The sequence below is a fragment of the Hypomesus transpacificus genome, chromosome 10, assembly GCF_021917145.1.
Source record: "Hypomesus transpacificus isolate Combined female chromosome 10, fHypTra1, whole genome shotgun sequence".
Classification (NCBI taxonomy): Eukaryota; Metazoa; Chordata; class Actinopteri; order Osmeriformes; family Osmeridae; genus Hypomesus; species Hypomesus transpacificus.
Genome location: NC_061069.1, coordinates 34,560 through 178,738, shown reverse-complemented (window position 1 = coordinate 178,738; position 144,179 = coordinate 34,560). Strand labels below are relative to the sequence as shown.

At 42.0% G+C, this 144,179-nt stretch overlaps 6 protein-coding genes and 1 pseudogene across 10 annotated transcripts; 4 read left to right on the top strand and 3 right to left on the bottom strand.

The window, feature by feature from the left end:
* Positions 1–40,958: 40,958 nt before the first annotated feature.
* Positions 40,959–42,741, bottom strand: LOC124472872. Its single transcript, XM_047027998.1, is given in 3 exon segments — positions 40,959–41,670; positions 41,672–42,309; positions 42,312–42,741. Coding segments are annotated over 3 exon segments (1,698 nt in total). The 3' UTR covers positions 40,959–41,040.
* Positions 42,742–56,737: 13,996 nt separating this feature from the next.
* Positions 56,738–100,117, bottom strand: kncn (kinocilin). Of its 3 annotated transcripts, none has more exons than XM_047027248.1 (6): positions 99,970–100,117; positions 65,683–65,777; positions 61,057–61,125; positions 60,839–60,910; positions 58,997–59,090; positions 56,738–58,170 (listed from the first exon to the last, which is right to left on the bottom strand). In XM_047027248.1, exons 2-6 carry the CDS (start codon positions 65,753–65,755, stop codon positions 58,095–58,097), a joined length of 384 nt encoding a protein of 127 aa, XP_046883204.1. In that variant the 5' UTR covers positions 65,756–65,777; positions 99,970–100,117; the 3' UTR covers positions 56,738–58,094. The 3 variants fall into 3 exon arrangements, with proteins under 3 accessions (XP_046883204.1, XP_046883201.1, XP_046883202.1); XM_047027245.1 differs by lacking the exon at positions 99,970–100,117 and adding an exon at positions 87,365–87,518 and having other exon boundaries at positions 58,997–59,117; XM_047027246.1 differs by lacking the exon at positions 99,970–100,117 and adding an exon at positions 87,365–87,518 and having other exon boundaries at positions 57,410–58,170.
* elovl1a (ELOVL fatty acid elongase 1a) lies at positions 88,406–92,071 on the top strand. Its single transcript, XM_047027244.1, has 8 exons — positions 88,406–88,740; positions 89,597–89,695; positions 89,829–90,019; positions 90,220–90,300; positions 90,650–90,706; positions 90,813–90,918; positions 91,057–91,196; positions 91,319–92,071. The coding sequence occupies exons 2-8, from the start codon at positions 89,635–89,637 to the stop codon at positions 91,625–91,627; spliced, it is 945 nt and encodes a 314-aa protein (XP_046883200.1). The 5' UTR covers positions 88,406–88,740; positions 89,597–89,634; the 3' UTR covers positions 91,628–92,071.
* cdc20 (cell division cycle 20 homolog) lies at positions 92,307–97,364 on the bottom strand. 2 transcript variants are annotated; one of them, XM_047027241.1, is made up of 11 exons: positions 97,251–97,353; positions 96,636–96,839; positions 94,763–94,914; positions 94,580–94,676; positions 94,384–94,506; positions 93,991–94,187; positions 93,801–93,895; positions 93,458–93,692; positions 93,187–93,312; positions 92,986–93,103; positions 92,314–92,804 (listed from the first exon to the last, which is right to left on the bottom strand). In XM_047027241.1, exons 2-11 carry the CDS (start codon positions 96,811–96,813, stop codon positions 92,626–92,628), a joined length of 1,500 nt encoding a protein of 499 aa, XP_046883197.1. In that variant the 5' UTR covers positions 96,814–96,839; positions 97,251–97,353; the 3' UTR covers positions 92,314–92,625. The 2 variants fall into 2 exon arrangements, with proteins under 2 accessions (XP_046883196.1, XP_046883197.1); XM_047027240.1 differs by having other exon boundaries at positions 92,307–92,804; positions 93,458–93,895; positions 97,251–97,364.
* ppp1r7 (protein phosphatase 1, regulatory (inhibitor) subunit 7) lies at positions 99,235–103,038 on the top strand. 2 transcript variants are annotated; one of them, XM_047027242.1, is made up of 10 exons: positions 99,235–99,341; positions 100,077–100,172; positions 100,318–100,373; positions 100,467–100,532; positions 100,628–100,758; positions 100,859–101,021; positions 101,290–101,406; positions 101,662–101,766; positions 101,959–102,045; positions 102,151–103,038. In XM_047027242.1, exons 1-10 carry the CDS (start codon positions 99,302–99,304, stop codon positions 102,325–102,327), a joined length of 1,038 nt encoding a protein of 345 aa, XP_046883198.1. In that variant the 5' UTR covers positions 99,235–99,301; the 3' UTR covers positions 102,328–103,038. The 2 variants fall into 2 exon arrangements, with proteins under 2 accessions (XP_046883198.1, XP_046883199.1); XM_047027243.1 differs by lacking the exons at positions 101,959–102,045; positions 102,151–103,038 and having other exon boundaries at positions 101,635–101,766.
* Positions 103,039–103,532: 494 nt separating this feature from the next.
* Positions 103,533–116,858, top strand: ubxn7 (UBX domain protein 7). The gene is made up of 11 exons (XM_047028174.1): positions 103,533–103,639; positions 104,630–104,786; positions 104,961–105,028; positions 108,236–108,301; positions 108,419–108,531; positions 111,765–111,911; positions 112,018–112,108; positions 113,057–113,187; positions 113,383–113,896; positions 114,020–114,099; positions 114,863–116,858. Exons 1-11 carry the CDS (start codon positions 103,570–103,572, stop codon positions 115,022–115,024), a joined length of 1,599 nt encoding a protein of 532 aa, XP_046884130.1. The 5' UTR covers positions 103,533–103,569; the 3' UTR covers positions 115,025–116,858.
* A 14,167-nt stretch (positions 116,859–131,025) lies between these two features.
* LOC124473054 lies at positions 131,026–133,712 on the top strand (annotated as a pseudogene).
* The last annotated feature ends 10,467 nt before the right edge of the window (positions 133,713–144,179 follow it).

The window sequence follows — 144,179 nt, the reverse complement described above, 5'->3', positions numbered from 1 at the left end:
CAATTTGATTAAAGGAATGAAAAATTCCAATCTGTTGTGAACAAGTGCCCAGCAGTTTGGAGGTTTGCATGTGTTGTTTTGAGAATGTCATTTCTGTTTCGTGAAATGAGCCAAACCAATTGAGAAAAACTGTAAAGTGTGTGAGGGCAGGACCAAGAAGGCACACGAGAACTGAGTAGGGTGCAAAATATTCAGGGGTTTATTATATCCCATAATGGCCCGCATCAGATTCAAGACCCTGGTACTGACCTTCCGAGCAGTGAACGGGACTGCACCCGACTACATCAAGTCTCTCCTGCAGCCTTACACCCCCACCCGCCACCTACGGTCTTCTTCAGACAACCGCCTGGTGGTCCCACCGCTCAAGACCGCCCGGTCCCAACACAAGCTCTTCTCCTGCCTGGCCCCCCAGTGGTGGAATCACCTCCCCACCTCCATCAGAGACACAGACTGTCTCTCCACCTTCAAGAGAAGGCTCAAGACGCACTTGTTCCGGGAGTACAACGGTACTTAAGAATGGTTTGTTGAACCCAATGCTAGTTTCCTCAAGGATCACAATGACTCTTGCTTAGACTGTTGCTCTTGTTGGTTAGTGGTAGCTGATTTAAACTGTTGTATTATATTTAATCCTATTTTTATTGCTTTCCTACAGGTACACTTGCACTTAGAGATTCATGTTGTGTAATTGTAATTTGCTTAACTACATGCTCTTATGGTTTCTTCCCTTTAGCACTCATTTTTGGTTGTTCACAATGTGTACTTCTGTTTTTGGCTACCTGCAATGCTTTGGGGCTATCTTGTTGTTATTATCAGTGACCTATGCACTTTGTAAAGCTCTCTCTTGGAAGTCGCTTTGGATAAAAGCGTCTGCTAAATGAATAAATGTAATGTAAATGTATGTAAATGTCATGTAATGTAAATGTTATTACTCACATGACTGGGTTGAACACATTAACAAAGTAAATAAAACCAGGTTGTGAAAATAAACCAATACATTATGAACAAACCAAACGCCTCACATGCACAGAGGTCTTCTTTCTAGGTTGGTTTTCCCTTCTCCCCTCTGCTTGCTCCTCTTGCAGTTATATAAGCCTGGGCCTGAGCATTGTCATTCAGCACTATGTCATGCTCTACCAGTGTGGTGTGACCAGGGTTTTCGCTGAACACATCCGCACTGCAAATGTCTCTCATCTGTGACTGCTGCACTGCAGTCAGATGGTTAAACTCCAAGGTTGAAGGCCTTCCAGTGGGTAAATATTGTTCTTCCACTTCCTCTTCATCATCCACTTTACGTACAGCACGTCTGCTGCTTCCTCAGTCCTTGGAAACCATTCCTTCAGGAGATTCACATGCAGGGTCCACGTGGAGCCTCGGCCAGGGGTCCAGGGGTCGCAACCTTGTAGGTCGTGAGCCCACGTTTCTTGATGATTTCGAAGGGACCTTGCCATCTAGCTAACTTTTGCTGGTTTCACTGGTCAGCAGAACGAGCACCTTTTGGCCAGGTTGGAAAGTTGTAGTTCTAGCTGACCAGTCATACCAAGTTTTCTGACAATGCTGGGCTTCAGTCATATGCTAGTGCACCCATCTCTGCTAGTGGCTAGTGCACCCATCTTTTCAAGTTTGTCCCGCATGTCCACTACATAGGAGACAACATTGGCAGATTCAGTTAGTTTTTTATCTCCCTCCAAAATTTCTTTCAGCAACATCAGGGGTCCTCGAACATTACGGCCATATAGCAACTCAAATGGCGAGAATCCTGTTGAGGCCTGTGGGACTTCCCGGTAGGCAAACAGAAGGTATGGAATCCACTGGTCCCAATCAGAGCAAGTCTCATCAACAAACTTCCGGAGCATTTGTTTTAAGTGTCTGATTGAAACGTTCCACCAGACCATCCATCTGGGGATGATAAGGGGTAGTCCGGAGTCCTTTAATCCCCAACAATTGGTATACTTGTTTTATCAAGGCGGACATGAAGTTGGAGCCCTGGTCCGTCAAAATCTCCCGGGGAATTCCTACCCGTGAGAACAGCTGTACCAGACTGAAAGCAACGGATCTGGCTCTGATGTTTTTTAATGGGAACACCTCTGGATATTTGGTTGCATAGTCACTTATAACCAACATATACTTGTTCCCCGCTTTACTTCTCTCCAGCGGTCCAACAATATCAATGCCAATTCGCTCAAATGGAACTCCTCTGATGGGTAAAGGCTGTAGAGGCACTTTCGGGGGGCCTCTGGCTGAAGTCAGCTGACATTGAGCATGTCTTACAAAAGGTGGTGACATCCAAACGGAAACCAGGCCAATGGCGACTGATTCGATCCATGGTTTTGTGTTTACCAAGGTGGCCAGCCCAGGGAATGGAGTGCCCTTAAGTCATTATTAACTCCCTGGCCCCAGTTGGGACAACTAACTGCTCCACTGAGCCATGCTGTCGATATAGTACACCATCCTTCAGACAGTACTCCTCTCCAGGTTTTCCTTCACGGACACGTGACCCGGCCTGTTCCCTCTCCATGGCATGTTTGTATAAGGGGGCCAAGGCAAGATCTGCTTTTTGTTGTTTACGAATGTCACTGGGAGTTTCATCTACTTCAATGTCCAGTGATCTAAACCTCTGGCGGTAGGTCTCAGGATTTATACTGTATTTGTTTAAGATAGCCTCTTTATCTCGTTCATACTCCAATGAGTCTGCAATGTCCATATGCACAAAGGTGTCTCTAGCTTTACCTGTCAACAGAGGGACTAACCTAACGGCCCAGTCCAGTTGGGGCCACTGGCATGCTAGAGCCAACCTTTCAAATGTAGTCAAGAAATGTTCAACATCATCTTTTTCGGTTGGCTTCTGAAGCCTTGATTCTTGGATGACGTACTGACCACGGCGAGAGGGTGCGGGTGACGGCTGTAGACCAGCCGACAGTCCGGAACGACGTGGCTCCTCAGCTTCCCGTCTCCCTAGCACCAGGTCCTCAGCACTGTCTCCTTCCTCAAGGCGGTCAGGACCGAGACGCACCTCTGTTGCAGAGACTCGGGCATCTCTGGCATGCACCTCCTCTTGCAGTTGATGAAATTGGTGCTTCATGGCCTTCCACCGGTGCTTCTGCTTTTCCGCCTGCACCTGCTGTGCCTCCATACTCTTCCGGACTACTTCCACCAAACTGTCGAATGACAGAGCAGGTTGTGGAGTCTGACTGTGCACAGCGTCACCCCCAGAGGCTCCATACTCCTCCCCTGTTCCGTCATTGCCAGGTTGGTCCTTTGACCCGGCCCTGGTTTTCTGGCGAGTAGACATCTTGTGTCAAGCAAGTTTCTTTTGTGTCTCCCCTTGGGTTGTCTTCGGACGTTTGAACACTTCAGCCAAGCAAGGAAAGAGAGCACCTACTCAGTGTCTTCTACTGGCCATCCCACCGCTGCCACCATAAATATAGGGAGGGGACGCCATATATCCTCCCACTTTGGAGCACAATCAGAGCAAACACCCCTACAGCCCAGACAGGGATGGGAGCTTCCCATCCACTCTGGAACTCCTTTTAAGCGTCATGTTTTCCAGTCGGACACCCTTTACTGGGACACGGCAGCCACACTGCCCTCATGATGGTCAAACAAAGAGGTAACAAAAATGCTGAACCTAAACTAATAAACATATATTAAACCAAAGGCAAAAAGATGACATGAGAACTAAGGAACAAATGTGACATGTGTTATTTATGTGAAGACAGTTGTATAGTGTTGCTGAATGTTAACATACACATAAAGAAAATAAGGATACTTAAGTCCCTGTGTGTGCCGCTGTAAGGCATCCATCACAAAGTGTACTAAAAGTGGGCCAATTCAGTTTACTTAATACAAAAAAAGTATATCAATAAGTACACTGCTAGTATACTTTAAGTAACATGATAATAGTATACTTTTTATACTAAGTATACTTACAAAATAAACTTAAAGTATATTCGCTTCTTTCAAAGGGAGTTCTTAATGAATTATGAGAAGACTAAATGCTTGAAAATATCATTAGAAGGGAAAAACTTAAGGGGACGGACCCACCTGCAACCGACGCAAGCGAGCACACCCTACAATTTCCCCAGAAATTGTACCCTCTCTAGTTAACAACATATATATATATATATAGCTATGGTTGTCACCACCGGCAGTATTTTTCAGATGTCAGATAGAATCGCAATTCAAACAGTAGTTCTAAAACTGGTTGTTCCCATCCTTGATTGTGATTGGCTATATCGCATTCCATGCCGTTGTAAAATCCAGCATAACCTTACAGGTTGTCCTCATAACATTCTTTAACATTCCATATTACTGCGCATCAAATATTTCAAATAAAAAAAACCTGCAAAGGTGTCCATCTGGCTGTTGCGTGGCAACGATTTATGTAGGAACTATACTTTGTAGTGGCGAAGAATGACGGTCTATTATTAAACTATTTTGTTTCTAATTGTTTTCATTTACGAAACCATATCAAATATTTGTAGTAACAGTTTTAGAAAAGCTTCGCGTCGTGCCTAACAACTCCCCTTAACTGTTCTAAAATCTATGTCGTGAAATTAGTGCCAGGAGAGCGAGCTCTGTAAAAAAGATTTGTAACTTGCAAAAAATATTTGTGTACTTGCAAATAGATTTGTATACTTGCAAAATCGATTTGTAACTTGCAAAAAAGATTTGTATACTTTAAAAAAAAGTTTTGTGTCTCCGTAGAAGAAGGCGGGAACACTGCTCCCAAAACCATCTAAGCCAATCAAATATAGCCATTTCTGTGTCTAGTATCATTGGACATTTTCGTCTGTCTATCACACAAAGAACATCAGCGAATAAGAACAAAACTAGAATGCTGATGATTTCAATGGCGAGTCATTTGGTAACGTTTAGTAGTTCAAAATATCCATGGGCATGTATCTTTAATGCAACATTTAAAGATTATTCAGTTAACACACTCTTAATAGTATAAACTAATAGAAAAGGGTCGTAGTAAGTTGAATTGTTTTTTAATGAAAATATGTAAACGGATATTTAATTAGACAGCCAGACCATGTTGTGTCAGTCCCTGAAGATGCCTGGAAACACAATTGTGCCATGTTCAGCGTGTCACTGGAGTCCTGCATATCAACTTGTGACACAGGTTTTGGTCTTGTTTAAGGCCAGGAATACACCAGGCTTGATCAATTTGCATTATATATTGTCTAGACAAATGTACCATTTCATTGAACGTTGTGTTATTGTACAAGGTTTTTTTCACAAATTCAGCAGGCAGAATTGTGTGTCCAATGAACAATTTTACAATTTTTGACCTAACAACTGGGTCAACCTTTAAATACTTTTCACGTTATTTACATTATATTGTCCTCCACAATCATTCACTACATGTTACCTTTCTGAAAAAATGCTGCGCTACAGCTACTGAGCAGGTACACATTTGAACAGCATGTGGCGTAGTTCTGCCAATTTAGTGGAATTTAATCTGAACCCAGATAACTATGTTGCACTGGCAGTAAATAATACATTTCGAATGAAAACCACTATATTTCGCGCCAGTTCCGTACCATTTAGCTGCACATTGTCTAACTAATGGTAGGTTTAATGACTGGTTGTCTAATTAAATATCCGTATACATATTTAAATAAAAAAAAACTATTAATCTTATTAAGACCTAGGTCATGTGTGATAGACAGATGAAAATGTCCAATGATACTAGACACAGAAATGGCTATATTTGGCTTAGTTGGTTTCGGGAGCAGTGTTCCCGCCTTCTTCTACGGAGGCACAAAACTTTTTTTACAAGTTGGCCCTACATAAATCTTTTTTGCAAGTTACAAATAGTTTTTGCGAGTACACAAAACTTTTTTTTACAAGTACACAAATCTTTTTTGCAAGTTACAAATCGTTTTTGCAAGTAGGCTACACAAATCTTTTTAGCAAGTTACAAATCGATTTTGCAAGTATACAAATCTTCTTTGCAAGTACACAAATCTTTTTAGCAAGTTACACATATGTTACACATCATGTTTTACAGAGCTCGCTCTCCTGGCACTAATTTCCCGCCATAAAAATCAGCGCAAACCACGGACTCTTGGGGCTTATTGCTTAACTACCATCTGCTAATGAAAATATGGCCCTAAACGTCTCAGTGGGATCTGCGTGGATCGCTGTATTGTGCTACGAGCAAGCTAGCCTTGCTGCTGTTGCTAACCAAACTACACTGAGGGAATTGTTTGAATGCGCCTGAAATAAAAAACGTAGACAGTGAGGCACCACACAAGCTTGAGTTTAAATACATTATTTAAAGGTCACATGAAATGCTGTTTTTGGATGCTTTTATATAGGCCTTAGTGGTCCCCTAATACTGTATCTGAAGTCTCTTTCCCTAAATTCAGCCTTGGTGCATAATTACAGCCACTACGAGCAGTCCCTCAATGAGCTTTCCTCAAAACGCGCTGTTTCTGTGTCTGTAGCTTTAAATGCTAAATGAGGAGGAGAGAGGCGGCACCATGCGCTAATGTTTACAGTGGATGTATTGCAATGGCTCGTAGGGGCCCGTTCGTCGTAAGGGTTGAAGCTAAGTTAATCAATTGTCCCTTTAGCCCCGTTAACATTAGCGAGCTAACTGAGAACCGCAAATATCGGTTTGTCGACGGCTGATCCGCATCCAAATAATGTGGTTAATTTCAATCAGGCTAAACTTAGCAGGGCAAGTGCATGAGCACGTCCTACTTCAAAAGGCAGATCACCAAAACCGTGATTTTCTAACGGTATGATAGCGGAAAATACGAAAGAGAGAGCGGTGATATTCTCGCCATCTGAGCAAACTATTATAATGAGTCTCTACGAAGACAATAAGCATATTATCATGGCTAAGTCAAACACCACCACCACTGCCAGAGCAAGACAGGCAGCTAAAAAAAATTGCTGATAAACTAAATGCGTATTTTGGTAAAATGTATAGGCTCAACTTTAATGCCTTATTACCCCAATCAATCAGATCACATTTCTTTAAATGTGCCTGCTGGCAGTAGGCTTAATGGAAATTAATCATCGAATGAGATCTTGCTAGCTAAAATAATGATATAAACTCTTTCAGAATAAGTATCAAAACAAGGCCAAAGAGTATCTAATTGATACGAATTAATAGACACTGATGTAACTACTACTGTTTTATTTGATAATTGTAATCCCATCCCATCATTAGTAAAGATGGGACTTTGCAAGTCCCAAAGGGGGGAATTGATGAAGAAAATTACGTCACCCTGCTGAAAATGATGGAGATGGGTTACATTTATGGAACTATCTAATTGAAAAGTGAATGTCTCAATTATTCCTTATATTATACTCTAAGTTGTATTATGGGAAATGTGATGCTAAGCTCTGACTGAGTAAAAACAATAGAGGTGTGAAACGTTGGTTTTAGCAAAGGAAGATAGAGGAGTACCACTCTAAGGAATGCAGAGGCCTAGCCGTAAATTAGAACGTACACATAGGGCCAAGCTGCAGGAAAACTCCTCCAAACCAAGTCTGAAACTCTCACCCAGGTCAGGCCTAGGTCTGTGTCAAGGGGTTTTCTATGTTTATAAAGCACAAGCATCCCATACCAACTAGAAGAAAGTCTAATATATGTGTGCACCCAACACGAGCCTGGACATGGTCAGATTTATGTAAGGACAGAGATGCCAACGTGACACAACTTCTGTAATCAGAAACCCTAGTATAGGGGCCAATTGGGTGACGAAGCGTAGAAATGGTCATCAACAGAAAGGTACCAATAATGTGAGGATGCATAATGTATCTGTGACCAACAGTGTTGTACCAATAGCAAAAAATGACACAAATAATAGGCAGAAAATACAGTATAAAAGAGGACGTTTGGAGAGAACTTGCCAGTCTGCTCTTGGGAGCTTACTCACTTGGATACCTTTTTTACCCTGTGTTGGAATAAACCTTTGCATCAATACTCTGAGTTTCAGTGCATCTGTTGGGACTTAGCCTGATTTTTGACGGGTCAACACTTAGAATAATTTTCATCGTTTGGACTTAGTTTATTTTTCACTTGTCTACACTTGGAATAATTTTCAACCTTTGGACTTGTACGGACTTAGGATTTTCCTCACTTCGACACTCTGATTTAGTTTCACTATACACGGGAACTGGAATAATTATTTACGACAACACTTATGAGGATATGTAGGCCTACTGAAAGCGCTTATATCATGTACTAGGGTGATATCAGGTAAAATGGGCTACTTTTTGGTAAATCGTTTGGGACAATAATACAATACCATATATGCCTTTTCCATGTGTTTTTATGATTACTAATGACTGTTTTTGATAATTTTTTGTTGAAATGATGTTTAATAAAATATAATTATTTAGGCCCTACAGTTCTTGAAACATCAGCTGTGCAACTTTTTATGCACAATCAGTTTCAGGTAAAATGGACCAGCTGTTCAGGTAAAGTGGGCCAGTGAAACTGCAAAGGGAAATAGTAATTTATCATCAATTTTAATTTTAAAACACAGTTGCTTATACAGCCACATAACATTTAAACTGCATTAAACAAACATTTTCATATGTGCCATATTTAAAAAAAATCTCCTGAATCCAAGACTCATCACAGTTCCATATATATGTGACAGTGTGCCCTCAATAGCCAGCTCGACCAAAAGGCTCTCATACTGGTTAAACCACTGGCTAACCACCTCTTTGTTGAGGCCAGCAGCCCGTGCTGCAGACAGTACCTCTGGCTTGCGCATCCCAAGCTCTGGGTTACGCTTTAGAAAGTCCTTAAACCAGTAATATCCGGCCCTCCCTGCTGTCTTGGAGAAACCAGATATGTTGTTCTTGGCTGCAAAATCAAAGGCCACTTGCTGGACATCACGTTTTGTGAAGGGTAACCCCCTCTGCACCAATGTCTTGAGGGTGGCAGCAAGCTCCCTTTCCGCCTCCTGTGGAAGGTAGGGCTTCCGCCCTGACACATGTTCACTGCCAGTCACCTTTCCACTGATGCGTCTTTGCAGTGTGGATTGCAGCACACCCCATGCTCTTTATAAGAGGTGCACACTCACTGTTATTCCTTTCTTCTCTCCCTCCTTGTATTCATCTAAGGCCTCCTTCATCCTCTCCTCTTTCCACAGATAGTAATTGTTTGGCCTTCCTTTCCATCCCTGTTTTATCTTTGTATCCTTTCCCCTCTGGTCCTTGCTCCTCCTCTCTTTTCTCTCCCTTTCCTTCTCCCTCTCCTCTCGCTTCCTTCTCGTTTGCCATCCTCACTGTACATAAAATATCTACTACCATTATTACTGTTGGGGGGTCATGGTGTGACACACTCACACACACACACCCTCACACACACACACACACACACTCCAACACATGTGTATGTGTGTTTGTGAGTGACACAGATGATGGCCCATTTTAGCTGAAACCATGTTGCCCATTTTACCTCAGTGGGTTAAGGTAAATTGGGCCACCAAGAAAAACATTACTTTTTCAATAAATATGTTCATATACCAAACTAATAACATTATTTCTGATTGATGTCATCAAGACAGATATTATGCATCGTTTTTTTAAGCGCATGTTTTTTTTATTTATAGACTTGTTGTCCTTATAATTGTAGCCCTCTCACTCAATTCTAATCGCCCTAATAGCTCCGCAGCATGGTAGAGGAATTGGTGAAGGTTACTAAAATGTACAAATAATATTTATTTACAATAGCCGAAATTCGGGCATATGACTGCCTAGGGTGCAGAGTATGGAGGATTATAGGGGCCAAAACTAAATCAATAAATATTAATATAGCTGCAAGCAGCAATGTGGTGGCCAAGCAGGTCAGATGACCCAGAAGAAACTTTCGACATCTAGTGACTGCGGTTTACCTGGCTTTCTTTGCAGTGGCTTATAGTCTCGCTAAACAGAGAATCAGAGACATGACAAGCTTGTCAGCTTTGGCTGGATTTGAACCTCTGACGTTGCCAGGACACCAATTTATCCTAGTGAGCTATTCTCAGTGCTGGAAATCAGATTTCAGTGACTGCGTAAAAATATAAAGAATTTTTCCTATGGCAAGCGGTTGTCAGATTTGTCCCAAGTTTAAACAGCTGTAATTCAGTCCTATTTTGATATGTCAATGTGATTGTGGTCTGAAGATAATCTGTGTAAAAGTTGGTGAATATTTGATACATTTTGAGTAGGACAAAAACGTTTTATTAATTAATGAAAATGGCGGCATCAATTTGGCTGGTATCACAAGTTAACATGTGTCAGACATGGGATCGCCCCCCTAGAGGTTAGAGGACACATATCTGTAAAGCACAATAAATCTGACTCTTCTTGAGTATAGATCCCCTGAGATTGAAACATTATCATTACCATTATGATTATACTGTTAGACAGCTACTGTGGCGTACCTGGCTTCACTAAACAGATAAACAAGTATCATGACATGCGTGATGACTTTGGCTGGATTCGAACCTATGACCTTACACTTCAGAGGAACCCGTCTTATCCCAGGGAGCTATTCTCAGTGCAAGGAATTACTGTGTTCAGTTACTATGTAAAAAAAAGTAAGCCGTTTTTCCTGTGGGAAGCGTTGTCAGATTTGAACCAAGTATAAAAAGTTGTAATTCAGTCATATTTTGACAAATCGAGGTGATTGTAGTCTGAAAATGATTTGATTACATGTCCATGAAAATAGGAGCAACGGCAAACGAGGAGTTCAAAAAAGTATGTTTTTATGAAAATTCCAAATGGCCGACGCCCAAAATGGTGGACACGGGACAATGTGATATATTTCGACTTGGTATGCCACGTAGAATCAGAAGAGACCAATCTTGTGATTTATGACAAATCTGTTCAGAAGTTATGATGCAAGAAATCCGATGCACTGGCTAGATGTAGTCTCACTATATCTACAAAGCACAATAAATCGGATTCTTCATGAGTATAAATCCCCTGAGAATGAAACATTATCGTGGCCATTATGATTATACTGCTCGACAACTACTGTCACATACCTGGCTTCACTAAACAGATAAACCAGTATCATGACATGCCTGAGACTTTGCCTGGATTCGAACCTACGACCTTGCACTTCAACGGAGCCAGTCTATCCCAGTGAGCCATTATCAGCACTGGGAATTGCTGTGTACAGTTACTGAATACAAAAAGGAAGCCGTTTCTCCTGTGGCACGCATGGTCAGATTTGGCCCGAGTTTAAACAGCTGTAATTCAGTCATATTTTTACATGGCAAGGTGATTGTGGTCTGAAGATAATCTGTGCCAAATCTGGTGAATATTGGATACATTGTGTAGGAGTAAGGAAAAAAGTTTTATTCGTTCATTCAAAATGGCGGCCTCATCAATTCGTCTGGTATCACGCGTTAACATGCATCAGACGCGGGATCTCCTAAGATATCACGAGACATAGGAATTGCTTAAATACGCCAAACAAATCAACAGTTATTGGTCAAAACACAATCCTACCTATTGTAATGCCCCCTAGAGGTCAAATGACACTACCTGTCTCAAACCTCTTAATAAGAGGGCCTTGAGTCCATACACCAAGTTTGGAGTCAATGCATCAAAGCTTGGCTAAGATATTACCTCACTTCCTTTTTCCGGATCAGTTGCTCAATTTGATTGGCTGTAACTAACAAACGGTTGCAGAAATCAAAACGCCATGTGATGTCTTTTGTGAGGCTTGGTCTGAAAATGTTTGCCTATTGCAGCGCCACCTAGAGGTGAAATGGCATGACCTATTTTGGACTTCTTTAGAACAGGGTCCCTCGTCCCTATACCAAATTTGTTGTCAATGCAGTAAAGAGGTGCTGAGATATGACCTCACTTCTTTTATGGTGGCTTGGTTGACGATTTTGATTGGCTGATGACTTTGATTGGCTGTTCCAGTCGAGTGTAGAAAGTCTAAAAAACATGTGATTTCTTTTGTGTGGCTTGGTCTGAAGATGATCTGTGCCAAATTTGGTGAAGATTGGACAAACCTTATAGGAGAGGTAGCGAAAAAACGTTATATTCAAAATGGCGGCCACATCAATTCAGCCACATAAATTTGATGTGGCTGTAACTAACAACGGCAACGGTTGCGAAAATTAAAGCTCCAGGGGATGATTTCTGTGAGGCTTGGTCTGAAGATCATATGTGGCAATTATGAAGAAGATTCGACAAGAATTGTAGGAGGAGTAGCGAAAAAACGCTTTTCCTTTACATTCAAAATGGCGGAAAATCTATAGAGCTGGGTATGATGACATAGAGTGCGTTGAACTCGTCTTGATCCAGGGAATCCAACGATACCTCATTTTGGACAATGGGGCATATGGTTCAAAAGTAACATGTGTAAACACACCTTCAACTTTGACCCATTGGTGGCGCTAGATGACTGGAATGGGAGACATGAAACTTGGTGAAATTGATGAGGGGACTGGTCCCAAATAGTGTGCCAAAATTCACAACTTCTGACCATTTGGTTCTAGGGGCTGCCATAGACTCCCATGGCAGAAGAAGATGTATAATAATAATAATAAGATTAGAACAGGGTCCTGAGTCCCTGTACCAAGTTTGATGTCAACGCAGCAAACATGAGATATTACCTCACTTTTATGGCAGCTTCGTTCACAAGTTTTTTTGGCTGTACCTGATAAATGGTTTTGAAAATCTAAAATGACTTTGATAATTTGTGTGAGGATTGCTTTGACTATATCCAGCAAGAATACATGTAGTTAGCGACTGTGTTGTACCTGGCTTCCTTTGCAGTGGCTTACTGTCTCGATAAACAGAAAACCAGTGAGATGGCAGGCTCGTTGGCTTTGGTTGGATTTAGTTTTTCAACTGCTTATATCAACTGTCAGATTTGGCCCAAGTTTAAACAACTGTGATTCAGTACTATTTTGACATGTCAAGGTGATTGTGGTGTGAAGATGATCTGTGCCAAATTTTGTGAATATTGGATACATTTTGTTGGAGGAATAGGGAAAAAACCTTTTATAAAAACATAAAATGGCGGCTGCATCAATCAGCTGGTATCACAATGTGTCAGACACGGGATCTCCCTCTAGCGGTTAGATGACACAACCTTCTGTGGACCTCTTTGGAACAGGGTCCCGAGCACCTGTACCAAGTTTGATGTCAATTCAGCAAAAATTTCCTGAGATATGATCTCAGTTCCTGTTTTGGCGGTTTCATCGCCGACTTTGATCAGCTTTACCGGAAAAACAGTTTTGAAAATCAAAAACCATCTGAAAACGTTTGTGAGGCTTGATCTGAAGATACTTTTTTGCTTATTGCAGTGCCACCTAGAGGTGAAATGGCATGACCTATTGGACCTCTTTAGAACAGGGTCCCTAGTCTTTTTACCAAATTTGGTGTCAATGGAGTAAGGAGGTGCTGAGATATGACTTCACTTCTTTTATGGTGGCTTGGTTGACGACTTTGATTGACTGTTCCAGTCAAAAGGTTTAGAAAATCAAAAAAACGTGATGTCTTTTGTGAGGCTTGGTCTGAAGATGATCTGTGCCAAATTTGGTGAAGATTGGACAACTATATAGGAGAGGTAGCGAAAAAACGTTACATTCATTCAAAATGGCGGCCACATCAATTCGGCTGGTATCACAAGTTAACATGTGTCAGAAACGGGATCTACTAAGATATCATAAGACAAAGGAATCACTTAAATAAGACAAACAAATCAAAAGTTATTGGTCAACACACAATCCTACCTATTGTAGTGCCCCCTAGAGGTCAAATGACACTACCTGTCTCAAACCTTTTAATAAGAGGGCCTTGAGTCCATACACCAAGTTTGGAGTCAATGCATCAAAGATTGGGTAAGATATTACCTCACTTCCCTTTTTCCGGATCAGTTTCTCAATTTGATTGGCTGTAACTAACAAACGGTTGCAAAAATCAAAACGCCATGTGATGTCTTTTGTGAGGCTTGGTCTGAAGATAAATGGTGCCAAATTTTTGCCTATTGCAGCGCCACCTAGGGGTGAAATGGCATGGCCTATTTTGGACTTCTTTAGAACAGGGTCCCTAGTCCCTATACCAAATGTGTTGTCAATGCAGTAAAGAGGTGCTGAGATATGACCTCACTTCTTTTATGGTGGCTTGGTTGACGACTTTGATTGGCTGATGACTTTGATTGGCTGTTCCAGTCAAAAAGTGTAGAAAATCAAAAAAACATGTGATGTCTTTTGTGAGGCTTGATCTGAAGATAAATGGTGCCAAATGTTGCTGATTGCAGCGCCACCTAGAGGTGAAATGGCATGACCTATTTTGGACCTCTTTAGAACAGTGTCCCTAGTCCCTATACCAAATTTGGTGTCAATGCAGTAAAGAGGTGCTGATATATGACCTCACTTCTTTTATGGTGGCTTGGTTGACGACTTTGTTTGGCTGTTCCAGTCAAAAGGTTTAGATAATCAAAAAAACATGTGATGTCTTTTGTGTGGCTTGGTCTGAAGATGATCTGTGCCAAATTTGGTGATGATTGGACAAACCTTATAGGAGAGGTAGCGAAAAAACGTTATATTCAAAATGGCGGCCACATCAATTCAGCCACATCAATTTGATGTGGCTGTATATAACAAACGGTTGCGAAAATCAAAGCTCAAGGGGATAATTTTTGTGAGGCTTGGTCTGAAGATCATCTGTGGCAATTTTGAAGAAGATTCGACAAGAATTGTAGGAGGAGTAGCGAAAAAACGCTTTTCCTTTACATTCAAAATGGCGGAGAATCTATAGAACTGGGTATGATGTCATAGAGTGCGTTGAACTCGTCTTGATCCAGGGAATCCAACGATACCTCATTTTGGACAATGGGGCATATGGTTCAAAAGTAACATGTGTAAACACACCTTCAACTTTGACCCATTGGTGGCGCTAGATGGTTGGAATGGGAGACATGAAACTTGGTGAAATTGATGAGGGGACTGGTCCCAAATAGTGTGCCAAAATTCACAACTTCTGACCAATTGGTTCTAGGGCCTGCCATAGACTCCCATGGCAGAAGAAGATGTGTAATAATAGTAATAATAATAAATATAACTGCAAGCAGTAATGGCGGATTCCTCCAAACATTGCGAACCATTGAAAAATGTATATTCTTGACAAATTGGAACTGTATAGAAAAATCTATGCTGCAGAATTACCAATGGGATACCAAATCTGAAATATAATACCATCAAGATCCACAAGGGCCTATATTTTAACCCAAGGAGTGAAGGGAGGGGGCTTGGTTAGCCTATCCATCCCAGAAAGCCTTTGTGCTTTAGGGCGTGGAATGTAGCGCCACCTATGGGTAATGGTGGGACAGTTGTGGTGTGGTAATTACCCTTGGTCTATACTTTCAAAAAAGCTCGACCAGAGCATACCCCCCGTTCTCAGGGTACCGAGCTTCAGCTCAGTCATGATGCTGGGATGAATGTAGGCCTATATGTAGAGACCGGGGAGACAGACACACCGGCCAGCTGCCCTGATGGGTCCGTGGTAGATCATTAATGCGGGTTGTATCCTACAACGCTCGTGGCCTCCGAGTAGGACATACTGCTGCTGATAGATCAAGACGTTTGGTGGTGGACACATTATTGGACGAGAGTGACATTGTCTGCCTTCAAGAAACCTGGATGGCCAAGCAAGATCTGGACAAATTGAACTCCCTACACAAGAACTTTCATGGTGCTGGAGAGTCCACTACCGATCTCAGCATGAGAATGGTTTGTGGGAGGATAGCTGGTGGTGTAGCTATACTGTGGAACATAAAATATGACCCAACGGTAAAGGTGGTGTGGCTACACGTTGACTGGGCTATTGGGTTGGAGTTTAATCACAATGAAAATAAATGTACTATTGTAAATGTGTACACACCATATGAATCCTATGACCATGAGGATGAATGAACAGGTTAGCTTTTATTCAGTCCTTCATAGAGGACAATAGTTCATGTTGTGTCTATGTCATGGGTGATTTTAATGCTGACATGTCAGATAAGCGTTTATTCGCACAACATCTGCAGCAGTTCTGTAATGAAACTAAATTAATTATATCAAGCGTTATTGCCTGATACAAGTTTTACCTATATAAGTGAAACGTGGCACACAACTTCCTGGCTAGACCATATTGTAACCACAGCCGATGCTCATGACTCACTGGAAAGTATAGAGATGTGTTATGGGCTGGCCACCACTGATCACGTACCAGTTGCTATGCTGCTAAATGTTGAGAGTGTACCCTTGTTGCTGGCCCCCCAAGAAAACTGGACTGGTCAAAATTGACCAAAGAGGTTATGCACAGATATTCTCTATTAAGTGACAGCTTACATAGTGATGTTGCATTTTCTAGGGATGCCCTAATGTGCACGGATATGAACTGCAAGGATAAACATCATGCTGAAAAGCTCTGTGCCATGTATGATGATATTGTCATTGTCATGATGATATTGTCAAATGTCTTTATGCTTCCAGTGAACCTTTTATTAATCACAAGAGTAAGGTCCCTAACGCACGGCCTGTCTGGAATGAGTTTGTGTCCGAGCAACATGCTGCTGCTAGAGAAGCCTTTAGAGTCTGGTCAGAGGCAGGCAGACCCAGACAGGGAGTGCTGCTTGATAACAAAAACCTCACAAATGCTAGATTTAAATATGCACTCATTTCATTAAGAGAAATGAAAACACAATGAGAGCAGACTCGCTGGCCAGAAAGATGCAGAATAACAATCTTACTGACTTCTGGAAGGAGGTCAAGATCATAAATAATAATAGAACTCCCCTCCCTTCTGATATCAAAGGGGTTAGTTGTCCAGAGAAGATTGCTGATCTATGGCATGAGCACTACAGTAAACTATTTAATTGTGTTCAAAGTAACACAGTGAGAATTAATAATGAATATAAAGGTATCTCTGCAGACTTGATAGTTAGATCAGTAGATATTTATGATGCCATCCACATGCTAGACAACAACAAAGCTTGTGGTATGGATTGCATTTCTGCAGAGCATCTAAAAAATGCCAGTTATAGACTCAGTCCATTTCTAGCCATGTGTCTCACTGGAATTATGGTTCATGGTGTTCTACCGAACTCTATTATGTCAGTACTGTTAGTGCCTGTTGTTAAAGATAAGGCTGGTAAACTGAACAGCATAGACAACTATCGACCCATTGCATTGGCCAGTATCTTGTCTAAAGTGTTTGAGAGAATTATTTGATTGAAATTGGAAATGTATATTCTGACGGCAGAAAATCAGTTTGGTTTTAAAAGAAAACATGGTACTGATCTCTGTATCTATGCTCTGAAGGAGATTGTCTCAGGTACACAAGTCTTAATTTATCTGTATTTTTATGCTTTATTGATGCTTACAAAGCTTTCGATCGAATTTGTCATGAAAAACTGTTTATGAAGCTAATAGACAATGTTGTATCAGCTCCTTTCCATGTTGGTAACGGAGTTCGACAAGGAGGAATTTGATTTCCCTTTTTGTTTAATATGGATATGGACGACTTATCAAGCCAGCTGAATAAGACAAATACAGGCTGTCTTGTTGGTGAATCTATTGTCAATCATCTGATGTACGCAGATTATCTGGTTCCACTCAGCCTGTTGCAACAGATGCTATGGGTGTGCTCTCAGTATGGCTTAGATCATGATATAAAATATAATGCAAAGAAAAGCCACATAATGATAGTCAGAAGTAATCAGGACAGGAAATTAACCTTCCCTACCTTTTATTTATCTGGCAGTCCCCTTGGTGTTTGTGAGGAAATAAAATATCTGCCATGTCATTTCTGATGATTGGACAGATGACAACGATATGTATCAACAGCGCTGTAAAATATATTCTCAGGCCAGTATGTTATTAAGGACGTTTTCTATGTGCTCAGATTCAGTTTAATGTTCCCTGTTTAGAACCTACATAACACCATTGTACACTGCTCATTTGTGGTCTATGTACAGGTAAAGGAGTATACAGATACTGAAAGTAGCCTACAATGGTGCTTTTAGATTGCTACTTAATGTGCCAAGGTGGCATAGTGCTAGTCAGTTGTTTGTGTCTAAGCACGTACCAACCTGTAAGGCAATCCTGAGACAACTGATGTATGGTTTCAATGATGCTTTTAGATTGCTACTTAATGTGCCTAGGTGGCATAGTGCTGGTCAGTTGTTTCTGTCTAAGCACGTACCAACCTGTAAGGCACTCCTGAGACAACTGATGTATGGTTTCATGTGTCGACTGGACAAGTCTGAGAACTGAATAGTAGAGGCTCTGGTCAACCCTCTAAAGAGCTGCTATCGATTACTTGTAACTTAAGACTACATTGGCACAAAAGTCTTCATACTTTTTATGCACTGTATTATCTATGTTTTATGTTTTCGTTTTACTCTCTTTTTTATAGCTCTATGTCTGTTATTTTATGTGGAACTTGGCGTCTGAAATAAAGATTTATATATATATAAATACATATATATATATATCAATGTTTCAGGATTTGTATAACTTTTTACCATTGCATACAAAATCGGAAATGCAATACTAAAAAGATCAGCTTTTTAAGAGATCCAAGATTACAAGATCCACAAGGCCTTTGCTAGAAACCAAGGAATGAGTGGGGGCTTGGTCAGCCCACACTCTCCTGAAATGTTGCGTGTGCGTCTTGCCAAGCCCGCGCGTGTGTAAGTTAAGGCTGAGTGTGTGAGGATGTGGAGCACGCGCGGGCAGGAGGAGGGGAGACATTCATTGGAAATTTGGCTAGAAATTAGCCAAGCAAGCAGGTTTCAAATATTCACCAAAAATCGACCTTTGATCTTACAGTCAAATTTTTCACAGATTTGTGTTATAAACATTCTCAAGAGTCTTCATATGAACTTGTGATTGAATCAGAGTATCAGTTTTTGACTGGCTGATGTGTAAAGCATTATTTTAGCGTTAGCGATAAGTTCAATTTGCTTTATATCAATCATTTTTGGAGATATGAAGTTGTCTTTGCACACGGTAACATGTTGTAGTGTCTTCCATCGATATACCAAGTTTCGTGTTGATATCTCAAAGATTTGCTGAGACATGACTTCACATCCTGTTTGGCGGCTTTTCTGATGAATTTGATTGGCTGTACCGGACAAACGGTTGCGAGGATCAAAATTCTTTTCGATAACTTTTGTGAGGCTTGGTCTGAAGATCATCTCTGGTAACTTTGAAGAAGATATGACAAAAATTGTAGGAGGAGTAGGCTTTCAAAGGTTTTTGATAAAACCGGAAATAGCGGAAAATCTATATAACCGGAAATTGACGCCATGGGGTGCGTTGAACTCGGCTTGATCCAGGATATCCAATGGTACCTCATTTTTGAAAATGGGTCATACGGTTCAAAAGTTGCCCTCCTTGAGTCACCACCTTACCGCGGTGGAGGGGTTTGCGTGTCCTAGTGATCCTGGAAGCTATGTTGTCGGGGGCTTCATGCCCCTGGTAGGGTCACCCAAGGCAAACAGGTTCCAGGTGAAAGACCAGACAAAGCGTGGCTCAAAAAACCAACCATGAAGAAATACAACAATGGTTCTCAGTTGCCCCTGCCCGGAAGCGGGTCACCGGGGCCCCCCCCTGGAGCCAGGCCCGGGGGTGGGGCTCGATGGCGAGCGCCTGGTGGCCGGGCCTTTTCCCATGGGGCCCGGTCGGGCACAGCCCGAAGAGACAACGTGGGACCCTCTTCCAGTGGGCTCACCATCCGCAGGAGGGGTCATGGGGGTCGGGTGCAGTGTGAGACGGGCGGCGGCCGAAGGCGGGGGCCTTGGCGGTCCGATCCTCGGCTGCAAAAGTTAGCTTTAGGGACGTGGAACGTCACCTCGCTGGCGGGAAAGGAGCCTGAGCTGGTGCGCGAGGAGAGTTTCCGGCTAGATATAGTCGGCCTCGCCTCGACGCACAGCGTGGGCTCCGGAACCAGTCTCCTTGAGAGGGGCTGGACTCTCTTCCACTCTGGAGTTGCCCTTGGTGAGAGGCGTCGAGCTGGGGTGGGAATACTGGTTTCCCCTCGGTTCGGCGCCTGTACATTGGGGTTCACCCCGGTGGACGAGAGGGTAGCCTCCCTCCGCCTTCGGGTGGGGGGACGGGTCCTCACTGTCGTTTGTGCTTATGCACCAAACGGCAGCTCAGAGTACCCACCCTTTTTGGAGTCTCTGGGGGGGGTGCTGGAAAGCGCTCCTCCTGGGGATTCCCTCGTCCTCCTGGGGGACTTCAATGCTCATGTGGGCAATGACAGTGAGACCTGGAGGGGCGTGATTGGGAGGAACGGCCCCCCCGATCTGAACCCGAGTGGTGTTTTGTTGTTGGACTTCTGTGCTAGACACGGTTTGTCCATAACGAACACCATGTTCAAGCATAAGGGTGTCCATATGTGCACCTGGCACCAGGACACCCGAGGTCTCAGTTCGATGATCGACTTTGTAGTCGTGTCATCGGACTTGGGGCCGCATGTCTTGGACACTCGGGTGAGGAGAGGGGCGGAGCTGTCAACTGATCACCACCTGGTGGTGAGTTGGCTTCGATGGTGGGGGAGGACGCCGGTCAGGCCTGGCAGGCCCAAACGTAATGTGAGGGTCTGCTGGGAACGTCTGGCGGAACCCTCTGTCAGAAGGAGCTTCAACTCCCACCTCCGGGAGAGCTTCGATCATGTCCCGGGGGGGGCCGGGGACATTGAGTCCGAATGGGCCATGTTCCGGGCCTCCATTGTTGAAGCGGCTGACCGGAGCTGCGGCCGCAGGGCGGTCGGTGCATGTCGCGGCGGTAACCCTCGGACCCGGTGGTGGACTCCGGAGGTGAGGGATGCCGTCAAGCTGAAGAAGGAGGCCTATCGGACTTTATTGGCTGGTAGGACTCCAGAGGCAGCTGATGTGTACCGGCAGGCCAAGCGGAACGCGGCTTTGGCGGTCGCGGAGGCAAAAACCCGGGCATGGGAGGAGTTCGGCGAGGCCATGGAGAATGACTTCCGAACGGCTTCAAAAAGGTTCTGGACCACCATCCGGCGGCTCAGGAGGGGGAAGCAGTGCTCTGTCAACACTGTATACGGTGGGGATGGTGCGCTGCTGACCTCGACGGGGGACGTCCTGGATCGGTGGAAGGAATACTTCGAAGACCTCCTTAATTCCACCAACACGCTTTCCGACGTGGAGGCAGAGTCTGGGGACATCGGGGGGGGCCCTTCTATCTCTGGGGCTGAGGTCGCCGAGGTGGTTGAAAAGCTCCGCGGTGGCAGGGCCCCTGGGGTGGATGAGGTCCGCCCGGAGTTCCTTAAGGCTCTGGATGTTGTAGGGCTGTCTTGGTTGACACGACTCTGCAACATCGCGTGGACATCGGGGACAGTGCCTCTGGACTGGCAGACCGGGGTGGTGGTTCCCCTCTTTAAAAAGGGGGACCGGAGGGTGTGCTCCAACTTTAGGGGGATCACACTCCTCAGCCTCCCTGGGAAAGTCTATTCAGGGGTCCTGGAGAGGAGGGTCCGTCGGATTGTCGAACCTCGGATTCAGGAGGAGCAATGTGGTTTTCGTCCTGGCCGTGGAACAGTGGACCAGCTTTATACCCTCCGCGGAGTCCTGGAGGGTACATGGGAGTTCGCCCAACCAGTCTACACATGTTTTGTGGATTTGGAAAAGGCGTTCGACCGTGTCCCTCGGGGGCTCATGTGGGGGGTGCTCCGAGAGTACGGGGTACCGGATTTCCTGATCGGGGCTGTCCGGTCCCTGTACGACCGGTGCCAGAGTTTGGTCCGCATTGCCGGTAGTAAGTCGAACTTGTTTCCGGTGAGGGTTGGACTCCGCCAGGGCTGCCCTATGTCACCGATTCTGTTCATTACCTATATGGACAGAATTTCTAGGCGCAGCCAGGGTGTTGAGGGGGTCCGGTTTGGTGACCTCAGGATCGGGTCGCTGCTTTTTGCGGATGATGTGGTCCTGTTGGCTTCATCGGGCCGTGACCTTCAGCTCTCACTGGAGCGGTTCGCAACCGAATGTGAAGCGGCTGGGATGCGAATCAGCACCTCCAAATCTGAGGCCATGGTAATCGACCGGAAAAGGGTGGAGTGCCATCTCCGGGTCGGGGAGGAGATCCTGAACCAAGCGGAGGAGTTCAAGTATCTCGGGGTCTTGTTCACGAGTGAGGGAAGAATGGAGCGCGAGGTCGACAGGCGGATCGGTGCGGCGTCCGCAGTGATGCGGGCTCTGCATCGGTCCGTCGTGGTGAAGAAGGAGCTGAGTCGAAAGGCGAAGCTCTCTATTTACCAGTCGATCTACGTTCCTACCCTCACCTATGGTCACGAACTATGGGTAGTGACCGAAAGAACGAGATCGCGAATACAAGCGGCCGAAATGAGCTTTCTCCGTAGGGTGTCCGGGCTCTCCCTTAGAGATAGGGTGAGAAGCTCGGTCATCCGGGAGGGGCTCAGAGTAGAACCGCTGCTCCTCCGCGTCGAGAGGAGCCAGCTGAGGTGGCTCGGGCATCTGATTAGGATGCCTCCTGGACGCCTCCCTGGTGAGGTGTTCCGGGCACGTCCCACTGGGAAGAGGCCCCGGGGAAGACCCAGGACACGCTGGAGGGACTATGTCTCTCAGCTGGCCTGGGAACGCCTTGGGGTCCCCCAGGAAGAGCTGGCGGAAGTGGCCGGGGGGAGGGAAGTCTGGGCCTCCCTGCTTAGGTCGCTGCCCCCGCGACCCGATCCCCGGACAAGCGGCAGATGACGACGACGACGGTTCAAAAGTTGCGTGTGTAAACACAAGTCCAACTTTGACCCGTTGGTGGCGCTGGAGTGGTCTAATGGGAGACATGAAACTTGGTGTAGGTATAGAATCAACTGTCCTTAATGAGTGTGCCAAATTTCACAAAAAGTTGTCGAAGGGTTCTAGGGGCTGCCATTGACTTCCATGGAACAAGAATAATAATAAAACTAACAATAACAATAGGTTTCCTCCTGACGGAGGAATCCTAATAATAAGAATACGTAGAAACACTTAAGGTGGCTTCGCCGCTTCGCGGCTTGGCCACCAATAACACAAAGCTTAAATAAATGACTAATTATATAATGTAATGCCTAATTGACAGACAAAATATATAATTACAAATTAAATGAGACACTAAATATATAAATGTTACATGTATTTGTGTGAATATATATATATTTACGTTTTAATGTGTTTACATTTATTTATTTATACTTACATTTATTTATTTATACTTACATTTATCCACGGTGTAACTTTCTGCAGCAAAATAAATCCGTCGTCCCCCGTCACCAAGTCAGGGGGCGGGTTAAAGCCTCTGATTGGTGAATGAACGGTATTACACACCAGGCAGACTCCACCAGTCGATCAAGTTCAAATTCAAATTTTCAAAATATGCCCCAGCAAATAGATACCAAAATTCAATTTGAAATGTAAAGTTTGAAAATGAAAATGCATTTCCAGAAATGCATTTTCATTTTAAGAACGTGGCTGCAAAATCGTGACCACAATTCAAATTCAAATGCATTTCCAGAAATGCAATTTCATTTTAAGAATGTGGCTGCATTATTTGACTCATAAATAAAATTATTAATCAATCATCCTATTTGCATTTGCATTTTCTTCCTCAAGACTGCACATGTTATGCCATAATCAAAAAGAAAACAGAGCGGACATTGCATTTTCATTTTCATGTTCTACCCGCTATATTATTAGTTTCTACCAGCTCAGCTAGTTCTATCAGTGTCTGCACAATTTGAGGGAGCGCCATGATCTGTAATGCGTCCTCTAAAGACCCGGCAATTCAATCAATTTCCCGGCACATTTGCCATGTAATGCAATGCGTATGTGCACACCGCCCCCTACCGAACAAGCTGGGTAGCTCGGTCAGCAGGGAGCTGAAGAAGAGCGGCTACTGACGTCACTCTGCTGCGCCGCTCAGAATGCATTTTCATTTTCGAATTATGGGCAGTTCTTTGCGGGCAGAACATGAAAATGAAAATGCAATGTCCGCTCTGTTTTCTTTCTGATTATGGCATAACATGTGCAGTCTTGAGGAACAAAATGCAAATGCAAATAGGATGATTGATTACTAATTTTATTTATGAGTCAAATAATGCAGCCACATTCTTAAAATGAAAATGCATTTCTGGAAATGCATTTGAATTTGAATTGTGGTCACGATTTTGCAGCCACGTTCTTAAAATGAAAATGCATTTCTGGAAATGCATTTGAATTTGAATTGTGGTCACAATTTTGCAGCCACGTTTTTGAAAATGAAAATGCATTTCTGGAAATGCATTTTAATTTGAATTGTGGTCACGATTTTGCAGCCACGTTCTTAAAATGAAAATGCATTTCTGGAAATTCATTTGAATTTCAAATTGAATTTTGGTATCTATTTGCTGGGGCATATTTTGAAAATTAAATTTCAAATGTCTTTTTCGTTTTCATTTTAATTACGGGAAAGAATGAGCAGTCTTAAAGAAGAAAATGAAAATGCAAATAGGATGATTGATTACTAATTTTATTTATGAGTCAAAAAATGCTGCCACATTCTTAAAATGAAAATGCATTTCTGGAAATGCATTTTCATTAGAATTTTGGTCACGATTTGCTTCCATAATAAACGACATCTCTCACCATGCATTTCGATTGTGTTACGGCAAAGTGACGACATCCCGCCTCTAGAAAGCGGTGTATGCACATCAGTGTTAAACGCAAAGTTTAACTGGGTGAAGACGAGCATGGTTTGAATGACAGCACTCCAATGCAGCCGGTTCTGCGAACGTACCCCATGTGCATTTTCAGCCAAAGTCCTCGGGCATTCAACCCAAGGTATCGCTCTCAAACTTGGTTAGAGTATTCAGCCAAGCTGCTTCCCTTGTCGACAATTTGGAGCCAGAAATGATGAAGACATCACCTTCATTAGACAAGGTTTTACCAATTGGAAAACGGCAATGTTTATTTTACATAAAGCTCAAAAAGCTATTCTGCGTTCAAATGAAGGGCAGAAAAAGTATTGCTCTTGCGCTATGCGCGCGTGCATTTTGTCACCAATCACTGAGAAAAATGTGCTAATTTATCCTCCAAGAAAAACAGCAGATTGTCCAAGAATTAAAAGGCGGACTTCAATTGCAGCATAATAGGCCCTATGTTAACAAAAGCTACAACAAAAACACCATGTTTTTACATCGTTACTGACGTTACATCGTAGTTACAACTAGCCCTTTGACGGCAACCATAATGCTGATGTGGCCATCGGTGAAAATGAGTTTGACACCCCTGCTATCGCCTCACTCTACAGCTGCTAGGGGTGTGCGACACTGCACGATGTGATTGATCCGATACCAAGGAGTAAATACAGGGCCAGTATTGCCAATACCGATACTTTTGGCTTAGAAAAGCAGTTTATCTACTTTCGTGTAGGGGAAAGCAATGCCTCATAATTGATTAAGTGAATGCATCATCAATATGAATATTTGAATGAACATTTAAAATGTTTCCTTTAATTAATTGTTCATGATTATGATCATAATAAAACACAGGACAACGAATTTTGTCAAAAATACTGTTAATGTGTGCCGCTGAGTCGTGTTACTGCACGTACACGGCAACAACTCAGCCTAGCAGGGGTGGGGCAAGTGAGTTTGAGCAAAGTTAGACGGTGTTTGCATAACCACTATGATGTAAAGGGAGTTGTGTACTCAGTGTGGAATGAAATTAAGTATCGATCTTATCACGCTATCAATCAGGCTATTGATACCAACGTTGGTATTGATTGTTAGTTGCCGGGTTTCCCAACCCGGCCACTGTCGGTCTTGAGATCGATTTGCCCACCCCTATGCTGTATCATCTCGCTGAGGATCGTGAACACATTTTCATTGATGTCTGTGTCAGTTAGGGCCAATATCATTCCTATAATTTCAGCGAAGCTCTCAATATGACGTGAAAAAGAAGTGAATTGGCAGGTGCCTCCATCTTTTCAGCTACCGCCAACATTTCGACCACTGTAGCATTAAATATTTCATTCATTGAATCCGCAAAAGGCACTGCCATCTTGGAATAGTCAAAAGCAGTCGATTCAAGTTGAACCACCAATCAGAGGCTTGAACCCGCCCCCTGACTTGATGACGTGGGACGACGGATTTATTTTGCTGCAGCAAGTTACACCGTGGATAAATGTAAGGATAAATAAATAAACGTAAGGATAAATAAATAAATGTAAGGATAAATAAATAAATGTAAGGATAAATAAATAAATGTAAGTATAAATAAATAAATGTAAACACATTAAAACGTAAATATATATATATACACACAAATACATGTAACATTTATATATTTAGTGTCTCATTTAATTTGTAATTTATATATTTTCATAAAGTCAGTATGATGACTTGAGCGAATATCATTTACGTCTTACTAAAACAGCAGCCACGCGAAAGGGAATAAGAAAACGGTTTCCTCTACTAAAAAATACAATGCGGGTCACGTGAAAAAAGCATCCAAAGACTCGTAGAAAGACCGAGTCGGGAAATGAACGAAGCGTTCGTTTCCTCTAGCTAGAGAGCCTATGCAGGTCACGTGAAAAATGGTCCAAAGACTCGTAGAAAGACCGAGTCGGGAAACGAACGATTCGTTCATTTTCTCTAGCTACAGAGCCTATGCAGGTCACGTGAAAAATGATCCAAAGATTCGTAGAAAGACCGAGTCGGGAAATTAAGGAATCGTTCGTTTCCTCTAGCTACAGAGCCTATGCAGGTCACGTGAAAAATTATCCAAAGACTCGTAGAAAGACCGAGTCGGGAAATGAACGAAGCGTTCGTTTCCTCTAGCTAGAGAGCCTATGCAGGTCACGTGAAAAATTATCCGAAGACTCGTAGAAAGACCGAGTCGGCAAATGAACAAATCACTCGTTGAGAGGACTCGTTACTCCCGAGTCCTTATAAGGATTCGTTCAAAATGAACAAATCGTTCACGGACGACACATCACTAGTGCTAATTGATATGTTACTATGGTGATTTATCCAAAATTACTTCCACGAACCAAAAATAGGGGCGTTTTTTATCTTAGCCTGAAAATTAGCTCACTAAACCGCTTAGCAAGCTACAACGAATACCCCCCCCCCCCCCCGTTGCTGTAAGATGCCTCGAATTTGTAATTTCTCATCTGATCGACCTGGTTTGCAGAGGTGCACACTCAGTCATTTCAATGTGGGGAAAGGCGGATATTGCGCGCGCCATAACACCAACAGCAGAACGGTTATCTAAATAACAAAGAAGTGTACAACACTCGCCGTTACAGCATGTGTATTTCACACACATACTTGATGTTATCTACCTGTACATTAGCCACAGTAACTCAGCTGTTAGCTGCAGAGCTAATGTTACAGCCACATTCTAAGGGTACCGCGACCTCCTAGCAACGTAATTTTCTGACAGTGCCAGTCCGTAACTGCAACGTTAATTAAGTAACCGATATTTCTCAATTCTACTGCTTGTATTGGGGCGGTTCATATGCAGACCTCATTTGCCTCAAATGCTACCTGTTCTTGTATAATAGGCAACATCGTAGCCAACTTTAGGAGGACTATGTTTGTGTGGTGTATAGCCGAACTCAAGCTAATCATAAACAAGGCAGCATTTCCATGTAACATTCAGTCATTTTATTTCAAACAAAGTGCAAACAGTGAATTAAAATCTTCTGCCAGTCCCCGCTACAGGTCCTGTCTGTTGGCTCTGACAAGGAAGCACAAAATATGTTAATGACATCAACATAATTGCACGTGTGAAAGGGGCTATACAAGTCATAAAAAGATCACATCTAGAATAATATACATCATCAAAAAAATATTATGGGATTCTAGTTTTTTGTCACATAGCCATGTGAAAGGTTGGATATGGAAGCTGCAATCATGATTAATTTGACTGGCTTGTTTTGAATGGGCTGCCAGGGCATGTTTGAGTGTCTCCGCTATGAGGAGCTCCACAGCGTTCTCTCCTAGTCCCGTCTTCCACTTCCTCACAGCATCTGCAATTAGAAGTCATGAACTTATTGTTAGCACCAATTTGAGCGTTGAACGCCATAGTTCATGGCATCTCAAAACTCCTACCACTCTCTTTCGGAACCTTAAGGCGCTCCTCAAGGTCTTGAAGTTCAGCCTGTCTTAGGGCCACCTGTAGGTCCATCACTGGCACCTCTTCAGTGTGTCTGCCCTGTAATCGCCTGAATAGGAGAGCCTCTCGCTGGTTCTCTTCCAATGTCTCCATCTTCCGGAGCATAACCTGTAATGTGTCTGTCATTAAAGACAAATAAAACAAGTTTATAAGAGTTAGCATCATTGGCATACACTGTGGTTCTTCTAGATAAGCTGTAACATTGATGTAAATAACAAATATTACCTTGAATGGTTGTATACAAAGCATTAGTATGACAACATTTGTTGTTTTGACAAACGTGTATCCCCCGCCACGATCAGAACAACTTAGGTGTGCCTTACAATGAGTTTTCAATGCTATTGAGAAGCTTTGAGTATTTTTTTTTGTGTCTTATATTTGGATTTGCCTGGCTGCCAGCTGTTTTCCTGGGCCCCCAATGGGTTCTCCTCCACCAGACCAGGGTTGACACCTAGGGGTAGGGCATCTGGTGATGCAAAAGCTTTAAGTTAGGGAGTCAGGTGGCTGAGCGGTTAGGGAATCGGGATAGTAATCTGAAGGTCACCAGTTCGATTCCCGGCCGTGTCAAATGACATTGTGTCCTTGGGCAAGGCACTTCACCCTACTTGCCTCGGGGGAATGAAATTCACTCCGGCGGTTAATCCGGGTCACGGCACCAATGTGACGGTGTGTAACGGACGTGGCCACGCTCCGTCACTACAAGGCGTCGTTCGCCACTCGCTGGGCTCGAACGCACGACCTCTGACTTGCCCACTACCAGCTACGCCAAAGAAAAACTGGCTATTCGTTGACGTGGGTAGCCCATTACATACCTGAGGAGTGAGTTTCACAGGTTCACACCCGTTACAGTAGAATAATCTGTACAGAAATTAAAGTGGAATGTAGTTTATGTACATGTATTAGCATATTGATATTAAAGGAGTAGCATTGCACATATGTGATCGTTCGAAAGCAGGGCCCCACAGCGTAGGGTCGCACAAGTGTGGTTCTGAACATTCCAACCGACTATTTTCCGATGGACTAAAACTATATGACAAACGCTATAGTATGGCTTCAAAATGTTAAATTAGTAGGCTAACAAGTAACACTAGCAGGTAGTAGTATTGCTACAAGTATTATGCTAGGTTGCTAGGTAACGGAAGCTAATTAAAGCTACCGTTATGGAAAAATAACTCACTCTGGTGGAAGCGTCGGAAATATTTACAACTCACGCATCTAAGGTTAAAACAAATAAACGTATCCAAAAACAGATGTCATGTAGGCTACAAATTGGAAGAATGTGACATTATACTATTATAGACGCCATTGCTGTGCATGCCATGACCGACTGTGCTCAAAACGTGATCAGCCACGCGCTAGCTCCACAGTCTTTGAAAATTCAGGGCTAAATAAACAATTTAGTTTTTTTTCTAACAGTTTTGAACATTTATTTTCATTGATTCTTTTGAGGCTGATTTGTGAGACCCTAAACTTTGATGCATGCATTTTCAGTATTTCAACACAACTTTCTGGAGGGTTTAACCTATTACCTGTAGCTCGCGGAATCCTAACGTAAACAAAGTGAATCTGATAGCAGATAACCTGGCTAAATAGCCAACTGCGGTGTGAAGCGCGTGTCCGTGCTATTCTCCGACATGCACTCTAACAATCACTCTATGTTATCATTCCAGGTTGAGAATACCAATGGAGGCTGCGTTTGAAATCGTAAATCAAACTTTTGTCATTATTTCGAGTGGAAATGTAATTTGCATTTGTAGGCTACAGGTGTACTACTCGTGCACGTCGGACTGGCCCTCGCAGCGGAACGACAGTTTAGTGGCCGCTCTGTCCATTCGCGCACCTCAAAGTTGCGTATTAATCAGACAAGAAGACACGCTTATCAACTTGATTATTATTGATCAAAACAGAACGAGGGTTCGGCTGTAGCCTACTTTAAACATACTATTGACAACATATTCGCTGACATGCATTGCACGCGTGATTAATACAGGTTTTTTATTTTCTTCATCGCTGACTTCTTTTGCCTTTGGCGCTCGGGATTTGTCATTGGCGCTCGGGAAACGGCTTTGGCGCGTTCCAATATTTTCTCTATGTAGGAAAAACCCTGGAGTGACATTGGCGTCTTACTGTCTTCTGCAGCATCAACAATGTGGAGAAGGCGTCTAACGTTATCTGCTTCCATCCTCATTTTTATGAATCCTGTTTGGTCAGAATTCACTAATTTTGGCATATGAGACTCCAAACGACGGGCTAGGAGCTTTACAAAGATTTTTAAATCAGAGTTTAACAGGCTCAGAGGTCGATAGCTAGAGCACTCTGTAGGATCCTTATCCTTTTTCAAGAGCAAGGACATCTAGGCTGTGTTAACATCCCTTGAGAATTCACCCAAGTTAACCGTCAATAGAGAAGTTAACAGTGTCAAGACGGAAAGGATCCAGCTGTTCCCAAAAAGTTGCATACAATTCAGGGGGTATCTCATCAAAGCCCGGTGATTTTCCTTTTAGCATACTCTGTACTGCCACTCTTAATTCTTCTATAGTGATAAATGTGTCTAAGTCGGCCGACTCTTCTACTGATAAGTGAGGCAAGTTAAGCGGATTTACCACCTGTAGCAGTGGGTCTTAGCCAGAGTAACCTCTGATTCATACAAATTCGAATAAAATGTCTGAAAGGATTTATTTATTTCAGCAGGGTCAGTTCTAATATTGCCATCTGAAGATTTAACATCAGGTATATATGCAAAATGGTCACTGGTCCTAATTTTCATGGCAAGTAAATGACTAGGTCTAGCGGCCTGGAAATAATAACGCTGTCTCGTTCTATGTATTAGGAAGGAGTTGTTTGTTTATTTATTGACTAGCGATCGCAGACAAGACAGTGATACAAAAGGGAAGGCGAGAGAAGGGGGGAAAAGGCTAACACTCAAAATAGGTCTGTGATCAAGATTGGATATGGGGCAGCAAAAAGGGAACTAGTCCATTACTACCTTGTTGCAACAGCAACTGGTTCCACACCAAGATAACTTTCAAATAAACGCATTTCTCGTCAAAATACAGAAAACTAAAAGCACAACATCGCAAGCACAATGGGAAGGAATCTCCAGCCTAGTGGCCTAGTTAACCTATGAAGCGTATGCTATACCAAACGAAATCGATATGGCATTCAGAGACACAGTCATCATGTCAAATAATAAAGTGGTAAAACTAAGGCACATTAAGAAACTGGGGCAAACCAAGGGTCCATGTTCTTCAGGTAGTTGTTTTAATCCCGATCTTGTCCCACGGCGTGGCCCATGATAGAGGCCGATGCGTCGGGCATCTCCATTGTACCTGGAGGATCAGAAGCAGTCGGTTCACGTAGTCTTCAGCGTCCTCAGCGGAGGTGAATGCCCTATACTGGGTGCCTTCCTTGATCTTCAGGGTCGCCGGCTAAAGCAGGAAAAAATCCATACCCTTCCCTTACGGAAGGAAAATATATTTCAGTATATTGGAAAATATCATGTGATATATTAGGCAATATATGTCCATATATGGGATTTAATATTTATATTGTACGGAAATACATGTGATAATATATTGATGATAAATATATTACTAATATATTATAAACTATAATATATATATTAATGTAATATATTGCAATATATTGCAGAATACAGCAATGATTGCCGTTTTCCATATATTGCAACATATTCAACATGAATATATAATGTGTTTGTAGATCCCAAAATATGCAATTTTATATCTTTAATTACCACCATAATGTATTCCGATTTATATGGGAAACCGTATTGGTAATATATGTAAAGATATAGTGTCACATGTATGTTTAATATATGGTAGAATATATTTGAAATATATGTTAAAAAAAAACATATATTTCTGCAAGCAGCAATGGCGAATTCCTCCTTCAAAATGGCAAAATATTGTAAAATTGACATAGATAGTTACACCGGGATTAACCCCCCCAAAAATGCATGGAATGCATGTATGGAATTGAACCTGGAACCCTTCATTTACCAGCACAACCTCTCATCCAATTGAGCCATTCCAAGATCTAGACATTGCAATGTTCAGTTACTGAATAATAAAATAAGACGTTTCTCCTATGGCAATCATAGTCACATTTGGTCCCAGGTCAAACAATTCTAATTTATTCATATTTTCACATATTAAGGTGAAACTGTGCAGGGTACTTCAGGGGGAAGTCACCGTAAAGCCTAATCCTAATGGGGGAATCCTAATTATATGAAAAGATATACATGAAATAAATGTACAGATATGTGTTAAATATATTGTGGAATATATTTTAAATATAGGTAAAATTATATGGAAAAATATTTGAAATATATACTTACAATGATCGCTTCCAGCAAACTTATTTTGAATGAGCCATTTCCCCCTAAATAAATGTAAATCTTATGGTATTTACGTTTTTGAGGGCACATGTTCAGTTAGCAGGTGGTGCTGTTTGAATCAGGATTCCATTTGAAATACTGCCTGTTGACAAACTTATTAGAATACCTTCTAGATGGCTGAGCGGTAAGGGAATCAGGCTAATAATCAGAAGGTTGACGGTTTGATTCCCGGAAGCGCAAAAATGAAGCTGTGTTCTTGGGCAAGGCAATTCACCCTACTTGCCTCGGGGTATGTCCCTGTACTTACTGTAACTTACTGTAAGTCACTCTGGATAAGATCATCTTCTAAATGACTAAATGTAAATATCACCATATATGTCTGTACATTGTATGGGCATGTTCTCATATATGTACACATGCATTGTACAATATATCTTTCCATATAATTTTACATATATTTAAAATACATTCTACCATATATGAAGCATACATGTGACACTTGTCTTTACATATATTATCCATACATTTTCCCATATAAAGCGGCATACATTATGGTGGTTATTTATGAATACATCATTGCATATATTTTGGGATATATAACCACATATATTATATATTAATTTGCCATATATTGCAATATATCATTGCTGTATTCTGCAATATATTGCAATATATTACATGAATATATATTATAGTTTATAATATATTTATCATCAATATATTATCCCATGTATTTCCATATATAATATATTGGTCAATGTAATGTAAAATAATATATTACAATATTTAAACATTTATTTCAAATCATATATTGGTAAATATATAATCCCTTTATAACGTTGCTACAACGTTGCCGCAACGTTAGCTGGGTAGACTGCTATTGCGTTTTCTGGCAATTTTTTCGGAAGCTTCCCTTTTAAGCCGAATACAGCTAGTCTAGCTAGATTCATTTGCTAAGTAAGGTATGTTGATGTGTTTAGACACGTATTTAGCATTCAACCTATTCTAGATAAAGGAGACATTAGCATTGCTAATAGGCTAACTGTTAGCGACAAAATCATACTTACAACTTGCGTTTGTGATGAGCATACGATTGGAACAGCACCTCTTTTCAGCAACACGGCTTAGCAAATCCTTCTGTAAATTGTCCAAGGTTTTCATTCAAAACTGTCCTCTGTGAAATGGTTTGAGCAATGTGTAATTGAGGGTCGAACTGCACAGATCTTCTCATATAGACAAAAATAACACAGCCCATTGAGTGATTGGTTCCTTAGGAAGACTCTGAAAAGTGTCAACATTCTCTGTACAGTCTGGAACACTGCATCTATTCCCGTAGTCCAGTTTCAATATGCTAAAAAAACGTTCTTCTTTGTAATTCTGTGGAAGTACATAGAGCAGCGCGCAGCAAAGGGGCGTGACTAAAGTACAGACCAGAACCAAAAAAGGGTGGAGCCCCATTGGGACATCACAGCGGGGGGATTTTTCAAGAACTACTGTTTCACAGCTACATTTTTTAATTGTGAGATTTACATAGGAAAGAAGTGTCAATGGACTTTTAACCCACTTTTAACCTCTCTGTATGTCCATTTAACCCACTGAACTGTCGTTTTTCAACTGTGACAAGGTAAATTCGGTTCTGCAATCAATCGCCCCCTTAAGGCTAGCAGGTTTGCACTGTGTGGGTAGTTTTCCTACTAATTAACTAACAACGACCAGTGTTTCCCCTAGGATTTTTTTTTGCAGTGGGGGCAGGTCAGGTCTAACCCCCCCCCCCCCCCCCCCCGGCCAAAACAAAGTGCTAACCCTATATTTCGGAGAATCTTGATCTAATAGTCTAATAGCTAATGTAATATTGCACATATTTTCATCCTATTTCCCATAAATAAATAAAATTAGCATACTTAAAGACACCTTACAGTATGTTCTAAATGGCATAAATGCTGCCAATTAATAATTGACGTTACAACTTATTGTAAATGCAGTGGCCTAGCCTACAGATTAAGGTAGGCCACTCGGAAGCATGTACACTGTCTGCTTCATTTGATCTTGATAGGCGAAGCATTCTGTAGCAAATAATAACAATATACCCACTATTTATTCATTAAAACTAGGCTACTTAAGCATTATAATGCACCTAAAATACAAACGTGAGCAAGGGCAGCAATCGCTATCGAATCAACAGACGTGCAATTTCGCTAGCAGGGGAAGAATACAAGCAATGAAAATCACCAGTTAACTTAATTTAAATTTGCAAGAACTATAGATTAATACATTAACAGGCTTAAATGAACTGACAACATAAATTATACGACTTTCAGTTCTCAAGGATGCACACGCGCAATCTCAACTGCGCTGTGAAGCGCGTCTGTGCTATTCTCCGACATGCGCTCTAACAATCACGGCTGATAGACGGCCTAAAATTTTGTACAGCTCTAATTCTGATACTGTGGCGGCAGAAATTTAACCGTGGCGGGCCATAAAATCAACATAGGGGAAACACTGACGACCTTGATAGCTACTTACTCTCTGAGTGGTGAAAAAACTTATGATACATCTCTTCTTTTTGGGTGACATTTTCCTATCTACAAAGCACAAAAGGGTCAAAAATATCAATGCTGAGACCAAATGAAATACTAGTATGAGGTTTTATTATTTCCTGGCGTATTTAGTAGTTTACAGTGTCAGACTACAGACAGCTCTCTTTCTGCAAATCAAGATTCACAAAGTGTTTCTGACTCTGCCACTTCAGCCAATTAAATGACATCATCTTGTCCCAGAGACTCGTTGGCGGTTTTGTCATCTTAAAATATTGGTGGGGACTAGTACCTAGCGTGCCCCCCTAAACCTACGCCCATGGTTTTGACACCTCTGTTGGGGGGTATTAGCAAGTCCAAGAACAGCTCACAGTTCTAAAACTAGCAGCCACATCACATGCTGCTGACAAGGTGAATTAAAGGTCACATGATATGCTGTTTTTGGACGCTTTTATATAGGCCTTAATGGTTCCCTATTACTGTTTCTGAAGTATCTTTCCCGAAATTCAGCTTTGGTGCATAATTTCAACCACTACGAGCAGTCCCACAATGAGCTTCCCTAAAAACGCACTGTTTCTGTGTCTGTAGCTTTAAATGCTAATGAGGAGGAGAGGGGCGGCAACATGCACTAATGTTTACAACAGATGTATGGCAATGGCTCATAGCCCCTGCTGCTGTAAGATGCCTCGAATTTAGCCATTCTGATCTGATCACCCTGGTTTGCAGAGGTGCACAGTCATAGTCATTTCAATGAGGAGAAAGGCAGTGTTTCCCACACATAGACAAATTTGCGGCGGTGCGCCACAGAATCAATACCGGCCACCACATATTGCGTTTTTGTAAAAAAAATACATCGCTATTTAGGTTAAAACACGCAGCGTATTCGTTCAGCTGCATTTCCTTTCCCCTGCTCTCCCTCCGTCTCTCTGTCACTCATGCGTCTTTCTCACATATGCACACAGTCACAACGTCAGCACATGTTAGCAACAATGCATACATACGCCATTCTAGTAAGACCGACAACTATATCAGCGAGCCTTCAGCATTAGTGCCGTAGCTAAAAGTCGAGGAAAGTTGAGGCTACTTTTCGCTAGGTACCTTACTCGAAGGTTCCCCTTCGATCTTTTGGTGAGAAGTCTCAGGAGCTAGCTACTTATCCACGCGTCATGGAGCCGACCAGTTAAATAGCTGTTTAGCACTAGCGTTGCTACATGCATAATGCAGAAATGATATGTTAGTTGTTGTTAATTTTGTGAAGGTGTGAATCATCTTGGATTAATATTTAATGTAACAAATTATTAACTGTGTAACGAATTATCAACAAAGGAATTATTACGACCCCCCCCCCCGGTCGGACAACCCTAACCACCCACCCCCCTCCCCGCCACAACTAGATTTCTAATCTGTGGGAAACACTGAAAGGCGGATATCACGTGCCATAACACCAACAGCAGAACGGTTATCCAAATAACAAAGAAGTGTACAACACTCGCATTACAGCATTTGTATTCACACACACACAGGGCTGCCAACTTTTCCAAAAACCTTGGCGTGACATTTGGTAGCCCCCCCCGGGCAAGGTTTTGCGAGCTTCACTCCCCCCAAAGGCGAGTTTACACGGCTGCATAGCCGCGGGAACATATTTTATCAGGGGGGTGCTGGCGGGGGCTTAATGTTGCGGGGCGGCGGGGAGGAACTGGGAGTAAAAATTGGCACTGGACTTTGATCCAGATCGGCCCACCAGAACTGGCCCTATACGCCACCACAGCTGCCCTGCTAATGCAAGCATAGTCTGTGTTCAATGTGATGCGCGTTAGGGAGTTCAATCGTTAAAGCGAGCGTGCATAGTGCGCGAGCCGAAAATTATTTTGCCTTTATTTGAGCGCAAAATAGTTGAGCCTTTTTCAATTGGTAAAACCTTGTCTAGTGAAGGTGATTTATTTGTCTCTTAATTTTTCAGCCCCACCCTACGTTCCTTACCCTGGTTTTCCATAGTTATTCTTCTCCCGGTGCTCCCGATTGCCAGTCCGCTACTGCGGAGCTGTGCCACGGTGGTGGATTTTTAAGTCATATAATTTTAAATTCTTGTGATGTCAGGGGGGGCTGCAGCACCCTCAGCACCCCTAGTTCCCGCGGCCATACACGGCTGTTTGCGCGTCAATGTTGCTTCACTCGGTTAACCTGCGCGTCTTCCGTTAATGTTTACAACGTTAGCTTGGCTACTTGTTTGGTGTTGCCTTTTCAGCGTGAGATATACAAGGTGTGGCGTGAGAGCGTGAGAAATGGGTGAAATGCGTGTGTCACACGGCGAAACCGTGAGAGTTGGCAGCTCTGCACACACTTGATGCCATCTACCTTTACATTAGCGACAGTAACTCAGCTGGCTCATAGCCCCGTTGCTGTAAGATGCCTCGAATTTGCCCATTCTCATCTGATCACCCTGGTTTGCAGAGGTGCTCATCATAATTTCAATGAGGGGAAAGGCGGATATCGCGCGCGCCATAACACCAACAGCAGAACGGTTATCCAAATAACAAGGACGTGCACAACACTGGCGTTACAGTGTTTGAATTCACACACACACTTGATGCCATCTACCTTTACATTACCAACAGTAACTCAGCTGTTAGCTGCAGAGCCAATGTTACAGCCACATTCTAAGGGTAGCAAGCTAGGTAACCATATACAGTAAAGCAACAAAAGGATATCGCGTTAGTTAACTTACTTGTCCAAAGGTTTGTAGCTTGACCAAGAAGAGTTTGTAATGATCCAGAATGTAATTTCAGCAAGGCCAGCTTTGTATTGGCTCAAGTTGAGGAAACAGTAGTGGCTGAAATGTTTGGCGCAGACATACCAAACTTTGGGAAGTTGTGTCGGCGAATTTCCAGCAATAATAAAATTAAGATACTGGTTGTGCAGAGGCTTGGATGAAAGAACTAAAAAAAGTATTTTGTTTTGAATTGTACATCCAAACACTGAGCAACTGTTATGCTTCGTTCGTTTGCTAGCCATGATGTCTCTCCAGGAATAACCGATATTGCACTTGCCTTTGCACGATCGTAGCTCAGTTTTTCATGGGCGGACCAGATTATCTGGGCGGGCAAAGCAGAGAGAAGGGCGGTAGCCTGGCTCGTTGTGACATCACAACAAGGAGATTTTCAAACCGAGCGTTTGAGCCTTCATTTTCTCAAAGGCGGAGAAAAATACCCAGGGCTTGGTTTACACATATCGAAAATTCTAGCCACTGGGGGACCAAAGGCAGGCTAGGGGAACTCATATTAATGTTAAATAACGTCCTAAAGTGACGTTTTCATGTCAAGTGACCTTTTTAAGTTTAATCATGCTGTATGGACCTGATCGGAGGATTTGTGATGCTAATTATGAATCCCAAAGTTTGTGCGTGCAGAAAATGTATAGACCAATTATTAGTTTGTAAACATTCGGGATGCGCGCGCAATGTGGTTGCAGAAAACCGGGAAAGGTTAGCATTTAAAACGGCAAAAGGAGCCCATGGATCATACAAATAGTTAGATTTAAAAAGGAGGAGGACAGCCTTTGAGAGAAAGCGATTCCCCATTGATCTGTCACATCAGAATTTAGATTTGGATCACAAAAGTCTTGACATTTGAGTGAGAATGTCACCCGGTAGACCGCATTGTCGGGCGGCAGCCATATCTTCACGTCATGTCACAAAGTTCATAATTTTACAGTTGTACAGTCAATTCTACATCTAAAAAGTCGAGTAGGGCAGCTTTCAAGAGATATGGGAATTCTGCTTTTAGCCAGCTGGTCCGATTATTTTTGTGATTTGTTTAAAACTGGCAATCTGAGTGAGACTGCGTCCCCGTTTTGACGTTAGTATCAGTCAGACTCGGGTCGCTCACTGGCAGTGTGCACAATGTTGTATTTCACTCCATTCTACACCAGAAACGTCTGGGAGGACTGCCTAATGCAGATACGAGCCTGCTAGCAAGCATCTCGGATTTCTTTAACCAAATTTAAACCTGTTTCATTCATCATTTGCCTGAGAAAGCGACCTCCGTTAGCCAGGCTAGTTTTGCCTGAGCCAGCCTAGTTTTGCCTGTTCATAGAGTTGCCAACTTCCTCAACCCCAAATGCGGGACACTTTCTCCCCCCCCCCCCCCACCCCCCCTGCTAATGTATGAAAATTCTGTGCCTGATGTGATGCTAGTTAGGGACTTCCATGGTTAATGCGAGCGCGCGTTGCGTGCGAGCGAATTTCTTTGACAGATTTCAGCAAAAAATAGTTTTTGGAGTTTGAAACAAACAAACATAGCCGTTTATCCAATTGGTAAAACGATGGTTAATGGAGGTAACCTCAGTTCTATGAGTGGAGCGGAGCCCCATAGGGGAGCTCTGCTCCTATTGGTTTACCCGCTGCCTAGTGCAGCTAATGACTGAAGATCAAAATGTATACACACCTGTCACTCACACAGGTGCCCTATATAAGGGGGTGACAGACGTCACTCATCCTCCCAAAAGTATAAAATACAGCCGGGTTGAATAAGTCGAGCTGGGCCTGCAGCCCTATGGGGCTCCGCTCCACTCATAGAACTGGAGTTACCTCCATTAACCATCGTTCTATTTCGTGGAGCTCCGCCCCATAGGGGAGCTCTGCTCCTATTGGTTTGGGCGGAGCGAGCGAGGGCAAATATACCCCCAGCGAGACCAGATCTAAAAAGACACATAATATCACAAGGCACCGAGGACAGATCCGCTGATGTAACTAATACACAGGGTGTGTCCTCCCGGTCAGGCCGCTACTGTAACACAGAGAGCCGTCCAGGGTAAGAACACAGGGGAAGTTTACTTAACTCATGTTCTTCTCTCGCCTGCACAACAGCTAAGCTGGAGGGGCAACAGAATACATACAGTAAAGACCTCTCAACTGAGAATGTCTGTCTGTCCCACATTTGGCGATAAAATCAATGAACAACTCGCATCTAGGGCCACAAGAACCTCGCGAGTTGTCATCTCGCTACACCTGATCCACCAGCCATGCTGAGGACATAATGAGCAAAAGATGAGGAGGAAACGTCCAACAGATAATATCGCACAAATGGTGAAGGCGACGACCAAGATGCTGCTTCACAAAGCTGAGGCTGCCACTCCTCGGGTGGAATGAGCACGAATGCCAGGTGGCACGGGACATCTCATAGACTCGTACGTGAGACCAATAGCCTCGCAGAGCCAGTGAGAAAGTCTCTGTTTGGAGAGTGGCAAGCCAGCTCTCGATCCACTGTAGCAGATCAGTAACTGGGGAGAAGATCTGATACTTGCTGTGCATTCCAGATAGCGCGACAGAGCGCGCACTGGACACAGCCCATGTAAGCGTCTTTCCTCCTCTCCACTGTGCGGAGGTGGGAAAAAGGCTCTCAGTTCGCAGCTCTGTGCCCTGAACGCTCGGCTAATCACCTTGGGGATAAAGGCCGGGTTAGGACGCAACACTGTTCTTGTTCGATCACCCGAGATGATCAAACAATCCGCGCGTGTTGACAAAACGCACAAGTCGCTCACTCGCTTAGCCGTAGTCAAAGCGAGGAGCAGACTCGTTTAAAGAGAAAGCAGACGTAATGACACGTTGTCTATGGGCTCGAAAGATGGTCCACACAGAGCGTCTAACACCAGAGATAAATCCCATGTAGGTGCTGACGCTCTCGGAGGTGGCCTGAGCCTACACACCCCAGCCAGAAAACGCTTGACCAGCGGGTGGCTAAACAGTGTTGTCTTGGCGAACCCTTCGTGACATGCCGTATTGGCAGCCGCGTAAACACGCACAGTGCTCGCGGCTAAGCCCTCGTCAAACAACGATTGTAAGAAACACAAGAACATTTCGACCGGACATGGGTCAAGGTTCTGTTTTCCACACCATTGTGCAAAGGCTCGCCAGCGCGACGCGTACCCTCTAGCAGTAGATTGTGCGTGCGCACTCTGAATGGCCTGAATGACGGCATCAGACAGACCTCTTCGCTCTAAGAGCTCCCTCTCAGTAGCCAGGCCATAAGTGGGCCTCCGATCACTGGAGGGCTCTTCACCAGGCCTCCGGCCTGAGAGAGCGCATCCATCTGGTGAGGTATGGGCCAAGGCCCGCCTACCAGCATCCCCATCAGTTCCGGGAACCACGGGGCTCCGGGGCGATCGGGGGCTATCAGAATGACCGACAGCCCCTCCGACCTCACCCGAGCCAGAAAGGGGAGGATGGAGGCCAGAGGTGGAAATGCGTACAGTAGACCTCTCGGCCAGGAACGGTGCGCGAACGCATCGACTCCCAGCGGAGGTATGTCTTGTGCGTGCAGCGAGAACCATAGATGACACTGTGTGTTGGCTCGTGACGCAAACAGATCCACCTGTGCTCGGCCGAAGCGTGCCCAGATCAGAGAAACAATGGAAGGTTTCAACCTCCACTCGTCCTCTCTCGGGCCGCCCCTTGACATCAGGTCCGCTCCCTCGTTGAGCAGACCTGGAATGTGCTGAGCTCTCAGGGAGCGTAGGTGCTTGAAAGCCCAAGTCCACACTTCCTCCGCTAAGCGATGAAGTGATGTAGAGCGCACCCCTCCCTGTCTGTTGATGTAAGCCACCGTTGCTCTGTTGTCGGATCTGACGAGTCAATCGAACCGCTTCGAGCTCCAGGAGGTTGATGTGACGCGTCTCTGACGGTTCCCATCTCCCTCCTATCGAGCCCGTCTGACATACTCCACCCCACCTGGTCAAGGACGCGTCCGTAAAGACCGGGTAGAGAGATGTCACTCTGCCCATGTCGACTGTGTCTTGACACGCGGGTCTCTCCAATGGTTCAGATCGGCTTTGACTGATCTCGGTATCACTAGCAGTCTGCGGCGGTGTCGCACCGGATCCAACCACAGCTGAGCGAACCATCTCTGCAGCTTGCGCATGTATAACAGGCCTAAGGGCACTACTACATGAGCCGCCGCCATCAACCCCAACAGGGACATCACCGACAGTGCGGTGATTGTACGTGAGACCCGGAACGCACGGAGAGCTATGGAAATAGCCTCTCTCCGTGGTACCGACAGTCTGGCTCTCATCCCAACAGTGTCCAAATGGATACCTCTTCTCCCAATTGACAGCAAACCCCAACTGGCTGAGCTGACTCACCAGTGAGGTCGCGTCCTGGATAGCTCTGTCCCGAGACTGAGCCAGAACTAACAGGTCGTCGAGGTACGCCAGAATGCGTATACCTCTCCGCCGTAACGGTTCTAGAGCTGCTTCGACGCTCGAGTTCGAGGAGCCAGCGCGTACCCAAACGGCAGGCGCGTGTACTCGTACTTCTTCCCCTCGAAGGCAAAACGCAGAAATCTCCTGTGCTTCCTTTTGATAGGCACATGGAAATACGCGTCCTTCAGATCTATGCTGATCCCAAAGTCGTTCCGCTGTACACAAGTCAGCAAACGCTTTATCGTCAGCATGCGAAAGGGCCGTTTGGCCACACTCTCATTGAGCACCCTCAGGTCCAGAATCGGTCTCATCCCCCCGTTTTTCTTGGGAACCCAAAAATAAGGGAAGTAGAGACCCGAGTTCTCCTGATCTCTGGGGACCGGGATCACCGTCCCTTTGGTCAGCAAGCTCGCTATCTCCTTCCGGAGTGCGAGTGCTTTCAGCGGGCAGGACAGGCGTGTCTCCCTCACTCCTCTGAAAGGAGGAGGAGTCCGCATGAACTGGATGGCATAACCCTCTCTCAGTATCCTGTTTAGCCAGCTTGGCAGTTAGCATGACTCTCGCCACTCTGCATAACGCAGAGAGAGCGGGCGTGCGTTCAGCTGCGGAGCCGCAGACAGGAAACGGCTGTACTCTCGTCTGACCCCAGCCGCCACTGTGCACCGAATCGGCGACACAGCCCAAGGTGGGGTCAACTCGAAAGGGCTGGAGCAGCGTCTCAAGGCCGAAAGAGGCCTGAGTGCTGTCCTCATTATGAGCCTCGAGAGGACTTACAGCGCGACCAGAGGTCTGTGCGTACTGTTGCAGCGGTGGCTCATGTAACGTGATAACAGAGTCACACGCTGTGTTATGGTGCATGAGGGCGGCTAGCGGTCTGGCCACACGCCGGTCGGGATCCCAAGAGGTACTGACTGGAATACTTGTCTTTCCTTGAAAAAGTATTGTGGAGGTCCAAGCCTCTCTTTACAATGCTTTATTTAATTGAAAACAGTTGGGGGAATCGAAGTTTCGATCCCCGCCGTCAGTCATGCCTTCCTCGAGCCGCCACGCCAGGCAGGGGCAGATGGTCGGGCGAAACCCGTCCTCTCTGCTGGAGCCGCAGTGTGTGGCACAGGTGCCGAGGGAGGATGCGGCGCCTGAGACGCAGCCGCGACTCTGGTCGCCGCAGCTGGTCGTCGAGCGCGTCGTTTCTTACCCTGCGACGTCCCTGCCGAGGCTAGGGAAGAAGAGGGGGCGGGAGACTTCCGCTGTAAGGGCATGTGCCCTAACAGGTGTTTCCTTTCTGCCTCCAGACGGGAGGCCGAGGCAACTGCAGGGCCGAAGAGCCCATCCCTGGACACAGGGGCATTGAGGAGAGCGGTCTTGTCCGAGTCCCTCATGGCTGTCAAAGACAGCCAGAGGATGTGTGCATGACTACGCTGCTCTCCATAGTGCGTCCTGCGCAGATTGCCGCTCCCTGTGCGAGGAACACGGCAGCCGCCGTCATCCTCGCCACCAGAGATGCCTCCACGGCAGACAGACCCTCTGTCTTACCCGTGGACAATTTTGCGACCGCTGCCATGAGCAGAGCGGCGTTGCTTGACGCAGCTGCCGCCTGAGCTCCCCACGCCGAAAGCCTGTCACGTGGGCTTGGCAGGTTTGCTTTCTTGCTGGTCGACCACGCGCTCGCCCCCGGAACCAGGTACGCCACCAGCGATGGTTCCAGAGGAGGGGGGCCGGATTTCAGTGGCTCCAGCATCCCGTCCACACAGGAAAAAGGCAGAAGCGCCTTCACAGGCGCGTTGGCTGCCAACGGCGCGTCCCACGAGCCCTCCACATAATTAGCCAATTTTGTCATTGCGGGGCAGGCTGGACGAGTTGGCTTGGACCTCTTGGCGTAGGGCCCGACATCCCATGGGTCGTCCTGCTCCACAGGAGGGGAGACCGGCATGGGGACACCCATAATGCTCGCCGCATGGGCAATCAGAATGGGAAAGTCGGCGCTCCTGGACAGAGGGGAGGAGGCAGGAGGGGCGGGAGCCGGCTCCTCATCCTCCTCTGTGGCCGAGCTCGACACGCCCCCTGATTATTCACAGACGGAGAGGGGGGTCGAGCGCGAGGCGTTCTTTAGGAACTCCTCCACAGGAGGGTCCCGGCCCAGAAGCATCTCGCTAGCCACCTCGAGACGGCCTAGGTCCTCTGACCCTGAACTCTCCTCATCAGAGAGCAGGGCCGAGACCACATCTGCAAGGGGCTCTTCCACCTGAAAGTACTCGTGCCGCTATGTCTCTCCGTTTCAGAGAGACGCACTCCGCACAGTCAGGAGGATTCACCAGGCTGTCTCTGGCGTGCCGAGGTCCCAGGCACACGAAACAAAATTTGTGGCAGTCTCCTTCGGCTTCCAATTGACGGCACCCGCACCTAGCTCTTAAAAGAGCTTTGCGCGGCAGCGGTGGAAATCGAATAACTCATTGCTCTTTTAATCTTCAATCAAAAATTCAAACAACCCGTGCTGAATTTTTTGGGAGAGGATGAGTGACGCCTGTCACCCCAATATATAGGGCACCTGAGTGAGTGACAGGTGTGTATACATTTTGATCTTCAGTCATTAGCTGCACTAGGCAGCGGGTAAACCAATAGGAGCAGAGCTCCCCTATGGGACGGATTTCCTGGTTTTCCATCTTTATATTGTCTCAATTTAGCTTTCGATCTGTCAGTGTCACTGTTATGTGTAAGCTGCACTAAGGGCTGCATACGTTCATTTGGAATTTTCCACCGGAGCTTTTGCTAGCTGGCTAACGTTGCGTTCTCTCCTGTGTTCAATGACTCAATTCATCAAGCTGTAGCTAACGTTAGCCAAGTCTATGTCAACAGAGCTCCTGGGTAACTTAACTTAGATATACCAGAAAATATAAAAATGATTGAAACCATCATTCACCAAATTCAGTCAGGTAAATCGCCGAGGCCAGGAGTGCTTTCAGCTTCTGATGGTCGTCTGCACTGGTGATGCAACCCTTCGCGTTTATATTTCCATGCACTCGCGCTCCCGTCTGACACGCGCACCTGTTCGCAGTTCACTGAATATGAATACCGGCTGGCGAGGCTGTGATTGGAAAACGGAACTGGAGCTGTCCCGGACGGGACAAATCAAAATCACCCATAAATCGGGATGTCCCGGCCAAATCGGGACGGTTGGCAACCCTACCTGTTCACTCCATTCTACCACAAAAACGTCAGGGAGGACTGCCTGTTGTAGATACGAGCCTGCTGAAGATAGCCAGCATCTTGGATTCCTTTAACCGAGCCTGTTTCATTAGTCATTTGCCTGAGAAAGCGACCTCTGTTAACCAGGCTAGTTTTGCCCGATCACTTCGTCAGGCTATTTAAAGGTATCGGGGTCAAGTGACTTTTGTGCATAGACAATTGAAACGTAAATGTACTTGTCCAAAGGACAAGTGCCTCAAAAAGTTAATGTCAAGCCCTGCAATCCAGTGCCCTTGCGGAAGGAAAATATACTGCAGTATATTGGAAAACATCATGTGATATATTAGGCAATATATGTCCATATATGAGATTTAATAATTATATTGTACAATACATTGCAACATATTCAACATGAATATATAATAATATATAATATGTTTAATATGTCTATAAATACCACCATAATGTATTCTGATTTATATGGGAAAATGTATTGGTAATATATGTAAAGATATAGTGTCACATGTATGTTTAATATATGGTAGAATATATTTTATTATATGTACAAAATATAGCTGCAAGCAGCAATGGCGGATTCCTCCTTCAATATGGCAAAATATTGTAATATGTACATAATAGATAGTTACACCGGGATTACCCAGAAAACTAGAAACTGTTTTGTCAAACAAAAAATAAAAAGCCTATGTCTGGAGTTTAACCTGGAACCCTTCGTTTACCAGCTCAACCTCTCATCCAATTGAGCCATTCCAAGATCTAGACTTTGCAGTGTTCAGTTACTGAATAATAAAATAAGACGTTTCTCCTATGGCAATCATAGTCACATTTGGTCCAAGCTCAAACAGCTCTAATACAGTCATATTTTCACATATTAAGGTGAAACTTGCAGGGTACTTCAGGGGGAAGTCACCTTAAAGCCTATTCCTGACGGGGGAATCCTAATTATATGGTAAGATATACATGAAATATATGTACAGATAGGTGTTCAATATATTGTGGAATATATTTTACATGTAGGTAAAATTATATGGAAAAATATTTGAAATATATACTGACAATGATGGTTTCCAGCAAACTTATTTTGAATTAGCCATTTCCCCCTAAATAAATGTCAATCTTACGGTATTTACGTTTTTGGGGGCACTTTTTCAGTTAGCAGGTGTTACTGTTTGAATCGGGATTCCATTTGAAATACTGCCATTGACAACCTTATTAGAATACATTCTAGATGGCTGAGCGGTTAGGGATTCAGGCTATTAATCAGAAGGTTGCCAGTTCGATTCCCGGCAGCGCAAAAATTAAGCTGTTTCCTTGGGCAAGGCAATAGGGGTTAAGCGCAACATTCTTCCGGGTTCTACAAAACAGATGTAACTACTTCCGGCCGGCCGCTTTAGAGGTAAACACAGCGTAGTAAAGGCCACATACTAGCCGGTGTTTAAAGGAGCTACCCTTAATTTCAATTTCCCATGTACACAGGATTGCCAAACGGACTTCCAGAGCCACGAGTACCCTGTTAGGCAAAGTATTTACGTTTTACGCCTCCTCCTTTATTCATAATTATGAAGGTATTATGTAGCTTTTGCTAATGGCAACGGATATAGAGATTGTGTTAGCTAACATGACAATAAGCTAGTTAGTTTATGCTATCAGTAGTTTAGCCGTTTTTGTTGTTGCTTGCAGACGATTAAAACAGTCAAAAGAAGACTGTACCTGTAGAAGTCCAAGTGGACTCAAAGAATGCAGTGTTTGGCAATCAACTTCAACAACTACCAGTGTGACAGTATTTATTTACAGGTCAATTTTGTCGGTAGCGTAATCTTATGCACCTGCTAACTTTAACGTTTTTTTGGCCTAGTAGTAGGCTAGTAAACGTAATTCCTTCTAGGAACGGTAGGTCCTAGCTATAGAAACCAGAATAATGATATGGATATGACACTAAATTAAAATGAGCTTCTTAAATTAATTTGCTGAATTCATATATTTCATTGATAACTTAGCACTAGTTGTGTAGCTATGTAGCCCACTGTAACGTTGTAGTTAATGTAGAGAGCTAACGTTAGTGCTACCTCCTGGGAAACGGTCTAACGTTAGGCTATTATAACGTTATATGAACTCATCACTTTATTCCTGTCACACTTAGCCTAATGTAGAGAGTAATACAACTTACAAAATCCTTGAACTTCCATGTCAATATAAGTTATTTGGATCACCCAGCGCTGCAGATGTGTACAGAAGTGAGGAGCGGAAACGATTACATCTGTTTTCCGGTTCGAACGCTGAGCACTCCGCATAACCCCTATTCACCCTACTTGTCTCGGGGTATGTCCCTGTACTTACTGTAACTTACTCTAAGTCACTCTGGATAAGATTGTCTGCTAAATGGTTAAATGTAAATATCACCATATATGTCTGCATTGTATGGGCATGTTCTCATTATGTACACATGCATTTACAATATATCTTTCCATATAATTTTACATATATTTAAATTATATTCTACCATATATGAAGCATACATGTGAAACTATATATTTACATATATTACCCATACATTTTCCCATATAAAGCGGCATACGCAGTGGTGGTTATTTAGGAATACATAATTGCATATATTTTGGGATATATAACCACATATATTATATATTCATGTTCCATATATTGCAATATATGGAAAACGGCAATCATTGTTGTATTCTGCAATATATTGCAATATATTACATGAATATATATTATAGTTTATAATATATTAGTAATATATTTATCATCAATATATTATCCCATGTATTTACATATATAATATATTGGTCAATGTCATGGAAAATAATATATTACAATATATTAAAATGTATTTCAAATCATATATTGGTAAATATATTTTCTTTCCGTGATGGTGGCCAGAGATATATGATTACCTGATCGACACTCCAAGTGTAATAGACCCGGGAGAAGTTTGTCTTTTGCAACTGACAGTCGGATTGACGTAGGGTGATAGGTCTATTAAATGTATAGAGATGCTCATACTGTCAAGCAGGCAGTAGCAAGAATTCTAGTTCAACCACTGTACATGCATAGGCTACTGTACTGTCCTTGCACAACATATTAGTCTTAATTGACATATTAAGCCTTTGTTACTTTTCCATGTCTGTAATGTGTTGCTTGTTTAAACCCTTGTTTTTCAAGGGGAGTCTGCAGCCCATCAAACCTTCACAGTTAGACCATGGCTACTAAACAACACAGAATAATTAAACCTTAAAGCATGTCACACTGTACACCAGGGCACCACAATCCCCTCTTACTGCTGCCCATGCAACAGACACTCCTGTATATCAACACATTGTTATTCCCTGTTGCTGTGTAGTTTAGTATTTGTGTATGTGTGAGCATTTGAGAGCACGTTACGGTAACACTTTAGAATAATGGTCCGTTGTTAATGAGTAGCTATGCAGGAAGTAATAGGTAATTCTACATTAACACTGAATTTAATACTATTAACTAATATGGAACCAAGATTAACTAAGCAGTAGGTAATAGCGAATTTAGTACAAAGGTAGTTCCTTGGTAGGTATTTGATTATTACTAAATAAATATATCCTCATTGAGAACTACTTGTGAACTATGACCAATTAAGAAACAATAACCAATTAATTACTAATCACAAAAGTAATGTCTAAAAAGTGAACAATTGTTTTTTTTTACTCTTAACATGGTCATAACATTTCAAAACCTTTTGCCTGAAATGATTTCTTTGTGGAAACCAGTTTATGAATATCAACGTTATAACTCGTCCCTGTATGATTATGGGACACATCCCCCCCCCCCCCCAATATTTGATCATACTGTAGGATTATGGGACACGTCCTCCCCAATATTTGATCATACTTTATGATTATGCGGAAAATTTCGATGTGTCTGCCATTAGGTCTTTCTGCAGCTCAGAAAATATCAAATCACGGCCGGTCTATTTTCCAAATCCAGTCGACTTGGCTTACCAAAACCTATTTGTCCTGAATCCATGTCATGCTTTCCCTAAACCTATACTGGTGCAACGTCAATGAGTGAGTTAGGAGCGTGAAATCATTTGGCAGTGGCACATTTTTATGTATGGTAAATATCCAGTATTTGGCTAACATACGACAACAAAGACTAAGTCAATTTCATTAGAATTTCGAATTGTAGAATTTGTGCAAATTTCGCATTGTAGAATTAGTGCAAATTTCGCATTGTAGAATTTGTGCAAATTTCGCATTGTAGAATTTGTGCAAATTTCGAATTGTAGAATTTGTGCAAATTTCGAACTGTAGAATTTGTGCAAATTTCGAATTGTAGAATTTGTGCAAATTTCGAATTGTATAATTTGTGCAAATTTCGATTACAACAATGTACAGATTGTATGAGGGACTTTTTACAAGCTAGCCGACGGCTATAGCCTGGCTTTACAGCTAGCAACAACTGTAGCTGCGGTTGGGCCATGTTCCTGTTCTCTGAATTGGGTTATCTAGGTTTACAGTCCTGCCATTTGTTTTTTCTTCCTTAATTATTTTTATTCCTTTGGATTAGCGTTGCTGTTGTATTTTGCAGTAGTGGCCAATGCTAGACTCCTGAGTAGTGAATGGGCCTATACGTTGATTTGGGTTAGGGTTAGCCATGTACTTACTTATTACTTACTTATATCCTTTTCTTTTGGCTCTCAACGAAGGCAGTCGCATTTTCTTTCCCTCTCCTCCCCCTGACCCTGCTTGCTTCCCTGCTGGTCTTCTATCCTATTGTTTAGCCATTCACGGAGAAATGCTCTGAAGCTTCAATCATTTGGATAGTTTTTGATTATATTACTATATATACTCAAAATCAAATACTTCTGATTGGAGCAAAGTGGATCGACCACAACCACTAAAAAGAACAACCTGAGGGACTGAAGCCCAAGGAGAGCAGAAGTATTTTGGGCTACTCTCCCAGACTGACCACAGGCAAGCAAAGCTAAAGCTTGTTCCCTGTAGAACTATGGCTTGCAAAGACTGCAAACAACTTACTCAGAGGATAGTTGAACTGGAGCTAAGAGTCAGAACCCTCTTAGATATCAGAGAGACCGAAGACTTTATAGATTCCTTGCTACCTAGCCCGGAGGCTAAGCTACCGGCTAATGAGCCACCCTTGGACTACTACACACATGCAAATCCATCACATCATCGTCTGCTGCGACCGGGAGTCCCCCCATTTCACTCCAAGCCCCTTTCAGACCACTCGGGGCGCTGTTCGACCCCCCATCAGGCCTAATCAGACAACAATACCACAGGATTATCAACCAAGGTATGCTAAGACTACCCATAGCCCATCAGCACTTAGAGGAGCTAACACTGCTAGCACTATAGAATCTACTGCTAGCACTGACACAGTGGCTGACCTTGGTCTAGCAAAAGGTCCTATCATTTCTAACCCAAATAAGCTAAGAACTTGCTCCGCAGCTACTGATAAGGCAAACGTTAGAAATGCAAACACAATACCACATATGGCCACTATCTTGATTGGAGATGCCATGGCAGCACATGTTAAACTGGCAAAGACAGAAAATATTTGTCTTAGCAACACATCTGTCGAGGAACTGTCGTCAGAGGTACAAACAATCCTCAACAATAAACCAAACAACCCTAAGATTATCATCCACACTAGCTCGTTTGATATCCTACACAAGAAAACTGGCACTGAGATACTTAAAAAACATTTCACCCAGCTACTGAACACACTCAACAGATATCAAGATGTATTCATCAGTGGACCGATTGCATGCTTTTGCAGAGGAAAAGAAGCCTTCAGTAGACTACTATCTTTCAACACATGGTTGGCATCTGTCTGTCTGGCACACAAACTGAGATTTATCGATAATTTCAATGTGTTCTGGAACTGTGCAGACCGTTTTCAAGCTGACGGACGTCCACCTAAACCGTAGAGGATCTCGACTACTAACAGCAAACATCAGTCACATGCTCCTGACCACAAATCAAGTTTCTCTCCCTATCCCTGTTGTGTCTAAGCTGACTGACGCATCCCAAACAACCTCCCATCGAACAGAACAGAACATTCAAACAGCCTCCTGCAAGGACATGGGCCCTGCACAGATCTGCACCCCCCGGATGAATTCCCTTGTGATGGAACAGCTCAGTGACATAGACTTTCCCAAAGAAAAGCTACGCTAGGACAGCCACCATGCTATTTCATTAGACATACCGGTCATCATCACAAACAGAAAATGGCATAGTAAAATGCATGGTTGCAAACCTGAAACTAGTGTTAGAAGTCACAGAACTATCCATATTCTTCCAAAAGATTTATCAACCCCTGTTTTATCTTTTAATACCCCACAGATGAAACTGGCCCTTCTAAATGTTAGATCACTAAATAACAAAACATGTCTAGTTAATGATCTGGTCAAAGAAAACAACTTAGACTGCATCTGTCTAACAGAAACCTGGCTAAATAATGACACGGCAACAGCAACTCTGATAGAAGCGTGTCCCCCCCGATTACAGCTTTCACCAAGTTTTTTAGGAAATCAAAAAAAGGTGGAGGAGTCGCAGCAATTTTCTCCTTTAAACTGTTGTTCAAAATTACTGAGCTAGGTGAATTCACATCATATGAATATCTTGCCGAATAGCTCAAAACCGAATCAATACTTTTTGTTATTATATATCGGCCACCCAAGCACTCGCCAATATTCATACAAGAATTCTCTGTACTATTATCACTATGTGTCACTAGATATGACAAAGTAGTTTTAAACGGAGACATAAATAAAATAAAAAAGCAGACCCAAGAACTATTGAGCTCTTAAATCTCCTCAACAGTTTCGATCTAACTCAACACACAAAAGACCCAACACACCTGCACGGAAACACACTAGATTTAGTGATAACAACTGGACTAAATATCAATAATATTTCGATAACTGATCTACCCCTCTCAGACCATCATTATATACTTTTTAATGTGGAAATTATCCTAACAAAAAACACAAAATAATTCTTAGTCCAAAGAAGAAATTTAGACGACACAGCTATGATGAAATTTTCTGAACAATTCATTCAAAACTAATCATGATTGCTCTCTGAATGAAATGGTAGAGAACCTCAATGATGCACTATTATCTGTGTTAGACTCTGTTGCACCACTGAAAACCGAAAAGAAGTGCACAAGCAGAAGCTCCCCATGGCTGAGAAGTGAAAATGTTAGTGAAACGGAAGAAAAATGCTGTGCAGCAGAGAGAACATGGAGGAAAACAAAGATCACTATCCACTACAATATCTACAAAGATACACTAACCACCTAAAACAAAACCACCCGTCTAGCAAGGAGAGAATATTTCTCCAACATTATTACAGAAAATGCCAGAATTTCCAGAGTTCTTTTCTCCACCATTGACCAGTTGTTAAACACTGTCCCTGTCCCACCCCCATCCTCAGCAGTTAAATGTGAAGAGCTTGCTTTGTTCTTCAAGAACAAAATAACTTTGATCAGAGCTAGTATAACTAATAGTGGGGTCGAAACTGACATCAGTAGATTCTGCAAGATAACTATGAGAACATTTACCTGTATCACACTTAGTGAACTTTCTGAAATTGTCAGCGAATCTAACTCCACAACCTCAGATATTGATCCTATACCCACAACATTCTTTAAGCGAGTGTTTGATAGTGTCTCAGGTCCGGTATTAGAGATTATAAACACATCCCTCAGAACTGGCGTCTTCCCAGATGCCTTCAAAACAGCTGTTGTAAAGCCCCTATTAAAGAAACCCAAATTGGATAACAGTCTACTTGCAAATTACAGACCTATATCAAACCTTCCATTTATTAGTAAAGTACTGGAAAAGATAGTTTTAGTCCAATTAAATTATTTTCTTGAAGAAAATAACATCCTGGAAGTCTCGCAGTCAGGTTTCAGGAAATATCACAGTACTGAAACTGCTCTCACCAAAATAATTAGCGACCTCAGATTAAACTCTGATGCAAATAAAGTCTCTATCCTTATCCTGCTAGATCTCAGTGCAGCATTTGATACCATTGATCACGACATCCTAATCAATTGACTGGAAAAGCTTATTGGGTTCACGGATAGTGTATTGAGCTGGATAAAATCATATATCACAGGAAGGAAGTTTGATGTTAGTTTAGGAGACCATAGGTCCAAGAGACATGAGAACTGCTATGGGGTTGCTCAAGGAAGCTGCTTAGGTCCATTACTTTTTTCTCTTCATATGTTACCACTCGGCGACATAATCAGAGAACATTACATAGATTTCCATAGCTATGCGGATGACACACAACTATATATATCCACTGAACCCAACGATGCAACGGCCATCAATTCCATTACCAACTGCCTGTTGGCAATAAACAAATGGATGAATGTTAACTTTCTTAAATTAAATGAAGACAAAACCGAAGTCCTACTATGTGGCCCCAAATCCAAAAGAGAGATGCTTACTAAGAATCTAGGAGGCTTAACCCCCTGTCTTAAACCAGAGGTGACGAGTCTCGGTGTAATCCTGGACTCAGATTTGAATTTCAACTCTCACATAAATAAAGTAACCAAAAAAGTTTTCTTTCACCTGAGGAATATAGCAAAGGTACGACCATTCATGAACCAAAATGATGCAGAGAAGTTAATTCATGCTTTTATATCCAGCCTGCTGGACTACTGTAACGCACTTTTCACTGGTCTTCCCAAGAAAACCACTGAAAGACTACAGCTCATTCAAAATTATGCAGCTAGATTATTAACCAAAACTAAAAGGAGAGAACACATTAGTCCTGTCCTAGCTACTTTACACTGGCTCCCTGTTACCTTCAGAATTGACTTTAAGGTCCTTTTCCTCATATAGACCAATTATCACCCTACGTCACACAACTGTCAAGAAGGCTCAACTGCGCATGTGGGTTGCAAAAGACGAACTTCTCCCCGTTCTATTACTCTTGGAGTGTCATTCAGGTCATCAGGTCTGGCCACTGGATTGCAGGACTTGATATTAACTTTTTGAGGCTCTTGGCCTTTGGACAAATACATTTACGTTCACTTGTCTATGCACAAAAGTCACTTGACCCCGATACCCTTAAATAGCCTGTCCAAGTGATCGGGCAAAACTACTGGGTAACGGAGGTAGCTTTCTTTGGCAAATGACGAATGAAACAGACAGGTTAAAGAAATCCGATATTCTGGCTATCTTCACCAGACTCGTATCTACATTAGGCAGTCCTCCCTGACGTTTCTGGTGTAGGATGGAGTGAAATACAACATTGTGCACACTGCCAGTGAGCGAGTCTGACTGAGGCTAACGTCAAAACAGTGTAACTGGGATGTAGTCTCACTCAGATTGCCAGTTTAAACAAATCAGAAAAAAAATCGGACCAGCTGACTATAAAAGCAGAATTCCCATATCTCTTGAAAGCTGCCCTGCTCGACTGTTTAATGTAGAATTGACTGTAAAAGTGTAAAATTATGAACTATGTGACATGACGTGAAGACATGGTTGCCGCTCGACTATGCTGTCTGTACCGGGCGACATTCTCACTCAAATTTCAAGACTTTCGGGACCCAAATCAAAATTTCGCGACAGATCTTTGGGTAATCACTTTCTCTCCTAAAGGCATGTGCTCCTCGACGCTTTTGGTCTTTTTAAATCTACCTATTTGTATTATCCGTGTGGTCCTTTTGCCATTTAAAATGCTATCCTTTCCCGGTTTTCTGCAGCCACAGTGCGCGCGCATCCCGATTGTTTACAAACAAATAATTGGTCTATACAAAGCTCTACACGGACAAGGACCTAGCTACATTGCTAACTCCCTTATAAACTACCAGCTAGAACACTGCGATAATCAAATGCAGGCCTATTAGAGGTCACCAGAAGCAGTCATAAGAAGATTGGTGATTCGGCCTTTGCTAATTATGCCCCAAAACTATGGAACAAATTACCCATAAATATTAGGGAAGCAAACACGCAAGACATTTTTAAAAGACAGCTTAAAATCTACCTTTTTACCAGAGCATTTAAGTAATTTTATCTCAGAAGGGTTTTACTACTTTTATTAGTTATATTATTGTTGCTATTTTAATTATTACTTTTATCACTTGTATTATTGTTTTTATTGATTTTATGTAAACCACCTTGAGCTACAATTCTTGTATGAAATGTGCTATATAAATAAAGTCTTACTTACTTACTTATTTAGCCATCATGTTTGACTCAGTTTATCATCAAATTTTGTTGAGTGTGTTGAATGTTTCATTCCAAAATACAGAATTTTTGTTTAAATGCAAGGTTTCATCATTGTGCAAAACAAAGAATGTTTAATTTAGAAATATTTGACAAAATGCTTTATTCTTGCATGCCCATGTGCATTTTTGCAATATGTAGGATTTTCTTTTACGATTTCATGGAAATCTTCCAGTGCATATATATATATTTTTTTTATCCAATCACTGCAGTTGTTTTATGTTGTAGATCTTGTGAGGTGACATGTAAGTGAGGTGTTAACATATTTTTTACTTTGAAATAATGGTCCAGATCACTGTTACTGCGGAATGACACGGTAAATATTGAGTAATAAGTGAAGAGTTAACATGTTTGTCACTTTAAAATAATGGTCCACATCACAAGTAGTTACTGCAGGATTACAAGGTAACGCTTGAGTAATTAGTGAGGAGTTAACATGTTTGTCACTTTAAAATAATGGTCCACATCACAAGTAGTTCCTGCAGGATGACAATGTAACACTTGAGTAATTAGTGAGGAATTAACATGTTTGTCACTTTAAAATAATGGTCCACATCACAAGTAGTTCCTGCAGGATGACAATGTAACACTTGAGTAATTAGTGAGGAGTTAACATGTTTGTCACTTTAAAATAATGGTCCACATCATAAGTAGTTCCTGCAGGATAACAATGTAACGCTTGAGTGATTAGTGAGGAGTTAACATGTTTTCACTTTAAAATAATGGTCCACATCACAAGTAGTTACTGCAGGATGACAAGGTAACGCTTGAGTAATTAGTGAGGAGTTAACATGTTTTCACTTTAACATAATGGTCCACATCACAAGTAGTTCCTGCAGGATAACAAGGTAACACTTGAGTGATTAGTGAGGAGTTAACATGTTTTTCACTTTAAAATAATGGTCCACATCACAAGTAGTTCCTGCAGGATGACAAGGTAACGCTTGAGTAATTAGTGAGGAGTTATACTGGTTTTCACAAGTAATAGGGCTATAATAAGTCTAATTTTATATTTGACACATACGGTACAGGCAAACATTTCTGTGAGGCACTAGTGATATTTTAACAAACATTGTAATCTGGAAGATGTGGTTTTGCACTTATCGCAACGTAAATGCAGGATGCAGATTGTTTTTGAAAAGAGAACATCAATGTTTATATTCATATCCTAAAGAGAAGTCCTCCTCAGGCGGCTACTGTAACATAAAGGTAGGTCTTTGGAGTCTGAGACATTGAACTGACACTCAAGAGCTCATAATAGTAAACTAATCCAAACATGAGAGTGTCAGCATCACTTCCTAATTATTAAAAATTATCATTATTTGTATTATACCATGTTTAAGTTTGAAATAAACCGAGGACATTCGTCCATCCTTTGGTAAGAGTAGGCAAAATCTCAACCTGTAGTTAACGTATTTGGGGGGATATAATATTCATAAACTGGTTTCCACAAAGAACCCATTTGAGGCACAAGCTTCTGAAAGGTTATGACCATGTTATGAGTAAAACAACCAAATTGTTCACTTTTTAGACATGTTACTTTTGTGATTAGTAATTAATTGGTTATTTTTTCTTAATTGGTCATAGTTCACAAGTAGTTCTCAAGAGAATACATTTATTTATTAATAACCAAATACCTACCAAGGAACTACCTTTGTTGTAAATTAGCTATTACTTACTGCTTAGTTAATCTTGGTTCCATATTAGTTCATAGTATTAAATTTGGTGTTAATGTAGAACTACCTATTACTTCCTGCATAGCTACTTGTTAACAACGGACCATTATTCTAAAGTGTTACCCAAGTTACTGTGTAGATACTTATCTCCCCCCACTGAAAGTCAGTGATGATGACGTATATGGACTCCAGTCATCAAGCCCTTAGACATGTTTTTTTACTCATATTACTCTGTGAGATAACTGTCATGAACTGGTTAAATTCAACTCAACATGAATGAAACCAAGTTGAATCAGTTAAACTCACTTAGTGTAAATACCAATCACCCACATTATTAATCAGCTTAAATTATTTTTGGTTGCGCAATTGGCCAATGTGGTGTTGTTGAACCCGAACAGTGTATCCCAAAGAGGGCAAGTGAGGAAGGAATCAAACTGACAAGCAACACAAGGACTCTGGTGACATGAGTGATCTTGAAAAACTGAATTTTGATTGAATGATGTTAACTAGCATACATTATTTAACGGTTAGATATATATTATATTCTCCATCCTAACATGGCAAACATCGACAATGCATTCAATTACCCACCTTGTCACTGTAACTGAGGCAAAAAAGCACCACAACAAAACACTATTATACAGAGTGAAATTGGTTTTCTTAGTTTCAAAGACAGAAAACACTTCTCTGCCCATATATGTGTTTGCAGGCGTCATGGGAGGTCTGGATCACCGGAGGTCTGCTTGAACTTCCTCCTGGACAATATGTCTGGCATGTCTGAAGATGTCCTACAACAGAATGATTGCAGTGTGTGTTAGGTCTAAAGTCTCACATTTGCATGTGTGTTTGTAAAGGAGAGATGGAGGAAGGACATGGGGAGAGCATGTCTGTGTGTGTGTTTCTTTGTGTCATCAGTGAGTGTCAAACTAGATCAGACACGCATGTTTCACAAGGCTGATGAATGACGGTCCCACATAAATGAAATAAGGGGTCTATCTTACCATGGCAGCAGCATAAAATGCAACTTGATTGCTTAAAAAAAGGCTGCATACTTTTATTTTTGGAAAATGGCCCATTTCTCTTTTAATGGTAAATGGACTGCATTTATATAGCACTCAAAGCGCTTGACATTTTTTGCCTCTCATTCACACACCAACAGATCTGCCATACAAGGCATTAGCCTTCCCATCGGCAGCAACTTGGGGTTCTTTGTCTTGCTCAAGGGCATTTCACCACATGGCCTGGAGAAGTCGGGGATCGAACCATGTGATTAACAAACATCTCGCTCTGTCCCTTGAGCCACAGCCACCACCAATGAGCTCAGTATTTTAGGTTTAATGTACTTTTTGACGATCATACTTTGATTAAATATTTATTAAACAAGTAACATTTTTGGTATGATGTTGAAAATGCTCACACTCAGTGGAAGCAAGCAAATGTGATGGTGTATGTCAAAATGAGCATGCCCGATACCCCAGATGATGCTGCTAACTTTGCTTGTCCCGGCAATGGCTTTGCTTGTCCCGGCAAAAGCTAAAAAGCTTTTAAATTGAACAAGTGTGATACATGTGTGTGTTTTCATACACATTTCATTTTGTGTGTGTGTGTACATACCCCTCATCTGGGGATACCTCTGCCACATGTCCAGGATCCACAAAAGTCCCCATGCGACTCTTAGAGTACTCCAGATTCATCTGGCTCTGAGTTGCTGTGAGAAGTGGGCCACAGCAAATAACTAAGGAGATGCACCAATATTTAAACAATGAACCAATGTGACTATGGATTGATCAGTGATTGACAACGTCTAGCTCAGGGGTCCCCAAACTACGGCCCGCGGGCCGGATACGGCCCGCCAACGCATTTGGAAGTTTTTTTTTTTTTTTTATTAAGTGGATGTTTTGATTTCAATAGCAATGAATATGAAAAAAGTTATTTACAATATTAATAATGCTCTTTTAATAGGCTGTGATGTGTACGAATGTACGGTGCATAACATAGTAATGAACTAATCTAGCATAATAAATACTAGTGCTGTCAGTTTAACGCGTTATTAACGGCGTTAACGCACACCCATTTTAACGGCGTACATTTTTTATTGCGCGAATAACGTTCCTTTTGGCCCAGCAATTGTTGTAGTCTTTTTCACATGCTGTTGCAACAACTACTGACGTTAGAAAAACTACAACACCACACCGGATCTAGCTACACCGGAAACAAAACAACAGGCACGCCGCACACACTTGTTTGGGCTTGCGAGCCGGCTAAAGAGTATTGGCTAACTTTGCGCTTTGAGTAGATGGCGAGCACGAGACGCCGAAATGGATGCCAAAGATTCTGAATGCAAAGTTTACTATTTAAAAATTGCCAAATGGTCCCATTGACAAGAGCAAAGTGATCTGTGTGTTTTGTCGTTGTGAACTGAGCTATCATCGCAGCACGTCTAGTCTGAAATACCACTTGATGGCAAAGCACACAGCTGATGCGAATTCTCCGCCCCCTCGTCAAAGCCAGGCGATTGCAATGTTATTTAAAAAAAAAAAAAACCATTTGCACAAAGTAATCCGATCCACTTTTCCATGTTGATAAAAGCAATAAAATGAAAAAAAAAATTGGACAAAAAGATATCAAGGGACATTTAGAATAGACAAAAATGTGCGATTAATTGGGATTAATCGCGAGTTAACTATGACATTAATGCGATTAATCGCGATTAAATATTTTAATCGTTTGACAGCACTAATAAATACATTTAAAATCATAATAAAATCTCCACAATAATACTGGTAGTTACTCCGGCCCAAGTAGTTTTCTGTTCCGACCCGGCCCCACATTAAAGAAAGGAAAATTATCTTGCCCTCGCAGACTAAAGTTTAGGGACCCCTGCTCTAGCTCATCAGTATATGGCTTTGTCATAAATATCTGGAGAGGACAGTAAATCTGACAGTAGATAATGTCTTATCTGGACATGTCACATAACTGTATTGCAGTCTTTTTGGGGAAGGTTTCTGGTCCATACACCATACACTTCACTTGAGATGAACTACTGTGAGTAAATTGTGGTGGTGATTCCCTGGGACTAATAAATACACGTTAATCTCTGCTCTGGTTGCTGCTGGAAGCCATTTCCATTTCATCACAAAGTATGAGGGTGTGAGGACCAAAATGTATCCACTCTTCAATGTAGTGGCTGTGGTTTTAGTCACAACATCCATGCTCCTGATTCAGTTCATGAAAATGCCCCAGCTAGCTCCCAACTGTTAAAATGTATGCTTTCTACTGGAACACCTGAGGAAGCCTATTGTGGAATAATTATCAAGGTCTGTTGCCGTCATAAATTTTTTCATTAGAAAAAAAACATCTTATGGATTTGAACGTTTGATAGATTTAATGGGAGTGTTTAATGAGAGCTTACTTCTAAAAAAAGGAAAACTGCAAACATGGTTGATTGATAGTTACCCTCTCGTTTCAGTGTCTCTGCTTGTGGCTCAGGAGCAGGATTGGTAGACATAGGGTGTACTCTGACGTTGCCTATAAGGGCAAAGGACATGGAAAAAGTTAAATAGAATAAATCTCTCCACATCCATCCTGAATAAGATGCAGAAGAAGTGGAGGATGTTCAAAGTTGTGGAAGCTGTATTTATTGGCAAAAAGCAAGCAAGCCCGATTAGACTTACCCAAGGCTGGGAGAATGTTGTTAATGTTAAGCCAGGCACTTATGAACGGATACACAGAGATTAGCAGGCCTGCAACAGATAAATGGGTTTTGTTGGTCGGTTTAATGATGCCATCTGACATGTAACTGTAGTTTACTCTAGCATTGGTTTTAAACAAGTATCCTGCTATTGGTAGAGCAGGAAACATTGTCTCTGCCTTGAAAATTGTTCCGCTGTGGAATGTGGATGTGGCCTTTATAGTGGCCTTTATAGTTTTATGTCTAATTGTCAGATGTATTGCAGTGATAGTTTGTATTGGATATTTGACTTTAAACTTTAATCAAAATGTAATGAAAGTGAGTGTTTGTAGAAGATAGTGTTTTGTTTGCCTTAGGTATATACATCCTAATCAGTGGCGCATAAGATTGATAGCTCCGCTGTCGGTGCTCACAATCCAAATGAGAGGTTAACAGAGGTGGTTGTTACAGTGACACTGTCTATGCTCCAAGCACCATTGGTTGAGATCCAAGGCAATTGTCATTAAAATTACATCACATTTCCCCAGAGTACCTTCACAAACACAGCTTAATAGTTGTCTCTCTGCTCATGCATATTCTATTTTGTATCAGTCTGCTAGCTTGATTTCAAACAGTTCACATTATAATAATAAAAAGATTTTTGTGGAAAAACGGGGTCCAGTCTGATCCATTCAATTGACTTAAACAATCCAGCAATCTTCAGAGCTGACTCGTATACATCTGAAACAGCACTGCACTCAGGCTCATCATAGTTATTGATTTGCCTTTTGAGCCACAGAGTTGGCATCAAACACTTGCCGGTCCAGAGGGTGTCTGTGACGCATGTTTGGGCCCAAAACACCATGCCAAGCTGCGACAAGAGTGAAAAGATCTTCGCAAGAACGCTCAACACCACAAAGCCTACTCAAATCTGTGAGTCTGAATGCTGAAGCACATTGGGACCAGTGCCACTGGGTCAATGTGGCCTGCTTCAGAGCGCATTCTCCATACAATATGTTTGTGTCTCTGTTAAAAGTAGGTTTCTTCGTGCATTTAAAGTGGTTTGACAGTTTCTATAAAATACACTTGTTAGAATGTATTTCTTATTAATGTATTTCTATGCCATGTTGTCTGTCAAAAGGTGGCAGCTCGTTGTTGCTCTCTGACATTGCACATCAGACATTCACTTGGCTCTTAGTAGTTCACCTTCCTGCTCACATGGCTTAAATTACACTGTCGTATCAAATGAACCCTGGGTTTGATGCTTTAATGAAAGTGAATGGAAAAGACATGCTCCACCAATCTCTTCCATGATATTCATGGGGGGGGGGGGGGAGAAAGTATCCCACACCTCTACCCTATATCCCCCTACTCTTACCCTTTACACCATATTAGACATGTACTCACCCAGCCCCCCAGCACCTAGGAAAATGCCCCCAACAGCATCAGCATCACACTCCCGGGACACCCCGATGATGATGCATCCTGCCACAATGCTGAGTAGGGCAGAGCCCACCCGCAAGCCATGGTACTCCCCAATGCTGACTGCGTTCATCTAGGTGGAGAGCCCCCACCTGCCACACACTGCCTAAGTCACCCCTTCACACAAACACTCATAGACTGTTACTGCCCTCACACACACTGTCTTGATAGACCCAAGCCCCTCAGATCATTGGGCATCCCTAGAGTTGGTGCCAGGTATGCCATTGTGGCCCCTCCCCGCTGCCTAGGTGTCACTCTCACTACAACTGACACAGAAACACTTTCTCTGACAACGACTCGGCAGTTCAGTTTTCGACTCCTTATACATCTTTAATTACACTGCTCTGGTTTCCCTTACCAACGGAAATTAAAAAGCCTTCTTCATTCACTCAAAAGACAGGGATACACACACACACAAATCTGATCGGGGTTGACATGCCTACTTCATTTTCCCTGGACATACCTGAGGAGTCAGGTGGCTGAGCCGTTAGGGAATCGGGCTAGTAATCTGAAGGTCGCCAGTTCGATTCCCGACCGTGTCAAATGACGTTGTGTCAAATGACGTTGTGTCCTTGGGCAAGGCAGTTCACCCTACTTGTCTCTGGGGAATGTCCCTGTACTTACTGTAAGTCGCTCTGGATAAGAGCGTCTGCTAAATGACTAAATGTAAATGTAATGTAGTCCCAGTGTCTCCTAAATCTACTGAAATGGAATGTGGACACTATCGGGCAGAGCTATAGACTCCTATGGAATGTGCACTGAAAAGCAGGAGGATGCATGGGATGAGCTAGGTAAGGGAGCCAGGGGTGAGTCCCAGGCTGCCATTGTTGGGTATTTGCATGGAAGGTTGAAGAAAATGTGTAATGAAAGGTTTTGAGAGTCCTCTGCGGTCGGGGCCCAAGGCCATCCATAAAGGCCTGTAGTTGCCATAGGAATAGCATATCCATGGCAACAGAGAGAGAAGAGGGTGAACAGGATTAACACCATCGAGTTGGGCTACAGATTAAGTTATTGTGCAGGAAGAAACACTTATTTCCTGTTCCATGCTACAGATTTGTCGGCCCTTTCATCCTTATGGTGATATCCTGGGTTTGAAAGACACATATGTGTCTTCATCCCCCCCCCCCCCCCCCCCCCCCCCCCTGTTTGAATCATTCATGATAAACCCACGGCACTACCGGTAGCTGACAGGCTCTTTTCTGCGTAAACTCATGTGAAGGTAGTATGATATGGGGGAATGTCTACCTACCTTAAAGGTCACATGCCATGAAAACTTCACTTTAGGAGGTTATTTAACATTAATATGAGTTCCCCTAGCCTGCCTTTGGTCCCCCAGTGGCTAGAATTTTCGATAGGTGTAAACCAAGCCCTGGGTGTTCTTCTCCGCCTTTGAGAAAACGCTTGTTTGAAAATCTGACCCTTGCGACATCACAAGGAGCCAGGCTACCGCCCTTCTCTCTGCTTTGCCCGACCCATGAAAAAGTGAGCTACCACCGTGCAAGGGCGAGTGCAATATCGTTTTTTCCTGGAGAGACATCATGGCGAGCAAACAAACGAAGCATAACAGTTGCTCAGTGCTTGGATGTACAAATCAAAAGTATTTTTTTTAGTTCCTTCATCCAAGCTTTTGCACAACCAGTATCTTAATTTGATTTTCGCTGGAATTAAGCCGACACAACTTCACAAAGTTTTGTATGTCTGCGCCAAACATTTCAGCCTCTACTGTTTCCTCAACTTGAGCCAATACAAAACTGGCCTTGCTGAAATAAAATTCTGGATCATTACTAACTCTCCTTCATCAAGCTACAAACCTTGGACAAGTAAGTTAACTAATGCTATATCATTTTGTTGCTTTACTGTATATGGTTACCTAGCTTGCTACCCTTAGAATGTGGCTGTAACATTAGCTCTGCAGCTAACAGCTGAGTTACTTTTAATGTAAAGATCGATGGCATCAAGTATGTGTGTGAATACAAACGCTGTAACGCCAGTGTTGTACACTTCTTTGTTATTTGGATAACCGTTATGCTGTTGGTCTTATGGCACGGGCGATATCCGCCTTTCTCCTCATTGAAATTATTTGAGTGTGCACCTCTGCAAACCAGGGTGATCAGATGAGAATGGCTAAATTCGAGGCATCTTACAGCAACGGGGCTACGAGCTAGCTGAGTTACTGTCACTAATGTAAAGGTAGATGGCATCAAGTATGTATGTGAATACAAACGCTGTAACGCCAGTGTTGTACACTTCTTTGTTATTTGGATAACCGTTCTGCTGTTGGTGTTATGGCGTGCGATATCCGCCTTTCTCTTCATTGAAATGACTATGAGTGTGCACCTCTGCAAACCAGGGTGATCAGATGAGAATGGCTAAATTCGAGGCATCTTACAGCAACGGGGGCTACGAGCCATTGCGATACATCCGTTGTAAACATTAGCGCATGTTGCCGCCCCTCTCCTCCTCATTAGCATTTAAAGCTACAGACGCAGAAACAGCGCGTTTTGAGGAAAGCTCATTGAGGGACTGCTCGTATAGTGGCAGTAATTAGGCGCCAAGGCTGAATTTCGGGAAAGATACTTCAGATACAGTAATAGGGAACCCTTAAGGCCTATAGAAAATGAAATGAGGGTGACCAAATGAGGGTTTAAAAAAACCCATTAGATCCAGATTTCCATGAGAATTACACAACAAACCACTCACGGGTCATTAAACTATCAGTAAGCAAGGCAGCTAATGTCCCCATATCTGTGAACATTAAGAGTTTGGTTCAAAACTCCCTGGTCGCAGTCACTTGACATCTTCGTACACTTGCAATAATGCCATTGTTATGCTCTCAATGGGTATTAACTAAATGGCATAACAATATTCAGCGTGTTATGATGTGGTTTGTGGCTGGACAATGAAAAACCACTTTGCTGCGTTCCTTCGTTTCATTCGTTTCGGGTTGAAACCATGACATTGTTCATTTGTTTTGCGCTAGGCAAAAATAAGTACCCCTAAATGATGTGTGGGACGATAATTACCTCATTTTATCTGGAGACATAAATGACAACAGTAGGCACATTCAGCTGTGGAATCTGCATTCTCATCTCCTCCAATGTTGAGATTCAAGACACATGGTAGTAAAAAAAAATGATGCTCTCTTTACCTCCATGCTGTTGCAGTGATGTGGGGCAACGTCGGCGGCTGTACAATGCCTCAGTGACTGCAGAGAGGAGCATAATCCTTGTCTAGAATAATAAACTGAGAGACATAAATAAAAGGTGTTTAACAGTATGCAACAGTATGGTCGTGATGCAGTCGGTGATTAATATGTTAGCTGAACACACTATACAGATACAGATACAGATTCCTTTAACTATAGATAGTGCATAGTGCCTGTGATAAAATTGGTGGCACACTTACACAGATTTCTGGAATTATAGATAGATAGTGCAATGCCCGTGATGCAGCTGGTGATGACAGATCTTCTCAGTGGTTTTGGTACCAATATTTCTCAGATCACAATTGAAATACTCTGTTATCTATGAAGTACTTGTTCAACCTCCACATCTATTCTAGTCAAATCCCCAATGCCTTGGTAGCCTACATTCATGCAAATTATTATATAGCCTTAATTTATCTGCTGTTTCCTACGTTATGTTGATCAAAATGTACTCTATTTGTTCTCTGTTAAATTGTCTTACCACCACAAACATCTAAACATAAGTTTAGTTCATAACATAACTAATTACATGTACAATGTTTGAGCCTGTTGTCATAATTGTAGGCCTAATTAGGGGCGGTTCTACACGGAGGCCTACAGGGGCCAGTGCCCCTGTAAAAATGTCCCTGGCCCCCCCTGTGGCCCCCCTGAGCTGACTGAACAAAAATAAACATATTTTTCCTGAAGTTTACACGTTTTTCTTCGTCTAGTAGTCATCATGAAACGAGGAAGGGACATTGCAGCCTTTTTTGCCCCAGTAAATAAAAAAGTTAGAGAAACATATCAAGGTATTGAGAGAGCTGGAAGAGAGAGAGCCAGAGCCATTTGTATGATTTTAATGTAAAGCAAAATTAAAGTATTTAACACTTTAATTCTGATTAAACACTGTGCCCTCTGAATAAACACTGTGCCCCCCTTGGCCCCCCCAGTAAAATTTGTCTAGAACCGCCACTGGGCCTAATTCACCATACATTTGCAATGTGCTGGCAGTTTTGACATCAGTATACACATTCATTTATGTAACAAAATTCACTGATCTACACTGAACGTATATCCACTTTTGTCATTCTGTTCGCTAGCCAGCCCCTATAAAAGCAGTTGATAATTGGTTGTAAAACCGAATTTGCACAAAAATAAACATATTTTTCCTGAAGTTTACACGTTTTTCTTCGTCTAGTAGTCATCATGAAACGAGGAAGGGACATTGCAGCCTTTTTTGCCCCAGTAAATAAAAAAGTTAGAGAAACATATCAAGGTATTGAGAGAGCTGGAAGAGAGAGAGCCAGAGCCATTTGTATGATTTTAATGTAAAGCAAAATTAAAGTATTTAACACTTTAATTCTGATTAAACACTGTGCCCTCTGAATAAACACTGTGCCCCCCTTGGCCCCCCCAGTAAAATTTGTCTAGAACCGCCACTGGGCCTAATTCACCATACATTTGCAATGTGCTGGCAGTTTTGACATCAGTATACACATTCATTTATGTAACAAAATTCACTGATCTACACTGAACGTATATCCACTTTTGTCATTCTGTTCGCTAGCCAGCCCCTATAAAAGCAGTTGATAATTGGTTGTAAAACCGAATTTGCTTCTAAATAACTAAACAGAATTTCCCTTACTATGCTTAGTTTAATTTCATTGCGAATGCATTTGTTAATCGGATTATTTGGATCGCGGTAGGCTACCTAGGCAGTTTTGACATTAGTAAACACATTAATTTATGTAAAGAAATGCACTGATCTATACTGAAAGTATTCCAATTTATATTGTCGTTCTCTCAGTTAGCCAGCCCCTTTGAAAGCAGCTGAATATTGGTTGTAAAAGCGAATTTGCTTCTAAATAACGAAACAGAATTTCCCTATTTTCCTTAGGCCCTACAACGCTTAGTTTCATTTAATTGCGAATGCCTTTGTTAATTGCATTAGTTTAGTTCAATTGTGTTAGGCTACTATCCGGTAGGCAGTTTTGACAACAGTAAATACATTCATTAATGTAAAATAATTAAATGACCTATACTGAAAGTATATCAACTTTATATTGTTGTTCTGTTAGCAAGTCCCCCCCCCACACACACACACAGATTCCTGTCATTATCAGAGAGATGATCAGTATGATGTGGACCACAAGAACATTAGGTAAACACTAGTACCTGCTGGTCAGAAAAGGGAATACCTTGACCAACTGACCCTTTGAACTCAAACAACTCCTGTTGTTTCCACTAATATAGGACTGAAAATCTTGTAAACCTTCCTTCTGGAAAATAGTTTTATACAAACAGGCCTGCGACGCAAACATATGTTGGATAAATTACGTTTATTTTCAACGATTGGATGCGAAGCGCCTGGGAGCACAGCCTTTTGGCGCCCAAAAGTATCAAATTGAAAAGGCCACACAGACTACCTCTGCAGTGATCATTTCGGCAGCTGGTCAAATTTTTCCGCAAGCCACAGATTATATTTGGTACATATTTGATATATTTGGATAAACAAACATGTTATCAAGATTTTACTATGTTAGTTGTAAGCTATAGCCCAGACCTTACTTTACTACGCTGGTAACAAACGGCCAACCAACACCATATGTTTAACGTGATGAACTAAATCCGATCAATTCTCAAAATCCAGATCCACAAAACACATGTAGACCAGATGGGCATAGCCTACTATGCACGGAACTGTGCGAGAGTGAAGATCAGGGGCCTCATGTATAAATGTTGCGTACGCACAAAAAGCTTGCGTACGATGGTTTTCAAGCACACTTTGTGATGTATAAAGATTTACTTGACGTGAGAATGTGCGGGCCGTCACGGAAACTTTTGAGCAGACGTGAGAATTTGCGGACCGTCCGCAAAGTCTTGTCTGGCTCTGTAACATGGCAAATTCTAACTGAGAAGTGCCGAGACTCACCAAACATTACAAAATAAAGTTTCCACTAGTACGTTTATGACGTTGACTATTCAAAAAACATAAAAATAAACGTTTGATCATTAATGTGGATGATCATATCAAAATGCCAAAACGGGAAACGCTATATTGCCTTCTGTTTATACCACCACCACTTAGTAACTTCTGTTAAACTTGAGGCTGTCAAAAGAACGACAAAATCATGCTGTTACAAAATCTCTGAACCCACAGCATTGATGGCCCTATAATAATAATGATAATTTTATTTGTAATGCACTTTACATTTAGCTAAATCTCAAAGTGCTGTCTGTTGTCACTAATACCTGATGACAGGTCGCCAAACAGGACACAATGGCTGTTTATCAATCCGAAGAACGCTGAGAACGCAAGTACATTCTTTTGAAGAACGTTCTGGCAAGCCTTCTTGCGGGAATGGTCTTGCAAGGACGCAAGGACGGAGAATGAATTGAGATGGTTAGGGTTTTCCTGGACTCGCAGCATTATGATAACACTGACTAACTACAAAAACTAGATCACAAAGCTAAAAAATGGTCCCTCTACCTGTAATTGTACGTTTTCTGTAGCCCTTGTGCTAACTTACAGTAGCCTACCTGTTAACTAGTGTCTGCACTGCACTGAGCTAGGTTATCAACAAGTCGGAGCAAATTTACAAATTAGCCGTTTCATCAATTAAATAAGAACATTTTCAGCGACTGAACTGCCTATTTCTCGTCACATTTTAATTCAGATGCTGATTTACACGTACCGTTTAGCTGAAATATGAAAAGTAAAAATTACAGTTGTAAGGTTTGTCCGCCTCACTTGACATCTTGCAATGACTTCTGGGAAATCAGAAGCGTTCTCGCTGGTCAAGTCACCATCCGATGCATCCTCGATAAAAGGGGCGTATCAGGAACATTTCCGGGTATTTTTGGCGTTCTTGGTGACTTGTGTTCTTTGGATTGGAACCGTACTTGGGCAATAAAAGGTGACGTCAAACGAGTTTGCAAGAACACAAGAACGGAAAAAAACGTGGATTGATGAACAGCCATTTTCTCGCCTCCACCTCTGTTGTCAGAACCTTGATCTCACAGTCACCGTATTTCTTCAAAGAAACGCTGCAGCGTTTAACGTTCATTTTTGGTGCTGCGTTTCTTCGAGGGCGGCGTTTATTCGAATAAATACGGTAATTCAGACAACGAAATGACCTCAGGAGCGCATTTATAGTCCATCTGCATATTAATTTATGGGAGGAGGCAAGGCGGGGTCAGTGGCTCGTTCACGTGCGGTCAATCTAACGTTGATTTTGATTTATAAAGGAAAGGTGCGCAGGACCTGGCGTACGACCGGTTTTATACATGTGAATATTTCTGTGCGTAGGTACTCGAGTTTTGGCCGTACGCCATCTTCTGGTATGAAAGCTGCGCAATCCTTTATACATGAGGCCCCTGGTCTGTCGTTCCACGCCTAGAATGGAACCCGCATTGTTGTTCTTCAATCCGAGGTTTGAAAGTCTGCCCAGCCCTCCTCTCCAGGGGCTTCGTGTATAAACGTTGCGTACGCACAAAAAGCTTGCGTACGCTGGTTTTCACGCACACTTTGTGATATATAAAGATTTACTTGACGTGAGAATATACGGGCCGTCACGGAAACTTTTGAGCAGACGTGAAACTGTGCGGACCGTCCGCAAAGTCTAGTCTGGCTCTGTAACATGGCGAATTCCAAAGTGCCGAAACTCACCAAACATTACAAAATAAAGTTTCCACTACGTTTATGACGTTGACTATTCAAAAAACATAAAAATAAAAGTGTGATCATTAATGTGGATGATCACATAAAAATGCCAAAACCCAAAATGGGAAATCCTATATAGCCTTCTTTTTAATCCGCCACCACTTAATAACTTATGTGTAACTTGAGGGTATCAAACTAACGACAAAATCACTTACGAAATGCATGTCACGCTAACCCTATAGCTGCCATGCTGTTACGATGCGCCACCACTCGTTTCTTCATTTAAAGTTTTACATCGGACCATTTCTTCTTAATTTCTGCCATGGTCCGGTTCTCTGAACCCACAGCATTTATGGACCTATAATAATAATAACGATTTTATTTGTAAAGCATTTTACATTTAGCTAAATCTCAAAGTGCTACAAGTTAAAAACAAGAAAGGGCGCTATTAGTGACAGTTTTCCACTCCGCCAACTTTCTTTTGTCGCCAATACCTGATGACAGGCCGCCAAACAGGACACATTTCTCGCCTCCACCTCTGTTTCCAGAACCTCGATCTCACAGTCACCGTATTTCTTTGAATATATGCCGCAGCGTTAAACGTTTATTTTTGGTCCAGCGTTTATTCGAGGGCGGCGTTTATTTGAAGAAATACGGTAATTCAGACAAAGAAATGACCTCAGGAGCGCATTTATAGTCTATCTGCATATTCATTTACGGGGGGGAAGCACCTTAGAGTTAACTTTACCAGGGAGGCTGAGAAGTGTGATACCCCTGTAGTTGGCACACACTCTCTAGTCCCCCTTTTTGAAAAGAGACTTCCATGCAATGTTAAAGAGGCATGTCATCTACGACACCCCATCCACATCCAAAGCTTTCAGCACATCTGGTCGGATCTCATCAATCTCTTCAGTTGTTTGACTACCTCAGTGACCTGCCCCAGGAAACTTTAATCTGATCCCGCATCAGCCTCTGGCTCTGCTTCTATCATAGAGGGCATGTTTGGATTTAGGAGTTCTTCAAAGTGTTCTTTCCACCGCCAAATAACCTTCTAGGTTGAGGTCAACAGCATTCCCATCTTTGCTGTACACAGCTTGGATGGTTCCCCGCTTCCCCGTCCTGAGGTGGCAGACGGTTTTCCAGAAACGCCTTGGTGCGGAACGAAAGTCTTTCTCCATGACTTTTCCAAACTTCTGCCACAACCACTGCTTTGCCTCTCTCACTGCAGAGGCCGCAGCCCTTCAGGCTAGTTGGTACCTTGCAACAGGGCCGGCCCAAACCTTTATGGGGCCTTAAGCAGAATTGATTTAGGGGCCCCACTGTGACGCAAATATTATTATTTTTTATGCTTGATTATTCGCACACTATTTATCTAATGCACTAATTAGCAATGTTATTAGTTGTGTTGCTTACATCATAACATTGATTTTACCCTTACACAGTTTTTTATTTTAAAAGAAGCAAACCCACAAGATTGGTCAGGTGATGATTTGAACTTCAAGTATTCAAAGTCATACAGTACTAAGTGGTGTACTTAATGTGGTGTACTGAAAAGTAGCTAAATAAACCAGACAATGCATATATTGTACACAAGTTAACCTCTTTAATAGCTTATGGTTTAAACTAGCAACGTGCAAAAGTGCAAGGCATTCAACTCCAAATAACTTAAAGATAAACAGTATTTAGTTATTTCTTACAAAACTGATATTAAATTAAATACCTACAATATAAATAGGATTGTTGAAAATGAACCTGCTGTATCATCAACTGTAGCACTGGCACTTGGGGCAGGAGGCGTTGGTTGAGACCCAGCAGTGTTGTGCACGTTCATACCTCTCATGAATTCGTTCAAAGTTCAGTTCATACAAGTCAATATGAATCGTTCACGTTCAGAGTTCACCATTTAAATTCTGAATGCGTTCATAGTTCAGTTCATTTCATAGTTTTAATGCGGAAATTGCAAATTAAAGACTTAACTTGTTTTTTAACACATAGGGTGACCAGACGTCCTCTTTTACTCGGACATGTCCTCTTTTCAAGACCTAAAAATGCGTCCGGCAGGGATTCCAAAAACGTCTGGGAGTTCGTCTTGTTGGATGTTTTTGTTTCTCTGGGTCTTGACCACCGTACCATAGACATATATACATGTTAACAAACTATTAATTACGACCTTACAAGTTTTGACAAGTGTACAGTGCCCTCCAAAAGTATTGGAAAAGTGAGGCCAATTCCTTTATTTTTGCTGTAGACTGAAAACATTTGGGCTTGACATCAAACGATGAATGTGAAACCAGAGATCAACGTTTCAGCTTTTATTTCCAGGTATTTACATCAGGATCTGATGCACAAATTAGAAAATATCACCTTTTTGTTCGAACCCACCCATTTGTCACGTGAGCAAAAGTATTGGAACATGTGACTGACAGGTGTGTTTTGTTGCCCAGGTGTGTCCTATTACATACATTATTCAATCAATAAATACCACTGAATGTCTACACTCAGGTTCAGATTGGGTAAGATAGGTTTTGTCTATGCAGACTGTATTCAGAGGTGAAAACAACATGAAAACCAGAGCGCTGTCTTTGGGTGAAAAACAAGCAATTGTGAGTCTTAGAGAAGATGGAAAATCAATCAGAGCCATTGCAGAAACATTGGCCATAGCCAGTACAACCATTTGGAATGTCCTGAAGAAGAAGAAAACTACTGGTGTACTAAGTAACAGACGTCGAACAGGTAGACCAAGGAAAACATCAGCAGTTGATGACAGAAACATTGTGAGAGCTGTAAAGAAAGACCCTAAAACAACTGTTAGTGAGATCAGCAACAACCTCCAGATGGCAGGAGTGAAGGTATCACTATCTACTGTTCGCAGAAGACTTCATGAACAAAAGTACAAGGGCTACACCAGAAGATGCAAACCACTCATTAGCAAGAAGAATAGGAAGGCCAGGCTGGAATTTGCCAAAAAGTACAGAGATGAACCTCAAAAATTCTGGGACAAAGTTTTATGGACTGATGAGACAAAGATTAACTTTTACCAAAGTGATGGAAAGGCTAAAGTTTGGAGAAAGAAAGGAACTGCTCATGATCCCAAACACACAAGCTCATCTGTGAAACACGGTGGAGGTAATGTCATGGCTTGGGCTTGCATGGCTTCTTCTGGGACGGGCTCATTAATCTTCATTGAGGATGTAACACATGATGGCAGCAGCAAAATGAACTCGGAAGTCTACAGAAACATTTTGTCTGCCAATTTAAGGAAAGATGCAACCAAACTGATTGGCAGAGCCTTCATCATGCAGCAAGATAACGACCCAAAACACACTGCCAAAACAACAAAGGAGTTCATCAGGGGCAAGAAATGGAAGGTATTAGACTGGCCAAGTCAATCTCCAGACTTAAACCCTATAGAGCATGCATTTTACCTGCTTAAGAGGAGACTGAAGGGAGGAACCCCACAAAACAAACAACAACTGAAAGAGGCTGCAGTGAAAGCCTGGGAAAGCATCAAAAAGGAAGAATGCAAAAGTTTGGTGACGTCAATGGGTCACAGACTTGCTGCAGTTATTGAAAGCAAAGGATTTGCAACTAAATATTAAGTCTTATTCACTTAAATATGTTTTAAGTATATCTGTTCCAATACTTTTGATCACATGACAAATGGGTGGATTCAAACAAAATGTGATATTTTCTTAGTTGTGCATCAGATCCTGATGTAAATACCTGGAAATAAAAGCTGAAACGTTGATCTCTGGTCTCACGTTCATTATTTGATGTCAAGCCCAAATGTTTTCAGTCTACAGCAAAAATAAAGGAATTCGCCTCACTGTTCCAATACTTTTGGAGGGCACTGTATCTCCCTTACGTCCCACCTTCTTGCGCGAGCAAGAAGTGTTGCCAGATGCACGATCATTATCCTCCAAATACTATAATTTTGAGCCTTTGGTAGCTACGATACTTCGGCATTTCCAATCTGGCAACACTTAGCACCTTACCGCCTCCAAGCACTAACACAAACTTCTAAGAAAATAAGACAACTATTGTCACTTCCTAGATAAAAGGCTCAACAGTTTAATGAAGACGACTGTCAAGCTCAATCTATGCGAAAATTATCGATGGGAAAATAGTAGATAGCGCTGAACATGAACAACGCGCCTCACAGCTGAAAGTTTATGTAGCGCGATTGCATGAACTGGTTAATGAATGAATTTGTCCTGATTGCACAAGGACAGGGTTCCAAATTATTATTCATCCGCAAAATCATGGCTTTTAGTAGTAGTTTGCTTCTGGAGTGTAGTCCGTGCAAAATGGCTTAGGCTTAGTTACATCTTCGGAACGAGAAACAATGTTGCCTTTGACTTGAATGTGCGAATGGTGCTCTTAGCCCACGAGTTAGGTTTGGGGTATGGGAAAATAAATGCATCTTTCCCACTATGGTCAAATGTGGCACTTTGGATAACATCAATGACCAATGAAAGCATTGCTGTATTGTCTTCTCCCCACACCCCCACCCACACTGCTCCACTGCCTTCCTCAATTTGTTTTACGGATCAATAAAGTATTTAATTAATGTGTTATTTAGTCAGTTTTACAGTAGGCCCCACAGGCTTTTCCCTTTAATATCAGGGTGGACAAAATTTAGATAATGTCGCCTACCAATATACATATTTTTTTTTTTACTTTAGTGGCAAAAACATAACTTTAACTATAAAACTTGGCCAAATGAACAGTAAGTTAATACACTAAGCATTACATTTTAGTGGCAGGAATTGAGAGAGGGCTGGAGTCACTGCAAAGGACCAGGGAGCAGATCAGGCAGGCTTTCTGGTGTTGGTATAGAAAAGCAGAGGAGAATGGAAATCACCTGGTAGCCATAAACACCATGCTGGAACCTATTTAACCCATGAGGTGGGGAAGCAGCTTATCGCAGTGTACCACCGCATGTCAAGTGACAGCCTGCTGCAGCGAATGCAGCATTGAGGCACTCAGAATGCAAACGAGTGCCTCAACTCTGTTGTATGGGTGCGGTGTCCAAAAAGCAGAGTTGAGGCAGCAGCCAGTATGGCCATCTCCACTTTTAATGAAGGTGCCGCTGCCATGCTAAGTGTAATGGAGAGGTTGTGGCTTCAGAGCACAGTTGTTACAGTTAATGCCATGAGGGAAACTGATCGGTTCCGAATGTCCAAATCTTAGGCTTACGCAACCAGCATGAAGCAGAGACGCAAGTGTCTGAGAACTGCAATACTGAATAGGCATCAGCTAGATAGGGATGAGGGTCCAACATATGAAGCAGGCATGGAAAAGTAGGCTGCACACATAAGTTAGGCTATAGGCAAAGTTAAGCAGGATGGACAACCACCAAACCAGGGTGGAAGTTCTAGTAGCAGTGTGTCTGTGCGGGTGCGTGTGTGTTTTACTACAGTTCTGTTCAGTTAAAACCCAATACTGGTTACATTTTCAGTTTGAATGTGTTTGGGATGTTTTCTGTTGTTGTTGCTAAGGTCTTGATGAGATATTTTGTCTGTAAATAGTGCTTTCAAATCCATTTGTACACAATTTTACAACACTCTTTTTTTTAAACCCGTTTTCTCAAAATGGTTTTTCTCATGCTCTGAGCGTGAAATCTCCACTTCTGTATTACATACATCAAACTTTCTATTTATCTTCCTATTTACTTTGTCTAGGAGTTTACAGAGGGGTTTGTTAATAAATGTTTCATAGCCTGATTTATCTGGAATTTTATTCAAAAAAAGTGGCGAAAATCGTTCGAGTGTTGACAGTATTTTCTGATTTCTGAAGTGATGAAAAGAGATATCAAAAATCTCCTCTGTAAAAAACTTTATATTCAAAAGTATCAACAAAAGGACAAACAAAGTTTTTACCTTGCTTTAACCAATAGTCAGATTTCAGTTCTGGAAAAGTGTGCATATTTAATTAAATAAATAAAAAATATTCAGAAAACTTGTAATGCCAAAAAACGTTGTCTTAATATAAGTAATCAACTGGGGAAGTTTAATGGTGATATCTATCAGTTAAATATTTTACCCTATTAACCTGTGGTGTCTGGCCTTAAGAGAAGGAAAACATTCCGTAACGTTTTAGCTAGATCTCCGATAATATGAACGTGTTCACCGTTCAATTTATTATTTGTCATTAAGTTTCATTCAGTTCATCGTTCTCATAAAAATGAACGCGTTCAAGAACGCGTTCATGCACAACACAGAGACCCAGCTCCAAAATATTTCAACAGTGTTCCTAGGGAAGATTTTATGAGTAAATAGTAGACGGATCAGAATATGAATTTAACAACATAAATGATTTCACAGAGCAGCAAGCCATCTGTACACTTGAAACCACAACTCTTAATCTATAACTAGCTAATTGAGGCATAATGATATTGGAATATTATATAACAATGACCCCAAAAGTGTAGGATCTATGCAAGCTACTCTATGCTAGCTTTGTTAGCGAGCTTAACTGTCAAGTAGCAAGCTTATGTTAGCTCACAACGTAGCCTAGTTAGCAACCCTACCTTATAGCAAAGTTCAATGGCAATCGAAATTTATTTTGAAATGTATTTAGCTAGTATGCACTCGCCTAGGTAAATCCACATAGGTGAATGCATACTAGCAAATACAATTTTAAAGGGGGGGATCTAGCTATTGTTATATTTTGTAAGATAGCTAGTCTAAGGATGTGTCTACTACTGTCAGTTTGTAGATTACATTTACTGACTAGAGATAGATGCATCAAACAAGCCTTCAACGTTAGCTAGAGCTAACTACCTATCATTTTAGTGTAACACTGTAGCTGTGTCTACTACCGCGCACTTGTGCACTTCGAGCAGTGACTTTCAGTGCTTAGTGCCCTTCACTCACAAAACCTGCAGAATTCAGTGCACTGAAAGTACCCGGATGGCGCACTGCAAACGGTCTGGGGACGTGGATCGTCACCTTGCTGGGGGAGAAGGAGCTGGAACTGGTGCGGGAGGTAGAGCGCGACCAGTTAGATCTGGTTGGGCTTACTTCTACGCACAGTCTTGGCTCTGGATCCGTACTCCTGTATAGGGGATATATTCTATTCTTCCCTGGAGTTGACCAGGGTATGAGGCGACAGGCGGGTGTGGAGATTCTCTCAGGCCCCCGGCTGAGCACCGCTTATATGTTGTGGGGGGGAAACTCTGACTGTTGTCTGTGCCTTTTTGGAGACCCTGGATTGAGTCCTACATAGGGCCCCAGTAGGGGACTCCATAGGGGTGCTTGGACAGCCTCCCCAATCTGAACCAGAGTGGACATTTGTTGTTGGATTTCTGTGCTAGTCATGGATTATCTGTAAAAACACCATGTTCGAACATAAGGATGCTCATAAGTGTACGTGGCACCAGAGCACTCTAGGCCGAAGGTTGATGATCGATTTTGTAATCGTGTTGTTGGATCTGACACCGTATGTTTTGGACACTCGGGTGAAGGGAGGGGCTGAGCTGTCAACTGATCACCATCTGGTGGTGATTTGGGTCAGGGGCTGATAATGTGCGTACGCCTTCCACGCAAAGGTTGTGATTTATAAAAACAAACTTGACGGGAGAATGTGCGGTCCTCCACGCAAACTCTGACCCTCCCGTAGGCCTACGCACATTTTGGAAACAGTTGGAATTGGCGACGCAGATGACTGTACTGTAGTCAGACTGCAGAAATTGAATGTGGGAAGAACATTTCTCGTAATATTTACATGTTTGGTTTTCCTCGTTCACGTTTTTTTCATTCAATTTCATGATTATCATGAAGATTACATCCAGCAGTGTTAATTGCGCTTGTACTGAGTGATAATTGTTCCATAAAAACCTTGTACAATCCAACTCAAATTTTAAATCAAAATTCAGCGCTTCCTTACCATCAGATTGTCCACTACGGGGATGCAGGAGGGGGAGATTCCCCGACTGCATGGAATACAGGATAACATCACATATGCTACCGTTAAATAACTGCAGAACACAGTGTATAACTAAATGTATGTATTTAATACTGTGCAAATATCCTCATGTGTCAAAAACTGGAAATACAGTCGTTAAGCTCCCGTGAATCGCTACACTCTACGTCCTCGTTATCAGTACAGACTTTAATCTACTGTTCATAACAAAGCGCTTTTGTTTTCAAATTGTATCTCGACTCGCAGTATCACTGGCACAGTTGACGCCACTGCACGTTTTTTTTTAAATTGGTGATCTACCTATGTGATCTACAGGCCACAACATTTTCGGAGTTTTCGGGCTCCACCAATAGGCTGGTGTCTGAGAAGTTGTCATGCGCTATGATTCACCGTAAATAACAATCGCATGCCAGGGTCATGATGAGATACTAGATTAGCATTCATGAGGTGCTTTGCATTGACTATTTATGGTTAAAAATGGGCGTGTTCAGGGCGGGGTACAATGCTGATTCACGTACGCACACTTGTGGGTAATCTGTGATTTATAAAGGGAACATTGCGTACAGGTGTGCGTATGCACGGTTTTATAAATCTGAATTTTTGTGTGCGTACGCCATTTTAGGCTTTTGGGCGTACGTACACTTTTAGTAATAATCCTACGCACAGTTTTATAAATGAGACCCCAGGTACTCTCTCGCTTTTTTGAGATTTTGGATGCCGTGAAACTGTTAAAGGCAAGAGAAGGACAAGGACTATCCCGAGCTCTCGGAGCTCCAGTGGATTATGGATCTGGCCTTTTTGGTCGACATGCTGTGTCGTGTAGATATTTTGGGGAGTGACAAAGACTAGAGCCAAAAAGGGCGGTCCCCCGTCCTACGTCACACCGGTGGCTTTGTTGAAAAGCTAGCATTTTACAGCAAAATAAATTCTTTTTTAGATTTGCATAGAAAAGAGGTGTCAATGTACTTTGATATACACTGTATGTTCATTTTACCTACCGAACTGTCGTTGTTTACATTTACATTACATTTAGCAGACGCTCTTATACAGAGCGACTTACAGTAAGTACAGGGACATTCCCCCCGAGGCAAGTAGGGTGAAGTGCCTTGCCCAAGGACACGTCATTTGGCACAGCGGGGAATCGATCCGGCAATCTTCTGATTACTAGCCCGACTCCCTCACCGCTCAGCCATCTGACTCCAGTTTTTCAACTAGGACAAGGTAAAATCGGTTTTGCAATCAATTGCCCCTTTAAAGCATTTTCACACTCTGCTAAAAGCCAGTGGGCAAGTCACCAGCGCCGGCCTGAATAAGCAAATAACCAGATATGCAACACTGATTGAAAACCTACACGAAAGCTTTGTGACACTTCAATGATGTTTGCTCGGTGACGCGTAAGCGGAGCTTAAGTTATTTCTTCACAGATAACTAGTGTTACTGATAATATTGTATTTTACTGGGCAATATAAGGCCTCTTATGACACCTAGGCCTACTACTAAACATACAAAATATACTTACCGAAAGCTCTCGAGGTGTCTGCCTCGCATCCCAAGTGCAGCCACGACGAGTCTAACCGCTTGACCCACCCAGATGCCTTAAAAATCACTGGAACGCAATACCGCCAACTGGTGGTATGGAGGCTTTACAGCTACCGAGGCACATATCGTCGCACATGCACACGCACACAAGTTGTGGATTTGTACCACGGCAGAAGTGTAGCAAAAGTCACGTGTACAAACACAGCCAATTGAGAGGCCAGCCTTTGTGACTACATATTTAGACAATGTTTTACACATACACAAATCTGAGTGCGCATTTGTGGATCCTTGTACGCATTTGTGGATACTAGTACACATTTGTGGATCGTACACATTTGTGGATCGCGGTACGCATTTGTGAATCTTGCTGTGCATTCGTGAATCTTGCTGTGCATTCGTGGATCGTGCTGTGCATTTTTGAAAAGTTTTCGTACAATAATAGCCCCATACATACATTTATATACATTATATACATTTATTTATGTATGGCTGCGGGAATTAAGGATGCTGAGGGTGCTGCAGCACCCCCTGACAGCACGTGAATTTAAAATGATATTACTTTAAAATCCACCACCGCAGAATAGCCCCGCAGTAGCGGACTGGCCATCGGGAACACCGGGAGAAGAATAACGATGGAAAACGAGGATAAGAAATGTAAGGGTGGGGCTGAAAAATAAAGAGAAAAAAAGACAACACTTTCACTAGGCAAGGTTTTACCAATTAAAAAACAGCAATTTTTATTTAACACAAGGCTCAAAAAACTATTTTGCGCTCAAATAAAGGCCAAAAAAGTTGGCCTTTAAGTATCGAACTCATAGCATCACATCAAACACAGACTATACATGCATTAGCAGTTAGCTGTGGTGGCGTAGCTATACGGGGGCCGGTTCTGGTGGGCTGGTCTGGATAAAAGTGCAGGGCCTATTTTTACTCCCAGTCCGTCCATGCTGCCCCGCAACATTAAGCCACCCCCTGATAAAATATGTTCCTGAGGCTAAGCATTTGTTGTTAATGAATAGGATAACAATAAATTGTTGTGTAACAGCGATCCAAGTTTTGTTTATCACTGTAGAAATCTCAAATGTCATAATGATTTGCCAATGCAAGAGAGTACTGGCACCTTTTTTTTCCACTTCAAGCACTGCTTAGAAGTCCATGTCTTGTTAAAAACTCTACATTCTGTATCAACCTTTAGTTTTTCATTTTCGAGGGCTAACTCTCCTGTCGGTGAGGTTCCGCAAGCGCACATTTGTAAATCACCTGATCACTACAGAGCTGCCAACTCTACGGTTTCGCCGTGTGACACACGCATTTCAACCATTTCTCACGCTCTCACGCCACACCTTGTATATCTCAAGCTGAAAAGGCAACGCCAAACAAGTAGCCAATCTAAACAGTAACGGACGACGCGCGGGTTAGCGGAGTGAAGCAACATTGCTTACACGGCAAACAGCCGTGTAAACTCGCCTTGTCTCTCCCCCCACTCCATGGCGAGAGTTACATTGAGGGTGGGGGGGGGGGAAACTAGCGAGAGCTCGCCCCTCGCACCAAATCTCACGCCAAGGTTTTTGAAAAAGTTGGAAGCCCTGTAACTAGTCTTTCAGGACTACATAAATACTACAGCTCAACACATTAATTTATTTTAATTTTTGATTTACCTCAAGCTGGCCGGATTGGGGCAGCCTGTGGGCCGGTTGTGGCCCGGGGGTCGTACAATGCCCAGGTCTATGGCGTAAAATTAGTGCCAGGAGAGCGAGCTCAGTAAAAACGATTTGTAACTTGCAAAAAAGATGTGTCTCTGTAGAAAATTATAGAAATAATTTTTCTATGGCTCTGGTTTTGGGGAAAAGTATGTCCGAACAGGAGCTGTTTGGACCAATCAAATTGTCAGGGCGGGCTTTAAACGATAATGGACAGATGATCAACAGTAACGTAATCAACCATGTCACCAAAGAGCGCTTGGGTTGAATTCGTTTTCAACAAACAACATACTACCTTGCTTTGATTGGTTGTAGGTAGGGCCTATATCCAATTGAGCGAAGAGGCATTTTTTTTACGAGTTCGGTTGAAACACACCCCATACTCACAGCCCACGTATAGGTATCAGACTCATATTCTGACTAGAATTATGAGTATGACATTAGGTGCGTTCGACATGGACTGCGGCTGCATGAAATGACCGACGAGAGTAGCCGCTTGCAGTCGGGGAGGAGTAGAAAACGGCTCTGTTACCCCCTTTCAACCAAAGTGAACCGGGAGCTAGTTCAGAGCTGGTGCTAGAGCCAGTTCGGAGCTGGTTCAAGAACGGAGCTTACTAAGAACCGGTTTGCTTTTCCACGGGCGAGAGCCACCACAGAGCCACGTCATTACGTCACTGTATACGTCTCATATTTCCCAGCAACGCTAGCGCGGTAGCGCCACACACAACATCAACAATGGCGGACGTTTCTTTGCTGTTGTTGCTTATGGTTTTGCGAACCTACATCGACATCCAAACACGGCGCATCCGACGTGTTTGTTCAACTCGCCATTTGTATAGACCAATTATCACCCTACGTCAAACAACTGTCAAGCAGTCTCAACTGCGCATGTCGGTTGTAAAAGACGAACTTCTCCACGGTCTATTACACTTGGAGTGTTGATCAGGTCATCATATATCTCTGGCCACTGGATTGCAGGGCTTGATATTAACTTTTTAAAGATCTTGGCCTTTGGACAAATACATTTACGTTTCACTTGTCTATGCACAAAATTCACTTGACCCCGATATCCTTAAATAGCCTGACCAAGTGATCGGACAAAACTAACTTGGCTAACGGAGGTCGCTTTCTCAGGCAAATGACGAATTAAACAGGCTTGGTTAAAGAAATCCGAGATGCTGGCTATCTTCATCAGGCTTGTATCTACATTAGCCAGTACTCCCTGACGTTTCTGGTGTAAAATTGAGTGAATCACAACATTGTGCACACTGCCAGTGAGCGAGTCTGACTGAGGCTAACGTCAAAACAGTGTAACGGGGACGCAGTCTCACTCATGGCCAGTTTGAACAAATCAGAAAAACAATCGGACCAGCTGGCTAAAAGCAGAATTCCCATATCTCTTGAAAGCTGTCCTTCTCGACTTTTAAAATGTAAAATTGACTGTAAAACTGTAAAATTATGAACTGTTAAATTATGAACTTAGTGACATGACGAAGACATGGTTGCCACTCGACTATGCAGTCTGTACCGGGCAACATTCTCACTCAAATTTCAAGACTTTCGTGACCCAAATCAAAATTGTGATGCGACAGATCAATGGGTAATCACTTTCTCTTTTAAAGGCTGTCCTCCTCGACTGTTTTAGTATTTTTAAATTTAACTATTTGTATTATCCGTGTGGTCCTAATGCCATTAAAAATTCTATCCTTTCCCGGTTTTCTGCAGCCACATTGCGCGCGCATCCCGAATGTTTTTTTTTTTTTGGTTGTTCACAATATGTACTTCTTGTTTTTGACTACCCGCAATGCTGTGGGGCTATCTTGTTGTTATTATCAGTGACCTATGCACTTTGTAAAGCTCTCTCTTGGAAGTCGCTTTGGATAAAAGCGTCTGCTAAATGAATAAATGTAAATGTAAATGTTTACATTACAATCGAGAATAATAAAAGTCGGAGCAAATTTACAAATTAGCAGTTTCATCAATAAAATAAGCACATTTTCAGCAACTACACTGCCCACTTCTCCATACATTTTCAATCAGATTCTGATTTACAAGTACCGTTTAGCTGAAATATGAATTGTAAAAACTTTGCAATGGCGACCAAAGCATTTTGTTGGTCACGGTAACCCCGCCCCAAGCGGTTCTTTGTTGGTTCGTAAACTAGACCAGCTCCGAAGTGGTGCTCGTTGCGAACCACGTACGAACCACGTACAAACCACTTTTCCGGTTCCCAGTCTGTCGAAAGAGGAAGAACTGGTTCGCGATTAGGCACCGGCTCCGAACCGGCACCCAAAATGCGTTGGTGGAAAAAGGGTATGTTAAGTCGGACATTTCAGCTTCTCGTGGTTTGCTGCATTTACGTCAGTCACGGCCGATAAAGCGCTAGTTTGCTTACTTTACTTTCACTGTTTCATGAAGTCAGTCCATGTCGAACGCACCTAACGTCAGGCTACACCTGCCATGGACTTCAATGGGGCTGCTTTCAACTGTTTGTTTTTTCAGAACAAAACATTTATTTACTATTTACACCACTGAGCATAAACTCCTAAAAAAATGTTCAGAAACGTTATTTCGGTCGAATATTCCTCCCCTTAAATAATACTAATTGGTATAGTATTTTATATTGTTGGAAAGCCTGATTAGTCACCTTTACAACAAGTTACAACTTGTAAGGATAGTGCATTCGTGGAATGAGCAACACAACTAACCGTGTGGGTAGCGGCCCAAAGAAATGTGCCAATCCCCTTCACATGGGTCTTGACCTCGATCTTTAGCCAGGCCCAGCTCCATTTGGACCTCAGCCCTGAGTCAAGCTGTGCTATATAAAATGAATCCTTCTCTTTAAGGTTGCTCATTCTGGAAAACAATTGTCAATATTTTACATGCTGGACCAGGGGCCTGTCCCATAAAGACCGCTCATAAAAGCTAGACTTGAAGTCCTAAACCACACTTGAATAAGTTGAATTAGTCAAGCGGGGCTAAAGCGGTTCCATAAAGGCCGATTTAAGCTCACGCAGTCCTATACTATTTCAAGTCAGATTTAAGTAGTCAAGCTAACTGCGCATATCGGTTGCAAAAGACGAACTTCTTATTTAACCAATTGATTAGTTGCTAGCTTTTTTCCTCTGTGTTTTGGTGAAGTTGATCATTTCATTTCGGTGAATTCTGCAGCAAAAATGTCGAGGAGGACAGCCTTTATGAGAGAACGCGATACCCCATTGTTCTCTCGCATCAGAATTTAGATTTGGGTCACAAAAGTCTTGAAATTTGAGTGAGAATGCGTCGCCCACATAGTAGGCGGCAGCCATGTCTTGGTCCCCTGTTACTAGGGTGACCAGAAGCATGACCCTGAAAAGAAGGACTCCTGGGTCCAAAAAGGAGGACAAAGGGGCGAAAAGGAGGACAAGCAACAGCGGTCCGGACAAAGGGCTGGAAAACCGGACTGTCCGGACGTCTTACACTGTTTTGACGCTAGCCTGAATCTTGGTTTCTTTAACCAAGCCTGTTTTATTCGTAATTTGCTTGAGAAAGCGACCTCCATTAGCCAGGCTAGTTCTGCCTGTTTCACTTGGTCAGACAATTTAAAGGTCTCGGACAAGTGACTTTTGTGAATGGAACGTAAGTGCCTCAAAAAGTTAATGTCATACCCTGCATCTGACATTAAAGAACATTGTCCAGATTAATGACAGCTAGCCGTGAGCTAAATGGCCTTAAAATGAGTGCTAGCTAGCTGTTAGCCACTTAGCTAACAACTCGCTACGCTACCTAGTCAGAGTAAACTACCACCAAAATCATACATCAGATTTTTTTAAAATAATACTTTAATTTCCCATGATTGGAGACGAGGCCACACTCCGTCACCAAGGTCTACGGACCGCTGTTCGCCACTCGCTGGGCTTGCACACGCCACCTCTGACTTGCCAAGCACGACCACTACCAGCTACGCCAACGAAAGGCTAGCCCTTCATTGACGTGGGTGGCCTGTTATATACTTGAGGAGTGAGTTTCACGGATTCACACCTGTTACACGCGCAGGGGGTTTCGCTCGCACGCAGTGGAGTTTTGCTTGCGCAATTAATTTCTGCTCGCTCAGCTAATTTCTACTTGCGCAGTCTAGATTACTTTTACAACGTTATTACAACGCCAATCGCGGCACTAGCCTGGATCTGCCCTCCTACCGCTCAAATTTGTATTTTGCTTCTGTACTGCGTCTGGGCTTGAGGTATATTGGTCCGATGTCTCTGGTAAACTTTTTACCGGTCCAATCAGCGAACAGAGGGAGTGGCTGAGAACGTTGACGTTGATGTCGTAGTTTGAGTTGTAGTTCCGTAATGGCGGCGGAGAAAGATGCGAGCGAAGCCATTCGGTCCATTGTGGCAAAGCTGCCAAATATACAGAAGTTAACGCCGAAGCAAGAACAATCTTTGATCCCCACGGCATTCGTTTGATTTTCTGGCTAGCTCCGTTAGTGGTGAAGGCGAACGCTAGCGATTGGTTATGGCAGATCCAGAGTGGCTCTGGGCAGACCCAATAGAGTACCCGCCTACAAGGAAGTTAACGCTTGTCAATGGAGCGAGCCCAGACTCTCTGTACAAATGAAGTGTACGAGAGTCCGGTTAGGACCAGGCTATCGCGGCACTGCAATCAGTTGGATTATAAAAAGGACACCTGCGAAATGTCAAATTTTGCAGAGTCCCCAGTTGAGTTCTCCAGATAATCGTAGGAAACTAATGCAGACACACAAACACATAAACAGAGAGTCCTGCCATATTAGAGAGATTGTCAACATTATTATTAATTCATATTACAGATTGCAGCTTGTGGAGAAAATGGCTAGCTAGAGTCATGTATTGATACAGCATCTCAGAGTGCTGCTCATGTGCCTGTTTGTCTGATCATCTGATATAGATCAGCACTGCTACTGTGCTGTTCATGAGAAACTCTGGAATTACCTCATGACAGGCTGTAGCAGGCTGACATGGCTACAACAGGTAATGTGTAATGACACAACCTATATTCTAAAGATGCTGTCACTGCCCTTTACTGAAGATACAATACATGACTAACAATATTAACATGCTTCCAGAAGCATCTAGAAAACCCCTCATTTCTAATTTCCTAAGTAAGTTGATTGAGAGCAAATGACTGGTCTTGTACACTCTGGCCATTTTCTTGTCATGTTGTTGGACATTATACCATGGAAACCAAAAATGAAATGAAACTTCTATTGTGAGTTTTCTGTTAAACTTCTGTGTCCTTGTTCCTCCCTCTGCACGTACCAGCTAATTTAGTTTGCATGGTCACAAGGTCCACAATGACAGTGTTGTTGGCCAATGTCTTAGCAATGATGAACAGGTGACTTTCAGACAGTCTTCTCTTTTCTCTTACCCCTGAATGACTTGGCTTGACCTGCTGTCATCAGTTAACTAGTCTGAAGCTTGCTGAATATTCTGAATGTTTAAAATGTCATCCTTATTTTAAAGTCAAGTGAAAAGGTTAAGTGGTAGTTAATGTAATGTAAGTAATAATGTTTGATTTAATATTTGATTACTCTTTCTATAGTTAAACTTGCATGGCAATGACTGAAAAGAATGTGTGGAATACATATATTCAACTATACCTATACCACTGGTTTCATTCACAAAGAAGGCCCATTTATTTTTGGTATCGTATGTTCAACAACAGCCGTCTAGTACTGAAACCAGTCTTATATGTGTTAATGAGTTTCAAAGCTTTCAATTGTCTGTGAAAAGCAAGAATACCAAATACTCAGCAACTCTGCTCTCACAAGACTGATTTGAAAGTAGAAGATACTTGCATTGAATATTTGTCTTTAATCCATTTTCCCTGCTATCCTTCCCCATCCACCTCCTGTCATCCATCATGCAAAAATCTATATCATGATAACAAAACACTACAATAGAATTATGTATCTAATGTCCTCCTCCTCCACTAGTTGAGTTATGACTCAATTCCCAAAAGTGAATGGCAAGTTTACTAGTTTTACCAGTGAGCTAAGGGGAAGTCCTAAACATTTGTGTAAAGTGACACGTTGACTTTTGTAACTTTTTTAGGTTAACTTTCTGTATGCCAAGATTCTTCTCATTCCGGGCAGTCTTCCATTCCAAGGCTATGGAGTGAGGATGTGCCAATTTCAAGGCACTGTAATCAGGGCCATTGGAACAGGTAGAACCTGAGCTACTGGAAGTCTGCTTGGCCTGGCATGCTGTGTCACAGCAAAGGTGGGGAATGGAACCACCTTGTTCCTAGACTCCATGCCTGTTACCTGGCAATCTTATTGCCCTGAGGAGAGGGCAGCGCAACATGACACAGAATTACATTTATGAATCTCCTTGTCCTCCATCTGTGATAAAAATGTACCCTTAGTCTTACTTTCCTCGAGGTTAGCATGGGTGATAAGGGTTTTGTGACAGGGATCCGTTTGTCTGAAAAATGACAATTGCATTCATGATAATTATCATATTCTCATGTTATTATTTATGAGGGTTAGTCAAAACCTGTATTCAAACTCTTAAGAATGATAAAATTATAATGCTCAAATGTTGTTATGAAGCTCATAGTATCGATTCCTATATACATTACTACTCACAAATGTGTTTTTCTCATGCATGCATGCGTGCTATGTAATGGCTTGCATTGCTTAACAAAGAGGTCTTTCACTTCTGAGAGTTTGCTACTGGTTTCTCACCACCTACTACCACTAATAATCAGAACCCAACCCAACCAGGCAATGAATGACCAAACCCACTCTATTCAATGAGCCAATCATAGAGCAGCAATGTGAGGAGAGGAGGGTGGGGCTTAGTGGTGAAACAAGGTGTGGTCCTTAGTGGGCGTTATCACATAGTAGTGTGCTTGGCCTTCAGTTTAAATCTAGACAGAATGTTTTCTATTGCCAGTTAATTATAGCTGTCCTTGTACATGTACACATCTATATCTCTTACTTGGTTGAGTCTGGCTCTCTGTGGATCCTTCTAGTCTTAATTCCAGACAACAACTGTGGATTTCAGTGGAAAACAAAGGGAACAAACAAAACACTTTCAATCAGTCACAGTGGTTTTCTTCATCTGCTGTGTTTTACTGAGACTGACCTGGTTGCTGCCTCAGGTGAGCGCAAGGTATCTCTGTGCCGGCTGTTTGGCTGTAGCCCTTCCTCAAGGAGACAGTGGTAAGGTGAGTTTGCTGTTAACACAACAGCATGTTGAAATCCAAGGGATACAACATGTTTAAACCTCCATGACAAGTTATTATTTATTTTCAATTGAAATCAATTAAATGTCAGACCTTTGTACCTATATATCTGCCATGTGTGGTGGTGTGGACATTCAGAGAAAGGGCAGTCACGGGCATTCTTTATCTTGATTTTTCAAAATTATTTTTTGCTTCCAACCATCAATTCCTATCTAGTGAGCTCAGATGATGACTCTGCCGGCTGCCCAAATGGGCTCACCCTCTGCCTCACCTGTTTGACAGGCTCTGTTAGTCATTTAGAAAGTCATTGTTTGAGTAGCACAGGACACCCCAAATGCTGTTTCGCTAGTTTTCAGAACAAGCAGTGAGGACTTGGTTCTTCACATTATGTGAATTTCTATAGGACTGTCTATTCAGGTAGAAGAGAAACTAAAAGTGTTACCTACACAAAGCATATTAACATTTAGTGGGATCAAGGGGGTAGGTTTAATTTGAACATTTAGTGGGAATATTTGTCTTCACTCAATATATTAACACAAACCCAGTTTTGTTGCTAATTAATGGTGGGGGTGTTTCAATGGTCTCTTGACATGGGTAGTACAGACATGTACCTACTGTCCACCCCTAAACCTATGCCTATGTGTGAGATATTGGCGCTGATATTGGTGTTGCCTGGGGTCAATGAGAAATTACAAGCATTAACAGATAACCTAACCTAGAAAATAAATTCAACTAAACTCTGAGAGTTGAAAACAGAACCCCCTCATAAGTATCATCTTGCATTTAGATCCAAGTATCTGCATCTTTTTGATTCATTGTGTGTTTGTGTAAATTTCAGGCTTTTTTTCTATAAGATAGACAATTTTAACATTCAACATGTTACAAGAGGTGTTTTCCAATATCCTGAAGTTTCACGACTATCTGCTGAAGAGAACTGGTGAGTGCTTACTCCAGTATTGAATTTTAACAACTGTTACAGTTACTGATTCTCAGAGCTGTGGTTTATGAAAAATGTGTATCTCTAAGTCTGTAGACTCACATTATTGGTGACGTATTTCTTTTGTGCCCAGATGCCAGAGTAAGGGACTACCTACTGATGCAAAACCCCATCCAGATGACAGTCATACTTCTGGGCTACATCTTGTTCTCTGTGTATGCTGGGCCTCGCCTCATGGCTAACCGCAAGCCCTTCCATCTCAAATCAGCCATGATTGGCTATAACTTCTCCATGGTGGCCCTGAACTCCTACATAGTCTATGAGGTGAGCTCATTTCATTTATTTAAATATAACAAAAGCAACGTAAAGGACTTTGAGTTTGAAAATACAAAAAAATACTGGTAGAATATGGAGCTTGTGGCTGCAATCAAATCTCTCAAAAAACCTCATGGGCAGACATTTACTCAGTATTTTATGGATTACAGAAATTACAGTTTTGTTGTGCTGCTTGCTGTGCACTTTAGTTCCTGATGTCTGGCTGGGGAACCACGTATACATGGAGATGTGACCCATGTGATCTATCCAGGAGCCCACAGGCTCTCAGGGTAAGGTGACAAATGAAAGGCTCGATGAAAGATCTCTAAAGGGAAATGTACTACGTGTTTCCACACACAGAGCCAATAAGACACTACAAAACACATGGTAATCATTATCAAACGTGGATGGATTCAACATAACTTCTGCTCTATCCTAAACTTGGTTCATGTTATTTACTGAATACATTCATGCAGTTTATGGCCAGTTGATTTAACAAAGGTTTAAAACAACTTTTTTGGTGGGACTGTGTCTAACTGAAAATATTCTATTGTTTCATTGTTGTGACTGTGTTTTTGTAATGGCTCCTAAGTTATTGTGATTCCAGAACTAAGTTATTTCCCCACGTTCTTTCATCAGATGGTTCGAGTTTCGTGGTTGTTTTATTTTTCCAAATTTATTGAGCTCCTTGACACAGTAAGTTTCTTTCTCCAAGCACCTGATTATTCGCATAGTAATGAAGTTATGTGCTATTTTACATTATGTTGTATAAAAGTAATTTGAGTGGTCAACTGTCTTTCAGGTATTCTTTGTTCTGAGAAAGAAACACAGCCAGATTACATTTCTACATATCTTCCATCACTCCTTCATGCCTTGGACCTGGTGGTGGGGTGTGACACTCACTCCTGGTAGGCCGAACTCTTCACAGTTCTGTCCAGGGAAAAACAAAACCAATGTATTCAGTGTTGCCTACATGTGAACTTGAATACATTGTTTCTGGTGTATGTCAGTATCTATAAAATCTGTATTTTTTGCCTTGTGTGCAGCAGCGGGAATGGGCTCCTTCCATGCCCTGGTGAATGCCATGGTCCATGTCATCATGTACTTCTACTACGGTCTGTCTGCTGCAGGACCACGTTTCCAGAAGTATCTTTGGTGGAAGAAATACATGACTGCTATCCAGCTGGTAAGTTCAGTTACCTTATAGTTATACTATTAATGAACTAGTTAAAGAACTAAACAGCCTCACTAACACTTTCAAACCATTCGTTGTTTAAAAATGTCCCTGCTATTTCTTTTCCTTCATAGACCCAGTTTGTACTTGTTTCGCTCCACATCACCCAGTACTACTTCATGGAGAAGTGTGACTACCAAGTACCTCTCTTCATCCATCTCATCTGGATCTACGGCACATTCTTCTTTATCCTGTTCTCCAACTTCTGGGTGCAAGCCTATGTGAGGGGCAAACGGCTGCCTATAACGGAAGAAGGCGAAGCCAAGCAGAACGGCTTCACCAACGGTGGTGTCATGCACATTCCCAATGGCAAGCAGCAGGTGAATGGGACTACGCACCACACAAATGGCAACGTCCTGATAAGCAAAGTAAAAGAAGTCTAGTTATGTCCACTGATGGTGGACAGAAAAAAGGACACTATGAAGGAGCCTCCATGAAGCAAGAATCTAAAATGCTCTATATATTTTCTAAAAAAATGTTTTCAAATGTAATTTTTGTATACTTATTTATGCACCGTGTTTGGGATTTATATGGCGTAATGGAAATGGCAGTTGGTCTTTACTTCACACATATTTGAGGGTGATTTGGGAGTGAACCTGTAAAGACACTGCATGAAGTAGTGACAGTAATGAAGCCCAAACAAATTCGAAATGGCCAACAGCTGTTAATCCATTGACACTTCTGGTTTGATGTGACTATTCACATCAAATTTCAACATAATGGACAGGTGCACCCTTGAATACAGTTCACAGTAGAATTTTTTTTTTTTTTTTTTTGAACAAATGTGTTTTCTGTTTTTTTAACTTGAATTAAAACCTGTTTTACCAGAAGACTTATTTATAACAAGCCTCAAACCAATACATCCTTAAAGGATTAACATTAGTTTGGTTCTTATCTGTTTAAGTTACCATTAACCTGAGTAAGATGGATACAATCGTCTCAGATTCTACTCCTAAAGAAATGCAATTGATGAGTCCCACAGTTGGGCTATAACATGGTTTTCTATGGTAATTAACTAACTGCAACCATTTATTTTAAGATGCATGCAATGTCACTATCAAAATTAACAGTGAATCATCCATAGATTGGTCTAAATGATGCACACCTGTGCGCTACTGAAATATCAAAGTTCACCATCTAGACACGTTATAATAGGCCAACAGTTACAGTACTATTAAAATCATACATTTAAATCAGTTGCCCAAAAATTCAGGGATGTCAGCTTTGTTGATCCAAATTACCCATGTTAAACACTACACAGCAAAATACAAATACCAACAAAACATAAAAGTGATATCTTTATTATACAGCAAATACAAGTTCCAACATAATTTACTGAAGAATAAGACTATGGTAAAGATGATTCATTATGCATGTCCTTTTATCGGATTCGCTGATGAATAATGCTGCTAGTTGACTTCACCATTCTTTCCTTGGCCTTTTTCTTCACTGGATCGAGCTCAAAGCTTTTCCACAGACGGACTGTTTCATCTCCAGCCACAGTAGCAACAGTGGAGCCGTCCGGACTCAGTTTCAGGTTTAGAACTCTGCCCTCATGCCCTGGAGTGGAAGGGAAATTAGTGGCGTTTTTGGTACAATACAATGTAGAAACTGTGCCCATAATCATTCCATAGGAATTGTGACATTCACACAAGCCAGGCAATTACCCACATAAATATATTGTGTATCCCAAGACGAGAGGTCATCACTGGGTTGTTGTTCTAATGCTAGTTACCCTTACCATTAAGCTCTGCAACTTTGGAGAGAGATGGATATTTCCAGATAACGACACTGTCCTGGGCATATCCATGTCCAGAGACAAGCTCTTTGTAGTTTGGCGCAAACGCCAGTGAGGACACCTGAAAAACAGACCCACCTTTTTAAGGGCCTTTTAACGCATTACATGAACACAGGCAGAATATATGGCTGTTGTGGAAGTTACCTGGGACAGAGTGTCCAATGCGCTGACGCAGGAGCCACTGTTGACATTCCAGATGCGAATGTGTCGGTCACTGGTGCCGCCACCTGTGGCAAGAATGTTTGGCTGCCATGGACACCAGGCCAGAGCCTGAGACATCCAGGTCAGGGAATCAGTCATGAATTAGACATTTCAAAATGTCGACCAGATTAAAACCCCATGCTTAAACATGCAAGTTATGAAGGCAGATGTTGAACGGCATTAACAAAAATGTGTATGAGGTCAGCCATCTCACCTTGACTGCTCCTTGGTGTTCACTGAAACAGTGTACGGCGTTGTCGCTGTTCCGACTGCCCGCATTCACACCAGGCCAAACGTAAACCAGGTTGTCGTTACCTCCACTAGCCAGATACCGACCATCTGGGGACCACTGTAAGCCACATACCTCCTGAGAGTGGCCCGTAAGGGTGACGATGTGGTGGTCGGCCACCCTCACATCATGGTGGTGGATGTGACCTGATCTAGAACCACTATGGACAAAACAAAGCCACAAGTTAATACACACCAAATACCAAAAACAAGTGGCAATTTTATAAAGGGGGACATCAAAGGTCGCGAGGTAAAAGATGAGCACCAACCTGGACAGAATATGATTGTTCCAACTCAAGCTGCCAACTCTGCTTGAGTGACTGGCCATACTACGAAGCCGCTTTTGGTTATCCACATCCCATAACTAACGTAATAAAACAATGCATTGAAAAAACGGAACCCCAAAGCAATGTTTCTGGTTAATGCATGTTAATTGTGGGCAGAGTACATTCAGTTCACCTGCACTTTGCAGTCCCTGGTGCCAATGGCCAGGTAGTTGCCCTCTTTGGTCCAGGATACTGAACATATGTAGTCATCTACTTGCTCAGTCTTCATGAGTAGGATGATGTCACCTTGTGTCGCATCCCACAAGTACACACTGTTGTGAAGAGCTACAGCCAAGAGGTTGCGGCTGCTCCAGTCTATTAGATTCAAATCTTCCAGAACAAAAATACAAAAGTTAGACCTTACCAGCAGATTGTTCCTGCCCCTCAGTACCAAAATGCATTGGAGTGGCACATTCCCTCCATCTTCCAGCTGATATACATGTGTGCCTGCATGTCAAACTAGGATTTATCACTACCACCTCCACAACCCAATAGATGTTTGTTGCCCCGTTGGCAGAGGACTTACAGAAGTCATTTCTGAGATCTGGGGCATCCAAGATTCTGTCAGGAACTGTTGAGATGTATCTCGTCTTTGTTGAGGCTGGTGTAGGGACCTGGCTGTAGAGGACTTTCAAATTGTTTTGATAACCTACAAAAAAGCAGCATGTCAGTCAAACTATTCATAATTCACATTTATAAAAAATAAAAACACTTGCTTGTACCTTCTGGAGCATTCAAAGGTTTCCCCCCCAGGTGGAGAATCTTGGCCTCCTCAATATCATATCCATTAAGTGTTACAGACCAGGCTTTTTGGTTGTCCTAAAACAAACAATTGACTGAATAAAAACACCGGGACTGAAGGGGGGAGGAGAAAAAAGCCTAAATGATCAAATTGTGATACTTACTGCTGATATTTCAGATGTGGCGTTTGTGTCCATGGGCTCATTCTCTTTAGTAAGAAGAAAGCTCGCCACATCTATCTGTTTGGCATTTCGGGTGGGAATGAAACGGTCACCTCCAACTTTGTTTGGTGTGCATTGGGTCTTCCCATTTTTGCCTTTGGTTGGAATTAACACATTTACATGGATATTTAAAAACTACTCGGAATACAAAATATACAGGGTTTGAACCTGCAACCTATTCCATCTACAGTCAAATATTCAACCACTGAGCAATACCCATCCCAGTCAAAAGGGGTGTTCGACATCAGCTGGATGAAACGACCGGCGAGAGTTGCAGTCAGGGGAGGAGTTGACAGCGCTGTCAATCGGATGTTCTGCTTCCCGTGGTTTGGTGGGTTTACAATCAGTCATGACTTTAGATATGTCCTACTTATATAAATGTATCTAAACGATTTAGTCTGCTCTGAATCAATCACATTGTACCTTTTTTAATTAGGCTAATTAATGTGTATCTGTATAAATACAAGTAGTTTTTTGGGGGTGACTAACATTCCGTCAAGGGTCTAAAGATGAAAAACAGCCATATTGGCCAATTCTGGCACATGTAGTCATGTTCATTAATTTACACTGCCCCTGTAAATAAATACATGTCATCATAGCCTCCCAGCTGGACATTCCTGGAACAACTCCCTAGGAAGGCGCCCAGGGGGCATCCTTACGAAATGCCCAAACCATCTCAACTGGCTCCTTTCGACTCCAATGAGCAGCGGCTCTACTCCCGAAGCCAGCCACCCTCCTGAGGAAATCCATTTCCATCATCCATCCACGCGACCAAGTTATTTTGGTCATGACCATAGATGAAGGTAAGAAAGAAAATTGACAGGTAGATCGAGTGCTTTGCCACAGCCCGTTTAAGGAGAGCCTGTCCACTCCCCATTAAGCCCCATTGTACCAAATGTTGTTGCAGTTACACCAGAGTTCCACTGTGGGTGATTGCAGTCGAGTGGAAAATGAATGGGACTATGGAACTGGGTCTATGGAGCTAAATCTGTCTGTTTCGCCTGATTGTCGTTGAGTGCATGTTTAACATGGATTATAGGTTGAATTAAGTATTTGTCCTTTTGATTTCTTACAGGGTGAGTCGTCGTTGCCTATAACACGATAGCACTGGCTAATGAATGTTGATTGGTTAGTGAAGTGACTACGACCAGAGATCCCGCTTGATTGTTTAGAAGTAAAGATCACCCATTTGGGCAAATAAAGGAAAAAAATATTCCCTGACCTCTGAAATGAGATGCTCTAGCACTCTCCTGGAGAATGTGAAGTGCCAAAATATTACAAAGCACACACATACTATGAAAGAATACTACATCATAGGAAATATGACATGTTGAATAAAATGCATATAACGTTTTACAATGAATGGTCAGTATATATAAATAAAATTAAGCTACTCAAATATTGGATTAACGAGAGGCCTATGTACTTACCTGCCTAAAAAGGGCCTATATTACCTGAAACACCATAGGACACAAGACAGAATTCTAGAAAACAAGAGATTTAACATCAAGCTTGTAAAGCCAATTGTGCAGCAGTGGTAAAGAGCTAGTGGAGATGCTACTGGCTTGTAAGGTCCACTCAGCAGCAATAGTAAGAGACAGCACAGGCCCCAAAGTACCTATCCATGCTGCTGGCTTTTAGATTCCTGCTCAGCAGAATGGTGGAGAGATATTGCAGACTACACCATCCCAATCTATGCCGCTTTTTTCCAAAACAAACTTTAATTGTTAAGACTAGCAGATAGTAAGTTAAATAGCTAGTTAGGTCTAAGTGCCACATAGATGGAAATGCCAAGATTGATTAAATTGGGCTGTACCTGGTGTTTTGCTGGGCGTCTTGGACATACTGAGAGATCTGCTCGGAGTTAAAGGGTTGCTAGAAACGGTGGTCGATGTGTTGGATTTTCTCTGCCACCTTGCCATAGGTGCATTGGTGATTGGCATGTCTAGCTTCAGGATGCTTTGAATGTCGTTCTCGAATCCAAAATGCGCCATGATTGAACCAGCCTTTCAGAGATGACCTACCATTTAAGAAATGTAATGCGTAATAATGAATTATTAAGATGTAGCGACTACTTACAACTGTTAGTCCGCATAGTAAACCTTAAATAATCTTTTAGTTGAACAAAGGACTACCGTGTATGCTACACAAGTCGTTTTCCCTAGCTAGCCCTAGACTTCCACCAGCACCACACAGCTGAGTAGTACCAAATAACTTATATTGACGGTGCTTCTATACTCTTTGGTAGTACAGTGGCTAACTAGCAAGCTGGCTAGCTAAGTAGTATTGCCAGTAAATCTTTGCGAAGCTAGTTTAAGATAGTTGTCTCAAGCCGATTACTAAGGTATTCCATCTTAATTGTCTGGCATCATGCCAACGAGACAACTTTTCGAAAACAACAATCTTCCTTTTACAAAGAAAACAGTCTTACCTCTAAAACTGCTGAAACGTATCTCCCAGTTGAGTACTCTCAAATTTGAATCTTTGGAACGTAGTGACGAATTTGCTTTAAATGTCTAATGCGATGCAACGATTGGTTTGTTCAAAAGCTGTTTGGGGTTGGCATACAGTCTGATTGGCGGAAAGACAAACAGTACTTCCTAAGTAATGCACAACGACGAAGAAAAGCTGTTTCTGTTCGTTTCGCTTCTCGTAAAGGGAGGATAAAATTCAGAGCGCCACCTGCAGATCAAAATGTTTGGCTTGCGAGGACGCTGAAACTTCTCTACCTCAGGATTAAAATCCATCTAGCTCTATATCTTCTATGCAATCTATCTACGTAGTCAACTAAACTTGTGAAAAATACATTATTTCACTGTAAAACGTGTATGTAGCCTAACCAATGAAAAATAATGACAATTTTCCTTCCAATGCAAGCAGTGCTTAAATAACAGAATCAATACAAGACTGTTGACAATATTTTTATATTCAACAAAACTAAAATCAAAATGAGAAATAAAGGGTTTGAGTTGAGGTAAAGGTGCAGTTGTTGTTTACAAGAACTGCAAGCTCTACAAGAGGTTGTTAGCCTGGCAACCTGTAAATAATTTGCATTCATTTAAGAATACGGGCATTAAGGACATATTTATAAAATACATCCTATATTTGGGCTTTAGTCTCACGCATTAGCCGTGAGACTCACACATTTCATTTCTCATGCTCTCACACAACACCTTGTATTTCTCACACATTTCAACCATTTCTCGAGATGTAAAGGATAACTTGTTAACCAGTTATATACAATTAATGGACGAGCACAGACATGAGATGCCCCCCCCCCCCCCCCACACACACACACACAACTTGAGAGCCATGCATAGTCTATATTCAAATTATATTTTGTAATGAAGTGGCCTGGATGAAATAAACTTAGTAATATAGTACACGTTTTTGTAAGACGTATTGCAGCCGGGGTCAGTCCAAACTAAGCTATTTGATGGCCTCAAACTACTGTGTTGAAAAAGGTAAGGCCAATGTGACTGGTGCTAGGATTTTAGAGGATTTTGTAGTCCTTCCTCTCTTGAGGTGATTGTTTGCTGTCCTGGGAGCAGTGAACAATGGAGCGGTTGGATGCATGGCTGTGAATCAAGCAAAAACTGTGACTTGTCTCCAACAGAGCTACTTGTCATCACTTGACAAAAGCAAGATAGGAAAATATATTGGCCATGAACATCTTTCACCAACCTTGTTTTAAAGAGATAAGAAAGCTGATCATAATCAGTCCAGCAAAAGGAAATATGCCAAGACCAGTGCCAAGCAGTTATCATGGACATTAATTTAGCTTGATGCAGCAACAGTTTAATATTTAATATACAACAGTTTAATAGTTTTATATATAACGTGGTGCTCCAACGTGGTGCTCCAATTTAGGTGCAGTTAGGCAACAGTATTTCAGCGTTATAGCATTATTTTATAAGACAGTGCAACGTGTTCTACATGGTGTAGCCTACTACATACATCTACGCCTACATAATTCTCAAAATAGGGCCTTGCAACTATGAAGAAAAAAACACACACATCTTGTACAGTTTTTCCAACCAGTCAATGAGTACAGAACATTGTCCTTGTCATGTTTTGCATGGCATGAAATCTCAGATTGTGCATGATGCCATATGCTCCTGTTTAGATTCAGAGGATGATCGTGTATCTTTCTCACGACACACATTTACACACTGCGTTGTCTTTCAACACACCGTGAAAACCCTACCGCCCTCCTGTGCTTACAGCTTGTGATCGAACTCAGTGTCGCGGTAGAATGCACGTCTTCAAATGGAGCAAGATATTATTGTATTTTGAGTTCGAATTATATTTTGGGTTAGCACTTCTTGGAATTCAGTCATAAAAAAAAATATATATAACTGGGCCGACATCGTTGTCAAACAACGTCACATGCACCCTAACCCAACCCGCAAAAATAGTACGCCAGATGTTCTTCTCCAGGATTGGCTGATCGGTTGTTAACGGAAGAGATTTACAGGAAATATGGCTACCCTGTCTGTTGGAGAGCCTCAAGAGATGGAAGGTGAGTGAACATTTGAAGTGTGTTTGCCAGCAACACATATCAATCTAAATCGTTTTGCACCGTAACTAAACAAATATCTCTTGCTAGCTAGGTGTTTAATACAAGTTGTTAAATTGCCTTTCTATCCTCAGCAGGCTACCTAGGCCAACATAGCTAGGCTAGATACCAGCTGGGTAGCTAAATAGCACGCTTGCTTAGTGCTTGGCTAGCTATCTCTCAACCTCTGTTTACTGACATAGTGGCTAACCTAGAGTTGTCATGGTGATTTTTACGATTGCGATAAGCTTTAGCTGTAAACCAGCTATCCATATATTTTACGACACGTAAGCTAGCTAGCACTAGCAGTCACACTGCCAGTCTTCAGAATGTCTACCCCAATTTGTTTAGCTACTTCAAGCTAATATAGTCTAGCTTTGTAGCTAATGAACAATGAGTCACAGCTTGAATGCCTCTATGTGGCTGGCTATTCAGTACCAACAGTGAATACTTCAGCCTTCTTGCATAAATCCTTACAGAATCTTGCATACATTCCTAAATTTGGAAAACAAGCTACCATAGCTTTGTGATGTTGACCCCACCCACTGTAATTACAAGCGCGTTGACAAAATGGACACTCGTCCTAACTCACGTGCTCTTGAAATCAGGAGATTCAATGTCGCGGGTTTTTGTGCTCAGTCATTGTTATTTGCTGAATTGACCATCATCACTACCGTTTATCGTGTCGTCCTTTTGTAGTGGATCGAAAGGGCGAGTCTGAGGAGTCTGGAGACGATGACACTAGAAGGAAGAGCCTTAATGGAGAGGTGGACTCCAACCTGCCTTCTAGTACAGGTAAAGCACTACACACCCCACAGACAGAATGACACACTAAAATGAAGGGTGTACAGTAGAGCAAAGGGGCTGTAAACACAATAACTATGAATATGACCTATATCACACATGTTTTCTCTCTGTCTTAATTTAATTCTCTTTGTAGTCAAAGAGGAGTCTCCAGTTGATATGGATACCATAACTTTAGATCCTGAAGAAGAGGTGAGGGAAATGCATCTGATTGTCTTATATATATATATATATATATATATATCACAACTGAACATTTAATGTCCATTACTGTCTTGTTCCTAGGATGTTGATCTTGTACACTGTCGGATAGGCAAGATTGAGGGATTAGAGGTGCTGCAGAAGGCCAAGGTCTGTTGGAATTTATGTGATTCGTCCAATTTCTAGGCCACAAAGGCTAATGATGGGTTTTCTTTGTAATTCTATGTTTCTGCGTATTAATTTAGACACTCTCCCTACGTCAAAACCTAATTAAAAAAATTGAGAATCTGGAAAGTTTAATCTCACTTCGGGAGCTAGATCTCTATGATAACCAGATCCGCAAACTGGAAAACCTGCAGAACCTCACAGAGCTTGAGTGAGTATGAATTGGTTGGCAGCAGACGCACTACTAAATAATTGCTTCACATACATCCCATTTGCCACCACATAACTCTGATGGAGATTTATGTTGACAGCCAGCTGGACCTGTCCTTCAACCTCTTGAGAAAGATTGAGGGTCTGGAGAGTCAGACCCCCCTGAAGAAGCTCTTCCTACTACACAACAAGATCAGTTCCATAACCAACCTGGAACATTTGACTGGCCTAGAGATGCTGGAGCTGGGCTCCAATCGCATTCGGGTGAGAAGGCTGGGGCAAGTGGGAAGGGTGGCATGTGTCTGTTATAGGGTAGAGGTAATTTACTGACAGCAAACTTGTACAGTATTGCAGATTGATTTACAGAATCATAAGATACAGTTCATAAAAACGTGCAGTCTCCCCATCATAGGGTCATCATGAATGACACAATCACCCTTAACCAATCACATAATTCCAGCTTTTGTATTTCATTATCATTTGCTAAAATGGTAAAACTAATTTTCATACAGCCCATTTTGTGTTTTTACAGGTCATAGAGAACTTGGACACATTGGCATCTTTACAAAGTTTGTTTCTCGGCACCAATAAGGTTACCCAGCTTCAGCACTTGGAGGGTCTACATAACCTTACAGTTCTCAGCATCCAGGTAGATAGAAAACCTTTACAAATGGGACACTTGCATTGCAATTGATAAAAAAGGGGGGGAAACATCCAAAACCCTCAGTTGAAATAGTTATTTCCCAAATGTTGGTATACAAAACTGTGATACACATGTAATAATTGTTCTGGCAACACTGAAATGGTGTTTCATCCTAGGTTGTTTAAAAGGTAACAGTAATGAATAATAATAATAACAATTTTGTGTGTTTGAAAGTGAGGTCCCGTATCTTCTTCTGTCCAGAGTAACCGCATCACTAAGATTGAGGGGCTGCAGTGCCTGGTCAACCTAAAGGAGCTCTATCTGAGTCACAATGGTATTGAGGTCATGGAAGGTCTAGAAAATAACGTGAGTTGTATGCACCAACAGCACATCATGCAGTTCAACTTCACATTGGTATAACATCTGACAATGTTAATGTCAGAGGGACAGTTAAGTTTGGGATGCAAATGTAAAACACACTTAATCTGTAACTGTAAACATGTGAATGTGTGAATTTAAATCAGTAAGATTGACAAACATTTGATTGTCTTTTGGTAGAAAAAGCTGACTACTCTGGATATCGCAGCCAATAGGATAAAAAAAATCGAAAACATAAGCCATTTAATGGAGCTCCAGGAATTCTGGGTAAGGATGAAATGAATGGGGTTAAGAACATCATTGTGTATTGAAAGACCAGAATCAAAAAAATTCTAAGGTCCTGTTCTTTGTCTCACTCACACATACTCACAGATGAACGACAATCAGATAGAAAACTGGTCAGATCTGGACGAGTTGAAGAATGCTAAAACTCTCGAGACGGTCTACCTTGAGAGGAATCCGTTACAGAAGGACCCTCAGTACAGGCGAAAGATTATGCTGGCACTGCCCTCTGTACGCCAGATTGATGCCACCTTCATCCGCTTCTAAACTGTCACACTATGCACCCATGCCAGTCCAACCTCAAAATGTGTCACTGCTTACCTTTTCTGCCCTCAAAGATGAACCTCTTGTTCAACTCCACTCTCCATCACAGACACAAACATGAACATATACAAGCCCATAATTAAACCATCAATTATTATGGATCACCTGCTTAGCACGCAACTACGCATGTAAACACATAATTGAGCTATGTTATTTTGTGAAAGTGTATTCATTTATTGGCCTGAATATGGACTAGTAGTGTCAGATGTTAAAATAAGCACATCTGTCAACCCACTTTGTCCATAGCATGTGGGATGAGGTAGGGGATGAATGCCTCTGTAGCCTCTAACCCCCACACCCCTCTCCTGTGTTCTACACAGTATATGATCCAAGAAGATGTGAATCTGTTTTTATTTCTGAATGGTTGAAACAACCCCCTGGCTTGAGAGGTGAAGAGTATTTAACTACTGTACATTTGTCAGACATGATGGGGTGAGTCTCACAAGGTACACACTGAGCATTAAATACGTATTTTTTATAATGTTGTTAAGGTTGTGATATTACACATAGGAAGTTGGTACTTAAAAGTTGGTTTTGGTTGCACTGAACAGTCCACATACATACATGCTTATTCACTCAGTAAAGTCTGTTGTATAAATGCACTTGACTAAAGAGTGTTTGATTTAACCGTGTCATTAAATGCTACAGCTTTTGTATGTGACTCAATTTCTGCATCTTAAACAAATACAATTTTGATTTGAGGAAAGGTTGCCTTTGGGACACATCAAATTGTCCTGTTCTAGACTAGAGGGCACATCGTCATAATTTATTGTATGAAGGGGCATCCTAGAGGGCACTCAAGCATTTTTCCCCATGTGAATGGCAGCCAATAAGGGCACTTGTAGTTTTTGCCCCTACAGGCCACTTGACCAACGCTTTTTCAACCATGGGGACACTGAGCGTGGGAATGTCCGACAGGGTTTGGAGTTGTCCTCACATTTCACTTTTTTGGTTTGTTTTACAAGCGCCAGTTGACTGCGCTTGAACTAAATGTTTTGAATTAAATGTGTTATCAAGTAGCTTCAAATGTTACTTATTAATGTCATTTACTACCAATAAACGCCTCTCTGGGGCTGGGTAAACATGATAAAATACATTACCCACAATTCAACACATTTTTGTAGCGATTAGTGCAAAACAGTCGTGCGCAAGCGCACCCTTTAAGTTGTTGTTAGTGGCGGTAAGATGGCGGCGCTCGGAGATGCATCAGCTCCGGGGGTGAATGGGTTAATACAACAATTTACAGCTATTACAGGTAATTCTTAAATTGCGTTTTATTTCTACTGTTAGTTTATTCTCCACTATTCTCCAAAAAATCATTCCGCACATCCATCTCAGAAAACGTGCACGAGCTCAGGTGGGGCATCAGTGTCTACTGCCCCCTCTGTCATTAGGGGAAAAAAGTGAACGATAGCTAGCCAGCTTGATCGCGACGCTATCTTACAACCGTCAGTGTGGTCTCTACAGTAGCTAGATAGGAATATAAACTTGCAGAAATTGACATTTTCCGACATAGCCAAGTTTCATACAACCCACAATGTCTACTGCAAAAGTGACACTAGTTTCTTAAAAACTCACTTGGATGAAAGAGTGGTGCGTATATATATATCATGCTAGCTCTCAGCCTACCTCATTTAGCAAGCTAACAAACGTTATGGAATGGACGTCGTCGGGTGATATGCAACATTTTCTTTCACGATTAGCTAGCTAGCTAGCGTAGCTGGCTAGCTCCGCCCCGATACAACTGTGGGTTGTTGAAAATGAAACGCCCGGACGACAGTGTTCAAGGAAAATAAAGCATTACGTTGGCTAGCTACCAACACCTCCCTGACCTGTTAAACAGATACACAAGCTGAATAAAGTTGCACGGCCAAATAAACATTGTGAAGTTGTACTGGACACAAGGATTATCTCCCAAATACTTTTAAAGTGAAGTGTTCATTGGGCATGCGCTGTCGAGATGTAAAACAATATACATAACATGCATGTCAGACCTAACTAAACGCATGTTAGAACATATCTTGGTCAAATAAACCAACATCTTATACAATAATATGATAAATTATATACTGTTCATTCGTACATTACGCAACAGAGAAAGTGTACTGCAATACTGACCCAAATGAACTTTTATATTATTTAAAACATTTATAATGTTTTCGGTTATATGTTGGCCTTGAATGCTTTTACCTCAATAATTGTATGTGTAGTGTTACTGTTTAAACACTCTGTATGCTTTTCCCAGGGGCCACAGAGAGTGTAGGGAAGCATATGCTGGAGGCATGCAACAACAACCTAGAGATGGCAGTGACCATGTTTCTAGATGGAGGGGGGATTGCAGAGGAGCCCAGCACCAGCTCAAGTTCAGCAGCAGCCTCCAGCAGCAGAGTTCCCCCCACAGAGTAAGCAGATGTTCTGCTCCATTAGGTCAATGACTATATTTCTGTATTCAGCATAATTTTGAGTTACGCATTCTTTTAATGGTAGCTGTTTAGGCCTTTTGTTATATGATACTCTGTGTGTTTGTGTGTGAACAGAATTCCAGAATCTTAAATCGTCATCCCTTGTTTTCACAGTGATGATGTACGGGCGCCTATTCCCCAAAAGCAAGACATACTGGTGGAGCCAGAGCCACTGTTTGGAGGTAAAGTAATCACACACAATCTATGCTCAATCCAATGAGTTTTTCATGTCTGCTATACACTTTTCATGTATGTCATAATCTAAATGTATAATGTATGTCACTTTGGATAAAAGCAACTGCTATAGCAGGGGTCGGCAACCCAAAATGTTGAAAGAGCCATATTGGAAGTGTCTATATTAGCTATATTAGCCTACTATCAAAATGATAAGTAGGCTACAAATACATAATGAGCATTCAAAAGCTGGCTAGCTTCCGTTACCTAGCAACCTAGCATAACACTCGTAGCAATGCTACTTCCTACTAGTGTTACAGTACTTGTTAAGCCCAATTTATACTTAGGTCGCAGACACTTTTGAAAAGGTCGCCGACAGAAATGGCGTCACGGTCGACACTTTTAACCATCGCTTGAAAGTGTCGCCTACCAGGAGAAATTTCTACTGGCGCTGATGTCGTCACATTGTGTCGCGCAAGTTTGATTGGCTAGATAGACGGCACGCGTTGTTGACTGCTTTGTTTTAAATTTTCAGTGAACGCTCAACAGCTGTTTAAGATGGAAGGAATAAAGGAGAGATTGGCAGAGCAAGTTAGAACATATCCACACCTTTATAATGCCTCTCAAAATTAGCTACAGCCATTTTCTCTGATCGATCACCTAGGCTACAAAGCGTAAACAATGTAACCATAGCTATGAATGTAACGGTAAAACGATTCTGTTTACGTCACGCGAACCTTGAGCACAGGCGACTGTTTGCCGAAGTATAAATGCAGCAGCCTGAGCGACACTTTTTTTTTTCCGTCGGCAACCATTTCAAAAGTGTCGGCGACAAAAGTATAAACTAGGCTTTAGCCTCCTCATTGTAAAATGTGAAGCCATATTATAAAGTTTCCATAGTCGATAAGATAGATTGGTACTTTATTAACCCCCAAACGCAAATTATTGTGTCCAGGCAGACAGATAGCTAGAAAGCTCACGCAGTCCAGAAAATCTTTAATCGATAAGTTGGATATTGTAGCTACAGTGCAGTAGCTAGCTAGCGATCTCAGTCACTATGAGTTTGATACACCGTTAGAATATTACCGTTATTCGCAACGATATCAAAAGCAACGACATCGGGAACGTCTCGTTTTTCAGTTCACAAGATCATAATCATGAAACGTGTTATAATCATAATAATCATGAAACGTGTTATAATCATAAAACGTGTTCACGGTTAAATGACATGGAAAATCCTGTTGGCTTCAATGGCTTGTTAAGGTTTACTATCGTCGCCAGCCAAGATCGATGTTATCCACCCGGAAGTAAGATATTTGTTGTTGTGACGTCAGGCTGAAATGTCCTATCCACCTTATTCCTAGCTCCCATGATCCATTTCCTGGATTATGGGCGCGACTTCGGGAGCCGGCGATTGTCATGGTAACGCTCATAAACAGTCATTGCGATAAGCAAATTCTGATGCAAAATAAAACATGTGGGAACACAGCCTGTTACACCTGAAACGGGACAATTTTATCATACCTCTGCCTTCTACTATTGAGGGATGGGAGGACGACCTGAAAAGGTGGACTCACATAACGTACACTAGCATGTTTAGCTACTTTATTAACTCTGTTGCTACTGACGGTGAAGCGATGAATAACCTGAAAAGCTCTGAGTCTTATCAGTACTGTAGCTACCTCAACAGCAATAAAGTTGGCCGCTTTTTAATGAAGTTGGCCGCGTTTTAATAAAGGAGGTGGGACACAACCTTGTTGTGCAGACAGAGCCTAGTCAGAGCCTCAAAGTCCCACATCATAGGTCCTGGGTTTTAGTTTAATCGTCAGGTGAAATACAAACGGCTGGGTGCTCATGTGTTGCTGGACCAGGGCACGAGTAACCAACAACAATTCCTATATGAACACTTGCATCCCACTTTTACTGGCAGTACTTCAATTAAATCTGTGGAGATCTTTCGTAGCCCAAACACAAAGTAGGATGCAGATTTCCTCCGTCGGCTTTTTGTCCACAAAATGAAATGAGTACCAGTGTTTCCCACACATAGACTAATTTGTGGCGGTGTGCCACAGAATCAACACAGGCCGCCACATATTGCGTTTCGTTATAAAAAATGTTTTAACGCTATTTAAAACATGCAGCGTATTTAGTTAGTTTAGTTCAGCTGCATTTCCTTTCCCTGCTCTCCCTCTGTCTCTCTGTCACTCACGCGTCTCTCACATACACACACACACACACACAGAGAGAGTCACAACGTCACCACAAGTTAGCAACGACTCTATGCGATATCAGCGAGCCTTCAGCATTAGTGCCGTAGCTAAAAGTCTAGGAAAGTTTAGGTTATTTTTCGCTAGGTACCTACGAACATGTCTTTATATGCTAGACAAGTGGGTTCCCCATCGTAGGTTATTTTTCGCTAGGTACCTACGAACATGTCTTAATCTGCTAGACAAGTGGGTTCCCCATTGTTCTTTTGGTGAGCTGTCTCACGAGCCCTACTTACCTGGAGTCATGGAGCCGACCAGCTAAATAGTTATTTAGCACTAGCGTTGCTACATGCATATATGCAGAAATTGTTTACAATATTTTCAGGCTTCAACCAGTGCTGCTCAAGCAGAAAGACGGGGTCAGGGAGAGAAAGAGATTCGTCAGGCATTGAAGAAATAGTAGGAGAGGAGGACAGCATCCAGCATAATACATATATTTAATAAAAACAAAATAAATTTTGTGTAACGAATTATTAACGAAGGAATTATGTTAACCCCCCCCCCCCCCCCCCCCCCCCCCCCCCCCCCCCTGAGAATAAGGTGGATAGCGTTTGTCATATAGTTTTTGTCTATCGGAAAATAGAAGGTTGGAATGTTCAGAATCACACGTGTGACGGTACTCTGTGGTGCCCGCTTTCGAACGATCACATATCTGTGACGCTACTCCTTAAGAGGTTAAAACAAAAATATGTTAAGAGCACTTTTTCAATTTTCTTATTTTTTTTTTAAAGCTCCAGGGAGCCACTAGGGCGGCGATAAAGAGCCACATGCGGCTCTAGGGCCGCAGGTTGCCGACCTCTGTGCTAAAGGGTGAAAATGTAATGTGTGTGATGCTGTGAAAAAGATTTTCTACATGTTGGTGTAGAAACATGGTTGGGTTTCAAATGTGGTCATAACACTATTACTTTACATAATTATCACTATCCCTTTCTCTTTCTGGCCCTGAAGTGCCAAAGCGAAGAAGACCAGCTCGGTCCATATTTGACGGCTTCCGGGACTTCCAAACAGAAACCAGTACGTAAAGACCCATTCTGTTTCACTCGCTCTCTCTCTTTCTCTCCCCCTCTTGTTAATCTATCACTCTGAGTCTATATCTCTGAGTCTGTATATGGTGTCTGTGTCCTCTATCAGTCCGACAGGAGCAGGAGTTGAGGAACGGCAGTGCGGTAGACAAGAAGCTGAGTACCCTGGCAGACCTGTTCCGCCCGCCTATTGAGCTCATGCACAAAGGCAGTTTTGAGACGGTGAGAATCCTTCCCGGACAGAAATTCTAGCACCCTGAGCTTCAATGTTTACTGTTGACAAATCAGATTTTGTTCTTATGAAAATGTAGAATCTTATAGAGCTTGTTGATTTCAGTTTAGCTGCAGCCAATAAGGTGTAGCATTTAATTATTAGTATATTTATATAGTAATACATATTATTTATTGTTGTTCTCATGGGTTAGGCACCATAGTCAAAAGGAAAAAATAATGGTCTCGTCTCTTAACTCTGTTCCAGTGCTGGGTACAAGGTAGCGGTGTAACGATACACTCAGTTCACGATTCGATATGTATACTGGGTACTATACAATACGCATCACAATTTACAGTGAGGGAAAACATTATCTGATCCCCTACTGATTTTGTATGTTTGCCCACTGACAAATAATCAGTCTAGAATTTTAATGGTAGGTTTATTTGAACAGTGAGAGACAGAATAACGACAACAAAGTCCAGAAAAACACATGTTAAAATTGTTATAAATTGATTTGCATTTTATGAGTGAAATGAGTATTTGACCCCTCTGCAAAATATGACTTAGTACTTGGTGGCAAAACCCTTGTTGGCAATCACAGAGGTCTGATGTTTCTTGTAGTTGGCCACTAGGTTTGCACACATCTCAGGAGGGATTTTGTCCCACTCCTCTTTGCAGATCTTCTCCAAGTCATTACGGTTTTGAGGCTGACGTTTAGCAACAGGAACCTTCAGCTCCCTCCACAGATTTTCTATGGGATTATGGTCTGGAGACTGGCTAGGCCACTCCAGGACCTTACTGTGCTTCTTGAGCCACTCCTTTTGTTGCCTTGGCCGTGTGTTTTGGTTCCTTGTCATGCTGGAATACCCATCCACAAACCATTTTCAATGCCCTGGCTGAGGGGAAAGAGGTTCTCACCCAAGATTTTATGGTACATGGCCCCATCCATCGTCCCTTTGATGTGGTGAAGTTGTCCTGTCCACTTAGCAGAAAAACACCCCCAAAGCATAATGTTTCACCTCTGTGTTTGACAGTGGGAATGGTGTTCTTGGATCATAGGCAGCATTCCTCCTCCTCCAAACATGACGAGTTGAGTTGATGCCAAACAGCTCGATTTTGGTCTCATCTGACCACAAGACTTTCACCCAGTTCTCCTCTGAATCATTCAGATGTTCATTTGCAAACTTCAGACGGGCCTGTACAAGTGCTTTCTTGAGCAGGGGCCCCTTCCGGGAGCTGCAGGATTTCAGTCCTTAACGGCGAAGTGTTACCAATAGTTTTCTTGGTCCCAGCTGCCTTGAGATCATTGACAAGATCCTCCTGTGTAGTTCTGGGCTGATTCCTCACTGTTCTCATGGTCATTGCAACTCAACGAGGTGAGATCTTGCATGGAGCCCCAGACCGAGAGGGAGAGTTCTTTTGTTTCTTCCATTTGCGAATAATCGCACCAACTGTTGTCACCTTCTCACCAAGCTGCTTGGCGATGGTCTTGGAGCCCATTGCAGCCATGTGTAGGTCTACAATCTTGTTCCTGACATCCTTGGACAGCTCTTTGGTCTTGGCCAAGAGGGAGAGTTTGGAATCTGATTGATTGCTTTTGTGGACAGGTGTATTTTATACAGGTAACAAACTGAGATTAGGAGGACTCCCTTTAAAGAGTGTGTGCCAAATCTCAGCTCCTACCTGTATAAAAGACACCTGGGAGCCAGAAATCTTTCCGATTTGAGAGGGGTCAAATACTAATTTCACTCATTTAAATGCAAATCAATGTATAATTTTTGGGGGATTAATTTTCTGGATTTTGCTGTTCTGTTTCTAACTGTTCAAATAAACCTACCATTACAATTCTAAACCGATCATTTCTTTGTCAGTCGGCAAACGTACAAAATCAGCAGGGGATCAAATAATTATTTCCCATACTGTATTTTTTTTTTATGAAACTGAAATTCAATTAATAGATTAATTTCCAAGACATCAAAGTTCAATAACTTTCTTTGTTGTACATAAAACTTAGTTCAAGCGATTTCTGTGAATGCACACATGACGCAGGTGCAGAGGAGGTCGCCTGCTGGTAGCTCATCCAATAGGATAAAACAGACATGTCAATGAAGTTTTTGAGAGAATCAATCATTGATCAGTCGGGTGAAATACAGAGTTAATGTTTATTTGACATGTGACGTAAACATAATAAAGTTATCAACATAACATCATCGACACACAAACATAAGACAATAACACAAAGACAATTCCATACAGCTCCATCTAGCATTCTAGAATGGAACTGGCAGAATCCAGCCCACCAGCACTACCTAGCTGATAGCCCTGAACCCCCAAGAACAATTTTTCAACAGACCATTTTATAGATACGACAGTTCTCATAAGTCATTGGTCCATCCTACAGACATGCAGCTATACCAAATCTCTATCATTGGTTAACTCCTTAGAACAATACAGTTGAATCCACATAGTCTGCGTACCAACTGCTTCTTCCCCTCAGGTGACAAGACCTTTCCCAGGTCACCCAGACTTTCCAACTCTGTCGTAGCGTAACACATTTATATTTGTATATCAATATATTGGGGGGGACATTTTGACCAGATTTGAATATTGAGGGGATGCGTGTCCCCCAATATGTATTAAGATTACGGCCTTGAGCTGTTGGATGCTGTCCTCCTCTCCTCCTCTTTCTCTCCTGACCCTGTCTTTCTGCTTGAGCAGCACTTGTTGAAGCCTGAAAATATTGTGAACAATTTCTTTCCTAGACTTAGCTACAGTACTAATGCAGAAGGCGCGCTGATATCGCATAGCGTCGTTGCTAACGTGTGCTGATGATTAAGTTACTCTGTTTGTGTGTATGTGAGAGACGCGTGAGTGACAGAGAGACGGAAGGAGAGCAGGGAAAGGAAATGCAGCTGAACGAATCATTACGTGTTTTAGATAGCGTTTAAAAAAATATAACGAAACGCAATATGTGGCGGCTGGTGCTGATTCTGTGGCGCACCGCCACAAATTAGTATATGTGTGGGAAACACTGACCAGTCATTGTATCAAGCTTCTTAACCAACTGTAAACTTCTTTTAAAACACATTAATTGTACATATGACCGACACAGATATCATATTGTAAAAATGTTGTATAACTCTACGCTATTGCAACATTTTTGCAAGTACTTTTACTTTTACTAGTACAACAAGGAACTAGAGACCATTGTTGTCATGAATGTTGTCTTTTCTCCATGTAGGCAAAAGACTGCGGTCAACTGGAGAACAAATGGTTAATGATCAACATCCAGAATGTGCAGGATTTTGCCTGCCAGTGCCTGAATAGGGATGTGTGGAGTAACGATGCTGTGAGGACCATCATCAGAGAGCATTTCATATTTTGGCAGGTACGAGTACAGTATTTGGGGATCCCAGACACACTTGCAAACAAACATGTTGTTTTCCCCTCTCCAACGAGATCCTATGGGTGTGGGTTTGTGTGTGTTCTCACAGGTGTACCACGACAGTGAAGAGGGACAGAGATATATCCAGTTCTATAAGTTGAACAAGTTTCCCTATATATCCATCTTGGACCCCCGCACAGGTGAGCCCCCCTGGGAATGGACCACACAGTTATCTCCTCTCCTACCTGGCTAGTAGCTAACAGAGCTTGCCACTTAACATGCAAGAATGTTCACATGTTGTCACTCTTAGTTAATGTTCGTTAGCAACACATATTTGGTAGTTATACTGTCTTGTGCAGCATGGCTTGCTGTTGATAAAGTATAATACATATTCGTAACCTTTAGATTAGGGTTTTTCAACCCGGGATCTGCGGCCCCCTGGTGGTCCGCGGCGGCATTGCAGGGGGTCTGCGACACGAGCCTATGTTGATCAGTCCACCATAGATTTTTTTTAAAATATTTTATTTGTGTTCAGAATCTCACATACACATTTACATTTTTCAGATTCTAAGTATATTGTTTTGTTTTTTAAGTAGATATATCTAGATTTGTTTGAGGTTTTTAAATAAAAGCAACATGGAAAACCAAATGTTAAAACTTCCTTCCATCCACATGCGCGCACACACACACACACACGTAGGCACGCGCGTGCGCAGGCACATCAGTGGGCCGCGGATTACTTTCTAGTAAGAATGGTGGTCCCTGGGACAAAACCAGTTCAAAACCCCTGCTCTAGATAGAGGGGGAATACATTTCTGTGTAAGTCTGTCTACAAATGCCTGCTCATTATGGGGCTACTATTTGGAAGGGGTTTATTTGATTTCAATATTTCTGCTTCTATTTTAACAACAAAAAGCTCTCCAGGTTCATTTGCAAGGGTTTGACTGGGAAGTGGGCAGCCAGGTTACAGCCGCAACTTCTGTGCTCCTTGAGCTAGCAGTCTTTTGATAAAGGCACCGTATCACTGTGCAGTGGCTGCTTACTTCCTGCACCAAGCAGTAGGCTCGGAAATAGAAAGTCATGTGATAGAGGGATGTCACTCTTTGACTAGAGACCACTTCAGATTTCACCCTGACATTTGTCTGCAGGTCAGAAGATGGTGGAGTGGAACCAGCTGGACGTTGCGTCCTTCCTTGAGCAGGTGACGGGGTTCCTGACGGAACATGGCCAACTCGACGGCCCATCCAGCCAAGCACCGCCCGCCAAACGTGCTCGCTCGGTAGCTTTCCGTTCCGTCTCTGTCCATCTGTGTGTCTCTCTTTCTGTTGGCTCTTTATGTTGGTCTGTCTATCTGCTCTACACCATCCCTATTTTATTTAGTTTGGTCCCACTTTGCTCTCTTTCACTGTGTCATAAAATGTGTATATATCTCCCCATTTAGCTTTTAATATGCCTCATGTCTGTGTGCCATTAGGAGAGTTTGATAGATGCCAGTGAGGACAGTCAGCTTGAAGCAGCCATCCGAGCCTCCCTCCAGGAAACCCACTACGACTCGTCCTTTGCCCCGGATCCCCCAGACTCCCCCCGATCCGAAGACGACTCTGACGCAGAGCCCTTTTCCGATAGCGACGGTGTCATCTCTGTTGACTGCTCTGATAACGAAACAGCAGAGGTCCAGGAGGAAGGCAACTCCTTGGGTCAACATAGCCCAGCTGGACAAGCCAATCCTACTCCCACTGTCCTGCCGTCTCTCAGACCCGACAGCCCCCCAACTCGTCACAGGAAGTCACCCTCTAAAGAGAATAACCACAGGAAAGAGGAGAGCAAAAAGAACCACCTAGAACCTCTGGTGCCTGGGCCCAGTTGTTCCCAACCTGACCCAGACTCGGAGCATTGTTTGGGGGAGAACTATCGCACTTCAAGTAGCTCCAGACCTGCTAAGACCAGCACCACAGAACCATATGACCTTGACTGCCTTGACGACAATGGTACGCTTAATGTGTTTGTCATCTTTGACTTCATTATTAGAATCCTTTCGCATATTGTGTGTTTTGGTAATATACACAGCATGAAGTAGGCCAAGTACAGCACAGTCTGATGTGTGTTTACAGGTCCTAAAACCAGACTGATGCTTCGCTACCCGGATGGACAAAGAGAGCAGATTGCCCTGTCATCTAATGCCAAGCTTATGGTGAGAATGCTCTCCTGGATGTTGAATATACACATTGATTTCAGTTTGGGAAACACCTCATGTACATCTATCTATAATTCCAGGAATTGTGTCTGTCCCTGTGTATGTCTGTGGCTTAATAATCTTGCGAATCGCGCATTGTAGAAAGTTGAAAATGGGCTGATGTAATGCTCAGGACCCACGGAGGTGGCGTGCCGTGTGGGATGTTGTTTGGATGAGCTGTTCACGAAACATAAGCCTAAAAATGCATGCATTGCCTCACAGGCACTTTATGCAAAAACTCTACTTGCCGGCACCTTCATGCTCTGTGTGCCACCTGAACCAGTTGCCAATCAGTTTTTAATTCAACATATCACTAATGGTATTAAAAGAGGTTAGGTACACCAGCAACTCACACTCCATCCATTTGTTTAGTAGCCTACGGGTTAGCCCTATGCTACAGGGATTTGTTTTCCATTGCTTTACATCATCAAATGAGGAATTACTTGCTGGACAAAATATTTTTTGGCAAAAGGTTTTTTTGGGCACACTCACTTAGAAGCAAATTTTCGCATTGCTGTTACAGCGCAGATTACGCTTGCACATTAGTTAGAATAAACTGTTTTCAAAGTGTTTTTTTCAAAGTGTTTTTTTTTATAGATGAAATGCTGGATGCTTACTAACAGCAAGAAAATAAAAAATGGGTACTTTAATTTCAGTATAGATAAGTTAATGTTATGTGAATGGCACTAACATTTGTACACGTCCCCCCTCCTCCCCCCAGGCCTTGGTGAGACACGTCCAAAGGAAGGGTTATCCCAACGAACGCTTTGAGCTCGTCACCAACTTCCCTAGACGGAAGTTGGCTCACTTGGACTATGACATCACATTACAGGAGGCGGGCCTCTGTCCGCAAGAGACTGTATTTGTGCAGGAGAGGAATTAGCCCACTCTGAACTAACCCTCATATCTATCTATCTATGGTAGACCTGTATGTCTCTGATCATCTGGGAGGATGGCAACACAGACCTCTCTTTTCTTCATTTTGGATGACCTTAGGCCACTGCCAGGACACCTGCTGGATGGACTTCACTTCCTACCATGCCAGTGGGTGGAGTCCCTGGCCTGGGAACATTTGTCTCGAATGAACACCCGTCATTGTGCACTGCCTGTGGCCAATTAAGATGTCATTGGTGGCATAGCCTTCCCTCTTTTATTGGACCCTGATGTTCTCTATTCTGATATACTTTTATTCTTAGACATACAGAGTATAATAGATTGAACATGCAATGAACAAAGTGTTCCAAATATTGTTAAGGCTGGTACATCAGCATCAGATTCTTCAAAAGCGTATTCTTCCGATAATTCAAAAGCAGGGCTCGACATCAGTGCTTATCCTATTGTCCAGGACAAGCAACATTTTTGGTGGATAAAAGTGGTATGCTGGGAAACAAAAAATCAATGTGATCATTTTTTTTCTACTAGAATTTACATAGCTTTGACACTGCATGTTGTTAACAACTGACAAGTTAGTGTTTTTAAAGCAAGGACCAAACCACCTACATGTTGTGCTCCTGATCTCAGGTTTATTTCTCTGAGGTGTGCGTGCATTAGTTCAAATCAGATGTGCAGATTTTTTCTTTCAGTATCTAGGATGATGATGATGATCCCATTTGTCATGCCTTTGTTCTTTGTTATTATCAAAGCATACCATTAACTGCCATCAAGTGTCTCCAATAAACAATACAGGCGCTAGTCCATAGTTGTTTCCCTGACAAAATGTTTAGCGCTTGACTTTCCAAAGTTACAGCTGTTCATTAGGCTATATGATATGTCTTCAAAACAGTTGTGTCAACTGTAAGATTGTCTTAACATCTTTCAAAGCCCCTGATGAGGAGGGAAATCCAGGCAGAATTTGAGACATTTTGGGTTAGTCAAATGGCGAGCAGGAGATTACATATATTTTTTATATAAGACCAACCTATAACAAGTTGTTAGTTGAACATTTTGGGAAAATAAATAGTTTCAAGAACCTTTTTTAAATAACAACTGAATATCCTCTGCTCTTCTTTCTGAATATGTTTTACAAAAGTGACTCAAGCTCTCAGACAATTACAAATGTAATTTGTCAACAATTGTTTTGTTTTTTTTTTACAAAAAGCTGATGTCGAGCCCTGCCAAAATGTCAAACATCAAAGTGGTTAGGTGTTCAAATGTTAAATCATTGTAGTTTTTCTTAAAAGTTAACCTAGGCTCTTATCTCCTCCAAACCTGGATGGGGGGTGTGTGGATCATTTATCCCTGAATCACTAAATAACACATCTAGCCACTATTCTATATTCTGGCATACGTCTGAAGAGTGGATGCACAAAAAATGATCAATTCAAGAAGGATAAAAAGAACGACATTTGTTTTATCAGGGCAGAAGGTGGAGCTAAGGTGGAGCTTTTTTATATTTTTATAACTCATCCCCCATTTCCAAGAAAATATGCCAATTCTGAAATATAATCATCTAAACAGAACTGTGATTGCTTTGGTCTGCTCCTGATCCAGGTCACTTTTATAGTTTGCATCTACATTTTATCTTTGTTCGACACTGATTGCAACACTCAACAGTTTTTTCAGATATCTCAATGTCATACAAAATTATAAAATGTAAGAAATTCATTATAGTAAGGCTGTGATATGCCATATCTAACCTAACAGGCAATAGGAAGGGTCTTCAATCTGTGTTGCCCCCATGCTGTAGAACACCTGTGCTGGGCAGAGTAAATAAAAAGATGGATCAAACAAAGCTGATCAAACAAGGCAGGCCAATGACACCCAATTGTGTCTAACCTTGTTTCCCTCACCTCAGTTCCTTGTCCCTCTCTTCTTAGAATGAAGGAGAACCAGGTAGAAAAAGAACCTGAACACTGGGAAATGTAAACCTAAAGTGAATGGAGAACTTGAGAACTTGTGGGTTATCAAGACTGTTGAGGTTCAAGTCCTTACTTTATGTAATAATAATTGTGGTACCTGTCAAGTCACCTGCATTGCACTTCTGGGCTAGTTCTGAGAAGCCAGTCAATGGAAGTTAATGTGTGACGTGTAGCCTGATATTGAACAGCCCCTGCAGCTACAGCTTAGAAGCAGACTTTGGACCAAATACGCTCAGTCTATAGGATAGAGTCTGACTACAGTTAACATGTTTTCTATATTTACGCAAAAAGTCGGCTCAGATCTCTTTCCTTGTCTTTCATTTCTTTCAATGATCAGAAAAGGGAGCATAAATCTCACAGTCACTGCGTTTACATGATGGTATCAATTCGAATCTAGCTTTATTCGGATAATGTGAATGTTTGGGGCAACTGCTATTATCCGAATATATATGGCAGTGACAAACCCGCCGAATCATTGGCCGAAAGCATGTCATATACCAGTACGATACTTGAGGATGTTTTCATTACAACTAGTAGGGATACAGCCTTTTCCGCTCGACCACTTCACCACTACCAACAACAACAACATCAACATTTCGAGAAAGACGGCGAACGGAGAGCAAGGTGAAGCTATACGTCCCTCTACATTTCGTGCATGATGACAACAGGTGCGTTCGACATGGACTGCGGCTGCATGATGACAACAGGCGAGTGGCCGCTTGCAGTCGGGGAAGAGTTGAAAACGGCTCTGTGAAGTCGGACATTTCAGCTTCTCGTGGTTTGCTGCGTTAACGTCAGTCACGGCCGATTCAGCGCAGTTTGCTTACTTTACTCTATTTATAATTAAACGTAGTCTTTCCGTTAGTGAAGAGGTGGAGTAAAACCCTTTCTTCCATACATTTTTTATTCAACTGTTTGGTCCGGATTTGAGCATTGGCGAAACTGAAGGTGTCCAAATATTACAAAACACGCGTCAAAGTTGTTGCGTGTGAGTCTGGCCAATCATGAAATAGCTGTGTCGTCACTTGAACCCGTGCAGTTGCTCTAGAGAAAATGCGCTCGGCTCATAGGCTGTGTCTACTACCGCGCACTTTACAAAGTACACTGCAACACAGTGGACTGCAAAACAGTGCACTTCCATATTCAGTGCACTCCGTCACTGATGAGTGCTGTCTTAATTGGAACACTTACGTTAAACACTTGGTGGAAGTGAGGACGCAAATCTGCTCGCGACACCCGCAAAACCTGCCAAAATGAACGCGCTTCTCCACTCAAGTTGAAAAAGCTGCCGGAAAGGGCTCCTCCTTTTCCGTTACGTAGCCAAGATGGCGCCCGTTTAGGGCGAGTAGTGTCCATCGTTGTACACTGTTTTTTGGACCGTTTGCAGTGCGCCATCAGGGTACTTTCATTGCACTGAATTCTGCAGGTTTTGTGAGTGAAGCGCCCTAAGCACTGAAAGTCAGTGCTCGAAGTGCACAAGTGCGCGGTAGTAGACACAGCCTATAACTAGAGTAAGCTACTTTTGTCTTCCAAGATGGCGTCCCCATTCATTTTTCTATGAAAAGTGCTCAGTGGCGCAGTGAGGCAAGCGAGAGCGCGAGACTGGACGCGGCCATCTTTCCACTTCCGTGTCTTCCGGTCTAGCTTTAAACAGTAGCTCTTTTTTTCCCTAGCTCTGAGACCTCGTGCCATAGAGTTAATATAACTAGAGACAGCTACTTCTGTATTCCAAGATGGCGTCCCCATTCATTTCTATGAAAAGTGCTCAGTGAGGCAAGCGAGAGCTCCTAACGGACCGCGCCATCTTTCCAGACCGACTCGTCCGGTCTTGCGCAGAAGCTTGTTCCTAGCTCCAAAACTCGTGCATGCTTGCAACTAGCTGTATACGTCATACTTTGCGACAACCAGTCCCGAGCTTGTGAGCTGGAGCTAAGGCATTGCAGAAAACTGTCAGAATGTGGTACAAGTCCGATCAAGAAGAAGATAGCCTACATGTGAACTTTACGAAAATCAATACAATTAGTACTGTAGTATTATACGTGCAGGGCCTATACGTTGTTCTTTTTGCTTCGTGTTTATAGTTTAACTGCTTATGTATTGTGTCGGATAAATAAACTGTAAACCTGAATATCTGGCTCCGTCGTTGTTCTAGCTTGGCAAAGCAAATTAAGCATATACCTTTGTTACTATTATAATGATGATGAGTGTTTGTTTACTATTACTAGCTTATTGTTAATGCCATCGTTGTGGTGTTAACTGACTTAAAGTTCTAACAATATAACGACCATAACAATATTGATGTTATCAGACATGATTTATTCATCTTTGTCTTTGCCTCAGAATAACATGTCAACAATATATAATGACGCTGTAACATGCCACGATATTATAACTAATTATATTAGGCTATAATTACGTTTGTCATGCCATGAGCATAATAGCGTTCATTACAAAATGGTTAAATCTGCTTTAAAATAACTGAAATTGACTCTACAAACAACCGTCATGTATGTGCAACCATTTGTAAAACGTGCTACAATAAAGGCAGGCAGCTGTAGATTATCAAATCCTTTCTCCTTGTTCTCATTCAGCTCAGGTAAATCAGCGATTTGCTGATGCTCCCTTTTGTGCTCGTTCATTGTTCGTATCCGTGAGCACGTTTCCAGGCAACTTTTCTTGACGTAAGCAAATAAATGGGCTGCTAGTTTACCCATTTCGGATTGGTTTCAATCTTAGCAAAAATCAGGAAAAATTATTCTATGAAAAAGCTAGTAGTATGAGCCAGGTTCGAGAATCGAACAAAAATTATTGGGGGAGATAGTTTTAGATATGTTGACTGGAGTTAATAGAATAAAAACGACCGGACGAGTCGGGTAGAAAATCGGAAATGCAATACCACCTACATCCACCGGGGCTGTTGCCTCAAACCGAGAGTCGAGGGGTGGGGGCTTGCCTCGTGCACGTTTGCTGTACACGTCATACTTCGCGACAACCAGTCGCGAGCATAGATTTATATGATTACAAGCGTGTGAGCTAAGGCATTGCAGTTGCAGAATCTATGGGCAGAATGGGGTACAAGTCCGATGAGAATCAGACACATGATGCAAACTTAACGGAATGTATTCGGTCACTGTATAATGTAGCCGGTGTGTGGTGAAACTCACTCCTCATGTATGTAACAGGCCACCCGCGTCAATGAATTGCTAGCTTTTCGTTGGCGTAGTTGGTAATGGTGGCGCTTGGGAAGTCAGAGGTGGTGAATTCGACTCCCCGTGGGAGCGGACGGAGGCCCGTATACATCTGACGGAACTTGCAAGACCACGTCTGTTACATCCCAGCTAACAAGGGACGTCCTGGAGACGTTCGGTGACGTTCCTATTTGGTCCCCTATAGGTCATACCGTGACGTTATCCTTAAGATGTCCCTAGGACATCCTTAGGACGTTTTTAAAGTTCCTAAAAGGTCACAATTTAGACATTTATTTTTTAACTTTCAGGGGACGTTCCAGGAACTGGAAAAAACTGGAATTTTAAAATTGTTATTTCCAGGCCTGGAAAAGTGCTTGAAAAAAAATAAAAACCCTAAAGTTTTGGAAAAGTCATGGAAAGTTGTTATAATCATATTTTCATGTTGTTCATTTACGCTGAGTTTTAAATCACATGCTTTTAAAAGAAATACGCTCAAAATATAAGCAGGCATACGCTCTCTCAGAGAAGCGCGAGGGATAATTCAAAATGCCAGGAAAGTGTAGATTTAATGATGCTTGGCTACAAATGGTAGATACATTACAACAGACAAAGACCCGGGACGAGCAAAATGTCGGTTGTGTGGTGGAAGATCATTCGACATTTCAATCATGGGAGAGGCGGCATTAACTAGTCATTCCAAAGGTATCATGGCGCTCCCTCCCCCCTCGCTCCCTCCCGGAAATACATTTGAATTTGAATTGTGGTCACGATTTTGCAGCCACGTTCTTAAAATGAAAATGCATTTCTGAAAATGCATTTGAATTTGAATTGTGGTCACGATTTTGCAGCCACGTTCTTGAAAATGAAAATGCATTTCTGGAAATGCATTTGAATTTGAATTGTGGTCACGATTTTGCAGCCACGTTCTTAAAATGAAAATGCATTTCTGGAAATGCATTTTCATTTTCAAATTTATCATTTCAAATTGAATTTTGGTATCTATTTGCTGGGGCATATTTTGAAAATTAAATTTCAAATGTCTTTTTCGTTTTCATTTTAATTAAGGGAAAGAATGAGCAGTCTTAAAGAAGAAAATGAAAATGCAAATAGGATGATTGAATACTAATTTGATTTATGAGTCAAATAATGCAGCCACATTCTTAAAATGAAAATGCATTTCTGGAAATGCATTTTAATTTGAATTTTGGTCACGATTTGCTTCCATAGAACTTCATAGACGTTGAATATTCTTTAGGCTTCAAATCAGCTGACGTCGCTAAGCAACGGAGTACGCTGGGGTTGAAAAGTTACCGGACTGCTTGCGGAGTGCTACGAAAGATGTGAATCCGAGGCAAAAAGGCCACTTCCCTGACAGCGGTCAAATATGCATAGCCAAGTTCAAATATTTAAAAATTGTTCACCGCAGAACGTTGGGAAGCCCCATTTAAGTGAATGGAGCATTCTACAGTATTACGAACAGCCGTGTTATACAACTTTTTAACGTATACACTAAGATTTCACAAAAAGTTTGGTCATGGAAATTTGGTTTAAAGTAATTGAAAAGGCATGGAAAAGTCATGGAAATCCATTGGTCAAAATGTGTATGAACCCTGATTCGGGACGTTCCAGGAACGTCCCAGGAACGTCCCTGGTTGGTTATGATACGACGTTATGTTAAAAAAAAATTCTGGGACATTCGGGACGTTCCAGGAATGTCCTAGGAACGTCCCTGGTTGGTTATGATACGACATTATGTTAAAACAATTTGGGGACATTAGCGACGTTCCAGGAACGTCCCTGGTTGGTTATGATATGACATTATGTTTAAAACTTTTGGGGGGTTCCAGAACGTCATTCGTTGGTCATAACGTAACCATCGAAATTCCGAACTGATATTTTCGTTTGTGTGTCATTCTTTGATGTGAAATTGCTCGAGCTATAGCCTACTGTCACTCTGGAAACTGTACAGTATTAAATCAATTGTTTATGTATGATACCAATAACTTGCATTTGAGCGAAGTAATACATTATAGTCATAAATAATTTGGGGATGTACTGAAACAAAACATCTAAACTGGATCCAGCCTATCCAAAGACACCAGCTGTGTCTCTAGAAATGTTCCTTGCGGACGTCACCGCTTGTGACGTGACCCTGTTGTTGAGTGAAGTTGAAGTCCTTGAGAGACAGCAAAACTTTTTGATCCCGCATCCTTCATTTATAGCTATAATACCGTTTGATAATCAATTTGTGTAGATATTTCTTCAACTTAAGTTTTAGTGTTGATAGTTTAGGTCTTTGTTTTTGTGTTTTTAATAGTGTTTTTTGTGTACTTGGCTAGTTTAGAGTAATTTAGCGCACTCCTGTGAACGTGGGCCACCCGAGGGACAGAATTTGAGGTAAATATGTTTTAATACAAACTTTAGCTCTACTATCTATGTATTTATCCAACGTGAAATAGCCATATCGAAAATTAATGTGTATTAATTTCTAGCCAATTTGAGTTGGCACTAGTTTTCTAAGTCGGCTAAATTGAGACGTCGTACAGTATCTTAATTTGTACAGTAGTTAACAATGTTCTCGATAGCACTAGCTAGCTTTAAATCGGATGCCTACACACTGGTGTCGTCTCTTTAAGGATACAGAAAATACAGCTGAAGCTACTTTTGGACAGGTGAAGGCTACAGCTCTAGCAAGTAGCGTAAGCTCTACTGTACTATAGAGTAGCAAGCTACTTTTGGACAGTTACACCAGAGCTACAATAAACCAAGACGTTTTGCAAGAAAAGTAGCATAATGATATGCTACGTCGGACAAATGTTCACGATGAGTTGATGAAGGAAAGTTGATTAGCACTAGCTAGATGGTTGTAAATATCTGGATACTGAAGGTCAGGGAAGCTTTCCGTTTAACTTGTTACGGTCCTAAAAATAACTCCAGGAGCATATGGATAAAATACACTTCCACTTAATGTTCTTTGCATTTGATCTGCTGTCTAACTGTAGCTAATTCATGTTGCAGGTGTTGATTCCGGACGAACTGGTGGAGGACGATTAGGAGGAGTAGGGAGGGAACGAGGAGGGGTTGACACAATTAAAATATAAGAAAATGTATTCAGGCTTTTAAAATGTATTTGAATAAAGTGTTTGTTTATACTATAAATCGTGTTTGTTCTTCTACAAGCATACACATTATAAGTTACAACACACAATACTTAGCAGCAGCCTGTTATACTTAAAGTTGATTTAAAAAAATAAAGATGTCAAATTACCTTGATGAGTTTAAGTGAACACATTCAGTTTAGTTTTGCACTATAGGCTAATATGCATTTTGTACTTTGTACACAACAAATATACATTAAATCTATAAATGTGACTATAAATTAAGGTTGAGAAATTGATTCTGCATTTGGTATGCGAAAGTTATCAGGACGTCGCAAGGGAACGTCCCCATGAACGTCCCCTGAACGTCCCCTAAATGTTATTAGGACGTTACATGGACGTCCCGGGGACGTTTGTCTGCGACGTCCCCGGGACTTTCAGGGGACCCTACAAAAAAACGTCCTGGGGACGTACCCTTGCGACGTCCTGATAACATTCGGGGACGTTCAGGGGACGTCCTGGGGACGTCATTTTGTTAGCTGGGTATAGGCCTATTTAAATAATATTAGTTTTGCCTTCAGAAGCTTTTGATAAACACACCCATTATTCTGTTTTTGATCGTGTCATCAAGCCAGACTGCTTTTGTGGGACAATGAAGGTCCTCAGTGATCATGTTTCACCCCCACTTACATACATTTACATTTATTCATTTAGCAGACGCTTTTATCCAAAGCGACTTCCAAGAGAGAGCTTCACAAAGTGCATAGGTCACTGATAATAACAACAAGATAGCCCCACAGCATTGCGGGTAGTCAAAAACAAGAAGTACATATTGTGAACAACCAAAAAATAGTGCTAAAGGGAAGAAACCATAAGAGCATGTAGTTAAACAAGTTAAAAATTACACAACATTAATTTCTAAGTGCAGGTGTACCTGTAGGAAAGCAATACAAATAGGATTAACTAAAAAAAGAATACAACAGTTTAAATCAGCTACCACTAACCAACAAGAGCAACAGTCTAAGCAAGAGTCATTGTGAACCTTGAGGAAACTAGCGTTGGGTTCAGCAAACCATTCCTAAGTACCATTGTACTCCCGGAACAAGTGTGTCTTGAGCGTTCACTTGAAGGTGGAGAGACAGTCCGTGTCTCTGATGGAGGTGGGGAGTTGATTCCACCACTGGGGTGCCAGGCAGGAGAAGAGCTTGTGCTGGGACCGGGCGGTCTTGAGAGGTGGGACCACCAGGCGGTTGTCTGAAGAAGACCGTAGGTGGCGGGTGGGGGTGTAAGGCTGCAGGAGAGACTTGATGTAGTCGGGCGCAGTCCCGTTCACTGCTCGGAAGGTCAGTACCAGGGTCTTGAATCTGATGCGGGCCGTTATGGGTAGCCAGTGGAGGGAGATGAGGAGCGGGGTAACGTGGGAGCGTCTGGGTAGATTGTAGACCAGACGGGCCGCTGCGTTCTGAATCCTCTGAAGAGGGCGGGTTGTGCATGATGGGAGACCGGTGAGCAGCGAGTTACATCTGATGGAAACGTCTTGTATGGTTCTGTGAATAAGCCCCTTTCAAAGGCAAAAGTTCAATAAAGTAGGTAGCCTATATTTTAGACACAGTTCTCAAGCTTTTATTACATTATTACCAAGTTTTGTTAGATCACGTTATATCCATTAATAGGCGTTTGGTTTTGAAGGATGAACATATAAAACACTGGCCACATTTCTACACTGATGATAACTTGAAGGCAGTGTGAATTTCGTGGCATTTCGTTTGAATATAAAGTTGACAGTAAGCTATGGTAAGTCTGCATTATGGAACATTTCGGTTACCAAAATAACTAAGCTTTATTTGCCTGGCTAGAACAACGACGGAGCTGTTCATGTTAACAGTTTATTTCATCCGATACAATGCGTTGGAAATCATACTCATATCACGAAGAAAAAAAGCAACATATGTGATTAGTTCCATCTAGAATAGCCCTATATTTAGCCCTATAGCCTAGGCTATTTCTAAAAAACAAGTGGAAGGAATACTATACAGTGACAGAATACATTTACGTTAAGTTTGCATCATGTCTCTGATTCTTATCGGACTTCCTGCCCATAGATTCTGCCACTGCAATGCCTTAGCTCACGCGTTCGTAACTATGGCTGTTTATAAATCCGAAGAACGCTGAGAACTTCTTTTGAAGAACGTTCTTGCAAGCGTCCTTGCCAGAATGGTCTTGCCAGGATGCAAGGACGGAGAATGAATTGAGATGGTTAGGGTTTTCCTGGACTCAAAGCATTATGATAACACTGACTAACTACAAAAACTACATAACAAAGCTAAAAAATGGTCCGTCTACCTGTAATTTTACGTTTTCTGTAGCCCTTGCTAACTTACAGTACCTCATGTTAACTAGTGTCTGCACTGCACTGAGATGCTGGCTAGGTTATCGAAAAGTCGGAGCAAATTTACAAATTAGCCGTTTCATCAATAAAATAAGAACATTTCCATCGACTACACTGCCTATTTCTCGTCACATTTTAATTCAGATGCTGATTAACAGAAACAACACCATGGTATTCACTTTATAAGCTGCAACTTTAGCTAATTCAGAAAGGTAGTCAACAGCTCCTTCATCTAGCTTTGACCAAAAAAATCTGACTAAGTTAGTTTGAGAGCGTTTTGTCTGAGAATGACGCCGTTTAGTTTGAGAGCGTTTTGTCTGAGAATGACGCCGTTTAGTTTGAGAGCGTTTTGTCTGAGAATAACGCCATTTAGTTTGAGATTGTTTTGTCTGAGAATGATGGCGTTTGGTTTGAGAACGTTTTGTCTGAGGTTTTTCTGAGGCAGAAGCCGTTTCGCCTGAGACTTGACGCCTTTTCGTTTGAGTCTGACACTTGAGTCTGAGATCTGAGGATGTCCTAAAATGAACACCGTACAGTTGTAAGGTTTGTCCGCCTCGCTTGACATCTTCTTGACGTCTCACGCACTTCTGGGGAATCAGAGGCGTTCTCGCTCAAGCCATCCGATGCATCCTCAATAAAAGGGGCGGATCAAGAACATTTCCGAGTATTTTGGGCATTCTTGGTGACTTGTGTTCTTTGGATTGGAACCGTACTTGGGCAATGAAAGATGACGTCAAACGAGTTCGCAAGAACACAAGAACGGAAAAAAACGTGGATTGATAAACAGCCCATATAAATCTATGCTCGCGACTGGCTGTCGCAAAGTATGATGTGTACAGCTAGTTGCAAGCGTGCAAAAGGTCTCGGAGCTAAGGGAAAAAAGAGCCACTAGGTGCGTTCCACGTGACCCGACTTCATGCGGCACTGCAGCCGGCTGCAGACGGCTGACTTGAAACAGTGAATTATGGTTAGACTTTTTGTCCGACTTTAAACGGCATTGAGGACACGTCACTGTGACGTAGCTATCAAAGTACCGTGAAATCGATTCGTAGCCGAGCGTATTTTCTCAAGAGCAACTGCACGGGTTCAAGTGACGACACAACTATTTCATGATTGGCCAGACTCACACACAACAACTTTGACGCGTGTTTTGTAATATTGGGACACCTTCAGTTTCCCCAATGCTCAAATCCGGACCAAACTGTTGAACTCCGCCTCTTCACTAATGGAAAGACTACGTTTAATTATAAATAGAGTAAAGTAAGCAAACAGCGCTTAATCGGCCGTGACTGACGTCAACGCAGCAGACCACGAGAAGCTGAAATGTCCGACTTCACAGAGCCGTTTTCAACTCCTCCCCGACTGCAAGCGGCCACTCTCGCCTGTCGTTTCATGCAGCCGCAGTCCAAATGAATGGGGACGCCATCTTGGAAGACAAAAGTAGCTTACTCTAGTTATATTAACTCTATGCTCTGGCGAGGCGGCGGGATCTCAAGCATGCGCAAAGACGCAGAGTCCTGTTCATGCGGAGCACCCAACGTTCGAACCGGAAAACAGATGTGATCGTTTCCGCTTCTCACTTCCGTACACATCTGCAACGCTGGGTGACCCAAATAACTTATATTGACAGGGAATTTCAAGGATTTTATGAATTGTATTACTCTCTACATTAGGCCAAGTGTGACAGGAATAAAGTGATGAGTTCATATAATGTTATAATAGCTTCATGTTAGACCGTTTCCCAGGAGGTAGCACACGCTAGCTCTACACATTACAACGTTACAGTAGCCTACTTAGCTACACACAGTGCCTGCGCCCAGGGCGAGTTTATCACTTGCACCCTCTCCCCCCCCCCAGGAGGAAGAAATCTTGTGCCGCCCCCTACCCCGTCGGCCGCCCCCCGACCCCCCACGGAACAAGCACCACTAATACCTGCCGGCGGCAAACAAAAAAGCTGCACGGCACCGTCTTAGCAAGCAGGGGTGCCTGCAGCAGCCTGAAGGGGGCGCCAATATGCCAATTCCCCACAAACAGATTTTTTTGTTGCTTTTAAATTGCTCGTGTGCCACCCACGTGACATGAAAAAATGCTGCCCCGGGCGGTTGCCCGGTCTGCCCGTGCCTAAAACCGCCCCTGGCAACACAAATAGTGCAAAATTATCAATGAAATACAGTGCCCTCCAAAAGTATTGGAACAGTGAGGCGAATTCCTTTATTTTTGCTGTAGACTGAAAACATTTGGGCTTGACATCAAATAATGAACGTGAGACCAGAGATCAACGTTTCAGCTTTTATTTCCAGGTATTTACATCAGGATCTGATGCACAACTAAGAAAATATCACATTTTGTTTGAATCCACCCATTTGTCATGTGATCAAAAGTATTGGAACAGATATACTTAAAACATATTTAAGTGAATAAGACTTAATATTTAGTTGCAAATCCTTTGCTTTCAATAACTGCAGCAAGTCTGTGACCCATTGACGTCACCAAACTTTTGCATTCTTCCTTTTTGATGCTTTCCCAGGCTTTCACTGCAGCCTCTTTCAGTTGTTGTTTGTTTTGTGGGGTTCCTCCCTTCAGTCTCCTCTTAAGCAGGTAAAATGCATGCTCTTTAGGGTTTAAGTCTGGAGATTGACTTGGCCAGTCTAATACCTTCCATTTCTTGCCCCTGATGAACTCCTTTGTTGTTTTGGCAGTGTGTTTTGGGTCGTTATCTTGCTGCATGATGAAGGCTCTGCCAATCAGTTTGGTTGCATCTTTCCTTAAATTGGCAGACAAAATGTTTCTGTAGACTTCCGAGTTCATTTTGCTGCTGCCATCATGTGTTACATCCTCAATGAAGATTAATGAGCCCGTCCCAGAAGAAGCCATGCAAGCCCAAGCCATGACATTACCTCCACCGTGTTTCACAGATGAGCTTGTGTGTTTGGGATCATGAGCAGTTCCTTTCTTTCTCCAAACTTTAGCCTTTCCATCACTTTGGTAAAAGTTAATCTTTGTCTCATCAGTCCATAAAACTTGGTCCCAGAATTTTTGAGGTTCATCTCTGTACTTTTTGGCAAATTCCAGCCTGGCCTTCCTATTATTCTTGCTAATGAGTGGTTTGCATCTTCTGGTGTAGCCCTTGTACTTTTGTTCATGAAGTCTTCTGCGAACAGTAGATAGTGATACCTTCACTCCTGCCATCTGGAGGTTGTTGCTGATCTCACTAACAGTTGTTTTAGGGTCTTTCTTTACAGCTCTTACAATGTTTCTGTCATCAACTGCTGATGTTTTCCTTGGTCTACCTGTTCGACGTCTGTTACTTAGTACACCAGTAGTTTTCTTCTTCTTCAGGACATTCCAAATGGTTGTACTGGCTATGGCCAATGTTTCTGCAATGGCTCTGATTGATTTTCCATCTTCTCTAAGACTCACAATTGCTTGTTTTTCACCCAAAGACAGCGCTCTGGTTTTCATGTTGTTTTCACCTCTGAATACAGTCTGCATAGACAAAACCTATCTTACCCGATCTGAACCTGAGTGTAGACATTCAGTGGTATTTATTGATTGAATAATGTATGTAATAGGACACACCTGGGCAACAAAACACACCTGTCAGTCACATGTTCCAATACTTTTGCTCACGTGACAAATGGGTGGGTTCGAACAAAAAGGTGATATTTTCTAATTTGTGCATCAGATCCTGATGTAAATACCTGGAAATAAAAGCTGAAACGTTGATCTCTGGTTTCACATTCATCGTTTGATGTCAAGCCCAAATGTTTTCAGTCTACAGCAAAAATAAAGGAATTGGCCTCACTGTTCCAATACTTTTGGAGGGCACTGTATATGAATTCAGCAAATTAACTTAAGAAACTAATTTTTATTTATTGTCATATCCATATCATTATACCTGCCGTTCCTGTGTCTAAGGAATTACGTTTACTAGCCTACTACTAGACCAAAAAAAGTTAGCAGCTGAATAAGATTACGCTACCGACAAAATTAACCTGTCAGGGTCTTTGGGGAAGCGATGAAAGGCATAAATACTGTCATTTTTGTAGTTGCAGTTGATTGCCTAACACTGCCTTCTTTAAGTCCACTTGGACTTCGTTGTCATATTGTGTCTCTTTCTGTGTAACTGTTATAACTAGCTAGTATGTAACTTTGTTACTATTAGTCCAGGCAAAGTAGCGCTTTACGACAGACTAATTGTAAACTTTTTTTTTGCAGCTTAGATCACTTCTATAAGGTGTCCAGAACAACATACAAAACGTCCTAAGAAATCCTAGTTGAGGAAAAATGTTAAATTCTCATCAATCTGAGATGTGTGCCAATAAGTTGTTCCAATAAGGCCAGTCAACATTACACCGCAATGGGGGCTATTTTTTTCCCTTTACTCAATATCAATATGAAACTTTTCATAGTTTCTTTGAAAATGTATGTTAATATGCAAATGAGCTATACACTAATCGAATATGCCCAATATACACCAAAATAGGCTTAATTATTTCCTTTACTCCTACCACAATAAAACCTAACATAGTAAAAGTATACATGAAAAGTTATTTATTTTGTATTACAAGTTTATTTTGAAATTAATGCACACTTTGAAATTAAAACACTTTGTTCTAATTTAAATAGGCAGAAACACCATTCATATGACAAATACATCGGCCCAATCTTCATCCAATCATCCTACTGCCAATGACCTGATGGTCTTTATTGGCATAAATCTCCTATCCAAAACATGCCACCCCAGTCTTTTGGTCCACACGTTCACTTCCCCCTTTCCACTCCATCATTTAGTAAAAGACCCGAAGACTATTGAACTTTGCAGCTGTTGACGTTGGAGGGAGAGTTACATTTATGCATTTAGCAGACGCTTTTATCCAAAGCGACTTCAAAGAGAGAGATTTACAAAAGTGCATAGGTCACTGATCATAACGAGATGGCCCCAAACATTGCGGGTAGCCAAAACATTTAGCATACATTGTGAAAAACTAAATAGGTACCAAAGGGCGAACCATAAAAGCAGGTAGTTAGACGAGTTACAATTAAACAACATGAACCTCAGAAGTGCAACAGTGACCTGTAGAAAAAGCAAGCAACAATAATATAATTCACAGCGAGTACAATAACTTTAAGTCAGTTACAACTAACCAACAAGAGCAACAAGTCTCTCAATAAGAGTCATTGTGATCTTGAAGGAAACTAACATCAGGTCCAGTCAATCATTCCTTAAGGCCGATATATGCTTCTGCGTTTTTCGAAAAACGGACACATGGGAACGCCCTCGTCTCCGTGGAACGCCCTCTAAAAGCTCTCCGTCAGCCCTCGTAAACGCAGTCTATCCGTCCGTATCCATGCGTATCCGTGTGCCCGCCCATCCGTAAACGGAGACGCAGAAGCATATTTCGGCCTTTAGTACCGGAACAAGTGTGTCTTGAGCCTTGTCTTGAACGTGGGGAGACAGTCAGTGTCTCTGATGGGGGTGGGGAATTGATAACACCATTGGGGGGCCAGACTGGAGAAGAGCTTATGTTGGGACCGGGTGCTCTTGAGCGGTGGGACCACCAGACAGCTCTTAGACTATACAAACAGCACTGCTCTACACACACAAACACATGGAAACTAAATAACTCATGCACACACTTAAAGTGCAAACTACTGTGCAATATTTATATTTGTTTATTCATATTTGGTCTCCATATGCAACTGGTGTTATCTTTTTTATATATTTTTTTTTAATCATATCTCGTACTTACTTTGTAAATTGTATGTACACTTCTGTCCACTTTGCCGGTGCAATGCCCGAATTTCCCCATTGTGGGACGAATAAAGGTATATCTTATCTTATAAGAATTCAAAAGGTGATTCCATTTGACATTTTGTGCTCACTGCCTGTATTGTATAATGCTACACAATGAACTGTTAAGAAAGGCAGATCCAATTAGATGTGGTATAGATAAACACAAATAAATACTATTGTGGGCTCTGGCTATCTGCTTTATTTATACTAGTGCACAGTTCCCGTGATGCAGTGCTGATTAAGATGTCAGTGAAACACACAAATAGATTCTTTGAACTAGATTTATCGCAGGCACAGAGCCTGTGTCAGAGGCCAGCTGGAAGTCTTCGACTACTTTGGTGAGTGCTGTTTCAGTACTGTGAGGAGAACAAAATCCAGAATGGAGGGATTCATGCCATTTATTTGAGAGGAGGTGTTCGGTAAGCTGGAGGTTCATAGCTTTTCAAGTATTCTCGAAAGAGAGATTACATTTGTGATTGGCCTATACTTAGAAATCCAGGATCCCATTTTAGATTTTTAAGCAGGGGCTTGATGACTGCTTGTTTAAAAGCAGGAGGGACTTGGCCAGATATAATACCGGGACCGTTTTCCTGCGTAAAAGGAGATGGGTTAATTGAATGCATCAAAGCGATTCACGTGAGAGAGAAATCATTGCCTTAGAAAACGATTGTCTAAAAAACTGCAAAGGCCCTGCAAAGGTTATATATTTTCCCCTACAGCTGTAAAGCTAAAAGCTGACCTACTGTATCGTATTGTCTCTCTTTCTCTCTAATACTCCACACGCCCCCTGGTAGGCTAGTGAGGCAGATGCTATGCTATCACTCTGGATTCAGGGGATATCTACACAGCTGGCCTCAAACCCTATGAACTGTGTCCTATCATTGCAGAGTATGCTGGCATCGGTAGGTTTGTAATGATGATGACATAAACGGAATAACAATGGATGGTAGTTTCATGTTGTTTATTTCTTAGTATTTTCATATTTTTCCTGTACCATCAGAGAACTGTTACTATGCAATAGCTGTAGCCAGGAAGGGCACAAAGTTTGGGTTCAACGACCTCCTGGGAATGTAATCATGCCACACTGGTATTGAAAAATCAGCAGGCTGGAATATTCCAATTGGAATGCTACTATCCAAGGAAATAATGCAGTGGGATGGCCCTGAGGTCAAACCTGTTGAGGATGGTGAGTGGGTACTGAGTGCTTAGAATTTTTTTTTTACCGGTCTATGACACTGACTCTTTTTATTATATTTAACATGAACATTTCCTAAATTCCCAGCCAGCTTTCAGTTGGAATTGTCAATGTGTAGTCTCTATTGCCTTTGTTATCTCTTTCACATGTTAGCAGAGTGTTTGTAGGTCCAACATACTGTACTGTGCATGTCCTGCACACAGAATGCTTCTGTTAATGCAACTCTTCAACTTTTTTGTGTGTGTAATGACACAATACTTTAATCTACAGTGGTTAGTACGTTCTTCCTGGAAAGCTGTGTCCCTGGAGCCACCAAACCTTCACTATGCAAGTTGTGTAGGGGAGACTGCACCAAGACCCACAGTGAACCCTACTATGGTTATGCTGGGGCCTTCCAATGAGTGTACTGCCTCTAGACAATTTCCCTTGTCTGCCTCTAGTCTAAACAATGCTACAAAGCTATCCAGCTCCCAACCCCGCCCCACTGTTTATTTTATGATGCCATTGTCTCTCCGCTGCCACCAGATGTCTAAAAGATGGGAAAGGAGATGTGGCCTTTGTCAATCACCCGACTGTTCCTGGTGAGAGTTAGAGCACTAGCATAGCATGCATCCATTGTCCCAAGGATACTGTAATTGTTACATCACTATTGAATTTCAAACCCCATAGGCTGTTTCTAACCCTAACTTTAAGGTTAAACACATCAATTTTCATGCCAACATGTTTGTCACTGCACTGTCAATAGTCACTGTATTTGAGTCAAATCAAATAAGAATAGATCTTTTACAATATTTTATCGAACACAGGCAACTAAATGATGGCTTTTAATGAAAAAATCTAAAGCTTTTGATGTCATAAGCCTCACTATTGTTATGGCTCCTATCTGGACATCAGACAATTACGAGCTTCTGTGCATTGATGGCACCAGAGCCACCATGGACAGCACAGAGACCTGCAATTTGGCCAAAGTGCCCTCCCATTTAGTGGTTGGACGAAAGGACCCTGAACTGACAAAACACATCTTCAAAAGCCTGACCATTGTCCAGGTACATGTGGCTCTGGATCTAAATACCTGGGTCTAATTACCTGGGTCATCAGACTTGAGGATTGACATACTGCAGGAGTTCGCTGTAGGAATGCACAAGAAACAGGACAGGTTCAGGACTGGTTTCAAAATGATAAGTTTTCATGAGAAATAGTTTGGTGAATAATTGGTGGCCAAGCCGCGAAGCAGCGAAGCCACCTTAAGTGTTTCTACGTATTCTTATTATTATTAGGGGCCAAGCAGCGAAGCTGCGAGGCACCTATTGTAATTGGTAGTATTATTATTGGTGGCCAAGCCGCGAAGCGGCGAAGCCACATAAGTGATTCTACCTTTTCTTATTAGGATTCCTCCGTCAGGAGGAAACCTATTGTTATTGTTAGTTTTATTATTAGGATTCCTCCGTCAGGAGGAAACCTATTGTTATTGTTAGTTTTATTATTATTAGGATTCCTCCGTCAGGAGGAAACCTATTGTTATTGTTAGTTTTATTATTAGGATTCCTCCGTCAGGAGGAAACCTATTGTTATTGTTAGTTTTATTAGGATTCCTCCGTCAGGAGGAAACCTATTGTTATTGTTAGTTTTATTATTAGGATTCCTCCGTCAGGAGGAAACCTATTGTTATTGTTAGTTTTATTATTATTATTATTCTTGTTCCATGGAAGTCAATGGCAGCCCCTAGAACCCTTCGACAACTTTTTGTGAAATTTGGCACACTCATTAAGGACAGTTGATTCTATACCTACACCAAGTTTCATGTCTCCCATTAGACCACTCCAGCGCCACCAACGGGTCAAAGTTGGACTTGTGTTTACACACGCAACTTTTGAACCGTATGACCGATTTTCAAAAATGAGGTACCTTTGGATTCCCTGGATCAAGCCGAGTTCAATGCACACCATGGCGTCAATTTCCGGTTATATAGATTTTCCGCTATTTCCGGTTTTATCAAAAACCTTTGAAAGCCTACTCCTCCTACAATTTTTGTCATATCTTTTTCAAAGTTACCAGAGATGATCTTCAGACCAAGCCTCACAAAAGTTATCGAAAAGAATTTTGATCCTCACAACCGTTTGTCCGTTACAGCCAATCAAATTCATCAGAAAAGCCGCCAAACAGGATGTGAAGTAATGTCTCAGCAAATCTTTGAGATATCAACACGAAACTTGGTATATCGATGGAAGACACTACAACATGTTACCGTGTGCAAAGGCAACTTCATATCTCCAAAAATGATTGATATAAAGCAAATTAAACTTATCGCTAACGCTAAAATAATGCTTTACACATCAGCCAGTCAAAAACTGATACTCTGATTCAATCACAAGTTCATATGAAGACTTGAGAATGTTTATAACACAAATCTGTGAAAAAGTTGACTGTAAGATCAAAGGTCGATTTTTGGTGAACATTTGAAACATGCTTGCTTGGCTAATTTCTAGCCAAATTTCCAATGAATGTCTCCCCTATATATATATATATATATATATATATATATGTATTTATATATATATATAAATCTTTATTTCAGACGCCAAGTTCCACATAAAATAACAGACATAGAGCTATAAAAAAGAGAGTAAAACAAAAACATAAAACATAGATAATACAGTGCATAAAAAGTATGAAGACTTTTGTGCCAATGTAGTCTTAAGTTCCAAGTAATCGATAGCAGCTCTTTAGAGTGTTGACCAGAGCCTCTACTATTCAGTTCTCAGACTTGTCCAGTCGACACATGAAACCATACATCAGTTGTGTCAGGAGTGCCTTACAGGTTGGTACGTGCTTAGACAGAAACAACTGACCAGCACTATGCCACCTAGGCACATTAAGTAGCAATCTAAAAGCATCATTGAAACCATACATCAGTTGTCTCAGGATTGCCTTACAGGTTGGTACGTGCTTAGACACAAACAACTGACTAGCACTATGCCACCTTGGCACATTAAGTAGCAATCTAAAAGCATCATTGTAGGCTACTTTCAGTATCTGTATACTCCTTTTCCTGTACATAGACCACAAATAAGCAGTGTACAATGGTGTTATGTAGGTTCTAAACAGGGAACATTTAACTGAATCTGAGCACATAGAAAACGTCCTTAAAAACATACTGGCCTGAGAATATATTTTACAGCGCCGTTGATACATATCGTTGTCATCTGTCCAATCATCAGAAATGACATGGCCCAGATATTTTATTTCCTCACAAACACCAAGGGAACTGCCAGATAAATAAAAGGTATGGAAGGTTAATTTCCTGTCCTGATTACTTCTGACTATCATTATGTGGCTTTTCTTTGCATTATATTTTATATCATGATCTAAGCCATACTGAGAGCACACCCATAGCATCTGTTGCAACAGGCTGAGTGGAACCAGATCATCTGCGTACATCAGATGATTGACAATAGATTCACCAACAAGACAGCCTGTATTTGTCTTATTCAGCTGGCTTGATAAGTCGTCCATATCCATATTAAACAAAAAGGGAAATCAAATTCCTCCTTGTCGAACTCCGTTACCAACATGGAAAGGAGCTGATACAACATTGTCCCATTTAACATGAAAAGTTTGATTGGCATACCAGAACACCAAAATCCTCACGAGAGGTTTAGGGACACCTCTCGCTATTAGCTCCATAAACAGTTTTTCATGACAAATTCGATCGAAAGCTTTGTAAGCATCAATAAAGCATAAAAATACAGATGAATTAAGACTTGTGTACCTGAGACAATCTCCTTCAGAGCATAGATACAGAGATCAGTACCATGTTTTCTTTTAAAACCAAACTGATTTTCTGCAGTCAGAATATACATTTCCAATTTCAATCAAATAATTCTCTCAAACACTTTAGACAAGATACTGGCCAATGCAAGGGGTCGATAGTTGTCTATGCTGTTCAGTTTACCAGCCTTATCTTTAACAACAGGCACTAACAGTACTGACATAATAGAGTTCGGTAGAACACCATGAACCATAATTCCAGTGAGACACATGGCTAGAAATGGACTGAGTCTATAACTGGCATTTTTTAGATGCTCTGCAGAAATGCAATCCATACCACAAGCTTTGTTGTTGTCTAGCATGTGGATGGCATCATAAATATCTACTGATCTAACTATCAAGTCTGCAGAGATACCTTTATATTCATTATCAATTCTCACTGTGTTACTTTTAACACAATTAAATAGTTTACTGTAGTGCTCATGCCATAGATCAGCAATCTTCTCTGGACAACTAACCCCTTTGATATCAGAAGGGAGGGGAGTTCTGTTATTATTTATGATCTTGACCTCCTTCCAGAAGTCAGTAAGATTGTTATTCTGCATCTTTCTGGCCAGCGAGTCTGCTCTCATTGTGTTTTCATTTCTCTTAATGAAACGAGTGCATATTTAAATCTAGCATTTGTGAGGTTTTTGTTATCAAGCAGCACTCCCTGTCTGGGTCTGCCTGCCTCTGACCAGACTCTAAAGGCTTCTCTAGCAGCAGCATGTTGCTCAGACACAAACTCATTCCAGACAGGCCGTGCGTTTACTCTTGTGATTAATAAAAGGTTCACTGGAAGCATAAAGACATTTGACAATATCATCATACATGGCACAGAGCTTTTCAGCATGATGTTTATCCTTGCAGTTCATATCCGTGCACATTAGGGCATCCCTAGAAAATGCAACATCACTATGGAAGCTGTCACTTAATAGAGAATATCTGTGCATAACCTCTTTGGTCAATTTTGACCAGTCCAGTTTTCTTGGGGGGCCAGCAACAAGGGTACACTCTCAACATTTAGCAGCATAGCAACTGGTATGTGATCAGTGGTGGCCAGCCCATAACACATCTCTATACTTTCCAGTGAGTCATGAGCATCGGCTGTGGTTACAATATGGTCTAGCCAGGAAGTTGTGTGACACGTTTCACTTATATAGGTAAAACTTGTATCAGGCAATAACGCTTGATATAATTAATTTAGTTTCATTACAGAACTGCTGCAGATGTTGTGCGAATAAACGCTTATCTGACATGTCAGCATTAAAATTACCCATGACATAGACACAACATGAACTATTGTCCTCTATGAAGGACTGAATACAAGCTAACCTGTTCTGAAATTCATCCTCATGGTCATAGGATTCATATGGTGTGTACACATTTACAATAGTAAATTTATTTTCATTGTGATTAAACTCCAACCCAATAGCCCAGTCAACGTTAAGCCACACCACCTTTACCGTTGGGTCATATTTTATGTTCCACAGTATAGCTACACCACCAGCTATCCTCCCACAAACCATTCTCATGCTGAGATCGGTAGTGGACTCTCCAGCACCATGAAAGTTCTTGTGTAGGGAGTTCAATTTGTCCAGATCTTGCTTGGCCATCCAGGTTTCTTGAAGGCAGACAATGTCACTCTCGTCCAGCAATGTGTCCACCACCAAACGTCTTGATCTATCAGCAGCAGTATGTCCTACTCGAAGGCCACGAGCGTTGTAGGATACAACCCGCATTAATGATCTACCACGGACCCATCAGGGCAGCTGGCCGGTGTGTCTGTCTCCCTGGTCTCTACATATAGGCCTACATTCATCCCAGCATCATGACTGAGCTGAAGCTCGGTACCCTGAGAGCGGGGGGTATGCTCTGGTCGAGCTTTTTTGAAAGTATACACCAAGGGTAATTACCACACCACAACTGTCCCACCATTACCCATAGGTGGCGCTACATTCCACGCCCTAAAGCACAAAGGCTTTCTGGAATGGATAGGCTAAAAAAGCCCCCTCCCTTCACTCCTTGGGTTGAAATAAAGGCCCTTGTGGATCTTGATGGTATTATATTTCAGATTTGGTATCCCATTGGTAATTCTGCAGCTTAGATTTTTCTATACAGTTCCAATTTGTCAAGAATATACATTTTTCAATGGTTCGCAATGTTTGGAGGAATCCGCCATTACTGCTTGCAGTTATATTTATTATTATTATTATTCTTGTTCCATGGAAGTCAATGGCAGCCCCTAGAACACTTCGACAACTTTTTGTGAAATTTGGCACACTCATTAAGGACAGTTGATTCTATACCTACACCAAGTTTCATGTCTCCCATTAGACCACTCCAGCGCCACCAACGGGTCAAAGTTGGACTTGTGTTTACACACGCAACTTTTGAACCGTATGACCCATTTTCAAAAATGAGGTACTATTGGATTCCCTGGTTCAAGCCGAGTTCAACGCACCCCATGGCGTCAATTTCCGGTTATATAGATTTTCCGCTACTTCCGGTTTTATCAAAAACCTTTGAAAGCCTACTCCTCCTACAATTTTTGTCATATCTTCTTCAAAGTTACCAGAGATGATCTTCAGACCAAGCGTCACAAAAGTTATCGAAAAGAATTTTGATCCTCACAACCCTTTGTCCGGTACAGCCAATCAAATTCATCAGAAAAGCCGCCAAACAGGATGTGAAGTCATGTCTCAGCAAATCTTTGAGATATCAACACGAAACTTGGTATATCGATGGAAGACACTACAACATGTTACCGTGTGCAAAGGCAACTTCATATCTCCAAAAATGATTGATATAAAGCAAATTGAACTTATCGCTAACGCTAAAATAATGCTTTACACATCAGCCAGTCAAAAACTGATACTCTGATTCAATCACAAGTTCATATGAAGACTCTTGAGAATGTTTATAACACAAATCTGTGAAAAAGTTGACTGTAAGATCAAAGGTCGATTTTTGGTGAATATTTGAAACATGCTTGCTTGGCTAATTTCCAGCCAAATTTCCAATGAATGTCTCCCCTCCTCCTGCCCGCGCGTGCTCCACATCCTCACACACTCAGCCTTAACTTACACACGCGCGGGCTTGGCAAGACGCACACGCAACATTTCAGGAGAGTGTGGGCTGACCAAGCCCCCACTCATTCCTTGGTTTCTAGCCAAGGCCTTGTGGATCTTGTAATCTTGGATCTCTTAACAAAAGCTGATCTTTTTAGTATTGCATTTCCGATTTTGTATGCAATGGTAAAAAGTTATACAAATCCTGAAACATTGATATATATATATGTATTTATATATATATAAATCTTTATTTCAGACGCCAAGTTCCACATAAAATAACAGACATAGAGCTATAAAAAAGAGAGTAAAACGAAAACATAAAACATAGATAATACAGTGCATAAAAAGTATGAAGACTTTTGTGCCAATGTAGTCTTAAGTTCCAAGTAATCGATAGCAGCTCTTTAGAGGGTTGACCAGGGCCTCTACTATTCAGTTCTCAGACTTGTCCAGTCGACACATGAAACCATACATCAGTTGTCTCAGGAGTGCCTTACAGGTTGGTACGTGCTTAGACAGAAACAACTGACCAGCACTATGCCACCTAGGCACATTAAGTAGCAATCTAAAAGCATCATTGAAACCATACATCAGTTGTCTCAGGATTGCCTTACAGGTTGGTACGTGCTTAGACACAAACAACTGACTAGCACTATGCCACCTTGGCACATTAAGTAGCAATCTAAAAGCATCATTGTAGGCTACTTTCAGTATCTGTATACTCCTTTTCCTGTACATAGACCACAAATGAGCAGTGTGCAATGGTGTTATGTAGGTTCTAAACAGGGAACATTTAACTGAATCTGAGCACATAGAAAATGTCCTTAATAACATACTGGCCTGAGAATATATTTGACAGCGCTGTTGATACATATCGTTGTCATCTGTCCAATCATCAGAAATGACATGGCAGATATTTTATTTCCTCACAAACACCAAGGGGACTGCCAGATAAATAAAAGGTAGGGAAGGTTAATTTCCTGTCCTGATTACTTCTGACTATCATTATGTGGCTTTTCTTTGCATTATATTTTATATCATGATCTAAGCCATACTGAGAGCACACCCATAGCATCTGTTGCAACAGGCTGAGTGGAACCAGATAATCTGCGTACATCAGATGATTGACAATAGATTCACCAACAAGACAGCCTGTATTTGTCTTATTCAGCTGGCTTGATAAGTCGTCCATATCCATATTAAACAAAAAGGGAAATCAAATTCCTCCTTGTCGAACTCCGTTACCAACATGGAAAGCAGCTGATACAACATTGTCCCATTTAACATGAAAAGTTTGATTGGCATACCAGAACACCAAAATCCTCACAAGAGGTTTAGGGAAACCTCTCGCTATTAGCTTCATAAACAGTTTTTCATGACAAATTCGATCGAAAGCTTTGTAAGCATCAATAAAGCATAAAAATACAGATGAATTAAGACTTGTGTACCTGAGACAATCTCCTTCAGAGCATAGATACAGAGATCAGTACCATGTTTTCTTTTAAAACCAAACTGATTTTCTGCAGTCAGAATATACATTTCCAATTTCAATCAAATAATTCTCTCAAACACTTTAGACAAGATACTGGCCAATGCAATGGGTCGATAGTTGTGTAGCCCGGGTGGTAAACATTTCTGTTGAAACAATCCTATTACATAAATATAAAAGTTTGAATACATAATACTTAAGTTCATAGTTTAATAAATAGACTTTAAGGTTTGAGAGTATGATTTTGATTTGATGAGAAATGCATATTGTTCATGTTTTACTGAATACAGCATTTGGAAATGTATATCTGTTGTTTAAAAAACGCATGTTAAAATGTACCGGTTACAAATATGAAGAGAGTAAGATGAATGTTTTGTGAATCTATGTTGTTGCTTTAATTTTGATTATGATGTTAAGCCAATCCGGTTTGAGGTCAAAGGGCAGGGTAACACGGGAAGTTGGGGTAGATGAGGTTGGAGTAGAAAAAGACAGAGCGAGCGGAGGAGTTGGAGGGAGAAGAAAATTGTAGCGTACGGTAAAATACCAAGAGTGAAGATTTTATATTATCATTAGTGGTGTTATGTTTATATTGTTGGGTGAATATCTCAACCAACAACAATAACCCAGAAAGAGGAGTTTGGCTGTTGGCGGTTTTGGATTAAGCACGGGCTTTGCCGCCAGACTAGCGACAGCGAGTGCCAGGTTGGAGCCGGTGGAGGTCGGGATTGTCGTCGTCCTCAGTCTTCTTCCTGAGTTGGTTCGTCTCGTAAATCCACGAGAGTATTTGGTCGGTCTCTCCTTCACCTGCTGCCGCCCTTCTGCCGCAGTGCGTGTGCTACCGCACTGCTGATCCGAGGTACCAGCTCCTTGTTATTTTGTGCCATCCTGGCGAAACAGCCATTTTGTTTACGGCTACAACGCACACGAGCTACACTCAGGCCTGCACCGTAGAACTGTACTGAATTAAGGTATTCGTGTAGTTAGCATTGCCGGCTAGTTTGTATTGTGTGTCCATGTGCATTACGATGTCATGTAAATGTTGAACCAATAACTGAAGAACTGATTTTTTGTCTGAAGTAAATCTTTCCTGTTTTTGTTTAACAGTTGGTTGTATTGTTTTTTTCATATGTTAAATTGGTTTAAGTTAGTAACAATTACTAACGAACTCAGGTTAGCCACCTCTCATTACAAATCCACCAAACTAGAGAGGCGCTACAGTTGTCTATGCTGTTCAGTTTACCAGCCTTATCTTTAACAACAGGCACTAACAGTACTGACATAATAGAGTTTGGTAGAACACCATGAACCATAATTCCAGTGAGACACATGGCTAGAAATGGACTGAGTCTATAACTGGCATTTTTTAGATGCTCTGCAGAAATGGAATCCATACCACAAGCTTTGTTGTTGTCTAGCATGTGGATGGCATCATAAATATCTACTGATCTAACTATCAAGTCTGCAGAGATACCTTTATATTGATTATCAATTCTCACTGTGTTACTTTGAACACAATTAAATAGTTTACTGTAGTGCTCATGCCATAGATCAGCAATCTTCTCTGGACAACTAACCCCTTTGATATCAGAAGGGAGGGGAGTTCTGTTATTATTTATGATCTTGACCTCCTTCCAGAAGTCAGTAAGATTGTTATTCTGCATCTTTCTGGCCAGCGAGTCTGCTCTCATTGTGTTTTCATTTCTCTTAATGAAACGAGTGCATATTTAAATCTAGCATTTGTGAGGTTTTTGTTATCAAGCAGCACTCTCTGTCTGGGTCTGCCTGCCTCTGACCAGACTCTAAAGGCTTCTCTAGCAGCAGCATGTTGCTCAGACACAAACTCATTCCAGACAGGCCGTGCGTTAGGGACCTTACTCTTGTGATTAATAAAAGGTTCACTGGAAGCATAAAGACATTTGACAATATCATCATACATGGCACAGAGCTTTTCAGCATTATGTTTATCCTTGCAGTTCATATCCGAGAATTAGTTAATAGAGAATATCTGTGCCGAACCTCTTTGGTCAATTTTGACCAGTCCAGTTTTCTTGGGGGGCCAGCAACAAGGGTACACTCTCAACATTTAGCAGCATAGCAACTGGTATGTGATCAGTGGTGGCCAGCCCATAACACATCTCTATACTTTCCAGTGAGTCATGAGAATCGGCTGTGGTTACAATATGGTCTAGCCAGGAAGTTGTGTGCCACGTTTCACTTATATAGGTAAAACTTGTATCAGGCAATAACGCTTGATATAATTAATTTAGTTTCATTACAGAACTGCTGCAGATGTTGTGCGAATAAACACTTATCTGACATGTCAGCATTAAAATCACCCATGACATAGACACAACATGAACTATTGTCCTCTATGAAGGACTGAATAAAAGCTAACCTGTTCTGAAATTCATCCTCATGGTCATAGGATTCATATGGTGTGTACACATTTACAATAGTACATTTATTTTCATTGTGATTAAACTCCAACCCAATAGCCCAGTCAACGTTAAGCCACACCACCTTTACCGTTGGGTCATATTTTATGTTCCACAGTATAGCTACACCACCAGCTATCCTCCCACAAACCATTCTCATGCTGAGATCGGTAGTGGACTCTCCAGCACCATGAAAGTTCTTGTGTAGGGAGTTCAATTTGTCCAGATCTTGCTTGGTCATCCAGGTTTCTTGAAGGCAGACAATGTCACTCTCGTCCAGCAATGTGTCCACCACCAAACGTCTTGATCTATCAGCAGCAGTATGTCCTACTCGGAGGCCACGAGCGTTGTAGGATACAACCCGCATTAATGATCTACCACGGACCCATCAGGGCAGCTGGCCGGTGTGTCTGTCTCCCTGGTCTCTACATATAGGCCTACATTCATCCCAGCATCATGACTGAGCTGAAGCTCGGTACCCTGAGAGCGGGGGGTATTCTCTGGTCGAGCTTTTTTGAAAGTATAGACCAAGGGTAATTACCAAACCACAACTGTCCCACCATTACCCATATGTGGCGCTACATTCCACGCCCTAAAGCACAAAGGCTTTCTGGAATGGATAGGCTAACCAAGCCCCCTCCCTTCACTCCTTGAGTTGAAATAAAGGCCCTTGTGGATCCTGGTGGTATTATATTTCAGATTTGGTAT

What these genes read in the sequence shown, in the direction of transcription:
- elovl1a (XM_047027244.1), top strand. Translation starts at nt 89,635, where the DNA reads ATGTTACAAGAGGTGTTTTCCAATATCCTGAAGTTTCACGACTATCTG. An exon ending in CTATCTGCTGAAGAGAACTG is followed by an intron (nt 89,696 to 89,828) that starts GTGAGTGCTTAC and finishes TTTTGTGCCCAG; the next exon opens with ATGCCAGAGTAAGGGACTAC. An exon ending in TTATTGAGCTCCTTGACACA is followed by an intron (nt 90,707 to 90,812) that starts GTAAGTTTCTTT and finishes ACTGTCTTTCAG; the next exon opens with GTATTCTTTGTTCTGAGAAA.
- ppp1r7 (XM_047027242.1), top strand. Translation starts at nt 99,302, where the DNA reads ATGGCTACCCTGTCTGTTGGAGAGCCTCAAGAGATGGAAG. An exon ending in CTTTAGATCCTGAAGAAGAG is followed by an intron (nt 100,374 to 100,466) that starts GTGAGGGAAATG and finishes TCTTGTTCCTAG; the next exon opens with GATGTTGATCTTGTACACTG. An exon ending in TGGGCTCCAATCGCATTCGG is followed by an intron (nt 101,022 to 101,289) that starts GTGAGAAGGCTG and finishes GTGTTTTTACAG; the next exon opens with GTCATAGAGAACTTGGACAC.
- ubxn7 (XM_047028174.1), top strand. Translation starts at nt 103,570, where the DNA reads ATGGCGGCGCTCGGAGATGCATCAGCTCCGGGGGTGAATGGGTTAATA. An exon ending in GGACTTCCAAACAGAAACCA is followed by an intron (nt 108,302 to 108,418) that starts GTACGTAAAGAC and finishes GTCCTCTATCAG; the next exon opens with TCCGACAGGAGCAGGAGTTG. An exon ending in CATCTAATGCCAAGCTTATG is followed by an intron (nt 114,100 to 114,862) that starts GTGAGAATGCTC and finishes TCCTCCCCCCAG; the next exon opens with GCCTTGGTGAGACACGTCCA.
- cdc20 (XM_047027240.1), bottom strand. Translation starts at nt 96,813, where the DNA reads ATGGCGCATTTTGGATTCGAGAACGACATTCAAAGCATCCTGAAGCTA. An exon ending in CCACATCTGAAATATCAGCA is followed by an intron (nt 94,677 to 94,762) that starts GTAAGTATCACA and finishes TGTTTGTTTTAG; the next exon opens with GACAACCAAAAAGCCTGGTC. An exon ending in CATTGGACACTCTGTCCCAG is followed by an intron (nt 93,104 to 93,186) that starts GTAACTTCCACA and finishes TCTGTTTTTCAG; the next exon opens with GTGTCCTCACTGGCGTTTGC.
- kncn (XM_047027245.1), bottom strand. Translation starts at nt 65,755, where the DNA reads ATGCTCCTCTCTGCAGTCACTGAGGCATTGTACAGCCGCCGACGTTGC. An exon ending in ATCACTGCAACAGCATGGAG is followed by an intron (nt 61,126 to 65,682) that starts GTAAAGAGAGCA and finishes TATCTGTTGCAG; the next exon opens with GCCTGCTAATCTCTGTGTAT. An exon ending in AGAGACACTGAAACGAGAGG is followed by an intron (nt 59,118 to 60,838) that starts GTAACTATCAAT and finishes GCATCTCCTTAG; the next exon opens with TTATTTGCTGTGGCCCACTT.